This window comes from Sus scrofa, chromosome 18 (assembly GCF_000003025.6).
Source record: "Sus scrofa isolate TJ Tabasco breed Duroc chromosome 18, Sscrofa11.1, whole genome shotgun sequence".
NCBI lineage: Eukaryota > Metazoa > Chordata > Mammalia > Artiodactyla > Suidae > Sus > Sus scrofa.
The window spans coordinates 52085290-52229468 of NC_010460.4; the positions used below are offsets into that span (position 1 = coordinate 52085290).

General features: G+C 44.5%; 1 long non-coding RNA gene across 1 annotated transcript; it reads right to left on the reverse strand.

Moving 5' to 3' along the window:
• Positions 49172–118091, reverse strand: LOC106506869. The gene is made up of 4 exons (XR_001302487.2): positions 117981–118091; positions 116540–116704; positions 51530–53921; positions 49172–50332 (listed from the first exon to the last, which is right to left on the reverse strand). It is a non-coding gene; the product is annotated as an uncharacterized LOC106506869 (long non-coding RNA).

Here is a 144179-nt window from a genome sequence, read left to right on the forward strand (position 1 = left end):
GACTCCCGCAGAGGTCCAGGCACAAGGAGAAAAGGAACTTTTGGAAGTCTCTCTCTCCTACCGGGTGCAACTTCTGTGACCAGCTGCAAACTCACTCATCTTTCCAGCACTCCAACCCTGAGAGCAACTCGCATCTCAAGTAGGGTTCCCGTGAGGCAACTCTGTGGGCTTTCTGATCTTTTGGTCCTTCGAGGCTGGCAGTTAAAAATCAGGACATGGCGAAGAAGGGTGCATCACAAGACACCTCATCTTGCCTGCACACTCTTAGGTCTTCTCACAGCTAATGTTTAATCAGAAAACATGTTGAGAGTGATTGAAAAAGAAGAGTAGTAGCTCTTGACTATTTCGATGCATATCTTAGTCGGGGAAAGAAAGATTCTGGGGTGGCCCATCAGAGGATATAAAAATATGAACATGTGACTATTAGGGTGGAAGAGGTTTACGGGAAGGTGTCCTTTATCTACTTGAGGACAAATGTTCCAACCCTATAACAAAATGGAATTTCTCCTATATATATTCATTTTCCCTTGGGATCGGAGTCATAGTTTTCTGGAAAGTTCTGTAGACTCTGTGTGTCATAAAATAATACTAAATATGACAGTGGGCTTTAGGTCATAAATATAGAGGACATTTTTCTGGTTAATGATTACAATGACTAGGTTAGCAATGTTACTGTATTATTTCCACAGGTGGCAAAATAAACATACGTCAGGGAAGAAGGAATCATCCGCGCTCAGGGCTTTTTTGCTCCGGCTTTTACATCTTCCTCCCAGGGAGCAAGCTCAGGGCTTGGCAAATTCCGACTTTCATGATCTGGCAAGTGCTGCCACTGAGGCAAGAGGACCAAACACGTGGTTTTAACTCCAGTCCAACACATTTCTGCTTGCTGGAGCCACACGAAATAAGCCTCACCCCACTTCCTCTTGGCAGTAATTAAGATATTTGGAAACATCCACGTTATCTTTCCCACACGCTTTCCTCTCCGGACAAACGAATCAGATTCATTTGTGCGGTGCCATGACAAAGGGAACTGCCAAGTTTCTTCTCTTTTTTCTCTTTTCTTTATTCCCACCAGGGACCCTTCTGGTTGTAGAATCGGGGGAACTAGTCTAGGAAACACGTAACAGATCTTCTGGTTTTCTGTCTCCTCTCTGTTCAGTCTTCCGAATTACTGGGGCATGTGCCTTCCTGGGTCTGCTTCCTACCGGAAAGAGACACCAGGGAGTCTGGTTGACGTGGCGGAGCGCCACCCACTGGTATAAATCAGGGACCATTCTTTACAGGCTCTTCTGGAGACGCACCTGCATACCTCCCTCAACCAGCAGGGGCCTCCTCTTCTCCCATCCCACCCCTTTCCTCGTGCCCCCCACCGCCTTCATTCTTCTCCCGAGGAAAGCTCCTTCCAGTCTTAACATCTCCATGGGGTTGCACCTGCCAGGGATGTTCCTTCTCACTCCTCTTCACCCAGGGAAGTCTACTCACCGCTAAGCCTTCACTTACATGCCACCTCTTCAGGGAAGGCTTTCCCAGCCCTCTGTCTTGATGACCATCCTGGGTTGGAGACTCCATGGAATGCTCTTGATTCCGTGCTCATGCCCATCTTGAACGTAATGATATGGGTGTGTGTATGTGCATATGTGTGCAATCAGTTAAAGTCTGGTTACCTCTCTAGACTGGTCCACGGTGGAAGGGTGATGTCTATTTTGTTCAACATGGTACCCCAATATGTAACGAAATGTCTACTGTAAAAAAAGCGTTCCATCAATATGAATTATGTGGACTTTTAAAATTTCCATCAAACTGCTAGGACAGTGCTGTGTACTGGAAATGTGATGTAAGCTGCAAAGGTGACTCACATCTATAATTTAATATTTTTAATAGTCTTATTAAATATGGGAAAAAGAAACAGGTGAGAGGTACTGGTTCCAGGAAAGTTGGACTAAACACACTCCAGCCTTCTTCTTCCATTGACTGCAATGATAAACCCTGGGGAATGCTTGGGGAAGCTATCTAAGGGTCCTGAAAAGAGAGCAGCAGACAGACTGGAGGAGAGTCCATGTTTTCTAGTGTCCCCCTGGAAACCCCTTAGTGAGCACATTCCAAACCCCGGAAGGGGACCTAAAGGCACAGAAAGAATTCCAGGGGGAGCCTCTTCCCTCCGACCTAAGGCGCTGGAACATGAACTCCTCATGCACAGAGGAGAGGGAGATTCCTTGTTTGATGTTTTCTTTCTTTTCTGTCTTCTCTCCTGATCCAGCCCCCACAGTCCTGTGGCAGCAGAGCCGCAGCAGGTAACAGGCACCTCAAAGAGGCAAAACTCTCAGGGACGTGTGATTTGCAGTTATCATGGGATTTCTTCCTTCTGGGGTTAGGAGTGTGTGTGTGTGTGTGTGTCTGGTTTTTTCCCTCTCTTTTCATCGAGTGTTAAGAAGCATTGACTTTTATTGTATTTAAGTACTGTTAACTCTACATCGTGGGATTTGATTATAAGATATCAGAAGCATGAACATCGTCTAAGAACGTCTTGAACTTGAAGAAAGGCTCCGTGTGCTTTCAGTTTTACAGAGGGTGGTTTTATCATGTTAAGTGGGAGTATGACTTGGTTATTTTTTTATTTTTTTGCTTTTTAGGGCCATACCCGAAGATATGGAGGTTCCCAGGCTAGGGGTCCAATCGGAGCTACAGCTGCTGGCCTACACCACAGCTCATGGCAACTGCGGATCCTCAACCCACTGAACGAGGCCAGGGATAGAACCAGCAACCTCATGGTTCCTAGTCAGATTCGTTTCTGCTGCACCCCAACGGGAACTTTTGACTTGGTTATCTTACTTGGCAATTATTAATTTGATTTCAGGATATATGTATGGGTGCCATGCTGACAAGGGGTGGCCTCGTGGTGGTGAATTTCGTATGTCACCTTGGGCAGGGCACACTGCCCAGATATTTGGTCAAACCTGAGTCTGGATGTTGCTGCGAAGGTATTTGTTAGATGAGATGCCCACTTAGATTAGCAGACTTCGAATAAAGCAGATTCCTCTCCACACTGTGAGTGGGCTTCAGCCAACCGGCTGAAGAGCCCAAGAGAAAAGACTGACGTCCCGCGGAAGAAGGGATTCTCCTCCCAGAGGGACACTGACTCTGACTTTGAACTTACCTCAACTCCTGCCTGGGTCTCTGGCCTGCCCTGCAGTTTTCAGACTTGCCAACGCTTGCAATCACGTAAGCCAGTGCCTAAAAATAAGTAAAATAATCTCTCTCTTTCTTCCTTTCTTTTTTCTTTTCTTTCCTTTCTTCCCCCTCTGTATTATTAGTCAGGCTTTCTCTGGAGAGCCTATTAATATAGAGGGAAACCTACTTCTCCATTCAGTGGAGCTGAAATCCCAAGCGGGAAAGGCTGATCCCCAGCGCTCCCCCCACACCCTCCTCTGTCCTCCGTTGCTTGGGTAGAACCGTGGGCGTGTGCAGAACAGAGGGAGCTCCGCCCCACAGGTCTGCTTGGAGGAGTGTAAGCCGGGGGGACCTTTCTTCCGCTAACGTTACGTTTCTTCTCTTCTTGCTTGTTTTAGTTTCTTAAGCTATAAATTTAGATGGTTTCTTTTTAATCCAAATGGGCATATATCGCTATAACCCGTCTTCTTAGCACTGCGTTGTATGTGATTTGGAGTGCGGTGTTTCCATTTTAATTTTGCCTCAAGACACTTTTGGATTCCACCCGCCCCTTTCTGCTTTTTGGTGTCACACCTGCAGCCTACGGAAGTTCTCAGGCTACGGGTCGAATAGGAGCTGCAGCCTTCAGTTTACGCCGCAGCCACAGCAACGCAGGATCCAAGCCGCATCTGGGGCCTACACCACAGCTCACAGCAACGCCGGATCCCCAACCCACTGAGTGAGGCCAGGGGTCAAACTCACATCCTCATGGATACTAGCCAGGTTCATTACCACTGAGCCACAACGGGAACTCCTCGGACTTCCCTTTTGGTGGCTGTTAAGGAATACGTTCCTTTATATAAGCTTTACCAGACTTTCACTTAGATCCCATTTATACTCTTACGTACAGTTTTGTTCTTTCTTGAAGAATGACTGCGTGTGTGCGTACATGCGTATGTGTGTCAGACTAATGGGTCTTTTTTCACATAAAAACTTTTATTCAGAACTCCTTTACACATTACATAGAGGCCAAAAAAGGGGAATGTTCCAAGATTCTGTATTGGATTTGGGTCTGTGTGTAGACATGGCTGCGCACTGTGGGGGCAGGGTAGGGGGTTCTTGGGGTCCAGGGGCCTTCCCAGCACTCCTGAAATCGTGCTGCCTGGGGAGTATATCCACTTTTCTGAAAATGCCAGACATTTTCCTAGGGCAGAAGGAAAGAGCAAAAAGGAACTCTCAATTTTATTATGAGAAGGTAAGAAATTTACTCCCTTGAAAAGGAAGAGGGGAGAAATTAACCAACTAAAGAAAATATCAGCACAATTAAAACAACTACAGTGACAGGCCTCTCACAAGTCTGTGTGGAACAAAAATCCTCTTGCTGGTTGAGTTTTCTTCCCTACCTGGGAACCACAGATACCCCGGCCTCCTTTTGGAGATGCAGAGCCGCGAGTGTGGGGAGAGATGACTCAGAGGGGCACAGGCCCTCGGCAGCCCAAGGGGCTGGAATCACACATCCGAAAGACCCTATTGCCCCAGGGGACGCACTAGAAAGCCATTCTGTGGCTGAGAGGGAGCCACCTCGGAGGCAGGGCGGGTCCCCACGCCACCCCCATCCTCCGAGCAGAGGAAATGCGTTTTCTGTCTCCCACCCAGGGCTGCTGCGATGATTAATGAGCCCGCCAGTTCCAGGAGTCCTTCCTGAGCTGGCCCCGAGCATTTCCACAGGGACCTTGGCGAGCGGGTCTCAGGCTCCCCTGTCTCTTCTCACTTCCCACGTGATCATTTTCCCGCCTGCACTGAGCTGCCTTCTCTGCGGATTTGTTGCGTTTTCTTTTTCTTTCGAGTGTATAAATCTCTTCAGTAGATAACCACCAGTCTGTAGAAGAAGCACGCATCCCTAAACATGCATTAGAGGCCTGGATGCCGCTGATTATTCTATTGGTGGTGACGATAAAATAACTTGAGATTTAAGCAGCTTTTTTGCTGGAAACACTGTGCATGGAATCAGTCATTTACTCCCAAAAGGATCCGGTAAGAAAGAGAGTGTATCATTTCCTTCCTTTCTTCTCTCCCTTCCTCCCTTCCTTCTTTCCTTCCTTCCTTTTTTCCTCCCCCATCTCTTTTCTTCAAGAAAAGTTCATTTTGCTGCACATGATACATAATGAAGTATAAAGCATAAGACACTTGCTGAAGGCCCTTGCTGACTCAAGACACACAGTTGAAAAGCTCATGCTTCTGGTTCTGTGATACTCGTAACTCAGATATTAGACCCAGTGGACGATGTGGTTCAGGCAGGGATGTGAAGCAGTCAGAAGCTTCCGGTAAAGATAACAAAAAGCCATATTTTAAGTGGACTTCATTTTTTCTTTTACTGAGGATTGTAGAATCACATTTTAAATTGGACATGACTTCTCAGGATATAAGACATTTTTAGTCTCTAACTTACTGTTGAGGAATCTCTTTGTCAGAAGGAAATTGACATGTTTGTTTTTCTTCCTTTTCATCCTTCCTTACTTTCTTTCCAGCTCCCAGACCCTCTAGCCTGAGCAGATGGCCCAAGATCTTATAAGCCTGGGGTATCTCAGTCTCACTGGCTTACAAGTGCTTGGAACCATGTATGATTTTTTCTTCGGCATGAAAGTTCAACCTAAGACTACGAATAAGAAGCATCCATACTTATCTTTTTGCAAAAGTCACACTACATTAGTACAAAAACTCAGGAACTGACCAGAAATTTCCATAGCCCTCTGCTCAGCTCTCTCTCTCTAACCATGTTTCTCCCTTTCCTGTGTCTTCACCAGGATGCCCTTGGCCTGGTGGGCTAAGGTGCCCACGGCAGGCCTCCAGCCAGCTCACATCTGTTTTGCTTTGTTTGGTTTCCTTCTCTTTGCCAGAAAGTTTTGTTTTGAAGCTTTGCTATGATCTAAAACGGGGGGAAAGTGGGGGCCGTCATATAGAGTTGGTGATGGATACACAAGCGGGGTGTCAAAGCTGGGGCGGGGGAGGGCCCATGGTTTGGGGGTACATTCTGTATTTTTCAGGGATTCCTGTTGGCTTCATCTCTCAGCTACAGGAGCTAAAGGATGCCTCTGATGGATTTATTGGTATCTCAACTTTATTTACATTTCAAGAGGAATTGTGTGACATCCTTGGAATGTTTCAGCCGGAAATCTCAGCTCTTAACATTGCTCAAGTCTGCTCCAAATGGGGGAAAAAGAAAAGGAACTTTAAAAGTTATCCCCTATTATTGGTTTCTTTTTGATTCCTGCCATATCCTGTGTACACTTTAGTTTCTGGAGTAGTAATTGTTGAAAGGATCATTATTTCTCAAGACAGTCAACAGGAGTTCATTACTTTGCGGAATAAAATCAGCTGAAATTGTACACAGCAGCACAGATCCCCACACAGAGCCAGGGTCACTCGTTCAGAAGGAAGGGGGCCAGCAAAGCTGAACTACCACCTGAGAGGCAATGCTCAGAGGCTGGGGGCCCCAACTCTTTTTTGTTGTTGTTGGGTGGGGACACCCACAGCATGTGGAAGTTCCCAGGCCAGAGATCCAACCTGTGCCACAGGAGCAACCCAAGCCACTGCGGTGACAACGCCAGGTCCTTAATCCACTGCGCCACAAGGGAACACCCTCCTTTTTTGGCCACACCCATGGTTGGAATACCCCACGTTCTTAACTGGCTTCACACCTCTGAGGTCCAGCCCCATACAGCCCATAGCTCATTCCTTAGTTCATCCTTCTTTAAGCACCAAGGTTTTCTTTTTATTCCACAGCTTAAAGACCTATTCCAAGCAACTGTGTCTTGCCCTTTCTTTCTTAAGGAGGATGGACAGCCTTCAGCCTGGGCTGGAACATAAGCCACAATTTCCCATGTTAGAATCTGAAGGTCAACCATCCCACTTGTCCATTACGAATTGGAAGCACATGGGGCTCCCTATTTCGAAAGTCACATCCACTTCAGACACAACTCGGAAACTTGACCTCAAAGTGCTCCCGCCAAAACTATGGCAGAAACTGATATTGAGTAGAAATCATTTAAGGCTTATGGCCTCCATCCATTTTTGCAAGTCCTCTTCCCACTCATAAGTTAGGTTACCAGGGAGTTCCTATTGTGGCTCAGTGGCTAAGAACCTGACAAAGTGTCCCTGAGGATGTGGGTTCAGTGGGTTCAATCCCTGGCCTCGCCCAGTGGGTTAAGCATCCAGCACTGCCACAAACAGCAGCATAGGTCACACCATATGCGTGGCTTGGCTCTGGTGTTGCCATTGCTGTGGCGTAGGCCTGCAGCTGCAGCTCTTTGTAGGGTGTGGCCTTAAAAAGAATAAAAAAATAAATAGGAGTTCCCATTGTGGCTCAGCAGTAATGAACCTGACTAGTATCCATGAGGATGCAGGCTCAGACCCTGACCTTGCTCCGTGGGTTAAGGATCTGGCATTGCTGTGAGCTCTAGCGTATGTTGCAGAGGCAGCTCAGATCTGGCATTGCTGTGGCTGTGGCTGTGGCCGGCAGCTACAGCTCTGATTTGACCCCTAGCCTGGGAACTTCTGTGTGCCACAGGTGCAGCCCTGAAAAGTAAGTAAGTAAATAAATAAATACACAAAGAAATAAGTTAGGGTACCAAACCCCAGTGCACCTGCGTGGCTCTCTCGAGAAGGCTGTCCCCGAGTTACGTTCATACTCGCCTCCATCTGAGGAATTCTGCAGGATGCTTGGGCATCCTGTGAGAGTTGCAGCTGAAGGTGCTGTTCCTGATTCCTCCACATCTGTTATGTGGCAAGTGCACTGGACAACTCCCTGGCCCGCGCTGTTTTTTTAGTTATGTATTAGGAATGTTGCTGATTCCAGTTTGGCTCCTCAACCCTTTTTAAATTTTTTTTTTTTTTGACAAGTTCCCAGGCCAGGGATTGAACTTGCACTGCAGCTACGGCAACACTGGATACTTAACCTGCTGCACAACCAGGGAACTTCTGGTTTTGTCCCCTTGTTCATACTCATTTATTTCTCACCTAAGTCGCCTGATATTTCAAATTGCATTGGAAGCCATCCTCAATTCTTTCTGAAAAAAAGGTAAGTTACCAATAAGTTCTCCAGGCTTGACCCTGGGCCAGGCACTCACTCCAGGAGACAGAAAGGTAAGGTCTCAAATGTTAAAAAACATTGCATGTAGCGCCAATCAGAGCTGACGCCTTTCCGAGCACATCAGCGCCCTGGTTGCTCTAAGCTTCTTTGCAGGAGACTTTGAGCCTGTCCTGTTTCCTCCAAGGCTCCCTCACAGCCCCACCTCTTTGCTTTGAGCCCTGGGGTTAGCATCATCTTCCACTCCGATGCTTTCCCAGTCCCTCCCCCCTCCGCTCCCGACTCTAAGGTGCAGTCATTTGGTCTCTCAATTAGCCTCCGTGGGCTGGAACTTCTCTTATTGCAGTATTTTTCAAATTTCGGTCAACTGCATCCTACTTCAAACCGGTATCTTTTTTTGGTTCAGCATCTTCCTTAACTTCCCTCCCTTGTATTTCCTACAGGACCTGAAACACTCAGAATTGAGTTCATCATTATTTTTGGTTCTTGACAGACCCAGTCACTGGCCTGATCAAGGCTTACTATTCCTTATTTTGTGAGTTACTTAATTACTTCAAATATGGAATACATGTCTATAAACCACCACTCCAAACCAATGCCAGGGCACAGACAATAAACCCAGCCCTGTGATCCCCTGCTATAACTTCTTCCCCCACCCACTGGCCCCTGAAAAGCATCTTGCATCTGTGTTCTTCATTTGGTTGCTTACTTCTCTATATAGTCTCATTTCATCAGTATGTACATCTAAAATATGCATTCTTTACTTTGTCTTTAACCTTAAAAGAATGTAAATCATCTTTTTTTTATTATAGTTGATTTACAATGTTGTGCCAATTTCTGCTGTACAGCAAAGTGACCCAGTCATTTATATATATATATATAATAATATATATATATTTATTTATAATATATATATATATTATATTATCTTTCTTATATTATCTCGCATCATGGTCTCTCCCAAGGGACTGGATATAGTTCCCTGCGTTATACAGAAGGACCTCATTGCTTTTTCATTCTCGATGTAATAGTTTGCATCTAAACCTCCCGTCCATCCCACTCCTGAGTCTTGCTTTTATTATGTTATATGACTTCGATTTATCCCTATTGTTCTGACTGGCTAGTGTTCATTCATTTTGATCATCATATAATATTCTGTTATGTGAATTCGCCACTGTTTATTTTATTCATCTACTTGTCTGCCATTGGGTATTTGGATGATTTCCATGGTTTTGCTATTGTGCAGAGGGCTGCTGTGAACCTTTTTCTGCAAATCTCCTGCATTCGAGTGCTAAGGTGTGTCTTGGATACGGTCATACAGGTGGAGTGGTAGGTAGCTCATTAGGGCAAGCAAATATCTGATGTAAGGAGGCAATGCCAAACTGTTTTCCAACGTAGTCACACCAATTTTTTCTGCCACCACTCACTAGCGGCATCTCTGAATGCCTCAGTGCTGCTGTCAGACTTGTGAGAGTTTACTCCAAGAGGAGAGGTGAAACGTCTCACTTTAAAAATGATTTTAAAGGGAAATTTAATGCTTTTAACCAGAAATCGAAAACTCGCATCATTTGTTACAAATAGGAGACGATGAAAATAAATACATAAAATGAAACCATTTTAAAACCATGCTCCGCATCATCGCCGGATACTCCTACCTACGGAAAGCAATTAGCCTGAGGTTGCTGTTTCCTTTATTAAAAGGGAAAAAAGCTGGCAGATAGTGGAGAGAATCAGAGTCGGTGCCTCTGCAACAAGCTAAGATGGTTTGACAGAAAGAATGTGGAAAAGGAAGTGCCTTTTCTCCTTCTGTGATTTGCTGCATTTAATTCTGAACACTCTTACGTGTTCACATCATCTGCAGTGCCACCCCCACCTCTGCCTGACCTGGTTCTCCTCGGTGCCTCCTCCAGTGCTCTCTTGCTAATCACAGACAATCCTGTGAGCCTCGCTGGCGCGGTGGACAGTGTCGACGTGTAATGCGGATCGCTGTGGGTAAACTCCGACTATGTCCGATGTCAGGAGAGAATTAGTCCTTGGCTGGTCCTAAAGCGGGTTGGATTTACACTTCGGCTTTAATATTAAGAGACTCATGTCCAGCAGAAATTGGCCCAACATTGCGAATCGACCATACTCTAAAAAAAAATAAAGAGAGATTCATGTTGTGTTTAAGGGTTCTTAGCTGAATATTCTCTTGTCCGTCTGAACGGTGTCTGATCTTTCAGTCTTCCTCTGAATGTTTTGTATCATGTATGTTGTAACAGTGTATACTCTCTCAAATGTTCTGGATGTGCCTGTTCAATACATGATGCTGTAGAAAAATGCGTTTTCCAAGGTGAATGAAAGAGTGAATAAGTGAATGGAGGCAGTGGTCAATAATACTTTCTGGAGTTCCCGTCGTGGCGCAGTGGTTAACGAATCCGACTAGGAACCATGAGGTTGCAGGTTCAGTCCCTGCCCTTGCTCAGTGGGTTAACGATCCGGCGTTGCCGTGAGCTGGGGTGTAGGTCGCAGACACTGCTCGGATCCCGCGTTGCTGTGGCTCTGGCGTAGGCCAGTGTCTCCAGCTCTGATTCGACCCCTAGCCTGGGAACCTCCATATGCCGCGGGAGCGGCCCAAGAAATAGCAAAAAGACAAAAAAAAACCAAAAAACAAAAAAACAACTTTTCTTTGTTTCCCAACTATCCTATGTGGTTACCTCATGCCTTTAACCTGGATTTTAAACATCCAGAAGACAGGAATCACCTTCCATTGAATGTATGTGCAGGCATCATTGCGTGAACGCTTGTAAGGGCGTGCGTTTAAGTGGAAACACCCTCTAACGTGATGGCAGCAAAGCTGGAAGTGACCATATCTCAGAAAGAGATTTTGCCAAATTTTGCTTGAAGACCCCAAACTGAAATTCCTGGTTTTATTAAATTTAAGGAGAGAGTTATGTAGTGGGAGACACATGCTTTGTTAGGCAAACAAACATGGGTTCCGTTTCCACGCTGCCAATGATCCTCGGTGCCATCTTGGGTATGATACCTAATTTTCCTGGCATGAGTGGTTAACCTATAAAATAGGATTCGTGAGCCCTTCCACACTTGACCGGGTTAAATAAAAGCAAGGCATGGGCTACCGAAATGCTTACATCGTGGTTTGGGAAATGCTTCCCCAACTTCTCAGAAGGTATTGTTTCCTCTGTGGATTTGAACTTCAGTGAGCGTTCCTGCCCACACATAATAATTAGCATTTCTTTTCACTCTGGTTAGATGCTTTGCAAAGGACTTGAGTCCTGAGTTCATTGCCTTGATGCATCACATCAGACAAGCATTGTCTTCTGTCAGCTCTCCTTCGTTGACGTCTGGGTTGTCTGTCGTTCTCCTGAGATTGGTTTTACAAAACAGAATGAGGAACTTTTTCTAGAATCATGCTGCCCTCCCATGCCAGAGAACTACTACAATACTGCTTTTCTTCCTAAAACCAGTCTGTCTGTTTGCGGAGTGATTCTCTGCTTCTGCTCGGAACACTACCTGCTTTTTCACCTCGGACAGATTCCAGGAGAAAGATATTCGGGATTGTGTGAACACTGCAGCTCTCCCACAGGATTTTATTGACCCTGAGACTGCATGCTGGAAATGAGGGGTAACACTGGTGTTTCGTGTGGGGTAGGGCCTTGCATGGCCCAAGACGCCCTGATGAGAAGACTGGAGAAGGTTATTCACATGAGGCCAGCATCAGATCCCGGGCAAATCAGTGGGGTGCTTATAAGAGATGAATCACAGCCATTCTTTGGCCCACACTTAAGATTCTAAGTCTGTCAATGAAGTTGGTCAAACTGGCAGAAATGTCTGCTCTGGTCTCTGGGAACACTGGAGAGCTATAAAATTGCTCCGAGTGGAAAATTCAACTCTAGCAGGAATTATGGGTCTGCAGCCAACACCACCAAGCAAACTGAAAACCAACCAGAATATTAAAAAAACAAATGACCGCAAACCATACAAAATGTTCAGGTCCGTGGTATAAAGAAAAATACTCCAAGGGCTCCAAAGGTCTGATTTATTAAAGACCTGGGTTCTCGCAAATGCATAAAATTGTACAATGACTCATAGAAAATCAGTCCTCAATGCATTTCGCACCAGGTAGAAGATATATGAAGAAAAACTCCGTTTATAGAAGGAGCCCACAATCACCGTGATTTATTAGGCAATTTCCCCACATGCAATGCTGTGTGAGCTCCGGGCCCAGCATGGAACCCTAACCAGAAGAAGAAATCAAGATAAAGCCGGAGGGCCCAGAAAACGTCTGGATTCAAAGGCAGGCTTGTGTGCAACTTGGCAGTAATGAGACCAAGTAGGGAGGCTGGGAATCTTAAAGGAAGGAAAACATTCCCCTTGGGCTCTGGGAAGGTTTTTCCCAGAGGAGACCGCTCGCTCCCAGCTAGCTCTCCTCTCCCACAAAATATTAGGGCCTCACCGACACATCGCCTTTCTTCCCCAGAAGGCAGAGGCGGCCTGATGTGCTGTGGACTGGCCCCCCGTGGCCATCCCTGGGGCCGTCTGTCCTGCTGTGGGCGCCCCTCCCCTGAGCGTGCGGTTTCGGTCCAGAGGATGACAAGCTGCACGAGCTGCACGGAAATACATGATGCCTCAGGGGTGCACAGGCAGGAAAGAGGGGGCTAGATATGATCCTGAAGTCGTGTTTGCAGGGAGCACCGTATGCATTTTAGTTTTAAAATGCCCGAAACCCCTCCCTCTGTGTACCTGGCTGCTACATCTAAGACGGAGACTCTTTGGGAGGCTGGACATCTGCTAAGGACCGTTCATCTAACCAGACGACCAGGAAGAAGTTTAAATCTCTTTCACGCTTCCATGTCGACTTTCTCCAGCTAGTTTCACGGACTATTGCCAAGCCGTGTATTTCTGTCCCCAGACACTCACAGAATATTTAAATCTCATGGCCGGAATGCAACATGAGATTAAATTTTTAAAGTTTAATTAGGAAGTTCATATACACACACGTATATATAGCAAATGATGTATGGAAATATATAGGTATGTATGTTTTTCCACAGACACAGAAAGTTTGGGGGCAGCTTTGGTCTGGAAAACCCATTCTTTCTCCTTTGAGAAAGCTCAAGGCGCGTGCAGCCGTGGTTCAGGCTTTGCAGTTTGAGTGCCATGCTGGGATTCTGTCTCGTGGTGACCGGGGCTGCGGCAGCCAGTGGGCTTCCAAGCCTCTCCCTGTACCTCCGGCCCCCTCCGGGTGTTGGCCCTGGAGATGCTTGGAGAATGAAAAGGCCTTCGCCTCAGGCTTCCCTCTGCGTTTGACTTTTTAACTTGTGGCTGCGCATCACTGAGACCAGGATCCGTCTGGGGGCAGGAATGCGGGGAAAGGCAAAGAAAATGCAGCTGTTTCACTCGGGGTCTCGCTCCCGTTCTCTCTTTTCTCTCGCTCCCGTTCTCTCTTTTTTTAAGATTTTTCTGTCTGCAGAGGGTCATTTTCCGATTTCTTGGGTTCTCTTTTTCTCTTATTTGCCTACTTAGCTCTCCCACCGCATTAAAAAGGCATAGTTAAGGAAAACAACCAGTCAACTCATCAAGAAAACTCCTTTTTTTTTACCACGCACATTTTACATTGAAGGAAGTTCATTTACAACGTTACGTTAGCTTCAAATGTTTGACCGAGGAATTCAGTTATACATGTATTCTTTTCCAGCCAGTTTCCTACTTTCAGTTATTATAAGATAGTGAGTATAATTTCTTAGTTTCTTTGCTATACCTACTTTATACACGGTGTGTTTATGTCAGTCTCAACCTCCTAATTTCTCTCTCCTCCCCTTTCTATCTCCTTTGCGACCATAAGTTTGTTTCCTATGTCTGCAAAGCACTTATTTTCAGAGTCATCATTTGATTTCAGACAGATGCAGTTCTAACTCCAGTTTTATCATTTGCCAGCATTTAATTAAACTATCTGGCCTCTGTTTCCACATTTACCAAATAAAGATAGTAATAACCAACTCAAAGCATAAGTGCACAGCCTAGGACCTGACACAGGCAAAATGTTTAATAAAAGGTTAAAAATCATCAAGCTTAATATTAACAGCTGCTTGATGATGTTGCTTGATACATACTTAGCAGTGCAAATTTCGGACGGATTTTTTTTTTTTTTTTTTTTTAATGCATGTGTGCAGCTACTGCTTCCAGAAGCAGATCTGGAACACTGACATGGAAAATTCACAGCTTAGCACTTCCCTGCTGTTTCTCATTTATTGTCCTATGTGTCCTACTCAGCCCCTGGCTTATACTTGAAATCAATGCATTGCTTTTAGTTCCCATTTTTGCCTAATGTCTTTGCAGCTCTCTGTCTGCCGTAACTATTTACAGCATCATTTTTTAATATTGCTTCATGAACAGACGAAACCAAGGTCACGGTCATGACCGCATGTACTTGGTACAGCACAGACGCGTCTATACATGTTGGTAATTCTGTGTGCAGAAGGGCTCATCACATTTAAAGAGACTTTCTGTGAATTTTGCTGTTCAGGACTCACATTGCTCCTTCACATAAGCCTGTCTCTCGTTCCCAAATCACCGATTGCCTTCTGTAGCAAACCCTTATCCCACGGTACGGTTTTAAGGGGGCATCAAAGGGAAATTAAGTTATTTGGTTTCCAGTAGATGACCTCAAGTTTGAAGGCAACGATCTCCCTTTTTAGTCTGTAAATTAGATCCGAACATACATTCTGGTGTCAGAAATGTGGTTAAAATAGGGCGGTGATAAATAGTCATCTCTGACTTACGGGCCGGTCTGGCTACCAGTCTACCATCGTCACTAGTTCAAGAAAGTTCTTCTCATCAGCCCAAGGTTTAGAGAGGTGTTACCACCCCTTCCGAAGCCAAGAAGGCTGCTCTGAATGTATAGCTGATGGCCTACCCGCAGTGACTGGAAGGGACTATATTGGGTCTTTGTGTTTCACCATCAACATGCATGTTCCGGGCCTTGTGGGGGTTGGTTGTCAAAAAGGAATTTATAATGTTCCATGGTTAAATTTGGAAAATAGATCCCAGTTTGAAAGGAAAATTCTATATGGTGGTTTCAAGTATTCTGTTCTGAAGAGGTCACCTGAGTAATTACAGATGTGAATTAAGCAGCCCTGAATATTAAATGCTTTGCTTCCTCATTTTGTGAGACGGCACAGCACAGACGGTTCTTGGTGTTTGTGGACTTTTGTGGGGGGGGGGGAGTGGAGAGGAAAATGAACTTCATGTTAAAAAATTTCTGAGGAGTATCCCCCCCAAATAAATTATTTATATCTCATTTTGTTTTCCCCATGAGACTTCCAGGGACTAATTGGTGAATTGGAGGATATATTTGAAAATATTCCACTCGTTTTTTTTCTGGTGATGATGGAAAAGGAGTATAAAGTGTAAGAAACTGATGAATTTATGATCTAATGTGAGTGAAATCATCTGAAGTTTCGTGTGTGTGTATGTTTTTCTTATTTTGAGGCCCATCCTGATTCACTACTAATATGTTTTTAAAAAATCAAGGAGGAACTTGTCCAAATCTCAGTTCATAGGAATGGAATTAATATTGCTGTAAAAACAAGAGTGGGGGTAAAACCTCTGGCGCTCTGGTTAACAGGAACCATTGAACTCAGCAGCCGTGTGGACCCTGTGACTCATTCTGGGAAAGAACTTTCTCTGCCATTCTCTGACGGGGGCCAGCCGCTTCCATCAGCTATTAGCTCAGCTTTTAAAATTAACCGTACTAAGACCCACCAAAATCGCCTGGAAAAAATAGGGGATGATGTAGTCTCCATATATTTGAAGGTACCAAAATTGTGAGAAATGCATGATCTGAAGATTTTTTATTTTTGAGGCATTTCTTGTAAAATTAAAAAAAACTGAGTTGGAAAAATAAAGTTTTATGGAAAAATTTTCGAGTCCTATTCAAATGAAAAACATGACAGGGATTTTTTTTTTTTTTTAAACCTCATTTGGTCTTGTTTTCAAAAAAAATATGACACATGCCATTTAAAAACTTCAAGATGAGAGAAGAAACTTCGTGTGCTTTCAATTAAAATAGGTTCTTTTTGTCTCCCAGGGAGTATGAAAGTATTCCATGGAAGCCTGAGGAGAAGTGCAGGTTTATACTTTTTTAGAAGGGGGAGGCTACAGGAGCCCATGAACTCTTGCCTTTGGCCTTGGTCTTGGGCAAATTTCCCCATTTGCTTAGAAGAGGAAGGCTACTTCCTGGTTGAAATGAATTTCTCTTCCCCGTATTTTAGCAGATTAGACTACAGTGAGGAACCCTCACGTCTCAGCGGCTGAAACCACAGTCGTCTGTCCCTCCCTCTGGCTGCACAACTACACACCTGTCATGACCATCATGGGCACTCAGGTGCTGAGAGGCAAGCCGGGTGGAAAGAGGACTTTGGAAGGTCTTGCCTTGGCAATGAAACGCTTAGCTCTGAATCAGCATCACAGGACGCCACCCCACCTCAAGGAAGCCAGGAAGCACAGTCTTCCTGTGTGCTGGATTTACTGGCTGAACCATATAAGCATATAACCCCACATATAACTGCACAGCTACATTCATTATGTGGGGCTTGGCTTCCAATTATTCCTCCTTGGCATGGAGGTGACCATGGATTCTAAGATCACATGCAATGCATGCGTTATGTTGACCCATCTCTCCCCACCTGGCTTTTTTTATCAACAGACATCAGTTTAGGTTAAACATATGGGCATTTTGAGTATGGTTCTCTACAAACTAAAGGTTGGACACAGATTCCTTTACTTTCATAAGTCAGATAATTCACCAGTTACCACCCAATCGAGAATTTATTTGTGCTCTCTTTTTCACTAATTGATATTTTATATTTTTCTATTAAAACGCACTAGAGGAATCACGAATCGGAAATGGCTTTCCCTCCAGGAACTCACAAAACCTGACTCAGCTTTCTGGCTAGAAAAAACAGTTTTCAAAAATTAATTTCAATAGCTGTCCATTCAATGAATATTTTGAAGATAGCATGAGGATTTTGCAACTATTTTGGAAAGCATCTCAAAATATACTAACAGTAATCTCAAGACTATGTCAATCTATTTTCGGTCTATCCTCTAGTATATAAAGGTATTTGGCAAATGCCTTGAGACTGTAGTTGCTTTCATTCCTCATTTTAAAGATATTAATCATGAAAAGTTGAGAAGCCGCTCTAGTTAGATACTACTGCTAGGGAACATTGCCTAAAAATAATGAATGAAATAGTTAAAGACATGATGAGTTTAGAAATCAAGTGGTCTTAAAGCTTTCCTTTTTCCCAAATAAGAACTTTAAAATATTAAAAGGTAAGAACAGGTCTGCTTTCCACAGAGCCTTTGCAGGTAGTGGGCGTGCAGGTGGGGGGTTGGGGCAGGGAGACGGTGTTGGGTTTTCTGCCTTTACCGTCTGGCTTTTGCCTCACCTCCCTCTTCCTCATGATGGCTTTGGGGCACTTTCAGAAACCTCTAGGGCTCCATAGAATACAGGTTCAAGCTTGTGGATCTACACCCACGACTTATTGAGCAGACGAGGCAGCCAGGCACAGAGAGGTTGACCAGTGAGCCAAAGGGGCTCAGTGACCTGATTGAAAATCAAATATCTAGGGAGTTCCCACTGGGCCCAGCAGGTTAAGGATCTGGTGTTGCCGAAGCCGCAGCACAAATGTGATCCCTGACCTAGGGAACTTCCTTGGGCTGCAGATGCAGGCATTAAGGAAAAAAAAAAAATTGGATGTGTAGGAAGTGAAAGATGGGGGCTTGGGGGCTTTACAAAATTATTTTGTTGAGAGACTCCAAGCCCTATTCTGGCAACCTATGCTAAATATAACACCTCAAATAACATACATTTATTATGTGTCTATTTGTTTACAGAGTCAGGCAATATAACCCAGGTGCCATGGGGTTAAAAAATAAAAGTCGTATTTCCCACCCACAAGCGGTTTCGTGGGAGGAGAAAATTCTTTTGATCTATTTTTTCTGAATCGAGCATTCCATCCGGCTCTGTATTCCATGAACACTTACTCCATAAATATTTAATGAACATCTGATTTATCAGATAGACTCTGCATCAGTCCATATGTGTCTTCTACCTCTTGTAACAGTTTCTCCCGCTTTGCAGCTGCCCCCTTTCCCCTCCTTCTTTTTCTGGTTTCTTCCTTCTTTCTCCTCCTTCACCCCTACCATCTAAAATATTCCTGGTAAGCTCGTTAAAGCCTGGAATTCCTTTCAGGGTAGAAAATAGCCTTTCATTCCACATTGGAAGATAAAAGGATTAAAATGCAAATGAACAGTTGAAAGCACAGGTTCTACTTGTGTGACTAGATTTCAGTTAAAGCCCAATTAATCAATCCATCATCAAGGGTAAGTGACTGATAACAGCCTTTCCTGTTTTCCTAGGTGTAGTGGGTGGGGAGGGAGGGGGAGGGAGCCAGTGAGAGACCTTCAGGCAAAGGGAGGGCGTGGGGGGGAGGTACCATCAAGAAGCAGAGGGTCTGGGACTGCCCACGTTTGGTAGTTTGGCCTGGGACAAATAGAAGCATTACGCTGAAGTATCTGTGCAGTGCAGCTGCACCACAAAGGCAGCTCTACGTGATTTATGAAAGAGCTCACATGATTTATGAAGACTTAAAAAAACATCAGCACACAGCTGACTTTTTATAAAGGAGCTTCTTTCCCCACCCCCGGGATTCAAGGAGCTTGGAATTTAATGAGGGAAACGGAATCTACAATGAGAGACGATAAGGAGACGAGACTGTTTCTCACACAGACAGACCAGAATTTATGTATCTGATACCCTGGGCTTCGCCGAGCTCAGCCCAACCCAGCAACTCCGTGTTCTCCAAACACTCTTTGGAACGCTTCCACTCTGCGCAGGGCCCTGACACCCTGTCCAATACGCCTCACCTCTGAGGATTGTCTTGGAACCTGTAGTTGGCCTGGAAGGCTCCAGTCCACCCTCCCCCATTGCTGCCAGCTGAAATCCTCTACATCCTGCAAGTTGTCATCTGAATATCACAAAGGCTCTCTCTTCCCTCCAGACTTTTCCAGCTCTCAGTTCATGTCTCAGTCATGCCTTGCAATATAGTGGTAAATTTTTCTTTCAGGAGTGTTTAAACAACAACAACAAAAAGACAAAACTAAACAGTTGCAACAAAAACCAAGGAAGTTTTCGGTTGAAGTGGGTGGGCCCTGGTAGGATGCGTGTGGATAACAGACAGCAAAGGAAGCGCCCTCTCTAGTTTACTCTCATTGTCTCTGTGGAGAGAATGGGAATTGCCTCTGTTTGTTTGGAGCAGGTTGGAGCAGCGAGGGCAGGGGGATGGCTGTATAGCACAGGCCTGAGCTTGGCCTCTTCCTTCAGCCCCATTTCTGGAGATAACGTGATGGGTCAAGCAGCTGGTAAATGTCTCAAGTCCAGCCCATCAGAGGCCAAGATCTCTCAAGGCAAAATCAGATAAAAAGGGTTTGGGGCTATGATGGGGGGCTGCTGGAATAAAGTCAGAAGCAGGTGGACGGAGGGAGTGACTTTGATATATCACATCCTGGTTACCCCCCCCCCCAAGAGTTATGGTTCTAGAGATTTCCTAGTACCTTCTTTTTTGTTTGCTTGTGCTAATGTAAGCTAACACTTAAATATCTTTTCTAAATTGACCTCAGTGAAAGAGAATGTGCTTCATACCTGAAGGAAGACAACAAACGTTTTTAAGGCAGAAGAGGAGCACTCAATGGATGGGTGGAGCAGTCCTAATAGAACTTTTAGAAAATGTCTTGATGTCCCGACCTCCTTACAAAGGCCTGTTGGCGATGCTCAGGGACACACATTGAGAGAAAAAAGAGGCACGGATGTTTGCAAAGAGAGCTTACAATTTCCAAAAGGAAACAGGAAACATCATGACAGATGTGGCCAGCGGCCCTTCCCTTGCTTGGAGTGCTGCTCGGAGAGGCCGGGACAACACGCCCATCTGGTAGAGCCTGGCGCTCCCGTCGTGGCTCAGCGGGTTAAGAACCGACCAGTAACCATGAGGATGCGGGTTCCCTCCCTGGCCTCACGCAGTGGGTTAAGAATCTGGTGTGGCCATGAGCTATGGTGTAAGTTGCAAACATGGCTCGGATCTGCCATTGCTGTGGCTGTGGTGTAGGCTGAGAGCTACAGCTCTGATTCAACCCCTAGCCTGGAAATTTCCATATGCCCTAGGTGGGGCCCTAAAAAGCCAAAAAAGAAAAAGAAAAACCATTTGGTAGAGCCACGTGACACATGGGTAAGGGGGTTGCGAATCAAGGGGCAAGTTTACTTTTTCCAGCTTCTCTTTCCCTTCGAATCCCTAGTGGATAACAGAGCCAGGAGTGATTAGGGCCCTAAAAATCATGACACGGAAACTATAAGAATCATGAACTGCTCTGAGGTTGAAATAAACTTTCACTGTATCCATCCACTGAGTCTGTGGAGCTCCTCAATGTGGGGGCCAGCAGTACAAGCTCAGGTCAAAGAGCATATGCCACCAGGTCCTGGAAAAAATTCTGTGCCAAATCCTGTATGTTCGAAGAGGCTTCTAGAGGCAGCTAAGGATACGTTGCGGATGTCGGATTAACCTCAGTCCTTGTTGAGGCAACTCCTTGTGGAAACAAGAGTGAGACGTGTTAGTGCACTTGGTCTCTCTGGGTGTGAACAAGAAAGCTGGTGGGGATGCTCTCTCTCTCCTGATATCTTTGAACACCGGGCACATCTATAGACAACTGAACTGGAGGAGGTCCCGGGGAGGTACCGGTTCATCACTTCGTAGACTGATAGCGCCTGGGGGACAGCACTAGCGGGACAGGACAGGACCCTAGGCTTCTCTGACCCTGTCCTGCTCTACGTGCAGTTTTAGATTTCATCGACCATAGCAAACACGATCTTTATTTGTGTGGAGCCCATGTGTAAAAGGGGTGGCGTAGCCTCTGCTCTGTAACAGAAGTAAACATCTAGACGAGCAACTGGCAAACTTCTCCTGTACTCGGACACACAGGAAGTGTTTCGGGCTTTCTGATCCAAGAGGTAAAAGTGAGGGTGTCATGTAGGTCCTCGCACGTGATTTCCATGTGTCGTGATCATTTTTTTTCTTTTGATTGTTCTCAATGATTAACGATTATAAATGATTCTTGAATGGTAGACAGTGTCACAGACTAAAAATAGGACACTGACCTTCAACCTAAAAAGCAAAAACAGCTTTGCAAACGCGGCGTGAGGGAAATAAGAGTTAGGAGATGAATTTCTTCCTTGGACCACATCACGGAGACCCAGCTGAAAAACTCTGGAGACAGCGCAAGAGGACAGAGGACACTGGGTTTAGGATAATGGATGAGCCGCTCTCTGGAAGAGGAACCAAGGCCTTTTGCTGGAGGCACACTGCGTCACCAGGAGCGTGCTTCCTGGGCTCTGAACCTGCCTGAGAGTCCGGCCAGGGGACCCGAGCTCCCAGAAAAGACTGGCCCAGAAGACGCTAGAGCCCTTTCCAGCCTTGAGAATCGGTTTTTCTTTTCTCACCACCAGGCTTCTTAAAGACATAGGAGGTGTATCCACGTCATTATTCTCTGGCCATAGATGTTCCATGAATATGTACTAGTGAGGGAACCTACGAGAATTTGCCAATTGCTTTGATATGTGAGACAAGGAAAAATAAATTCTCCCAGCAGAGGGAGGTGGGCTGCCTTGAGAGAGGCCCTTGGTGGGGTGAAATGTGCAGGGGTTACCGGATTCAGCGCAAAGCTTGGCTCCTGTTCTTTTTAACCTTGGCCTTGAGGAACAGACAGGAACCCTGGGGCTTTTCTTGCCATCCTCGGGCCGCATCGCGTTAGTGCTGTAATCCCACATGCGCTCCAACGCTCACCCACACATGGCAGGGCGGGAATCTTCCCCAGGAAGGGCTGAGTTTTCCAGCTTGGCTCGTAAACAGGCAGTGCCGCTCAAGTCCTCGGAAACCCATTTAACGAGTGTCATCCAGGACTTATACGCTGGCTGCAAAAATAGAGCGAGCTCAGTAAAACACCCGGCGGCTTCAGAGCTTCTGGAAACCGAATGCAGGGACAGGCACCAGGGATCTTTCAGCAAAAGTAATTTCCAGAGCTCACGTTCAACGCCTGGCACTTTGATAAGCGTTTAGAAGGGGTCTTATTACCACTGAGAATTAACAGGCAGCTGCCTTGCCTGGATTTGGCCCCCAGGGGGAGGGGGTCAGCCGAAGGTCAACCCAGAGAAAGGCTAAGACGGGGGCGGGGGGGGGGGGCTGGCAGGGGTCCCCCGAGGCCCTCAGTTCTCCCCTTCGCAGCAGACCCTGTTCTTAGAACACGTTCCATCAGGAGGGATGCCAGGTAAGCAGGTTATTTCCAGGCTGTCGCTAATGCATCCCCACGAGGCTAGTCCCGGAGGCCTGAAGCAGCAGGCCTGGGATCCCGCCGCCTAGCAGCTCACAGGCCAGAGTGCAGAAGTCTCTTCCCTTTCTGCACATCATGTCTAGCTGGGCTTTAAACAGACACCAGAAAGCTTGTTGTTTTAACGAGAAGTTTGCTTAAGAGACAAGCCCCACCTGTTGCTCCTGCTCCCACGAGACTGTCCGTTTACTCAACGATGCAGTGTCCTTTCCTGGAAATATGATCAGCAGGGCACAGACTCAGCCACCACCAGCCTCAAGCAGCCCCCAGCCGGCCCCTCAGCGCAGGGCCAAGACCCCCGGAAGCCAAGGTGGCTGTGCAGGCTGGGCCCCCAGAGGCCCTGCATGGCCTCTTTGCCTTAAGGCCTACAACCCAGAGGTTCCACTAAAACTTACAGTGGATTTCAGAAACCCCGGTGAGAGCTGGATGCTGCCGAGGCATGGGTAAGATTCGGCCAAAGACAATTGGTTCACTAATGGTGGCCATGCCCCGTGGCCTTGACCCAGGTACCTAGACCTCCCTCCTGCTCCTCCACAAAGGACCAGTGGGACAAGGACAGGTGGCAGAAGGGACCAACATCCTTCACCCTCTGAGGGGGTGAGGGGCCCACGCTCAGACGAGAGACAAGAAGGCGCTGTTCAAGAAACATCTTGTGTCCTCAGGTCTCAGCTCCCGAGTTGCCGGCTGGTCCCTCGGGCAGAACTGAACTTTGCTGGTTGGTTGTGCTGCTGGTCCTCCAGCTACAGGGGGTCCCCAGCCGGCTCGGTAGGGAGGCCCCTGCTTTAAGCTGACAAACACTCCAGACATCCACTGGCACCGCTCCAGGACCCACATCCACTTTGATCACGCCCTGATCATGCCCTTCGGAGGACAGATTGAGGTCTTCAAATCGGTCCAAGTCCCCCTTCGGGGTCCTTCCCACTGCTCTGCGAGCATCCCCTGAAGTTTCGGGCTCTGCTGCTCCTCACCGCCCATTTTCCTCCACGTCTCCGCTCTCCCTCCCGCCCTCTCCACACTCACCACCCCTCTACCCCGACACACACGCACGTACACACAAACACACACACCACACACCACACGGCTGGACCTGTGTGTCCGCACTGATGCCACGGCCCTTAGATGGCTTTCCCGATCCCTGATACCCCGAAGAATGTCCGACGTGCCTTGAACTCCCGCGCCATCGTTTCTGAGTCACCTTCCAGGAAGGTGGGGCCGTAGCTGTTTCTCCCACTATTGTCTTCCAGGCACTAACACAGTCTGGAACTTGGGAGGAGCACAGTGAAAATGGGTTCATTCAATGAGTGAATGAATGAATGTGCTTTCCAATTGCTTTGTTATGGGAGGTCCCAGTGGCCTAGCGGTTAAAGAGCTGGCGTTGTCACTGCTGCAGCGTGGGTTCAACCCCTGGCCGGGGAACTTCTGCATGCCGTGGGGTATGTCCCAAACCAACATCCCAACAAACTGCTTTTTCCCTCTGGTTGGCTGAGAGTGCATCACAGTCTCTGCGTCTCCCACAGATGTCCTACTCAGGGTGCCCACGTGGTGGCAGCCACTCCGGGCTGTCTCCTGCATTGTCAACTGATCCCACCACCACACCTCCCTCAGTCTCATGGGGGACTCTGATTCCAGGTCCTGGCCACTCCTAATCTGCTCCTTGGGTGAGAACAGACTGGACCTTGCCATGTGGTGTCATAGACCCAACAAGTGGAGCTCGATAGAGATGCGACTTTGCATCAGCGTATCAAGAAACATCCTCAGAATTTGAGTTGCCAGCACCTTCCGTGTGAGTCTGCCATGGAGCTGCTGAGGAAGCAGTGCCAGGGGCTACGTTTCCTGCACTTCTGTCCCAATGAAGAGGAGGCAATAGCCCATCCTATTGGGCATGGGCCATAACAAACCCAGAGAGCCAAACTCAATTCAGCTCATCCCCAAAGAGGGAAATGAACAGATTCCAAGGGGGCAAGAAACATGGCAACTGAGGAAAGACTCACATAAGTCAGATCAGAGGCAAAGAGCAGAGAGAAAGCGACACTTAAGGGCTCCCTTCAAACACTGACGCTTGTCACCTGAAGGCATAGGAGGCCCAGTGAGGGCTCTGAATGGGCTTTTTTGGGACGGGGCTGGTCCATGAACTCCTGGAATGATAAGCAGAACTTCCATTGTATTGTACTTTTCTTTTTTTTTCCTGGAGAGAATGTCCAGAGTTTCATTTAGTTACTCAAAGAGGTTGCCCCCATATTAAAAGACAAAATACGATTGAAAAGCGAAAATGTGTTAAAACCACAGATGTCTACTGTCCAGCAGGACTGGAGATGGAGTCAAGGCGGGGTCAAGCAGGGAATGAACATGTCCAGTAGGAGACTGGGCAGAGCAAAGGCAGAAGGAAAAGGGATGCTTCACATGGGTCATGGCAAGTGTTTAAAAAGATGCTCTGGAGGTGAGGTGTCCGGATGGGGTTTGCTCCTGTGGAGTTGGCTGAAGCCTGATCACCCTGCAGTCTGTTCACGCGGTTTCCTCCAGCTGGTCTTCAAGGCCAACTTTTCTAGCATCTGACTGCACTTCGTAAAGTATAAACCCTTCGTTTGATTACAATATATTTTCTAGGAGTTCCTGTTGTGGTGCAGTGGAAACGAGTCAGATTAGTAACCATGAGGTTGCGGGTTCGATCCCTGGCCTCACTCAGCGGGTTAAGAATCTGGTGTTGCCATGAGCTGTGGTGTAGGTCGCAGACGCAGCTTGGATCCTGTGTGGCTGTGGCTTAGGCCAGCAGCTGTAGCTCCGATTCCACACCTAACCGGGGGAACTCCATATGCTGTGGGTGCAGCCCTAAAAAGCAAGTAATAATTATAGTAATAATTTGGTTTCCAGAGTGTCTTCAGCTGTGTGCAGTTGCTGGGCAGTGTCGAAGAGAAATAAGCCTCAGAGATAGCCCTGGACAGCCTCTGAATCAGCTTTTTGGTTTTTTTTTTTTTTTTTTTTTTTTTTTTTTTGCCACACCTGCAGCATGGGGAAGTTCCTGGGTCAGGGATCAAACCTGTGCCACAGCAGCAACCCAAACTGCTGCAGTGACAACCCCAGATCCTTGACCCAGGATCAAGAGAACACCAGAACGTCTGGGTTCAGGGTGCTTTTTTCTGTGTAATTGAGGAGCAGGTGGCACAGGTGTGTGATTACACAGCCGTAGCCATGCGAGGCTTCAGCCTTCCCTGGTGGGAGAGAAGGGGTCAGTATAGACCAGGGCAAGGGTGTCACTCTCCTCCTTCAAAGCCCCAGGAGTGGCCTGCCTTTCAGGAGCATGACGGAGTTGAGTATTAATTACTTGCCGAATTTCATGCCGAATAAAACCACATGTGTCTTTCAGCTGTGGTTTGGAAACATTTCTACCCTGGATATTATCTGTGAAAATTGGATGGGATTACATCACCTTGCTGCTGGTTTATGCGTGTTCAAATTTCACGTCAGCAGGGAAGAGAAGGTGCTTCTGTGTGCTTCTTCTGGAGTCTTCCATGGAGAGGTAGCCGCCTGACTGAGACCTAACTTGGCCTGCACGCCGTGGAGAGCTACCTCTGCCCTCTTGGGAGCCTGGAACTGACCCTGCAGGCGGTAGGGAACCCCCAAAAGGTTTGTTTGAGAAGTTGAGGGACATGTCAGCGTGGGGGTGGTGGAGACATGGAGAGAAGACAGTGTGAGAAAAGCAAGAGAAGAGTTAGGAGCCGAGGGCTCAAGAACAGAAGCTACAAAGGATGAGAAGCATTCTGAAAAATATTTAGGACAAGCTGGTAGCTGATGAGTTTGTGGATATTGCATGCTGAAGGGAGGGCGACTCAGAGGAATCCTGGGTTTCTGGCCTGAGTGGCTGGTGCATAGTGGAGCCATAACTGAAAAAAAAAAAACAAATGAGGTGGGAATTACAGGGAATAGGTCTCAGGGGAAATAAAGAAGTACGCTGGATCCTCTGAGTTGTGAGGTATCTGTGTAACAACTTAGTGTACATATTTCAGGGAGCAAGATGGTAGCGATAAGTGATGGAGCCAGGTTTGGGGTGGGGGGGGAGGAAAGCAGAGAGGGTCAGAGAATAGGTAGATATTTTGGCTGTTCACACGGGGAAAAACTAGGCGGGAGAAGGTAGTATCTAAAGATTGAGAAATTCATGATCAACCCCCTCCATTTTTCCAAAGGTTGTAGGATACAGGGAATCTTTGAAAAGTAAGTACAGGATAGAGGGCTTGTTTTAAACTGTGGCTTAGGTGAAGACTGAGTAACCAAAGACAAGCAAAGGAGTTGTCAAGGCATATTTCTAGGAGCCCAGAAAATTGTAACTGCACTAATGCCCAGAGTTGTAGAATTCTCCTATCTGCTTTCAATCCCTCAGGTGTATCTGTTGGCACGGAGCTGTGGATTTCCCATGATGGTGCAACGGACCCTGAGGACATGAACTTCGCCTGGATATAAAGAAACACGGAAGGAGAGAGAGGCTGACCTTCGCCACTGTCTTTTGTGAAGCCGAGGGAGTGTTTGGTGGTATACGTCCTAAGTGCCTTAGTTTTCAGGTCAAATACATCTGGGTTTGCATCCCAGTTCAACCACTCACCAAGTGTAAGAAATGACTGGTGGCCTTTGGGCTTCTTGTGCCTTTGCCGTCTGCAGTGCTGGCCCACATGCCACAAGTTAGTATACCAGATGGCCAGAACACGTCCCTCCCCATATCACTGGAAACTGGAAGGACTGCGTTGTCGCTGACCACTGCTGTCCGACCAGACTCGTCTGTCAGCCACCACCCCGCATGCTGCCTCGTAAAAGATATGTTTCATGTGGGAACTTCCATAGGCTGCAGGTGTTAGCATTAAAAAAAAAAAAAAAAATCGGAAGTCTAGAAGCAAAAAATGGAGGCTTGGGGTTTTACAAAATTGTTTTATTGAGATACTCCAAGCCTGGGTCCCTATTCTGACAACATATGTTAATATACATACAACGCCTCAAATGGCATATATTTATTACGTGTCTACTTATTGACCAAGTACGGCAGTATAACCAAGGTGTCATGGGATTTTTCAAACATGTCACATTTCCCACCCACAAGGAGTTTGGTGTCTGGTTGGAGGAGAAAATTCTTTTAATCTGTTTTTCTGAATTGAGCATTCATCCAGCTCTGCATTCCATGAGCACTTCTTCAATAACTATTTAACGAACATCTGATGATGGTTCGTGTGGTTCAGTTTAAGGTCCCAGAGAAGTTTCTCTCTGGTTGCCTTTCTGCTCTAATCAGCCCATAAAACGAGAATTCTGCTCCCTGATGATGCATATCCTCCACCTCCAGATGCGACCCTGAAAGGATCTGGAGCTAACTGGTCGACGTGCACCCAACCTTGCCTCCAACTTAGTGGAAAGATAGGTTAATGTAACTACTACTGCTTATGCCTTGTCAGAAGATGAAAAATGCAGGACAAATGCAAAACCAAAAGGAAGTCCACGACAAACAGGCACAAAAGGACATCCAGGACTCTTTGAGACAAATCAGAAAGTAAGGACCCCCTTGTGGGAGTAAGAACACCACCCCCAGAAAAGAATAGATAGAAAGCAACATCCTCGGGGAAAGAGATTCGGGTACAGCTGAGCCCAGATCTAACCTCAGGCAGCTGTCCCCAAGCTTGTTTCTTACTGGACCCGTAGCTCTCTAACCTCAAACACAAATAAAGATGCTCCCATTTCCAGGCATTGCTCAGCCTGTTCTGAGGAGTAGGCAGTGCTTAGATGTTTCCCCATGATGACCCCTGCTGCAGTTGACTTCTTGCCCTTTTCAATGGCTAAGAAAGGTATTTTTGCTGTGAAGGTTATCTTTCTCCTATTTGATGTGGAAGAGTCCTTCCTTTTTCACATGCCACTGGGAATTATTTTTATCAGACTCTTTTTCATCATACATGGAGAAATACGGATTAAGCATGGTGCAGGGGCGGGATGTACAGATTTAAAAGGCAAAGACAGGGAAAAAGGACAAAGAGGTATATGAGTGTGTGTGAGGAGGCTGAGGGATGGTGAGAGCCAAGTACTTGAGACAATTTACTGGCTCTATAACTTTGCCAGAAGCAGATCTGCAGGGAAATCTGGCTGAGTGAGCACTTTGCTTTTGCTGTTTGAATTTCGGTCCTAGAAACACTTTAGGTGAAACTTACTTGACAGAGTCCCTATTTGTTATCCCTGTGTCTGGTCTGGACTTGGCAGCAAAAGTAGAACAACTGAGGTGTTTGAGAAATGACTTTAGTTCTAGCCTTTCTGGAAATATTTAATGTCTAAAATATTTGGATAGTTAGGATTTACAACATTAGGGACATGCAAAGAGTCACAGCAACTACCTAACTACTGAATCTGATCTTTCAAAGTTTTATTTTCACTTGTTTTACTGTAAAAGAAAGCATAGGCATATGTCTTTATATAAAATACATGCGTATGATTTAAAAATAACGCAGGCATACCTCCTGGACATTGAGGGTTCAGTTCCAGACCACCAAATAAAGCAAATGGGTCATGTGAAATTTTTGGTTTCTCAGTGTATAGAAAAGTTAAGTTTACTCTATACTGTAGTCTATTAAGGGTGCAATAGCATTATGTCTAAAAAAAAAAAAAAAAACCAATGTACATACCTTAATTAAAAATACAAAATCCTTTGGGAGTTGCTGTTGTGGCTCAGTGGTAACAAGCCTGACTAGTATCCATGAGGATGAGGGTTCGATCCCTGGCCTTGCTCAGTGGGTTAAGGATCTGGCGTTGCCGTGAGCTGTGGTGTAGGTCACAGACGCGGCTCAGTTCTGATGTGGCTGTGGCTGTGGCGTAGGCTGGTGGCTATACCTCCGATTCAAACCCTAGTCCAGGGAACTTCCATCTGCTGTGGGTACAGCCCTAAAACAAACAAACAAACAAGACAAAAACCCTAATTACAATAGTAACATCTAAGATCACTGACCACAGATCACTATAACAAATACAATACTAATGGAAAAGTTTGAAGTGTTGTGAGAATCACCAAAATGAGACACAGAGACATGAAATGAGCAAATGATATTGGAAAAATTGTTCCAACAGACTTGCCAGATGCAGGGTTACCACAAAACTTCAATTTTTAAAAATTCGACATCTGTGTGGCTCAGTAATGCTAAGTGCAATAAAACAGGATATGCCTGTAAATTAGGGAATGAAGAAAACTATTTATGCATGGAATAACATAGATCAATTTCAGAAACAAAATATTGAGGGAAAGCATCCAGGAAAAAAAAAATAGAGTATATACTATGTAGGTCCATTTATATAAAGTTTAAAAGCAAGCAAAACTGATCAGTGGTATTGGACGTGAGAACACGTACCCTTGAGAGGGAGTTAGAAACGTGCCATTCCCTATTTTGTGTATTTTCATTGACTCTCTCTCTTCTTCAGTGCTTCATCTAGTGCTTCAGATGTAGGGAGGTCTTGGTGCTGGCGCACTGGAAATTTTAGCTCCATTCCCTGAGCTGTACGATTCTGTTTGTGCACATTTGTGTATATATGTTATATTTAAACAGCTTGCTAAAAGTATCACAGCAGATATCTGAGAACTCAATACCCATGTAAAGAAACAGACTGTGCCATTTCTTAGATGCCCCCTCTGTGATTTTCTTCTATCTCTCCACCAAATTTTACCACTATGCCTTCATTCCATTGCATAAACGTATTAAGACAAGTTATTTGGCCATGGGTGAATTTCTTTTCAATTATATTATAAAATTAAATATATATGGAGTTTCCGTCGTGGCTCAGTGGTTAACGAATCCAACTAGGAACCATGAGGTTGTGGGCTCGATCCCTGGCCCTGCTCAGTGGGTTAAGGATCTGGCATTGCCGTGAGCTGTGGTGTAGGTCGCAGATCCTCGGATCCCACGTTGCTGTGGCTCTGGTGTAGGCCGCCGGCTACAGCTCCGATTAGACCCCTTGCCTGGGAGCCTCCATATGCTGCTGGGAGCAGCCCAAGAAATGGCAAAAAAAAAAGACAAAAAAAATTTATATATATATATATATATATATATATATATTGCAATATATATATATATATTGCAATATATATATATATATTGCACTCAGGGTAAGGGGGTGGCTCCTTTTGGTCTAGGAGAGAATATTTACTGAAAAGTCTAAGGTCTGCTATCACTCTATAATAACCTATATATAGAATAGCTTCTTGCCTTGAGATCTATTTTGTATGTTACTAACATATGGTGGATTTTGTTCTTATCATTAGTATTCCATGATTCATTTTCTATCATTTTACTTGTAGTGTTTTTTGTCCTTATTGATGGGAGTCTGCCTTTTGGTAAACACATGTCTTATAGAATTGGATTTTTTAAAACATCCGTCTTGACAACATTAGCTTTTTATTTGGATTATTTAGTCTGTTTACATGTATTGCAATGTCTAATTGTTATATTTGGATTTCTATTTACCGTCTTACTTTTGGTTTCTCTTTGTCTCATCTGTTACATGCTTTGTTTTCTATTTGGGACTTTGGGGAGACTTTTTGTTTAATGGATCTTTTTTCTCCTCTGGTTTGGATGTTGTACATGCTTTTACTGCTTACCTTAGGAATTATAAAATACATTCTTACTAACGTTAAATTTTGTTACCACCTTTGACCTCTTCCCAGACATGTAAGGATCCTAGAATCTCTGCTCCATTCCTCTCCTTCCCCAATTGCATGCTATTGTGATGCATATCATTTCCCTCTTTATCTCAGGGCAATAATGGATTTATTCAGTCAAGAGCCATTAAATGTCACCCAAAAGTGTATTAATTTTTTGCTCTTTGTTTTTCCTGGCATTCTAAACCTTTGCCTCAAAATTGCTGTCCTTTCATCTGAAGAACATAGTTTAGTGAATTATATTTAGTAAGTTCTGTGAACAGAAAAATATATTAATTCTTCTTTCTCTAAAAATATTTGACTTTATTTTTGAAAAACATTTTTTCCTTGGGCAAAGAATCCTAGGTTGCCAAGGAGAGGGAGGGAGTGGGATGGACTAGGAGTTCAGAGTTAGTAGATGCAGACTATTATATTGAGAATGGATAAGCAGCGAGATCCTACTGTATGGCACAGGCAACTCTATCCATTCTCTTGGGATAGAACATGATGGAAGACAACATGAAAAAAAGAATATATATATCTATAGGACTGTGTTACTTTGCTGTACAGCAGAAATTGACACGATATTGTAAATCAACCATACTTTACTGAAAGCATTTTTTAAAAAGAATCTTGGGTTGAATGATTTCTGAGTTTGTTTGTTTGCTTGTTTTTTTTTTTGTTTTTTTTTTTTTTTTTTTTTATTCTCAATACAATGAAAATTCCACTCCACTATCTTTTAATTTCCATGATGGCTTTTGAAAAGTCTGCTGTGGGTGTGACATACTTTTGAAGGTTAATTGTCTCTTATCTATGGCTTCCCTTAGTATGTCTGCTTTGGCATTGATGTGTCCCAATATTAATATGATGTATCTTATTTTATATATGATTTTGTTTACCCCTTTTTAGTTACTCAAATCTTGAATCTCTTTCTCTGAAAATTTCTCAAGGTTTTCTCTTCAAACGTTGACCTTGCCACATTTTTTAGTTTTTTTAGCTTTCCTAGAACTCCCAATAAATATAAATTAGATCTTTTTATTCTATCTACTATACTGTTTAACTACATAGTAATCTACTTATTTGTCTTTTTGTGCTACATTCTGGGTAAATCTTTCAGTGCGACTTTCAAATTTACTGTTTAAAATTCAGCTTTGCTTGATCTGTTTTCAAACTCATCTGAGTTTTTAAATTTTCAAAATTTTATGGTTCATTTTTAGCAGTTTTGAGTCTTCTTTCAAATATGCTTGATTTTTCTTTACAATTTTTCCATTTTTTAATTCTATGTCCATATTTAAAAATTTGTAAGTTATAACCTATTTATTTAAACTTTGCAAACCTCAATGTTTTGTTTCTGTGTCTAAAGTCTTAAAGTGTTCAACTCTGCTTTTTCTCATTCAAAGGGGTCTTCTTTCTTCATTTGTTTAGTCATTTTTAAAAGTTAGCTGCTGATTTTCCTGTGTAACTTTTCTTGTGTGAAAATACTGTAAGAGCTGAGATGAAGGCATGTACTTTTGAAGGGGATTATTGTTTTCCTCTGCCAGGTGACAATATAGCATTATTTGACAATTTCATCTAAAATTTTTGAGCCATCCAGGTGCTGTGCAATTAAAGCAGGCAGCAAAGCCACATGAGTGCTAACGTGTATGTATAGTTTCCCAATCATTCCCCTTCTTTCACTCAATGCCAAAATTTAAGACAGGCAATTTTCTATATCCATGTGTTCCTTTTTCTCTTTACCATTTGCTCATATGATGAGGAGGACAATTTATTTCTAGTTCACACATGCTTAAGATATAACATTGAGGTGTTCCCATTTTATGAAGGGAGGGGCTCCATTAGACACTCTTCCTGGGGAGGGATCAGTGCTTTAGTTTTTGGCCTCCACGCACTACAGGATCATAAAACCTTAAATGGTCAAGTTCTGCAAATCTTCTTCAGGTAAACACACTGGATGAAATGCTAAGCTTGCTTCTCTAGGTTCTCACCTTCACTTAGATTTCGGCCTAAGTATCCATTGCGTTCTTTCTAGCTCACCAGATCAATTACTCAACACGTATTTGTGGACATCCTGCAATGAGGCAGCAACTAGTCCATGTTCTGGAGACACGGCGGGGTGAGAAACAGACAACGGTTCTTGCCTTCAAGACGTTTATGTCACAGCAATTGAGTGGTTGTTTTAACAAGATTTTTTAGAAAAACATCTCATGCCGTGCGTTTGCTTGTTTTCAGTGGGTTTACGTAGGTGCCCAGCCTGACATACGCCAAAGACAGAGCGTCTTCCTTTCCGTCAGGCCTTGTAAAGCAAGGTAGGGACAGTTCCCAGGGTCTGCTTTGCTTTGTTTCGTTTCGTTTTTAGGTGCCTTGGATTTGGTGTTTTGAAATGAGCACAGGACTGAGGAAAAGGACATCTAGACATTTGTCCCATTCTGCATCTTCCAAGAAACAAATACCCGACCTTAATTTTTTTCATCTTGGGTTAAAGGGGCTGCTCTCATCTCCAAGGATTATCTGGGGGGCACTAATTTCACAACATAAGTGAAGGCACGCGGTGGAGATTCTTCTTCAAAAGTCAAGGTTCTATTACGTTTGAACTAGAGAATTAGTCTTAAAGGAGTGAAGTATCCGATCCAAAGTCACACCGAAATAATTTAGTGTTCTAATCAAACCTGTTTTCTTTGACTGGGAGGGTAAGTGTGAGAGGAAAACAAAAACCAAAAACCAAAAAACCTCACCTCCAATAGAGGCATTTTCTTGAATTCACAGAACCCGTCAAGGAGGTGTAAGTGGCATCAGTGAGGTCACTCTGAAGAGCTACAATAAAGCCACATTCTGTGCCTTCCTGAGAGCTGGGGAGGAGGGGAAGACGGAGTATGTGGCGGGGGGGGGTAGGAGGCCAGCCCTTCGTAAAGGCCCCGTTCTCTAATGCCCACAAGCCCTTGAAGAACCGTCTCATCTGGGTCTACTTTCCCCCCAATATCAGTGAACACCCACAGCGAGGAGACTGAACGGCAAAGCAACTATCGCTGGGCCTCTCCTGTGTTCTGATAACCAGCAAGGTGCCGACTCGGCTGTGCTGCTCTCCCAGGAGCTCCAAGCACCTTTGAACCATTTGGTTGGGATGTAATTGAAGAAAACGGAGACGAGGCTCCAAGATCCTTCGGGGAGCTCAACCAGCTGCTACACAGGACGAAGCAAAAGCCTGCAACAGGCTAACTATTTATCTCTTCTGTGTCCTCAGATGGATGCTAGAGAGATTTAGTTCATACCTTGTGCTTCTGGCCCCATTGCTCAAGTCACTCAGGAAACTCCAGTCCGTGGACTAATGGAACTCACAATCTTACCCGGACAAAGTGTTTATTTATAATAAAAAAGAATTTTTCTAATAAAGAGAGGCAGATGTTAACCATCTTGATTCATGTCCAATGTGCTTGGACTCATTCAACGAGCTTCAAATGGAGGATCAGAGGGCAAGCCCTGTTTTGCTTCTGCCCTTCAGGGTCACATTAAATCCATGTTGTGTTTTCTGAAAGATTAGAAACAGACTCTGCTAAATGAACGCAGCAGCTCTGAGATGCAACTTGTCTGCCCTGAAGAGAAAGCCCTACAGTTTTGTTTTCGTGCTTTTGATGAAGAGTTCTTACGTGTGTGCTAAAAGGCCTGTGCTGCAAAACCTCGGATGCGCAGGGCAGCTGGTCTAGATGCTGATCATGTGACACTCTCCCTCTCTCCACTACTTCTTCCTTATTAAACGCCTCGAGATAGCAACGTAAGTAAAACTCGCGGGATATTAGAGAGACAGTCACAATTTCTTAACCGTAAAAATACACGTTTCTCAAACAGAAAACACAGTGCTACGTGACTAAGACTCCCTGGGGTCTAAAGGAGAACGCTTCGCCCTGTCTGAGAAGTTCACTCTTGTCTCAAGTAAAATCACACGAGTAAATATTCAGCCTCGATGCAGATCATCTGATTAACAAATTGTTCCGGCGCAAACGGAAAGGCTCAAATATTTTGAATTGACCATTTTTCACTGAAGGCTTTCACGAACTCTGACCACAGCTGTCCTTGAGGCCAGATGTTAGCTGTAAAATTCAGTGGATTTAATATCCCATACAACCTCCCTGCCTTTTCAGACAGGCTGAGGCCCCCCGCGCCTGTGTGTATTAGCTTTCCGTAGCTCCGGTCGCTGCGGCCGATGCATGGCTAGTATCCTCGTGTGGCTTGGCCGTGGCTCAGATTGCCTCTCAGCTTGTGTACAATCACGCCATTGAGAACCTTCCTCCTCTTGAGGTGAAGGAACCTCACCAATGCACTTGATACTGGCCGTTCCTAAAAGTCATTGGATGAAGTCAAATACCTTCCCTGTTTATCACGGCTCAGCTGCCCACGCCCAGTTAGCTGGGGCCTCCTCAAGTGCTTCTTCCCGGGGGGCTGCAGGATGGGGGCCCGGCACGCCTTGCGGGAGAGTGAGCCCTCTGCAGAGGGCACAGCCCTTGGAGCCCTCCGCTCCCTGCCTCCGCCCCCCGTGCATTTTCTGGTCTGTTAATTAGAGACTCAGGCCTGCAAATGCCTGTCTGTAATTCCTCGGGGCGAATTCACAAAGCCTGGGGAGCAGTGATGCAATGGAAAGAGCGCAGGGTTTCAGAATTGGAAAGACCCAGGCTTAAATCAAGCAACACCACTGAATTCCCTGAATGCCCGTTGATTCCAGTCTAAGCCCTACTCCTCCCCATGTAAGGCAGTAATTTTCAAGCCAGGTTCAGGACTGCTTCGGGGTCTGCAAATGTTTGTATGACTTTTTAAAGAACACATTAAAAACTTTTAATAAAACCATGCTTGAAAAGCACACATGCTCACATGTGTTAGGTACAAAAATGTGTCCCCTAAACTGCCCCGTTATTCTTACGGATTTGCTCTCACAAATGTGAAATTATAAGTTAAACTTTTACTCATAAAGTTCTACTTAAAGCTGTATTATATATGCTGACATCTCAAGTAATGGTGCACGTGACAAAAAGGCCTCCATTGTCTAAGATGTTTGAAAACCAGAGCCTCACAGTGCGATTCCAGATTGTCCAGAATGTTCTTTCTCTCCCTGGGGACGTCCATGTGGCCCATCAGCCCATGAAATGCTGCAGCTTTAAGATGCTTCACTTCCAGGCCTCTCTTTTATCGTTCCTCATGAGGTTTGAAAAGTGACGGGGGTGCAGGAGGGACGTGCTCTGTGTCCGCTGATGGACGGCCTGCAACCTGGGCCCAGGTGGCGCCCTCCAGCGAGAGCGCCCCGGAGGAGAAATCTTTATCCGGGAGAAAGTGTGGCTGCTTGGCAGGAGGGGGTGAGCTTTCCCACAGGGCGCGCAGTGCCTGCAGTGAGAGGGGACCGTAAGGCATTTGGAAGTCGCAAGTCGTTCTGTGTGACCAGAAGATGGTCCTTATGAGTGGAAGTTATTTTGCATGAAGGAGGAGCATGGAGAAGCGATGGATAAATACACGCAGACAAGTAGGTTGTGGGCAAATGGTGCAGGCTTTGTATGCATGCAAATGTGCTTGGATTTTGTCCAATATCTACTCGCTAAGCCACTGGAAGGCCTTTGGGGCCACACCTGCGGCATATGGAAGTTCCAGGGCGAGGGCTTGCATCGGAGCCGCAGCTGCCGGGCTCTGCAAGATCTGAGCTGCGTCTGCGACCTGCACCAAAGCGCTCAGCAATGCTGGGTTCGTAACCCACTGAGCGAGGCCGGGATTGAACCCAACTCCTCATGGATACCAGCAGGGTTCATTTTTGCTGAGCCACAACAGGAGTGCTGGTTTTTGCTTTTTTAAAGACAGAAACGTCTGTATGTATCTTCTGTGTTTTCCCCTGTGGTAGTAGGACTTTTCTTTTTTAAGCTCAGATGGTTCAAATATGTAGACTTTTTTTTTTCCTTTTGATCAAATAGGTCAGACAGAGCTGTTTAGGTTTTGTACGGTCCTTGTCACCTCTGGGTGTGCCTTTGGCCGAGCCTTAAACATCCGAATTGAGTTTCTGCGACCTGGGACCATTCCTCTAAAGCACGTGTGAGCTCACTGTAGAGGAAGCCCTCATTTGCACATGTTCTCTCTTCCCAAATGCTCCTCGGACGCCTCTTCACAACGTAAATTTTTCCTGCTCTTACCCAGATGCGCGTCCTCCAGAGACGCCCTCCTCAGATCTTCAGGCTGCATCTGGGTCCTCACCGTACGTTCCAGCAGCACCCAAACTAGCCTATCGCTGTGGTCACATTGCTACCGAGTTGAAATTATTTACTTCTTCTTTTAAAGAAGCCTTCATTGACGTTATGTCTTCTGAGGTCTTACATACTCAAGAAAGTCTGTCAGCAGTCTTCATAAAATCACTAAGTAAAGAGACTAAAGTGATATTGCTGTGGAGAAAACTGAGGTTAGCTTGACCTTTTTCACCATTTTTGGTATTGGGTTTTTTTTTTTTTTTTTTTTTGTCTTTTTGCCATTTCTTGGGCCGTTCCCACGGCATATGGAGGTTCCCAGGCTAGGGGTCGAATTGGAGCTGTAGCTGCCGGCCTGCACCAGAGCCACAGCAACGCGGGATCCGAGCCGTGTCTGTGACCTATGCTACAGCTCATGGCAAAACCGGGTCCTTAAGCCACTGAGCAAGGCCAGGAATCGAACCCGCAACCTCATGGTTCCTAGTCGGATTCGTTAACCACTGCGCCACGACGGGAACTCCTAGTATTGGGTTTCTATGCTTAGACGACTGAAGAACTAATTTTTAGGGCTTTTTTATTTTATTATTATTATTTGTCTTTTTGCCTTTTCTAGGGCTGCTCCTGCGGCATATGGAGGTTCCCAGGCTAGGGGTCGAATCGGAGCTGTAGCCACCGGCCTACGCCAGAGCCACAGCAACGCGGGATCCGAGCCGCGTCTGCAACCTACACCACAGCTCACGGCAACGCCGGATCATTAACCCACTGAGCAAGGGCAGGGACCAAACCCACAACCTCATGGTTCCTAGTCGGATTCACTAACCACTGCGCCACGACGGGAACTCCCTTTTAGGGCTTTTTTAGAAGTATAATTTCCATACAATGAACTGTGTGTCTTTTAGCATACAATTTGAGGCTTTAAAATATGCATATTCCTATAAAATTATTACCCTCATCAAGATAATACACGTATTCACCACCCTCAAATGTGTGCCCATGTCCTTCTGTGACTGCTCCTTCATGCCCCATCTCCTCGCCCCAGGCAATCGCTACTTTACATGCTGTCTTGCATTTTCGAGCGTGACATACACATGTTTTTTGGCCTGGCTTCTTTCACTGAGCATAATTATTTTGAGATTCCTCCATGTTGTTGCATTTAAAAATAATTGCTGAATAGTATTCTATTCTAATCATATACCAAAAGGTATTTGTCCCTGCACCGGTTGATGGCATTCGTGTTGTTTCCACAGTTCGGTTACTGCCAGTAAAGCTGCTATGAATATTTGCGTGTGTGTGTTGGTGCACTGGAACTCATGAACACGCCTTTCCGCCCTCTCCGAAAGACCTTGTTCAGAGAATAAAAATGCAGACCACACAGTGGGAGAAAGTATTTACACACCGCGCATCTGAAAAAGTTCTTGTGTCAAATATATATTTACTATACCAGCAAGTTGCTAAGAGAGTCGATCTTGAGACTTCTCATAGCAAGGGAAAAAAGCTTGTGACTACGTGAGGTGATGGGCACTGAGTAAACGTAAGGCGGTGACCTTGGCATCACGCAGAGTATTAAGTCATTATGGTGTGTATACCTTTAATACAATGTTATATGTCAATGATGTCTCAAGAAAACTGAATTAAAAGAATATAAGCAGATCTTTTAAAACGCTAATGGAAAACAAAACGTTCAACTGAAACAGAGGCAAAGGATTTTGTCAGACGTAACCAAAGGAGTTATTTGAAAACACTGAACAACGTGGAACCACTCTGGGTCCTGCTTTTAAGCTTGGTTAGGCTGGCCCAGAGCAGCTCTTGGTCTAGAGGGGCTTCTTTCCTGCGGTTGAGACGGCAGGCAGAGCATCCTAGCCGCAGCCCATGAATTCTGAGGTTTCTCATCTGGCTCTTGGGAAAGGATACAATTTCCAGCCTCAGAAACTGTTTCCCCTGATCCTTTCAGGGGTTCTCAGGTCGCTTCCTCCGGCGCCTGGGCTGCCCCACGCCGCTGCACACAGGAGGGGGCGCCCTGCAGAGCTGCAGCACTTGCTCTGGGCAGCTCGCTCTTTTCCACCGTGCTGCTGGGATGCTCTGGGCACCTGGCCCCCCCAGACGTCTAGCTCCACCTCCTCCGCCCAGGGAAACCTCCCAGCGTGGCCTGGGGTTCCCTCGCCTACATCGCGGCCCCTGAAACTCTCCCCGGGAGAAAAACGGGGCAGTGGTGGGGCTCATCTTCCTACCTGTCTCCCAGGGATCACTGCGGTTTGTTGCCTGGCGTCTAATGTCTTGAAACGCCTTTGTTGCATCCAGTTGGTCCATTTTTTAGTGTCGGGAGGGAGAGTCCATCCGTCCGGTCCCTGTCACTCCGCGTCAGCTTGAGTGGGATGCTGAATGGTCGTGCGTCACGGCTTTGGTACCTGACAGCTGCTTCATCCTCACGACTCGCCTGAGGGATGTGGACCCTGAGACTGCGGGAGGGGCCGCACAGATCGCCTGGGAAGGCAGAGGATAACTGCAAGAACCGTAGCCTGAACTCTGGCGGTCTGAATCGCAGCCTCCCCTGCTTTAACAATAATAGACCATACAGCCTGCTTTGCAAACGTGATGGCTTAATCAGCACTTCCTCCGTATCCAAATTCTCTCTCTCTCTACTTTACTGAAACAGAGTATATGTTATTTTATGGATGGTTTTCCCTTACAGTTTAAATACATCTTCATGGAGTGTCCCTCGTGGCTCAGTGGTTAACGAATCCGACTAGGAACCATGAGCTTGCGGGTTCAATCCCTGGCCTTGCTCAGTGGGTTAAGGATCCAGGGTTGCTGTGAGCTGTGGTGTAGGCTGGTGGCTACAGCCCCGATTGGACCCCTAGCCTGGGAACCTCCATATGCCACAGGTGCAGCCCTAGAAAAAGCAAAACGGCAAAAACAAACAAAAAAACAAAAATATGTATTTATACACACATCTTCAAATTTGAGTTTTTTATTCTGGTACATCTGGCGTTTGTATATTGGATTATTTTAAAACAAATATACATCCATGGCTAAACAATTCATGGCGTATTTTCTTATCAAGCAGTAGCACTCACAATTAGATGATTCTGTGTTATGTTGTGTTACTGAGGATTAAGCAGAAAACAAAAAATGAAAAACCAGATACCAACAGCTCTGAGGTGAAAAGGGACTTAGAGCAGTTGGACATTATGTGAAGAACTAGGAATGGCTTAACTAATTTATCTTTTTATGTATCTTGATAATGTATCTTTTTTATATGCACCAGACTGACATGTGATATAACGTAATCAATGTCTAAGATTAAGCGAGCTCCTTTGGTAGACACAAAAATTCCAGAAAAAAGACAGCACCATAACATCCCTGGCAGTGCTTTGTTCCTTTTTGAGTGGTACATGAAAGAGTGGTAGGTCTTACGATTGATGATGCTTTTGATTTAATGAAACATCACATCGCTTATCAATGTTTTAATTTTTTATACATGCCCTTTGCACTAACTCTTGTGTCTCAAACATTCATGATGCAATTTCAGGCCTAGAGTTCTGATTATTATAGTTTCTAATGTATGTGTTTCTAATAGTGTTGTTTTGTCCCTTGTTTTATTTCTTTAGCCACAATCTCCTTTTTTAAAAAATTCATTCTATCGTCTTTACTATTCCTTTTTTCTGAGCTCTTTCTTCGAAAATGAGTTTTTATTCACTTGTGTGGTAGTAGGGGAATTCGTTTCATTTCCTTGCACTGAGTCCTTGCCTATGGAATTAATTTCCCAAAAGAACTTTCCACTTCACTCTTTCTACTTAAGCTCCAGTCGATTTTCCCCACTTCATCCCATCTTGCAGTGTCCTGCCCTACAAATTCTGCTTGTCAGAGTTCCCACCAATCCTTCAATGTCTATTTCAAATACATCTTTAATAAAGATTTTATGGACGTGATGAGACCTTTCTCTCCTTCAAACCCTCATGGCACTTTTCCATCTCTTGTAGATCCTGCAAAGATTCTCCCTTGGAGTCTAACTAGTAGAGTAAATGTAGGTATTCCCGATTTGGCTCAGTGGGTTAGGATTCTGACTAGTAACCCTGAGGATGTGGGTTCGATCCCTGGCCTCCCTCAGTGGGCTAAAGATGCAGCACTGCAGTGTAGGTTGCAGGTGTGGCTGGGATCTGGCGTTGCTGTGGCTGTGGTGTAGGCCGGCAGCTGCAGCTCTGATTGGACCCTTAGCCTGGGAACCTCCATATGCTGCAGGAACCTCCACATGCTGCAGGCGTGGCCCTAAAAAAAGAGGGAGTGATAATACTTGCCCCAACTCCAAACCCATTAGGAACTCAGGGCACCCTGTATAAGTGTGAGAATACAAACAGCCTCATTGCAGAGTGGGAGGTGTGGGCCGGCCCGTGTGGGAAGAAAACCCCAAAGGGCTGGGGACGGATATCAGGTCTGTTAGGATGGAGTCGGGAAAGAGCAGGAGACTGGGATGGAGAGAGAAAGGGAAGGCCCTCAGAGGGGCCAGGGCTTGCAGGAGGCAGGAAGGAGGGGCACTGAGAGAAGCTGAAAAAACAAAAACAAACAAAATAAATTTATTGTAAATGTGCAACAGGGGATTTTTTTGGGGGGAGAGGGCCTTGTTAGTCTATAGTATGTCTTTGTATTTCCCAGTCAGAGGAAGGTGGTCTGTACATAACAGGTTCTTTTCTATTTTTTAAGATTTTTTCTATTATAGTTGATTTACAATGTTCTGTCGATTTCTGCTGTACAGCAAAGTGACCCAATCTCATAAAAAATACACACACACACGCACACACACATTCTCATAATAGGTTCTTGATTTGGTTGAGTTGAGCCAAATTGATAAGTTTAAGCTGTATGGGAAAACTCTAAGCAGTTAATTTTCTGAAATGATGTTAGAAATCATTGAGAAGTTATTACCAGATCTCCAGATCGTGCTTCTCTCTCTTTAGGACATGTCGGAGTCACCCGTGTAAGTTTTTGTTTGTTTATTCTGAATGGAGCCAAATTGATAAGTTTAAGCTGTATGGGAAAATTCTAAGCAGTTAATTTTCTGAAATGATGTTAGAAATCATTGAGAAGTTATTACCAGATCTCCAGATCGTGCTTCTCTATCTTTAGGACATGTCGGAGTCACCCGTGTAAGTTTTTGTTTGTTTATTCTGAACAGCAATCCTTGGATCCAGCAAATCTACTAAGACTGTAATCACAGAGAATGAGCCCCAGGAACTTGTTTTGAAAAGTGCTATGCAGGATTCTGATGCTCATAAAAGTTGAAAATACCGGTTTGAGGAAGTCAAGAGATGGTTGTCTTCTGAGCTCTACATGGATTTGGGGACATTTCTTGGACCACCTAATAATTGAGTCCTAATTCAACAAAGTAGTGAATGTACTAGAATAGCCAAAAACCTATTTTCCCAGAAAAGAAGAGACTGAATAAATAAAATATGTGGCTACTGTAAGCCATTCCTTCACATATTTAATATATGTGATGATGGAAAAATAATCTAGCCCTGACGACACGCTCTGTCTATAAATATGGTCACACAAAAGCGAGAATCACACATTACAATTATGTCGTACCCCTCCAGTAACCTAGACGCCTCTACAAAAATATACATCAAGAATATACTTTCTTTCAACCAAGAAGAAAATACTTTTGGGGGGCAGCTTCAGCTTTATTTTGTGTGCATAGTCTGGAAACATGATTAGCAAAGCGTGTACGGACAAATTTTTAATACACCACCCCAGGTAAGTCGTTAATCAGATAATGCGCCCAGTCCTCGACGATGTTCTGAGTAATGCAGTGTTATTCACCCTGAAGCATTAGACTCTTTATTAAGAATTAATGTGTTTAAGTTAGTGTCTATACAAACTTCAGAGTAGCCTCTAGGGCCCCTTTCCTCCAGAATTTAGAATCTAATCTGAATTTATGTAAATGACACAGAGCTGAGAGAATAAGTAGTTTCCCTCCCATTGGCTGTAAATAGGCAAGACTTTGCAGATCCGAGACTACTAATGAATTTGCACAAACCAGGCAGCAGAGACGCTATAAATCTTCTATAAAGATGCAGACACTTGAAATGCCAAGCTTTGGAAAATCTTCTGAGTTTTAGAGAATGAGTCTGGACTTAAACCACCCATAACTTCTATTAAGGTATCGCTAGGATACAAATCTGTGGCTTAAATTATCAGTGACACCATTAACTAGAGATAGGCATCATACAACTTTCGGTATATTTTTTTTCCAGCTCTTGTGCGAGTGTTTTTATAAACATGGTTTGGTACTTGGGTGTGTGCACACAGGCGTGTTTGTATGCATAGGAAATAATTGGGGGAGTTCCCACTGCGGCTCAGCGGTAATGAACCTGACCAGTATCCATGAGGATGTATGTTTGATCCCTGGCTCTGCTCAGGGGGCTGGAGCTCTGGCATTGCCATGAGCTGCGGTACAGGTCACAGACACAGCTCAGCTCTGACATTGCTGAGGACAGTGGCAGAGGCCTCACCAGCAGAGGCCTCACCAGCAGCACCAATTTGACCCCTAGCCTGGGAACTTCCATATGCCACAGGTGTGGCCCTAAAAAGAAAGAAAAGAAAATATTTGGAATCATAGGGGGAAAGTTTTTGACTTGACATAGTATAAGCTTTTTTTATATGATTAATTTTTTGGAACTATGACTTTTTAATACTTTTCAACCATGTGGGTTTTTACCATAATTTGTCCAACATATTCCTTATTGGGGATCTTTTTATTTATTTATTTATTTATTTTTTGGTCTTTCTGCCATTTTCTGGGTCACTCCCGCGGCACATGGAGGTTCCCAGGCTAGGGGTCCAATTGGAGCTGCAGCCACCGGCCTACGCCAGAGCCACAGCATCGCGGGATCTGAGCCGCGTCTGCAACCTACACCACAGCTCACGGCAACGCCGGATCCTTAACCCACTGAGCAAGGGCAGGGATCGAACCTGCAAGCTCATGGTTCCTAGTCGGATTCATTAACCACTGAGCCACGATGTGAACTCCATCAAATTTTAAAATACCTTGGGAAGAGTTCATCTTTTTGTAATATTGAACTCTCCAACATGTTATATACTCAGCACAAAATTCTGTTTACACAAATGTGCAGAGCTCCTTTTTTTTTCAAATTTTCTTTTACACCCCTTATCAAAGTTATAGCATTTTCTTCACATAGGACAAGTGTATTTTGTGTTACATTAAATAACGTACACTTTAAACATTTTTCCTTTGAATTTTTTTAAACAATTGTTGGACATATGGGTTATTTTCACTTTTTGGCTGCTATGTATAATGCTTCTATGAACATTTTTATGCCAGTTTTTTTAAGGACATATGTCTTCATCTCTCTTGGGTGGACACCTAGAAGTGGAAGGATTGGACCACGCGGCAACTCTATATTTAGCCATTTGAACAACTGCTGGACCATCTTCCATGACAGCGGCACCACGTTGCATTCCCACCAGCAATAGATGAGGGTTCCAACTCCTCCAGCTCTGTCAACACTTGTTATTAGCTGACTTTTTGATTTTAGCCATCCTAGTGTGTAGGAAATGGGATCATATTATGGTTTCAAATTGAGATTTTCATAATACCTTTTAACTAGTTATCGCTGCTATAAAGTACAGCTACAGTGACTCTTGTAATAGATATTCTCAAGACCTCTTCCTCCCGTTCCCCTCTCTGACATACTGGCTAATGTCTCTTGTACAATGAATACTCACGAACAGTCACCTGCTCTCTAGCATCCTACACAGGAGATTTGGGGCAGTGCCCTCATTAAAGAATACAGACTGTGTCTCCAGACTGTCTGGGGTCAAGTCTCAGATCTGTCCTTTTCCTGCTTATGTGACCTTGGACAAGTCATATCCATTGGGTCTCAGATCCTTGAACTCTTGGCATTAATGGATGTGATTTATCTAAGCAAAGCAAAAGGGAATTTTAATGAGTGCACACATAGTAAAGGAAATGACCTTAACTTTATGCCCCTCCAAATGGAAAATTGTTCTAAATATTTAAGTTGAAATCATCTCTCTCAGATATATATGTGTGTGTATATATACACATGTATTTAATTTTAATTTTCTTTACTTAATAAATATTCAATTAACAAATGAGATACTGCTATAAATGTCATCAAATATTTCCATAAGTATTTTCATACTTATTTACATAGTCTTTTCTTTTTCTTTCTTTCTTTTTTTGTCTTTTTAGGGCCACATCCACAGCACATGGAGGTTCCAAGGTTAGGGGTCGAATCAGAGCCGCAGCTGCCAGCCTCCACTGTAGCCACAGCAATGCCAGATCCAAGCCATGTCTGCAGCCTACACCACAGTTCACAGCAACACACCGAGTCCCTAACCCACTGAGTGTAGCTAGGGATCGGACCCACACCCTCTTGGATGCTTGTCAGTTCTGTTAACCGCTGAGTCATGATGGGAACTCCTATTTACATAGTTTTTCAATTAATTCTAATTGACTTTGAAGGGATAATGATTACCCACAAAAAAAGAATGTGCTGGGAATGTTTAATAACCAGCTCTAGAAAAATGTGTGTATACACACACAGAGGTTTATAAATTTTACTGATATAAAGGATTGTCGCTCACAATTTTAAACAATTTACAATACTTTTTAAGGAAATCCTAAATAGCCAATTGATTCTCACAGAATGCTGTCATTGATTTTTGCCAAACTCTTGCATTTGTAGCCCATCGATGGCTATAGTTCTGCCATGAAGGAACTAGAGACTCACGATCCAATTTGCTTTTCTCAAAAAATTCATTGTCATCAAATTGGGTGTGTGATTGATCGTTAAAACTTTTTCTCGCCCTGATCAAGGGAAGGGCAAGGACATTAATCCATAATATTCAGACCTTCACCCCTGCCAGGGTTCTGCTGCGAGAGAAGTTGTCCAGTATTGTCTGCAGTTGGAGTACATCTGTCCCTTTCATTCCTCTGATTGCAGGAGTTATTAAATCATTCGATGAGACAGAGGCTGCTCAGTTAACAGTTAAGACCCTGTTCAGATGTATCAGCCAATGGTAGTAGAGGCAGTTAACTTCGTTAGTTTCCTCTTTTCCTCTTTTCCATGTAACTTTTGGCTGTCTCTTATATGTCTACTATTTTTCCAATGTGATTTTTCCGAAAACTAATCTATCACATTCTGCTTGTTTTGTTTATAATTCCTCAACCAGCCCATATATATTTTCATTCTTTTTGCAGACTCCCTTGAGCTCTATGCATGATGGCTCAAATTTGTTCTGAAGATAAAATGTCCTCTTCGTCATTTAAAATTGAACATGAGAAATTTTCTCTAGCTTTTCCTTTTGTTCCTGGTAGCAAGTTACTCTGTTTTCCTAGAGAACTTTTATGTTTTTCACTGACAGGCAATATCTTGGAAGAGAGTTGATGAGTATTCTCTTCTGGTTCATCTTCACGCACTGGTTTATGGTTAAACATGAGCTACAATTATCCCAGCAACAGGATAAGCACCTTTATGAAATTTTTGAATCCAGAATTAAAAAAAAGATGACTGGAGTCCCGTCGTGGAGCAGCAGAAACAAATCCGACTAGGAACCATGAGGCGGTGGGTTCGATCCTTGGCCTCACTCAGTGAGTTAAGGATCTGGCGTTGCTGTGAGCTGTGGTGTAGGTTGCAGATGCAACTCGGACCTGGCGTGGCTATGGCATAGGCTGGCAGCTGTAGCTTCGATTATTCAATCCCTAGCCTGGGAACCTCCATATGCCACAGTTGTGGCCCCAAAAAGAAAAAGAAAGAAAGAAAAAAGAGAACTAAAGCTTTACATGAGTTTTCAGACATCCCCTACCCCTAGCAAAACGGGGTGGCCATCACTACAGTCCCGGAGCAGTTTGGTCAGGGTCTTCCTTCATTGTATTTGAAAAAACACAAGGTGGACTCAAGTTCTGCTGGAAATCGGCTTTCCCTTTAGCATAACCCAGACACCAAGAATAAGCAATGGCAGGAGACAGTGCCCTCCCTGCTCTCTCTTGATGCCCCAGTTACCCCAAGCACTGTGGCCGGCAGTGCATCGGTGGCTTCCAGGTGGCAGAAGGTTCCAAATGCCCTGGGGTCTTTTCTCAACTCCAGTTCTCCTATTGCTGAGTTAGGTGACCTTAGCAGAGTTTTATTAGCGTCTGATTGCTTCAGGCAGCTGCTGTTTCTCAGGAACAGAGCTGACTTTCGTTACCTCCTGCTAACTGTATCCCCTGACGTTTCGAGTATGTGGATGGCATTCCCAGTGCTGGTGGAAGGTGATCTCGATTTTTTACTTCCATTCATTATTTAAATAAAAATCTGAGAGCTGGAGATGTTATGTGCCTATGTTGGTTTTGCTGCTCTTCTCTGGAAATCTTTCTTTATGACATTAGTACAGATGGAAAAGCAAAAATATTCAACTTATATTTTAAAAAATAATTAGAAGTCACTTAGAGGCAAGCTGAAGACAGTTTATAGGCAGTCTTTATCTTTGATTCTTGCAGAAAATATGAAATATTCACAGTGAGTTTTATAATGCTATTTGAATCAAAACATTCCATCTCTGACTTGTTTGTTTTTTGTTTTTTGCTGCACCTACAGCATGCAGAAGTTCCTGGGCCAGGGATTGAACCCGCACCACAACAGTGACTTGGGCCACTGCAGTGACAATGCTGGATCCTTAACCCACTGTGCCACAAGGGAACTCCCACATCTGACTTTTGAAGGAGAAGCCAAACACCATAGAGGGAAATGTGGAAAAGAAAATTACATTCCAATTAGATAAACTGATAAAATCAAAAGTGAGTCTGAAGTTCCAGGTGACCTTAGGACTTTCAAAAAATGATCTTCCTTCCCTTTCTTCATTTCCTAACCCTGCCTCTCCCTTCCTCCTCCTCTCTAACCCCTTCCTTCTCTGTATTTCTATCTCTATCATCTCTTTCTTTTTTCTTCCATAGACATTTCTAATGAAGCTCTGAACCTGGCAAATTAATTGTGGGACATACGGTCAACTTCATAAGCCACCATGATTCCCTCATGTGGCTCCGACTCCAGAACCTTAGTATATTACTTTTGAATTGATACTATAACAAATTATGGCAAACCTAGTGGCTTAAAACAATACAAATTAATTATCATATAGTTCCAGAAATCAGAAGTCATAAATGGGTTTAATGGGGCTAAAATCAGGGCTCATATTCCTTTTGGCAGCTTTAGGAGAGAATCCATTCCGTGCTTTTTCTGTTTTCTGTAGGCTGCCCACTTCCTTAGCTCTTGGCTACATCACTTCAACCCCTACTTCCTTCATCAATCTTGTCAGACTCTCCTACCTTCCTCTTTCTCTTATAAGGAAGCTCATGATTGGGCCCATCTGCATATTCCAGGGTAATCTCCTCATCTCAAGATCCTTAACTCATATACCTAACAAAAACCTTCGAAATACATGGGGACAGGAGTTCCCATTGTGGCTCAGTGCTAACCAATGAGGATTTGGGTTTGATCCATGAGGATTTGGGTTTGATCCCTGGCTTTGCTGAGGGGGTTAAGGAACCGGCACTGCTGTGAGCTGTGGTATAGGTCTCAGACTCAGCTCGGATTTGGCACTGCTGTGGTTGTGATGTAGGCCAGTAGATACAGCTCTGATTTGACCCTTAGGCTGGGAACTTCCCTATGCTATGGGTGAGACCCTAAAAAGACCAAAAAAAAAAGGGGGGGAATAGTGATAGAAATGAATGGAGAAGTTATAGTTTGAGACATAAAAATTTCTCTCTCAATAATCAAAAACAGTTCAAAATAAAATCAGTGAGGACACAGAACAAAATAACACCTCAATAACACTGCAACCAAATGGATCTAATTGCTATTAACAAAATGTTTTCTTCAGCAATAGTAGAATATCACAGTCAAGTGCACATGGACATTTACCAAAATAGAGCATATTCTGGGTCATAAAACAAACTTAATAATTAAAAAAATATAAAACCATATGAGTAAATTTTCTGACTCTAGTGGAATTAAACTAGGAAAAAAATAGCAAAAAGATAATAGTAACATCTCTAAACTCTTGAAAGTTAAACAACACTTATCTAAATAATCAATAGGTCAAAGAAGACTCAAGGGGCTTTAGGAAAATAGTTTGAATGGAACAATATATATAACATATACAAATTTATGGGATGCAGTTAAAGCAGTACTTAGAGGGAAACTTATAGCATTGAATGGTCATACCAGGGCGGAGATGTCTAGAAGCCAGTTAGTGGCTGTGAGATTGCTCTGCCAGATGGATAAGGTCTGGAGCAGAGGCATAGAGGATCCCAAGCTGTGTGTTTAGACCCTGTCAGGTTTCAAGGAATGGGGACAAACTTAGGGAACCTTGTTTATTGAGAGGCTGCATAGGGAGTACAAAGGAAAGCGAAACAGTATAAAAAATTTTTGGCAAATATATAGCCGTGTCTCACTGGAGACTGTCTGTATTCACCATCTCTCAGGGTGTGAAAGCGTGGCTTTGCATTTAGGCATACTTTGGTTCAGATCCAGGATCTGCCACTTACAAGTTAGATGATCAGAGGTGCTGGCCTGCTTCTTCAGTCCTTGGCACACAGCAAGTCCTCAATAAATGGTAGGGAATGGCAGGTGCTGTAGGTGGTGGTGATGGCCATTGTGAGTAGCAGCCTTAGAGAGCCAGGGCCTCTGGTAGCCTGGGCTCCGTTGACTCAGCTTCTGCATTCATGCTTCTTGCTGTTTCTTTATTCTCCTCTCATTTTGTTGTTCTTTCTTCATACCTTGCTCAGGGTCCTTCAGGATCCTGCATTAAGAGAGAGTTTCCCTCATGGCTCATGGCTCAGCAGCTAACGAACCCAACTAGCATCCATGAGGATGTGGGTTTGATCCCTGGCCTTGCTCAGTGGGTTAAGGATCCCGTGTTGCTGTGAGCTGTGGTGTAGGTCACAGACGTGGCTTGTATCCCAAATTACCATGTCTGTGGTGTAGGCTGGCAGCTGTAGCTCCGATTGCACTCCCATCTGAGAACTTCCATACGCTGCCATGGGTGTGGCCCTAAGAAGACAAAATACAAAAAAAAAAAAAAAAAAAAAAAGGATCCTGGATGAAGCCTTGCTCCTGAGGCAGTGCACTGTGCTAAGGATCCAGCAGCCCATTTGGTTATTACCAGGACCCCATGATGTAAACAGTTTTATCTCCATTTTACTGGTTATAAACAGAGTATCAATGTGTGGGAGAGTGATGTCTGCCTAGCTGTCAATCTTGCACTGTCTTTCCTGCACTAGACAGCTACTGGAAGAGTCCAAATAGATGGCAATCATCTTACTGCAATTTACAAAGGAGGTTCTAGTCCCTCTGAGTTTTAGGAGGCCAAAGCTAACATGCAGCAGAAATGACTTGAGTTTTTCCCTTCAATTTCCATCCATGATTAACACTTGGAGGAAGTCCTAAGAGCAGGTAGAAATAATCCACCAACAAGAATATCTGGTTTTATCAAGAGTAGACTGATGTCATGCTCTAATTTGGATGGTCAGAAGTTCCCAGAGGACCTTTGAGAGAATTATTTCAACCTAACATGCTCTGTCTGTCTTATTCCTTCAAGTCTGTGATGCCTGGCAATCCATGCATTAGAAACATTTATGCATCTGCTTCCTTGGATGGAGGGTGTGGAGACATCCGGGATATCCGAGACTATCTCAGGGAAGAGGGAAGAGCTCTGAGTGCAATGGGCCAGCAGGCAGTGGACCTTCCAAGCCTCCTGCTATAATCCACGCTGTATCTGCTTCTCAGAGCTCTTCCATCAGAAAGAATTTCCTTACATGGTCCTGCAATCCCTGGGTCACTACTTAAGGCCCTTTCCTCCGGAGAGGGAGGACAGCTGGTCCTCCCTCTCCGTGTCATTATCCCTCAGGAAAGCAAGCACTTGCTGCTGGAATGTTTAATACATGTGGAGATCACTGAGCCTGCCAAGGATGCTTGTGAAAGGGCATGTGTGTCTTACCTTCCATAGTCCAAGATGACACCACTGAAGCATTGTTATCCACGTGTCAGGAGGGCTGAGACAACTGGCTTATGGTCTTGGAAAATGTGTATTTTATCCTTCGTCTTCCTGTAGAAGCTGTTGCTGCTTAAAGCTCTGCCTCTTGACCTTGCAAGTTCAGGTGCCTTTGCTCAAACCCTCTCCTCCTGTTCTCTGCCCCATCCCTTTCCCAAAAGCTCTCAGCTTGCTGAATTGTAAGCCTTCATCCTTTTTGGTTTCCAAGTATTGCTCAGTCTTGCCCGTTACCTGAAAGGGCTTCCGAAGTCCACATCACATGTCCTTAGCCAGCCTGGCTCGAGTTCTTTCTGCAGCATCTGCTTTCGAATGCTGGGGCCATGCAGCTTCCAGGCTGCTCACATTCATGGCCGTTCTTGAGTTATGGTAGCTGTCCGCCCACATACTTTTAGCCACCTGTCTTGTGTTAAACCTTGAAATCTAGTTCCCTGATCTTACCTTAAACATCTTACTCTTTTCAAACAGTGGTCTTCAAATGTGAGTGTGCATTTGGATTAACTGTGGAACTCTGGGGAAAATATAGATGAATAAGCACCATCCCAGACCAGCTGAATCCAAATGATCAGAAAAGAGCTCCTCATGGTGACCTGCTGAGGAAAAACATCCTTGGAGTTCGTGCTGCGGCTCAGCGGAAAGGAACCTGGGCAGTATCCATGAGGACGCATGTTCAGTCCCTGGCCTTGCTCAGCAGGGGGTAAGGATCCGGCATTGCCATGAACTGTGGTGTAGGTCGTGGACGTGGCTCAGATCCAGTGTTGCTGTGGCTGTGGCGTAGGCCAGCAGCTGCAGCTCTGATTTAACCCCTAGCCCGGGAAATTCCATATGCCTCAAGCGCGGACCTAAAAAGTGAAAAAAAAACAAAAACAAAAACAAAAAACCAAGAGAGAGAGACAGAGAATCTTGTCACTGTTTGGCTTACAGAGTTAGCCATTTGTGCAAGGAAAAGAGAGAAGGGTGCTGTCTGAGAAATGTTTCCTTCCAAGTGAAGATAGCTGATCTATTTCATGACTCATTGAGGCACCAGATATGGCAACAGTGGCATAGGCTTAAAACAAGTGGGAAGCCTGCAGAAGGAGGCACCCCGCCAGATTTGAGGTGTGCATGAAAAAAGCAGTAGACATCTGTTGATTTTTTTTGCCTGCCTGGCATCTCTTCTTCTGCCTTGTGTCTCTCTTAGACCCTATTCTGTGTAGTTGAGTGGAAATAACTCCTCTTTCACCTCCGTCATGGGGTGAACATGGGACCTTGACCTGAGCCCCCCGTTATCCTGCATTCCCCTGTCCACAGTGTTTGGATTACAAATGGATCCATCACCCAAACTGGCCAATGAGCACCCTCTCTAGGTTGTGCTGGGATTCCCAGAAAAGAGGCCCTTTCCCTTCTGAAATCACAGGTTTGCCACCTCATAGAAAGAGCCTTGTCGAGAGGAGGTGGTAACGGAAAAGCAGAACTGAAAGGCAGAAAGAGAGAGAGAAAATGACCAAGAAAGAGCAAAGACAAATACCTACTCAGCCCTGAATGAAGATGCTTTATAATGGGTCTCAGCTGCACAGCTGGTGCATTTTAGTTTAACCGAAGCTAGTTTTGCCCTGAATTTTCATCACCGTCCTCCCTTGGAGTTCTGTCCAATCCAGTGCACACTCCCAGATGTCACCCGTCTTAGGCAAATGCACATCCTTTAATAAATCGGGATTGTATAACATACAAAGACTGAATGTGTTTGAGTAACATTATGCAACACAAAAGGGTCCCATTGATCAAAAACATTTGGGTAAAATACTCCAAATTATGTTCTCCTCTTATAATTACATTTCACACATTAGCATATTTAAGAACTTGAGACGTTTTGAAGTCAATAAACAATTTAAGTATTATAATCCAGCATTTCCCTAATACAATTGATCATAGGTGTGTGTGTGTGTGTGTGTGTGTGTGTGTGTGTGGTGGAACGGGCTACCCAACATCCATAGCTTTCCTTTTGCTTCTGTGATGAATTTGAGGCCATTTTATATAGTCCATAGATGAAGTATTACTCTTAGATATAAGCCATTCCCTCGAAAAACACATTATACCTGTTATAAAAGAAATACTATGTGAAATGCAAAGGCATGTGGCCCATTTCCTGGAAGAATTTCTCTCTATATAAATAGCAGGACATTGAGCTTAGACTGTGAATGATTAAGCGGTATGATCAAAGTTAGGAGGAAAAGAAGCCTTTCTTTGACTTGGGAAAAGACCTGTATTTTTCTTACGGCGATCTCTCTTTCCGACAGCAGTTTCAGGGTGTCGAAGTCCCCCGCGTAGAGTGGAGCAGCTCCTCCACTGGCTCTCTGTAAACCTACAGGAAAAATGAGGGCTATCACTTCTTTTTTCTTGTTACTATTATTTTTTAATAGTTATTTCCCCCATACAATTTTTTTTCAGCTGTGCAGCATGGTGACCCAGTTACACATACATGTATACATTCTTTTTTCTCACATTTTCATGCTCCATCATAAGTGACTAGACATAGTTCCCATGCCACACAGCAGGATCTCATTGCTAATCCGTTCCAAAAGCAATAGTTTGTATCTATTAACCCCAAACTTCCAATCCATTCCCCTCCCTCCCCCTCCCCCTTGGCAACCACAAGTCTGTTTTGCAAGTCCATGATTTTCTTTTCTGTGGAAAGTTTCATTTGTGCCTTATATTAGACTCCAGATATAAGTGATATCACATGGTATTTGTCTTTCTCTTTCTGACTTACTTCACTCAGTATGAGAGTCTCTAGTTCCATCCATGTTGCTGCAAATGGCATGATTTCATTCTTTTTTATGGCTGAGTAGTATTCCATTGTGTATCTATACCACATCTTCCTGATCTAATCATCTGTCGATGGACATTTGGGTTGTTTCTATGTCTTGGGTATTGCGAATAGACGCATGTGTCTTTTTTAAGGAAAGTTTTGTCCCGATACATGGAGAGCTATCACTTTTGATTGGGGAAGAAATATATGGAGTAAGGTTAGGAGACAGAACCAGCCAGGGGCACACATCCTCTCTTCCTCACATCCCTGCTGACCCAAGACCAATTCTCCGATTCCCTTGGCCACTCTTAAAACCAATGGGAAGGTAGTTCTGCTAGGAAAAAAAAAAATTCCTTTTCGCCACTCCAGGGTGATCAGGGTCTGATGGTTTTAGAAAATCTTATCAGCGTGTAGTTGAATTACAATGTCGTGTTGGTTTCAGGTGTGCAGCAAAGTGAGTCCATTATATACACACATATATCCGCTCCTTTTCGGATTCTTTCCCCATCTAGGTTATTGCACAGCACTGCGTGGATTACCCCGTGCTGTTCTGTAGGTCCTTGTTACTTATCTCTTTTATATCTATGGTAGCGTGTATATGTCAGTCCCAACCCCCCAATGTATCCCTTCCAGCCGCGTTTCCCCTTTGGTAACCATACGTTTGGTTTTGAAAACTTTGAGTCAGTTTCTGTTTTGGAAGTTCTCCTGCGCCATTTTTAAAACTAAATTCCACATATTGGTGATCTCACATGATATTTGGCTTTCTCTGTCTGACTGACGTCACTTAGTACGATAATTTCTAGGTCTATCCATGTTTCCACAAATGGCATTATTTTGATCTTTTTTATGGCTGAGGAATCTTCCATTGTGCATATACACCACATCTTCTTACTCCACTCCTCTGCTGATGGAGGTTTAGGTGGCTTCCATGTCTTGGCTGTTGTAAATTATGCTTCAGGGAACATTGGGATGCACATAACTTTTCGAATTACGGTTTTCTCTGGATCTGTGCCCAAGCATGGGATTGCTGGATCGTATGGCAGTTCTCTATTTCAACCAGGGTGTGTCTTCAGTAACTCATAGCAAATCTGCCGCGGCTGGATACCTGAGTAATGTATCCAGCTCTGCCAGGTCCCCCAGGCCCCAGGGGGCTAGAAGCATGCACTGGGGTTTCCTCTGTATTTCTCCTACTGTGGCCTCTATCAAGCCCCAAGGGCTGATACTTCCAGCCAACTTTTCTGTTCAATCAAGCTTCACTAAATAGCCATTTCTATGGCTACTGCCTTCCACCGTCTTAGCTGCTACATCCCTGGGCACCAAAAACCAAACAGAGTCCACACACAGCCCAAATCTCATGATAGGAGGTGGCACTGTGGGGAGAGATGCCCTCTCCCTTTCATTTGTGTGACTTTATCCCCCTTCAAAGAGATCCTAGAGCAACACAGCTTTTCACTGATCTCTTAAAGAGATGGTAGCAAAATAACTCAGAAGAAAAATTTTTTCTTAGGATGGAAGATGAGTCCTGTGGGGTTGGGATTGGGACATGGACTTACATAACTGCAACTGAGCTATGCTCAGAATAACACACTCTGGGAGTTCCCGTCATGGTTCAATGGTTAACAAACCTGACTAGTATCCATGAGGTTGCAAGTTTGATCCCTGGCCTCGATCAGTGGGTTAAGGATCCACCGTTGCTGTGAGCTGTGGTGTAGGTTGCAGATGGGGTTCGGATCCTGCGTTGCTGTGGTGTAGGCCAGAGGCTACAGCTCTGATTTGACCCTTAGCCTGGAGCCCTCCATATGCTGTGGATACACCCCTATAAAGTCATTAAAAAAAAAAAAAAGAAAGAAAGAAAAACCCTCTGTGGCAGCCAACGCCTTCGTACTGAGACACAGTGTCCCAGTTGCCATCTTGCATCACTGAGTTCTCCAAAGATGTTCCTCAGTCCCCAGAAGATGAGGTTCTGGAGCCCCCAGCTCCCTGCCTGCGTACGTCTGAAACTGGTTCTAGAACTGAAACACCAGCTACGAGGTTGTTACAACAAACAACCAAGACGGCAAAGGGCATAAAAGAGCATCAGCGATGTTTCCTACATCTTCAGGGACCGGTTCATAGACACACAGACTTTCCGCTTACCTCCTTCCATGTCAGAGGTCGGAAAACATTTTCGGTAAAGGGGCAGAAAGTAAATATTTTAGGCCTTACAAGCCATAGAGTGTGTGTGGGACAACTCAGTTCTGCTAGTGTAGCCCCAACACAGGCCATGTGTCACTAAACAAGCGAGTTTGTATTTCAATAAAACTTTCTTCAGGAAAACAAGGGGCAGACTGGACTTGATTGGGCAGGCTGCAGTTTCCTTTTCCATTTCGGGTCTTTAAAGTGATCGGTTTTGAATAACAAACCTCCAGATTAAAGCAGCATCACATGAACATCAGACAAGTTTGCCTGTAGCCCTTGACCACGTATCTAGTGGGCAATTAGCAGTGGATACAGGAGAGTCTTTGTCCAACAGTATCAACGAACCGTACAGCTGCTAAATCTGTCTTTGTTCCTGTTTGGTCCCTTTTCCTTTCACAGGTCTTGTGCCCATTTCATCTGCAAGGGCTTTCACATGGTCACTACCAACCCTGATTTCTCACCCTGGATGCAGGGTCTGGAACAGCTCCTCCGGCTCGTGTACCACAAACCAACGGGCGTGTGCCAAGCCGTCCCATTTTCCCACTAGGCTGGTCTGTGGGCGCGTACGTTAGAGAACACCCGTGCACAGAGTCACCTTTGGGTATAGGTATGGTCAGAAGGCAAACTCTGCAGACCGAGTAAAACAAAGCAGAAAGATGAGTTTATTCCAAGTGTTTCAACAGCCATCTGGGAAGTGCAAGCCTATGGGAGCAATGACCCCGAGTGGCTCACAGACTAAAGGGTTTTTATGGGGAACATGGGTAAGTTATTCGGGTTTTTCAGCTGATGTGTGCCTCGTGGTCTTATTTATTTATTTATTTACTTTGCCGTTCTTTTTGAGGGCCCCACTCATGGCATATGGACGTTCCCAGGGTGGGGGTCAAATAGGAGCTGCACCTGCCGGCCTACACCACAGCCACGGCAATGCCAGATCTGAGCCATGTCTGTACCCTCCATCCCAGCTCATGGTAAAGCTGGATCCTTTAACCCACTGAGCGCGGCCAGGGATTGAATCTGCGTTCTCATGTGTAGAGTTGGGTTCGTTATTGTTGGGAGCCAGAATGGGAACTCCTTCTTCCTTATTTATATCAGGGGAGTTGGGTCAGGGCAACACAGAATTCCACAAGCGGCCTGAACAGAATTGGGGTTCGGGGATCAGCTGGGGTCCTTTGTTGGTTTCTGAGAAGAGGTGGAAATTCCTGCAATTTATGTTAAGTTACATTTCATTTTTGTAAACGTGCCCGCACTGGCCAGCTCTATTTTGTCCCCAACGTAAATGACTCCACCTTCCCTTGGATTCTTCAGCATGCACTGCTTGCTGCTCAGGCCTCACCCAGATGCACCATTTCCAGGGGAATAACACCTGACTGCTGCTTTCTTTTGCATTGTAATTTACAGCAGTGGGGCTCTGGGAAAGTCCTTTGCAGTTCCTGCTGAGCCTTCCATTCCTAATTCTTTGCTCTAGAGTCTCCTGGCTTTTGCCTCATCCCGTTGCTCCTTGGTTAGATAAAAGCCCACCAACCACTGAAAAAAGGTATCAGCAGAAAAGCCTAGAAAAATTTATCAAAGATACATCGGTAAATAAATTCATTCGGTATCAGGCTAAAATCCTCTTTCATAGCCTCAATATACTCCCTTTTTGCTCAATCACTTCTCTCTTCTCTAAAGTACCTGCTATATCCCCCTCTCCTCGGAGCCCTGACAAAAAGGAACTGACATCTAATTTCTGAGAAATCAGCTCCCTAGAGGGTCAACACTCAGCGTTGTTTAAGGTATTGTCCTCTACCAGACAATACTTGCATTTCGAGAGGCACCTTCAGTCCCTTAATGAGAATACTGAGCACTAAGCTCATTTTAGGCACCATGTCAAATCTTGGGGAACCCTGTATCTGCCCACTGAATCTCAGAGGAGCCCACCCACACCTAGTACTATCCCAATTTATGGTTCCAAATGCCAGGAAATTGTTTTAACCAGTGCAAAAAAAAAAAAAAAGAAAGAAAAAAAAAAAGTCCCAGATGCGAACTTCTAGATACAATTGATTGAGGGCGCCTAGTGAGGGCTTGTGTTAGATCCAGTGACCACAGTTCAGCTTCTGGATTTGCGGCTTCATGGCTGCGTGACCTTGGATATATTATTGGCCCTCTCTTTGCCTTTGTTTCTTGCTCTGAAATGGCTCTTGCCATAACAAGAAACATCATTAGAATTTGCCATAAATTATTTGTCACAGGTTGAAAGTGTCCCACTGAGACACACAGTAAATCTGAAATATTTATTTACTAAGAAATGCCTGCATTTTTCAGCTACTTGTTACAAGGGGCTTTAGAAAAACCATCCTTTTGTTGATGACAAGACAAGTGACATACACATGGCTAATGACAAATACCAGCGAGGGCTGAGCTATTTGAGAGTTGGCCTAGCTTTGTTACTTGGCAAGCTCTCCTTTTCCCCTAACTGGTTAATTCATCTTTTGTTTACAGAATCCTGAGCCTCTGTTTATACTTTAAAGGGAACAGAATTTTACTTCGTTCCTAAGGCAGTTTCGCCTAGAGGAAGATCAGAAGAAGATACCCTGAACGTGGCATTTGACCTTTAAAGGCTGGATAAGCCATTCTCAGTGCCTCCAAGGTTAAATTCCACAGCTATTATTTTAAAGCCCGCAGTACAGTCTGCTTTACCGCAACCTAGAAAATAGCAAGTTATTTTCTCTCCAGGGGTGACCATTTTTTCCTAAACAAATAGAGATAATTGCCTATTTAATTTATGACTTGAGGCAAGTCACTTATTGCCTGAAAATACTCATTGGAAGAGCCTGGCATTTTTAAATTAAAATACACTGTAATTTAGGTTACAATCTGTCATTTCTTTTTAATCCAATCATGATCCATTTTGATATAAACAATTTTGATTGAAGATGTATATTTTTATAAAACAGCTCCTTTCTCAACTTCCTACTAAATTACCTATTACAGACCCAGAAAAACATAAATACTTCGAACAACAGAGAAAAATGCAAGTTACCACCAGTCCATTGCCAGACTACGGGGTAAATTTCTGCTATTGACAAAGATGAGATAAACAGTTTGAAGTAAGGGGCACTTGCTTATGCCAGCAGCCAAGTGGTGAGTGTCCAAGATTGAATTCCGTGAGGCTAGAGATAAGAAAAGAAGAAGATTCTACCTAAGAAACTTCACAAAAAGTCAAGAAATGGAGAAACATTCTAAGTCAGAGAGTTTTCAGGAAAATGAAGCTTTCTACTCTGGTCACGACTGGTTTTGAATATCAAGTATATTTACCAGAGTTCTTACTCAAGACACAAAAAGCATTAACAAGAAAAATAATAATAATTTCAACTTTATAAAAAAGAAAACTTTTGCTCATCAAAAGACTCACCGTCAAAAATATTAAAAACAGGAATTCCTGTCGTGGCTCAGTGGTTAATGAACCCGACTAATATCCAAGAGGATGCGGCTTTGATCCCTGGCCTCGCTCAGTGGGTTAAGGATCTGATGTTGCTGTGAGCTACAGTGTAGGTCGCAGACACAGCTCTCGAATCCCTTGTTGCTGTGGCTGTGGTGTAGGCCGGCAGCCACAGTTCCGTTGGACCCCTAGCCTGGGAACCTCCATAGGCTGCAGGTGCAGCTCTAAAAAAACAAAAGACAAAAGATTAAAAAATAAATATATATATATATATATATATATATATATATATATGCACACACACACATATATATATATACAAAACAGCTACAGACTGGAGAAAGTATTTATATTAAGTATTTTGCCCACTTAAATACCTATAAGTAGGCAAAATTTTAAGCAGTCTCTTGGCAACATAAGATATACAAATTGCAAACACACACATGAAAAGGTGCTCGGTAGTCACTGGGGAAATACAAATTAAAATACGGTGAAATACAACTCCATGTCCTCTGGAATGGCTCATATTAAAAAGAATGACAACACTAAATGATGGCGAAGATATGGAACAGCTGAAAATTTCATATATGACTTGGGAAAACATATATTGCTTTCTAAAACAGTTGTAAGTGTGGATCTACTCCATGCTCCAGAAGCTTCACCTCTAGGTATTTATTCAGGAGAATGAGAACATACATTTTCAAAAAGCCTCATACAGTTGATAAAGAATTTGTGGTATATTTATTTGCTCAGTGGAATACTGATTGTGATGCAGGGAAAAACAATACATTGTCCACCTAAAAGCCTGCGTGAATCACATACATCATGTTAAGAGAAAGAAGCAAGACACAAGAATACACATGATGTAGAGAATGTACAGACCTAACTTCCATCATCGTCACTGAATTTTGGTAAAAGCCATAAGGGAACTTTTGGAGATGATAGATGATGTACATCTTAATTGGGCTATAAATTACACAAGTGCATTCATTTGCCAAAACTCCCCAAACTGGATTCTTAAGATACTTGCCTTGTAGTATCTATACTAACTTAGTTTTTAAAAAATGTTTAAGTGAAATTATTATGTTCAAGGAATTAAAAGACAAGAAAGTAAATTTTGGAGGAGTACCTCCTACTTCTTTTAACTCGGGTTCCCATAAAGACACATTTTGAGACAATATTTCAAATGTTTACACGGCAATTTCCGGGAACACAGGAAGAAGGCAGGCAAGTAAAACAGGGCGAGGAAGTCGACCAGTGGTGGGTGTGTTTTAAAACAGATTCCACATTGGAAAACTCGAGCTTATTTCCTGGAGAAACCTAGGAAACAGCACAAAACACAGGGCTTGGTGTTCTTCTCCTGGGGGAAGAGGACAGTGAAGTGTTTATAGACCTACTCTTAAGAGTCTTTGGTTGAGGCTGTTCACACAGGTTGCTCATTTCTGGACACTTCCAGCCTGTCATGTGATTCCAGACAAAGTCTGCAAGTAGAGTAATACAGACAAAAGCAGTTCGAATTCATTTGTACCACTCTGAATGACAGAGTCCGCGGGTATGAAAGGACATTGATAGCACCTGTTAAAACCCTTTAAAATTAGTCCAGTGGGGAAATTTGGCTTCAGGTTGACATACAGATAATGTTAGACTGCTTGCTTCAAAGAAAAACTGTAAAAGATGAACAAAAGAAGGAGGAAGAGGAAGAGAAAGGAAGAAAAAGAGAGGAAGGAAGGAAGGAAGGAAGGAAGGAAGGAAGGAAGGAAGGAAGGAAGGAAGGAAGGAAGGGAGGGAGAGAGGGAGGACCTGCCTAATGGCTGGAGAGCAACCAAGGTGGTCAGAACTTGAGGGGCTACAGTTCCTGGGAAAAAGAGAAGCGCGTTGAAGTAAGCTCTACATCTGAAGTCACTTTGTCCCTTTGGGACAATTGCCAATTCGTAGAAGGAGGCACAATAAATAAATGGTCTGAGTGCCAATCCAGAGCCAACTCTTCCCCTTGGGCACTGACTCCCATGCCCTCGTCTATTCAGATACCTCACTGATTTTTTCCTGTATCATCAAATCTGCTTCTCAGATTATTTCCATCAGCTTACAAATAAATATTGCATATTTTCCCTCTATTAACTTCCCATTTCTCTGCTCCCCTTTAGAGCAAGTGTCTTTTTAAAAAATTGCCTTTCTTTCTTGCCTCTGTTTGTTCTTTCTCCTTCCCCCTTGTCAAACTCTTCCACACGTCGCTCCATCCAAACAGTGCTTCTGAGCACCTTCCGTGACCTCCACATTGTCAGATCCAGATTCTAACCTTGACCTATCGGTGGCATCTAACATCATTGAACACGCTCTCCTTATTGAAATAGTTTTCCGCACAGCTTTGAGGACTGTCTTTCTTTCCAGCTCCCCTCTCGCTTCACAACAGCACGTTCTCTGTCTTCTCTACTGGGTCCTCCTCCCTCTGACCGCTAAACCTTGGTGCGTCCAGGACGCAGTCACTTCCTTGGCAGTAAATACCATTTTATACTCTACTGCTCCCAAATTTATACCTGAGACCTTTTCCCAGAACGTCCCATTTGTGTAGCTAACTGTATAACCATACATCTACCTTTGGTTCTTTAAAAATTTAATTTCTCAAATTTAACATGGCCCCACTCACATAGCTGAAAGACCCTGTGTCACCAGACCTGCTTGTCTCAATTCTCCATCTCAGTGAATGAAAACACCCTTTTTCCAGTTGCTATACAAGAAATTTGGAGTCCATCTTAATTTTTCTCTGTGCTACACACCCCTGAGAAAATCTTGTCAGATCTTTCTCCAAATTATATTTAAAATATGGCAAATTTTCATCAGTTCCCCAATCAGCACCATAATTCTAGCCACTTAGACTCTTGAAATAGCCTCTGAAATGGTTATCCCCAATCTGATCTTTGTTCCCTTCATCCTATGCTTCACACTGAGGTTAGAATGATCCTCTCAGAGTTCCCAGTGTGGCTCAGTGGAAATGAACCTGACCAGCAGCCAGGAGGATGAGGGTTTGACCCCTGGCCTTGCTCAATGGGATAAGGGTGTAGCATTGCTGTGAGCTGTGGTGTAGGGCATGGACACAGCTGGGATCCCGCATGGCTGTGGCTGCGGCTGTGGTCAGCAGCTACAGCTCTGATTCCACCCCTAGCCTGGGAACTCCCATATGCCACAGGCGTGGCACTAAAAGAGCAAAAAAAGAAAAATAGAATGATCTTCTCAAAATGTAATGCATCTTCAGTTCAAAACCTTCCAAAGATTCCCCATTTGGAATAAATGCTAAGTCCTTGCAATGGTCTAGAAAAATCCTGTATGTGTTGGCCTTCCTAGCCCTTTCTGGATTACATTTCCCTAAGCCAGCCAGATACTCAATCACTTCCCTACTATATTAGAGTCCTCCAGAGAAACAAAATTTACCTATCTACCTACCTATCTATCAATCTACTATCTATCTATCTTTTACATTTTTAAAAATTATTATAAGGAATTGGCTCATGTAGGTATGGAGACTGGCAATGTTAAAATCTGCAGAGCCTGTGTCCTAGTTTGACTCTGAAGGCCAGCAGGCTACCATATAACCGAGAAGAGCTGATATCCCAATTCAAAGACCCTTAGGTGGGAAGACTCATTTCAGTTACAAGGCCGTTAAGTGGTAGAACTCTCTCTGACTCTGTAGATGGTCAATCTTTTGTTCATTCAGGCCTTCAACTGTTTGAGTGAGGCCCACCAACACTGGGGAGAGCACTCTGCTTTACTCATTCTACCAATTTAAAATTTAATCTCACCCAAAAACACTCTGATAGAAACATCGAGAATAATGTTTGGCCAAATATCTAGGCACCTTGTGGCTTAGAACAGTGAACGCATACAAGGAATCATCACATCTACAAAGGACCTTGGCGTTTGCTCTTCCCTCTTCTTAGAACACTCTTTCCCTAGGTATTCACATGGCTCCCTCCCTCACTTCCTTCAGGTCTCTTCTCAAATTCTATAATATCAGAGGGGTACGCCCTACCCATAACTCATACCAGCATTCCCAGGTCGCTCTTTCCAACTATTATTTTCCCTCATGACCTGTACCATCATCTGCTGTAGTGTTTGTTCATTGGTTTGTTTGTTTGTTTTACGGCTATATCTTCCTCCCTCGGCTCCATTGCATGTAACCTTCATGAAGGCAGGGATTTTGTCTATTTTACTCACTGCTGAATCCCCAGAGCCTGACATATAGTAATCTTTCAGTGAATATGTGTTTAATGAATTAAAATTTAATTACAACCATGAAAAAATAATCTCGCCAATGCAGAGAAAATAGGGAGAAAAGTGAATGAAATTTACACCTGTCAAGATGATATGAGTCCTGATGTTAAGATGACTCAATATTTCTTGAGTCTTAGTATTTTGAGAGATTTCCCTCTTTTCTCAAGTTCTTTTAAATAAAAATATTTTACTAAAAGTTCTATCCACTTAGAAGAACAAAGTTGGAAGACTGATGCTACTTGACTTCAAGAGGTATAAATCTATAGCAATTAGGACAGTGAGGTATCGGTGAAAGAACAGACAAATATACCAGTGGATCAGAATTGAGAGTCCAGAAATAGACCATAATAAACATAGTCAATTGACCTTTGACAAAGTAGCTGGAAATACAATGGAGTGATATTGGATCCAACAAATATTGCTGGACAACTGGACATTCACATGTAAAAGAATGAAGCTAGACCTTATACCCTTCACAAAAATTAAGTTAAATTGGATCATAGGCCTAAATGTAAACGCAAAATTATAAAATTCCTAGAAGATAAGATCAGCAAAAACCTAGGCGACCTTGGGTATGGTGATGCCTTTTTACACACAACACCAAAGAGATGATCCATGAAAGAAATAATTGACAACCTGGACTTCATTACAATTAAAAACTTCTCCTCCGCTGAAGACAAAATCATGAGAATTAGGAGATAAGCCACAGGCTAAGAGAAAATATTTGCAAAAGACACATCTGATTAAGGGCTTATCCAAAATATACAAAGAACTCTTTAAAACTCAACAGTACAAAAACAAACAAGCTAATTTAAAAATAAACCAAAGAACTTCACAGACACCTCACCAAAGAAGATATACAGATAGAAAATAAGCATATAAAAAGATGCTCCACATTACACGTCATCAGGGAAATGCAAATTAAAACAACAAGGAAGTGTCATTATGCATCTATTAAAACAGTTCACATCCAAACACTGAATATGCTAATTAATGGTGAGGATGTGGCACAGCAGGAATACTCACACATTGCTGTTGGGAATACAAAACGGTGTGGCAACTTTGGATGATGATTTGGCAGTTTCTTACAAAACTAAACACACTCACCAAATGGACCAGCCATTGCACTATGCAGAATTTTCCCAAAGTAGCTGAAAACTTATGTCCACACAAAAACTTGCACAGGGATGCTTATAGTAGCTTTATGCACCATTGCCCAAACTTGGAAGCAACCAAGGTGTTCATTAGTAGATGAATGGATAAATACATTGTAGTAGATTCAGACAATGTAATCTTATTCAGTGCTAAAAAGTAAATGAGCCACAACTGTGAAAAGACATGGAGGAAACTTAAATGCATATTACCAAGCGAAAGACATCAATCTGAAAGGTTACATTTGGAAAAAGCAGCACATTGGAGATAGAAAGAAGATCAGTGGTTGCCAAGTGTCGGAAGGCAGGCAGGTGGGAAACGAAAGGCAGTGAAAAATACTCTGTGTGATACTGAAAGATGAATATATGCCATTGTACATTTGTCCAAACCCACAGCATGTACAAAACCAAGCATGAACTAAGTTAAATTACGCAGTGTGCGCGCATATGATGTATCCATGTTAAAAACGTACCATATTCTGGTAAATGAGGTTGACAATGAGGAAAACTATGCATGGGGGGGGAATATATTGGAATCTTATGAACCTATTTTGTAGTAAAATTACAACTTCTCTAAAAAAATTGTCTTAAGATCTTACCCATCAAGAGGTTGCTGGCTTTGCTGGTGTTTGAACTACAAAGAAAGGCATTGAAAATCAGAATTCAGATCAATTTTGTTTCTGTTCCTCGTTTTTTAATTTTGATGAAAATGTTTTGATGTCTTTTGTGCAAGAAAATACCATTAGAGAGTTCTCGTCGTGGCTCTGTGGTTAACGAACCCGACCGTGATCCATGAGGATGCAGGTTCCATCCCTGGCCTCACTCAGTGGGTTAAGGAGCCAGCGGTGCCGAGAGCTGTGGAGTAGGTTGCAGACACGGCTGGGATCCCGCATGGCTGCAGCTCCGATTTAACCCCTCGCCTGGGAACTTCCACATGCCATGGGTTCGACCCTAAAAAGAAGAAAATAGCATGTTAGTTGTACATTTAAAGTGAAGGAGAGTGATGTTCCCTGGTGGCTCGGTGGGCTAAGGATCTGGTGTTGTCAGTGCTATGTCTCTGACGACGGCTGTGGCATGGGTTTGATCCCTGGTCCGTGGGCATGACCAAAAAATAATTAAAAAAAATTTTTTTTTTTTGGTTTTTGTTGTTGTTGTTTTGTTTTGTTTTTTTGTTTGTTTGTTTTTGTCTTTTTGCTATTTCTTGGGCCGTTCCCGCGGCATATGGAGGTTCCCAGGCTAGGGGTCGAATTGGAGCTGTAGCCACTGGCCTACACCAGAGCCACAACAACGCGGGATCTGAGCCGCGTCTGCAACCTACACCACAGCTCACGGCAACGCCGGATCCTTAACCCACTGAGCAAGGGCAGGGATCGAACCCGCAACCTCATGGTTCCTAGTCGGATTCGTTAACCACTGCGCCACGACGGGAACTCCTAAAAAATTTTTTTTAAATAAAGTGGATAAGAGACCATGTGAACTACCTCAAGTATGGGTAAGAAAATCTGTTGTTGTTGTTTTTTTCCACCAAATATCTCAGTTGAGATAAGAATATTAATTTTTTGTACATTTCTCAAAACCTTTTCATAAATGTTGAGACGTTCCAGTTGCAGCTCAGCAGTAACGAACCCAACTAGTATCCACAGGGACGTGGATTTGATTCCTGGCCCTGCTCAGTGGGTTAAGGATCTGGCATCGCTGTGGCTGTGGTGTAGGCTGTCAGCTGCAGCTCCAATTCGACCCCTAGGCTGGGAATTTCCATATGCCACGGGTGCAGCCCTAAAAATAAATAAATAAAAGCATGTTTGTGGAGCACGTATATACCAGGTACTCTAAAAGAAAGTGGTCACTTGCTTTGTTGTTACTAAGCCTGGGGTAGACATATATATACGACCTCCAGGCCAACGCTGGTCCATTGCCCATTTTTATCAGTATGTTTTACTGGAGCATATGGCCACTTTTCCCCACATATGGATTGTCTGTGGCTGCTTTCACCCTACAGCGATAGAGACCGAAGACCCACACGCAAGGTATTTCTCTTCTTATACTTTAAGGAAAAGTTTCCTGACCCCATTCTAGGGAATATGCCATTATATAAAGGCATTGGCTATAGGAGAGAAAAATATGAATGTGGTTAGGAAGGATGGAAGAAAGGAGCCCTTGGGTAGCCAAGGAGGTGATGCAGGAGGTGAGGAGATAAGACTGATCCAGGGGAAAGCTGGTCAGGTATGTGGAAAAGAACGGTGGCCAATGAAGGGCTGGTCCCAAGAACAGATGGTCACTAAAGACAAGCAACGCTAGTGTTGCAAATATGCCGCACCTGCTGGAGTGCAGTCGGCTGAGACAGTTTGCTTATAAATCTTGTGGAAAGCTTGACAGAAAGAGACCTGCAAAGGCACAAGAATGATACTATGGCTGGAGAAAAAATGTTTAGCAGAAGAGGAAAACAGAAATGCCTCATTTTTCTTAAGCTTGAGAAGAAAAAAAGGTTTTTGGTAGCACAGTGATGGAAGGAGAGAGACGGGGAATCCCGGCCTCTTGTTTCTCTGCCAGAGCCTGCTGCTGCTTATTCCATCGAAATCTCAGAGCAAACATACGTGTTCATACTGATCGTTAGTGCAGCCAATTCTTTTGAGGATTATCTACTGGGGGAGTACTTATATTTGAGCAAAGGGAGGTGACATTTCGGCACGGCTGCCTTGGTTGTAGGTGGACAGTATTGGACAGGTTTTGAAATGAGAAGGAATAGATATCATTCAAAGAGGAGTTCTCATGGTCCAGGGACAGGGCAGGGGGTGGAGATGCCACAGGAGCAGAAGGCACCCTACCTGTGTCCCTTTATACAGACTACCTAATCGCCTAAGTTCCAATGGCCAGTGGGCTCTCTCTGGCAACTGGAGCTCACTCAGTTCAGGGCATAGAAAGCCAGGAGTTCAAGAAAATACTACCTCCCACCCTTGAAAGCAGCCCTCCACAAACAACTAAAGGGAGTGGCAAATAAATCTTTAAATTCTGTAGGCTTCAGGTGGAATCACTCTGAAGCAAGGGGCCCACGATGTTCTCCCGGAGTTCCCTTATGGAGTTGGGTTCCCATCAACTACAGCGACCCTTCCTTGAGAACGTACCCTTTCCTGTCTCACTGCCCCACTCCCCTGCCAGTTCAGGAATCACCTTGAATCACTGTCTCCAGGTCTCCTTCTAGGAGAACCCAAATCAAGTCTGTTGTGTACAATGAGGTGAGATGTGGCATGAAATAAGGTGCTTCCATGAGGGTATCTCTGAATTGTATTCAAGGAAGAATATCAAGGTTGTACTGAGACCAATAGGTTCAACTTTCTGGTTTGAGAAGCAAGACAATACCTTAAATATACCACAAACAATAAGAAAAGTTGAGGGCTTTTGTGATGGTATTGCTGAGCCAATTGGGCTAGTGGTTTGAAATTAAAGCCATAAATGACAGCCATTTGTTGAAGACCTACCACTCTTTGACCCAGACTTAAAACAAGACCCAAGAAATGGTTTTACTTGTTCTTATTATTTAGATGCTCTAAATATGCTCTAAGTTAATTCTAGCTTTAATTTAATTTAATATGCACAACCTAAATGTCTGTCAACAAATGAGTGGATTAAGAAGATGTGGTAACATGTATACAATGGAATACTACTCAGCCATAAAAAAGAAAATAATGTCATTTGCTGCAACATGGATGCAACCAGCAATTCTCATGCTATATGAGGTTAAGTCATAAAGAGAAAGACAAATTCCACATATAAGTGGTAGTATTTATATGTGGAAACTAAAATATGGCACAAATGAACCTGTCCATAAAGCAGAAACAGACTCACAGACATAGAGAATAGACTTGTAGATGCCAAGGGGAAGGGAAGAGCGAGTGAGATGGACTGGGAGTCTGGGGGTAGTAGATGCAAACTATTATGTTCAGAATGGATAAGGAATGAGACCCTACTGAATAGCACATGGAAGTCTATCCAATCTCTTAGGATAGAACATGATGGAAAATAGTATGAGACAAAGAATATATATTATATATATATTATATATACATATATATGCATGCCTGGGTCACTTTGCTGTACTGCAGAGATTGGCACAATATTATAAATCAACTATATAGTATAAATATTATAAATCAACTATAATTTAAAAAAAGAATGAGTAAAGCCTATACATCCATTACATGTAAATTTAATTGAAACAATTTTTTTTTTTTTTTGTCTTTTTGCCTTTTTCTAGGGCTGCGCCTGCGGCATATGGAGGTTCCCAGGCTAGGGGTCTATCGGAGATGTAGGCGCCGGCCTACGCCAGAGCCACAGCAACACCCTATCTGAGCTGTGTCTGCGACCTACACCACAGCTCACGGTAAGGCCGGATCCTTAATCCACTGAGCAAGGCCAGGGATCGAACCCACAACCTCGTGGTTCCTAGTCGGGTTTGTTAACCACTGAGCCATGACGGGAACTCCCTGAAACAATTTTTACAGAAGCCAAATTGTATACCACATATTTGTCAGGAACTTGGGTGTGCAAAGTTGAGGAAACAAAATTCCTGCCCTCAAGGCTTTAGGGCATTCAAAGTCCTTTCATTGTCATCACCAGGTTTTATCATTGAAGCCTCCCTGCCTGGGAGCCGGGGTGTGTACACCGGCATTTTGAAGAGGGAAAAGCTGGGAAGTTGAGAGTGGTTGATACTCACAAAGACTATTATTGGGAGAGGGAGAACAAGAATCCAGGACCCCAAGAATGGGTGGAGTTTTTGACTTTTATTTATTTTTAGTTTTTATCTTCCTACCACTTTGCTCCTTTGTAATTGTAACGTTTAGTCGGAGGCTCAGAATTGCACAGCACTCAGATGGAAAGAATGTCTCTGTTTAATCAGTTATCTATAGCGAAGTAATATTATTCAGGTCAGCATGTATTTGCAGAGCATCTACCAGGCAAAAAGGAATCGTAATTTCTAGTCCAGGCGAGATAAAGGGCACACGTTTTTGTATAAGGAACAAAAGTAGCAGTATACGTCGCAATGTATAATACAATGTCGTGACAATTTTTTTTTTTTTTTTGGTCTTTTTAGGCTGCACCTGCAGCATGTGGAAGTTCCCAGGCTAGGGGTCCAATCAGAGCTATAGCTGCCGGCCTACGCCACAGCCGCAGCCATGCAGGATCCGAGCCACATCTTCGACCTGCACCACAGCTCACAGCAACGTCAGCTCCTTAACCCACTGAGGGAGGCCAGGGATCGAACCTGCGTCCTCATGGAAGCTAGTTGGGTTCATTAACCACTGAGTCGCAAAGGGAACTCCCATGACAAATATTGAGGTGACAAATTATGTCTTTTAGTCAGGGTCAGGATTAGTGAAATGGTGCTGAGTCTACCCGTCCCAAGTAGCACTAAGTAGTCATTTAGCCTCCAGGGAAAACTCACTAAAAAATCAACTTCTGGGAGTTCCCTGGTGGCACAGAGGAGAAGAATCTGGCATTGTCACTGCAGTGGCTGGGTTTGATCCCTGACCCAGGAATTTTTATATGCCTCTGGCATTGCCAAACAAAAAATCAGCTTCTGATCAGACCTGGCTGGCTGGCTGGTGGAGAGGAGGCAGGTGGGATGGAGGAATGGTGTCAGTCGAAGATGAGCAGGAAACGGGCAGAAGGCAGTGGCTCCTGGTGGAAGGGTACTTCACAGCTGTTCTGACGGGGGTTTCAAGGTTATTTTAAAAGAACTATGGATAAACGTAAATGATGATGATGGTAATTTGGTACCCGCTATTTTGCACGACTTTCCTTGATGCTTTTCCTCTGTGTGAATCTCAGCCCTGTCCAAATCTCATTTCTTTTCATTCATCACCGTATCTCTGCACTTTATCTCATCCCCCATCCTTCTCTCATCCCTACCTCTCCTCTAACCTATCCCATTCCTCACTCGGAATTCCAGCCTCTACCCAAGGCACACCCCACTCCTTATCCTTCACAAGTTAGTTGTTAAACAAATTTCTAACTCATTGGTAATTAGTACTAATTAGTTAAATGTATTAACTAGTTAATACTACTAAGAAATAAAAACTAATTTTCTAGGTAATAATTGACTAATAATTAATTCGCTTAACTAGTTAACTGGTTATTAAACTGATTCATTGGGTATTTTTTTAAACTGAAATTTTGGTGATTTAGTTTGGGTTAGATTAAAATTTTCCTGCATCAATACCTACATGAAAATGCCTTGTATATCTTACCTAATCTTGGTGACACAGCCAGGTAAATTACAGGTAATATTTACATATCATTGCTGAAATCAGAGTAAGGGGAAATAAAGTTTGCTATGATCAGTCAATATGCCTTCACATGGGTGTGTTTCCTTGCCTCTATCCAACTACACTCAATCTAATGGACATATAATATTTTGATATGGCTTTTAATTTTCTATTTCTCAGAGGTCTTTAGATACCACTAGAAAGGGAGTTAATAATAAAACCCATTACTCGTGTGGGGAGGGGAGGTGGAGAGGGAAGGGGAGATGGGTGAGCGTAGGAGCCCTGGAAAGAAGCAAAAGGCTGCCCAGCAGTAAGCAATGGACTAAGTGTCCAACCCAGGGTTAGGAGAGGATGTGATTTTGAAAATGGAACCAGCCTTCCAGTAGGGAACTCCCTTTCTACACATTATCCTTTTGTGGTGAATACACTGATTATCCCCGAGTTGTTCCCTAAGGCTGATGGGACATAATAGCTATGGTGGATTTAAAGAGACCACAGGTCTTGGCCTCTCCTCCCACTAAGAGACGGCATCCCTGCCCTCTCCCACGCTAGCTCTGGGCTGGCCCTGTCATTTGCCGTGACCTATAGAATGTGCTAGAAACGACATTGTGCCGGTTCCACAGCCTAGACCTTCAGGAGCTTGGCAGCTTTTATGTCTGCCATCTTGGAAGCCAGTTGCCATGGAAGAAATACAATTTATCCTCTTGGAAAGAGGGGCCATGTGCAGAGAGACTCTGGAGAATAAGAGGCTAGGAAGAGAGAGGACCAATGAGATGAGATGCTACTCTCCCAGCCACCCAGCCAGGCATCAGAGATCAAAGGGAAGCATCTTGAGTCTTCCAGGCTCATGCTGACCCCAGCGAACACCACAGGGAGCACAGATAATCCACTCTGCCCTAGCTTCGCACTGACTGCATATAACGGGCTTATAAATTGTTGTTCAAGTCATTAGGTTTGGGGGTAATTTCTTTTTTATTTTTAATTTTTTAATTTTCTAAATATTTTATTTTATTAAAATAAATTTTATTAGAGCATAGTTGACTTAGAAAATTACCTTAGTTTCAGCTGTACAGCAAAGTAAATCAGCTATACACAGACATATATCCATTCTTTTTCAGATTCTTTTCCCAGAGAGGTTATTGCACAGTATTGAGCAGATATGGGGTAGATTCTTACACCGTAATAGATAACTAAAGCAGAAATTTGTACTGCTTTTAAATAAGTAAGTAAGGGGAGTTCCTGTCTTGGCCCAGCAGAAACGAATCCAACTAAGAACCACAAGGTTGCAGGTTTGATACCTGGCCTCACTCTGGATTAAGGATCCCGAGTTGCTGTGGCTGTGGCGTAGGCCGGCAGCAACAGATCTGATTCGACCCCTAGCCTGGAAACCTCCACATGCCGCAGGTGCAGCTCTAAAAAGACAGAAAGACAAAAAAAAAAAAAAAAAAAAAAAAAATTAAGTAAGTTAAATAAAGCCCTAAGACCTGTAGTGTTGGCCTTGGGAATGAGCTGACGGCAAAGATTGGCAGAGTGACGAGAAAACTCTGCAAGGAGGCTGGAAAAGCGACGAGGACATCACTGCTGGAAGCTGCATGCAGGACGATCCTGTTCTGGAGAAGCAGAATTTTGGCAACACCATCGCCTGTTGTAAGGTGAAAGGTAGGAAACGCCACTAATAAATGTGTGGATCTGGCTAAGAAGATTTCTGGACGGAATGTATGAAGTGCCATTTGGCTTGTTTTAGCAGTTATGTGATAAGGTATCATGAGAGAAATGAACTAAAACATTGGCGTAAGTATGCAAGCAAAACATAGAAGAAATATAGAAGGCTCCAGACAGTCTCTTCCAAAAGCAAAAGATTTTCAAAATGAGATGTTGCCTCACGGCAAAGACCAAATCCAGGATACATTGCGTAAAATATGGCCTCAAGCTAAAAACAAAGCAAGGATGTCGATATAAGATGCTTGTTAAGATTTCTGAAAGATTTACAGCAGCGTCTCCTTCCTATACCCTCTCAGCTAGACAAAATGACTTCTGACTTCTTAAGGACAGTGTCACAGATTAGTGTGACACACCCAAAGTAGAGAGAGGTTTGTTTGGCGGGAATTATTGATGAGGCTTTTAGTGCAGAGAGAACTCCTCGCCCTGCCAAATATTCATAGAAAACCTCAAAAGGTTTTAAGTGAAGACTTTTGGGCAAAGCATTACCAGCTCGGACTAAAATGGACAAAGAACAGTTTGAAAATAAAAAGAAGCCTATGTATGGGCTCTCTCTCAATTTTCTGTGTGAAAGAAGCGGGCAGAAGCCTGTGTAATTTGTAGCTGCAGGTGTATTTGTTACAGGAAGTGAAGGACTTTCCCAAGACAGAGCTAAGAAAAGTAGAAAGCAGAATCAGCATCTATGGAGAGCTACGGATGAAGGAAGTAAAACTGAGTCTCATCAAGGAACGTTCTCTGTCCTGTGTACCTGGCTGGGTCATGAACAAATAAATACATTGTTGTTCTTTTAAGCCACAGAGTTTTAGGATGTCTCGTTACATAGATGTAATCGGTAACTGAAACCGCCGGTTTTTGGTGCATTACACCAAACTAAAAAGATTAATTTGGTCCCCTAGTCCCATTAAAACATCTATGAGGAGGATAATTTTAAAAACAAGAAGAGAACTATAAACGTGTTTTCTAAAGAGAGATCACAACAGACTAATCAGTTAAATGCCTATCCACCCAAGTGATCCATGGCCCTTGAAAAATGAGGATGTGCTCACTAAAAGGATACAACGTGCCTCCAAGATGTTTGGACGCAGCATCAAAGAAAATGTGGTACAAATACACGAGGAATATTACTCAGACATGAAAAAGAATAAAGAATGCAATTCGCAGCCACATAGATGGACCTAGAAACTATCATACTAAAATCTCTCTCTCTCTCTCATACACACACACACACACACACACATATACATGCTGTGGATTTTCATTATACCTATGTCATCTCCACCCAGATGAAGATATAAAATATACCCTTTTAAATAGCAGGGTAGATAATAGCTTATATTTTATACTCCCATAATTGTAAATATGTATGTATGTACATGACACACATTTATAGCGAGAAATGCCTGGGAGTTTGGTCATTCAAGCATCATTAGAATTCAGTTCCAGTGTGAAGTAGGTGATTTCACATCTACTCTTCCACCTTCATGGAGTGTTTGGCTCATTCCAAAGCGCCAGACTGTGGTATGTAAATATTTATCAGGTTGTGCCCTAAAGACCTGAGTGCTTGTCCCCACCCCTAATCTTCCACGAACAGGGGGCAGGTTCAAGGTCTACACATCTCCCAAGGGAAACAACTTCCCCATCCCTACCTCATCTGTGCCTAAGGAAAACCCCAGAAAGCAGACAACTTCAGAAAGCTGAGGGGGAAGGAAGGTACCACTGGGGACAATGGATGAGGTCGTTCCTCCCCGAGCAGACCCAGCTGGTCAGAAAATCCCCAGACCCCACAGTGAGCCTTCGCCGGGAAGATTTGGGAATTCTAGGGGGCTATTGTGTTTCTCTTTGAATGCTGAAGTAATAAACAATTCTAAGGATTCGTATCGATAATATGAGAAAAAAAATGTATATATGATACATGACAGAGTCACTGGGCTGTCCAGCAGAAATGACTCCACACCGTAAACCAGCTATACCGCTGATAAAAAATAAAATATATAAATAAGTAAACCAACAGCAAAAGGGTGTGTTTTGTTTTGTTTTGTTTTGTTTTGTTTTGTTCTCTCTCTCTTTTGTATATCTCAGCAGGGAAACTCTGCCCACCGAAGTCCTCAAAGATCTGGATTCAAGAACCCTCTACCCCTCCTACCACACTACCTCCCAACACACTACTGTAACGTTTGTTACAAAAGGGAAAAAACCCCACTGAGATCCCACACGGCCTCTTATGTGGGATGTCATGTCTGTTCACATGGTCCTCTCTAAATCCAAGGAGCAGACCCCCCAGAGGAAAGAAGAAGCAAAAATCCCTGTGAGCACTAGAAAGACAGAGCAAAATTGTCTGTATTTGGAATTTTAGATTGCCAACTCAACTTCTGTGGACATTTCTTTTTCTGCACTCTCTCTCTCATCTCCTGTCCAAAGAACCCCTTCCTCGATGAAACCTTTATTTTTCTTTTCCTGGCCCTGCTCTTCTGCAACACCAAGATAAGACTCGGCATTATATGTGCAGCTCAGGGAACTGACCCCGTGGGGCTACTGCAAGATAACAGCACTAAGTCAGCAGCTGTCTTGACCTGTGCTTGGGGTTTGCCATCACCTCTGCGTAGTAAAGTCTGACTCAGCTTTCATTTTTTTCTTTTTCAGCTCCACCCTTGACACAGGCATATGGAAGTTCCCTGGCCAGGGATCAAATCCGAGCCACAGCTGCAACCTACACCATAATTGCAGGAAGTCCCCACTTCGATTTCTAAATGTTTGACTCATGATGGCCTTTACCTCTCATCCATCTCTCTCTCCTTCTGTTCCACATTTGGGCAAGTTTGATAAAATAGCCCCAGTGCTCCCTGCATTGGCATTGGTGGGGAGCTTTAAGCCTCTGTCCTCTTTCTGGAAACCTCACCCTAGCCCCACACTCTAAGCACCTTACCAACCCCAAACCAGTCTCCTTTCTCAACTCCATTAAGGCACTTTTCCGGCCATCTTGGGCAGCCTCTCCTGCAATTCTTGGACAAACTAATTATATGAGAAATAATCCTCTTGCTACCTTCTGGATGAGGGTGTGGCATCATAAGTCTCAACATCAAAGCGGATTTTAAGGGAGGATCCATCCTGTCTCTGCAGGGTGTACAACACCCTCTGCTTCCTCCATACACCTTAGACGTGCAGTTCACTATCAGCTGTGATGCTGGAATGAAGCCCCCCCCCCCAATTTTTTTTTTCCGGCTCTGAGCACGTATAGACTCTCAGCTTACCTTACCTATGTCTTGGCCCAAGAGGTCTACAGCTTCTGCTTCTACTCACTGCTATGTGCTCCTGATTCATTCAGATCTATGGAGCTATTCATCTTGTTTTTGAGTTCAGCAATGTGTTTGAATCTTTAAAAAAATGTATTATCTAGGAGTTCCCGTGGTGGCTCAGTGGTTAACAAATCCAACTAGGAACCATGAGGTTGCAGGTTCGATCCCTGGCCTTGCTCAGTGGGTTAAGGATCTGGCATTGCCGTGAGCTGTGGTGTAGGTTGCAGACGAGGCTCAGATCATGCATTGCTGTGGCTGTGGCACAGACCAGCGGCTATAGCTCTGATTAGACCCCTAGCCTGGGAACCTCCATATGCTGCGGGAACAGCTCTAGAAAAGGCAAAAAGACAAAAAAAAAAAAAAAAAGAAAGAAAAATGCATTATCTATGGCTGCTACTTATTGGTGAGGAGAGCTCTGTAGTGTGAACCCATAGTGCCACTCATTGCAAGTAAATAAGCAATTACAATGCAAAGTGACAAGTGCTGTGACATTGTAGTGGCATCAAAAAGTCTGAGAGAACCTAGCCGGTTCCCCAAAACCCAATTAGGACGAGAGACTTTACGGAAGCTAAATACTATGCTTGAGAATCAAGCGTTGCTAAGGTCAGGGAAGGAAGGGGAGAATTACTCAACACAATGGAAGCAGCTAAAATAGATGGCCCTGGAGCAAGATTGATTTGGACACCTTTGAGGACCTGAAGGAAGTTCGCCAGGGCTTCAGAGCAGAATGGGTGGAGCCAGACAGAAACCACGTGAGTATTAAAGGCGAGGTGAAGAAATAGGAGGTGTCCAAATCATGAAGGTCCTGGAAGACTTCCAGATGTTCAGACTTATCCCGAAGGACATGGAAAGTCGTTGCAGGATTTTGAGCAAGGAAGTGGCTTGACCAGAACAGCAGATTAGGGAAAACTCCTCTGGCCATTGAAAGGCCATAGAATTGAAGTGGAAAGAACTAGAGGCTGAGAGAGCAGTTTGGAGGCTGTGGCTGTGACCTAGGTGAGAGCTGAGGGTTGACACCCCTGGGAGTCAGGAATGGGAAGAGGGAAACGTGGAATGATTCAGAAGTTCAGGAGGCAGAAGGCAACAGGACGTGAAAACTGACTATACTGGTGAAAAAGGAGAGATTATGGGGTGAGGAGACAGTTGCAGATGCTGAACGATCATTTATTGAGAAACAGAACAAAGGAGAACTTGGCCTCATTGTATAAATTGTACAGGAGCCGTGAAAGACAAAAAGAATGTTTTATTTTGATTCTATCACAAATTGTGTTTAATCCCACAAACTGGTTACAAACAGAAAGAAGGGGGGAAAGTCAAAAAGTCAAAGAGCAAAGGACCAAAGCTGCATCGCACTACGTTTGTCCTGGACAGTTCTTTTCAGAAGCCCCACCGAGGGAATTTCACTTACATCTCATTGATCAGAATTGATCACATCATCCCTCTGCCTCCAAGGGAATCTGGAAAGTGGATGTTTCAAAGATAGTGTCATCTTGAACAAAACTGGGGGTTTTATTTGGGATAGAAATTAGCAGTCTCTGTCATAAATTGCCTGTAAAATGTCCACAAAATAGAGACCAATAAGCATTTGAGTAACGAAGCAGAGCTCAAAAAATGAGAGTTAGACTGAAAATAAAGATTCGACAAGTCTTGCCAGGAGCATGGTAACGTAACCCACAGAAGTGGCCGAGATTATTAAGAGACGCCAAGGAACTGAAATAGGAATGGTAAGAACAGAGAAGAAATTAACGTGGCTAGTCAATTTTTCACACTTAAAAAAGTTGATGTACAGTCGATGCACAATATTATATGTTACAGGTGCACAGTACAGTGATTCACAGTTTTTAAAGATGATTCTCCATTTATAGTTATTGTAAAGTATCGCGTATATTCCCTGTTATATAGTATATCCTTGTAACTTATTTTCTACCTAAGAGTGTGCATCTCTTAACCCCCTGCCTCTACCTTGTCCCTCCCTCTCCCACTGGTGACTAGTTTGTTCTCCATACTTGTGAGTCTGCTTCTTTTTTTGTTATATTCACTAGTTTGCTGTATTTTTAAAGGTTCATTTCATTAGCTACACTTAGTAATTATCTGGAAAGCAGAAGAAGCAGGAACCTAGAGTAATTTCGAATCTCTGTTTGGTCAGCTGGGTGCCTGGCAGTGCCATCACGATGGCAATGCACCAGGAGGCACAGGCTCACCAAACAAAGAGATCAGGAAGATTCTGAATATATTTCTGGAATACCAGGGGTAATTTCCAGAAGGAGGTTTCAAATAGAAATGTATAGGTCTGGACAAAATAGAGGGTTGCAGATGATTTAGGAGACACCTGTTGGCGCATATAAGTGCCTCCAAAGAGAGAGGGTATCATAGAGAGAAATAAACATATGGTTCCTGAAGGGAGGGGGATACATCAGGGGTTGGGATTGACAGATATACACTACTATACATAAAAGAGAGAAACAAAAAGGACCTACTGTTTATCACAGGGAACTGCGCTCAGTAATAACCTATCAGGGAAAAGAATCTGAAAAAATAGATACGTGTGTGTAACTGAGTCACTTTGCTGGACACCTGAAACTACCACAGGACTATAAATCAACTACACTTCAATAAAAGAGAGAGAGAGTAAATGAGAGCAGAAACGTCAAGGATGGAACTCTGAATGACATTTAAATGTAAAAATGACCCCTACCTGCCCATACCTTTCCTTACCAGTTTCCGTGTTAGACTCATTTCCCTACTAAATGATAATCCCTTTGAGGGAAAAATAAAACTAAGCGAAAAGTGTGTCTCCGAGCACAGAACAGATTATTTGACACGTGGCAGGTGAGAAAGAGTCAGCACGGAAGACGGAATACAGCCATGGAAATTATTGGATGCATCCATTTCAGTTCAGAAGCGAGGAACACATATAATGAACCGAAATGGACTGGCTCATTTGCATCCCAAACCATAGAAATCAGGATCCCTCCCAACCCATAAGTTACTACATAAATAATATTCACAACGTGATCCACTTCTGATTTGAAAGCTCAGGAGTTTGGTTTGCACGAGAAACACACTTGAATTTTAATGAAGTTGTTGAAACTCTTGCTTTCACCGGAGTAAGGAGAATTTTACTTTTTATGATAGTATTGTACGGTTCTGGTTCTAAAGTATCTTGCAAAATGGTTTTAAGGTAACCTTAGCACATGAGAGTCATCCGGGAAGTGTATGGTTTTAATTGGCTTGAGACTTCAGCCTCAGTTTTCTCATCCTAGCTTTCAATTTTCCGAGTCATGCCCTTGGAGCAGTTATTCTGCAACCAGGAAACCCCTCCCAGCTCAGATCCCTCCCGTGGGGCCTCTGGGGAGCAAGCGGGAACATCCTAAAATTCCCCGGATTCCTCTGCAGATTCAGCCACCACCTGGGCTCTGCTTCTTTTCAAAGCAGACCTAGAAAGGATTGGTCAGCACTCTTCCTGGGGTCAGGGGCACTTTTTTCCTTCGATAAGAGGTCAAGCGAAGCAGGGAGAACATATTTGTTCCTCTTGAAACTAAGGACAAAAGGGTCAAAGAAAGTGCTTTTGCTGCTCCGCTTAGCCCGTCTATTTTGTTATGAGAAAGTTGTTTTAAGCCTGCCTCAGCTCCATCCAAATCCCTGTTTAGATATCAGAGCCCTATCTCCCTGATCCGGCGACTCCCAGCCTGCATTAGCTTTCCCCTCCGCTGGTGTCTTGGGTGGGGAAATGAATCACTCAGACTCAGGCCCTTTTGACAGAGAGCTTAGAGGCAGCTCAGAACGGCAGAGGTGGACCAAGTGGGTGAGAGCGCCCAGGGCCCGCCACGCTGCACTCGGGGCTGTGCAGCTGAGCTCCTTAATTGGGTTCTTGCTCTTCGCAAGCCTCCAAATAGCTGTTCGAGTCCCAGAGTTGGTGGTGGAAATTTTTTTTTTTTTTTTTTCATCTGGCTAATAAGATTTTCCAAGTCACCAAAGCCAGAGGGGCTTGGGAAAGAAAGCCTCCTTTGTTAAACAAAGCAAGTTCTATGGGGACTTTCTGCCTTTGAATTTAGGGAACCTGCCCCAATTACAGTGCGAAATGATTGTGACTATTGAGGGATCTCAGTGGAAAAGGCAGCCTCCAACCCCGATGAGCATGGACTAGGAATATTAGTTTTACTGCAAATCCCTTCTTTGCAAGATCCAGAGGCGGGGACTTTGTTCCAAAGAATTTATAGAGAAATCTCACCGAGTCAAAGACAGCAAGCAACTCTCCAAAGAGTCTAAGAATTTTAAATGTGTTTTTCCAGCTCTCATGCTACAGCATTTTTTTTTTTTTTTTAAATAGAAACTCAGGAAGTAGCCAGCACTGGCAGATGGATAGGAATTAGTGACATTTCCTGTGTCACCCCCAAGTGAAGTGTTGTATCAGGTCATAGTTCAGGCTTTTAAGCCAAGGCAGGAGTCCTGGGGAGTTATTTTCATCTAGAATAATATATTTCATGTAAATTTATAGGAAGTTCTATTTCCTGCACATGCATCTGTATTAACACTATGACATATCGAGCACAGTAGGAAATGGCCTTTCTTCTTCAGCAGCCTTTTGAGCAATGGTAGTAAGGGAGGAATGACACTAAAGGATTCGTTGCATAACTCCGAAGATAATTCCAGTGGGCTCTGAGGTTCAAACAGGAGTGTGTCTGTTTTCTTGAGAATATGGGGAGCCTGAGGGAGAAGTTTCGGGAAGGGATGCGTTTGTCTAAGGGGCCATCAGAGGACCGTCTTGTGGCAATGCAGGCTCAACGGTTCGGATCTTCTGAAAGGAGCTGGAAATCCAGATTACTATGTGACATTTCCCAACAGAACATGGTGGCATCTCATTTTAAAAATGGGAGCGCCGGGAGTTCCCGTCATGGCGCAGTAGAAATGAATCCGACTAGGAAACATGAGATTGCGGGTTCGATCCCTGGCCTCACTCAGTGGGTTGAGGATCTGGCGTTGCCATGAGCTGTGGTGTAGGTCAAAGACAGGGCTCGGATCTGGTGTTGCTGTGGCTGTGGGGTAGGCCGGTGGCTACAGCTCCAATTAGATCCCTAGCCTGGGAACCTCCATATGCCACAGGAGTGGCCCTAAAAAGACAAAAAGGCAAAAAAAAAAAAAAAAAAAAAGACAGAACAGGAGTTCCCATGAGGATGCAGATATGATCCCTGGCCTTGCTCAGTAAGGTAAGGATCCAGTGTTGTCCCGAGCTGTGGTGTCAGTTGCAGATGTGGCTTGGACCATGAGTTGCTATGGCTGTGGCGTAGGCTGGCAGCTACAGCTCCAATTCAACCCCTGGCCTGAGAACTTCCACATGCCGAGGTTGTGGCCCTAAAAAGCAAAAATAAATAAATAAATAAATTAATTAATTAATTAACCAAGAAATCAGCACCAACTCTCTACACAGCAAAGTGCTGGAAATTCTAATATACAAGAAGAACAAAGAAGCCTGAAGAACTTACATGCCCCTACCCTGACGTCTAGGGCTGCTAGAATCAAGGAGATGGAATTGCTGAAGTCATCTTTTCATTATTATTATTTTTAAGTTAAAGTATACCATACAACATAGTGACTCGATATTTTCATAGGTTGCACACCAAGTAAAGTCACAATGTCATCAACTATATTCCCTGTGCTGTACATTATATCCCTGGGACTGACTCATTTTAAAACTGGTAATTTGTATCTTTTAATCTCCTTCACTTATTCCCCCTGGCCCCAGCCCCCACCCCTGGCAACCACTAGTTATTCTATGAGTCTTTCTGTCTTGTTACATTTGTTCATGTAACATGTTTTTCAGATTTTACATATAAGTAAAAAAAAAAAAATTCATTATTTGGCTGCTCTCTCTTATTTCACTTAGCGTCACATCTCCAGGTCCATCCACATTGTCACGAAATGCAAGATTTCATTCTCTTTTCATGGGTGAGTAGTATTCCATTGTAGATATGCACTCTGCAGCCTCTTTATGAATTCATTTATCAGTGGACCCTGGGGTTGCCTCCACAGAGTGGCTACGGTAAACAATGCTGCTACGAACCACGGAGGGCAGATATACTTTGTAATTAGTGTTTCATTTTCTTTGGATAAATACTCCGAGGTAGAATCTCTGGGTTGTATGGTATTTTTATTTTTTTGATTAAAAATTGTAACTATTTTTAATTTTTGGAGAAAATCTGATACTGTTTTCCATGATGAATGTACCAGTTTACTTTCGCACCAATAGTGAACGATGGTTCCCTTTTCTCCACACCCTCACTAACATTTACTTCTTGTCTTTTGGATGAGAGCCATCCTGACAGGTATGAGGTGACAATTCATTGTGGTTTTGATTGGCATTTCTCCAATGATTAGTGATGTTGAATCTTTTCATGTGCCTATTGGGTATCTGTCTATCTTCTTTGGAAAAATGCCTGTTCAGATCCTCTGCCCATTTTTAATTGGATTATTGGGGTTTTTTTCTCCTTGAGTTGTATGAGTTTTTTATATATTTTGGATATTAACCTCAATTCAGACGTATCATTTGCAAATATCTTCTCTTATTCAGTAGGCTGCATATTCATTTTTTTGATGGTTTCCTTAGATGTGCAAAGCTTTTTAGTTTAATGTGGTTTCATTTATCTATTTTTACTTTTGTTGCCGTTGCCTGAGCAGTCAGGTCCAAAAAAAAAAAAAAAATCCTATGGATTGATCTTAAAGAGTGTACTTACTACATATGCTTTCTTCTAGTGGGGGTTTATGGTTTTAGGTCTTATATTTAAGTCTTTTATCCATTTTAGTTTATTTTTGTGTACGGTGTCAAAAGTAATCCAGTTTGATTCTTTTGGATGCAGTTGTCTGGTTTTCCCAGCACCATTTATTGAAGAGGTGAAACAGTGTATATTCTTGCCTCCTCTGTCATAGATTAATTGACCTTTATGTGCTTGAGTTTATCTCTGGCTCTCTATTCTGTTCCATTAATTGTGATCATACTGTTTAGATTAGCATAGCTTTATAGTATAGTTTGAAGTCAAGGAGCATGACTTTGTTCTTCTTTCTCAAGATTGCTTTGGGTATTTGGGATTTTTTTTGTTTCCATGCAAATTTTAGGATTATTTGTTCTATTTCTGTGAAAAATGTCATGGGTATTTTGATAAAGATTACATTGAATCTCAATATTGCTTTGGGTAGTATGGTCATTTTAACAATATTATTTTTTCCAATCCATGAACCTGGAATATCTGTCCATTTATTTGTGTAGTCTTCAATTTCTTTCATCAATATCTTATAGTTTTCAAAGTACAGGTCCTTCACTTGCTTGATCAAATTTATTCCTAGGTATTTTATTCTTTTAAATTCAGTTGTAAATGGGATTGTTTCCTTGATTTCTCTTTCTTAGTGTACAGAATGCAACAGATTTCTATATTTTATATATTTCAGCTTTCTCTTTGTTTCCATTTGCATGAAATATCTTTTTTTAGTCCTTTCATTTTTAGTCTGTTCATGTCTTTAGTTCTAGAGTGAATCTTTTGTAGACAACATAAATTTTTTTTAATTGGCCACCCTATGTCTTTTGATTGGAGCATTTAGTCCATTGATATTTAAATTGACTATTGGTACCTATGTACTTATTACCATTTTGTTATTTTTTTTCTGGTTGTTTTGTGGGTCTTCTCTGTTCTTTTCCTCTTATTTTTGTCTCTTCCCTTGTGGTTTGACGATTTTCTTTAGTATTATGCTTGTGTGTGTGTGTCTCTCTCTCTCTTTCTGGTGTGTGTGTATCTATTGCAGGTTTTAGGTTTATATCTATCTATCTACCCATCTGTCTACAAATGTATCTATCTATTCATTTTAAACTGATAGTCATTTGAGTTCAAACTCTTGCTACATTTCTTAACTCCCATCATGATTTATGTTTTTGATGTAATACTTTACATCTTTTTTGTGTATCCCTTAACTTCTTATTGTGCATATGGATAATTATTAAGCTTTTGTCTTTTAAAATTTCTGCTAGATTTATAGGTAGTTGATCTACTACCTCTACCATATATTTGCCTTTAAAAATGAGATTTTTTCCTTTCATACATTTCACATTTCTAGTGTTGTCTTTTCTTTTCCACTTAAGTGGCTTTAGCGGGAGTGCTGGAGCTGAAGTGAGTGCAGGCTGGGGCATTTTCTGGAGTGCACCAGGCCTACCACCCTGATTAGATTCCCTAGGACTGGAGCCAGGGCTTCTCCTGAGGCACACTAAGGGCCACTGCCTTACTGGGGTTGTTGAAGCTGGAACTGAATGCAGGCTGGAGGCTTTCCTGGGGTTGCCTTGGCAGGCCAGCAAGAACACCAGGTAATTTTTAATCTGCTGCTTCTTCACTGGTCTCAGAACAAGTATGTTTGTACACAGGTCCTCTAAGTGTGGAGTCTGGGTTTCCTATATCCTTCTGGCCCTCTCGATCATAATATCTATTGGTTTTCAAAATCAGTTAAAGAGACTTGTCTTCCCAGTGCCTGTCATCAGGGCTGGGGTACCCAATGTAGAGCTCAAACCCCTTGCTTCTTATGAAGGACCTCAAAGTTTGTGATATCCATATCCTTTTTTTTTTTTTGTCACCTGCCAGGGATATGGGTTCTATCTAGATTGCTTCTCTTCCCCTCCTACCCATCTTGGTGGGTTTTTTTTTTTTTTTCTTTATATCCTTAATTGTAGAAGAGCTATTCTTCCAGTTTTCAGGCCACTCACAGAAAAAGTTATTCTACATGAAATTGCAGTTCTGGTGTGTTTGTAAGTGGAGGTGGGCTCAGGGTCTTCTCACTCCACCATCTTCATCCCGCCTCTCTCAGGAAAGTCTTCTTGAAACACAACTTCAGGTGATTTGACTTTGTCACACTGCCTGCTCTTGCTTTTCATGTGTCCCTTGTTTCTGGAGGCCTTAATGATTGGATTTTGGTTGAAAGGTTTTTTGGCTTGTTGGGAAAGCACAAATACAAGAGCACTGGAGCTAATTAATTGCTTCAATATGTGGTTTTATCATCTGCTCTGCTTACATCTGAAATGAATGCCATCTTTAGACTATATGAGCTATTAACAAATGTTTCTAGAATAAACGAATCAATGATCAACTCTCATTGTAATAATTATCCCATGAGCTTGTTAATTCTGTGTTTCTCTTAAAGATAATAACTAGACGGAGGAAAGTTTGGCGAGAATTCCTTCCAGTCTTGCTGTAGCTCACTTGTGGATGAAGTCTTACTCTAATTCAGAATTGGCAACTTTGTGAAGGGAAATGCATCTCTACTTTGTAAAGTGAAAATATAGGGAAAAGGGAGGAGGGTAAGAGTTGGAAGTTATTCTCCAGCTGAGATAATGTATCTTTCATCTCAAGTGCCAACTCCAATCTGTCTGCTTGGAGCCATGTGTGGAAAATCAGTTTTAGGCAGAGTACATCAGAATCACTGAAGATGCTGATGGAGTAAATCTCAGATGAAGCTTGATTTATTTTTTAATCTCCACAAATGATTCTGATGCTCAGCCAAAGGTAAGAATTATGGCCATAAGCACATGTCCACATTCTGGAGGAAGGAGTGCTCCAATCAATTAGTGATGTCTGCCTGGAGTGTCGGGAGGCAAGACAGAGGTGTGTACAGTCCTCACTTTCTCTCTCTCATTTTCCTACACCATTTGAGCCTTTGTGTTACTAACCTATCAGAAGGAATTACAGGGGAGAGAGTTAAATCACACTAAAGAAAAGGGAAGAAAGCCCCCCAAAACCAAGGTTCCATGATCTTTGTATTTCTTAAGAATTTATGCTCTTCTCCAAAATAGTCATTGACCCACAAATATTATCTCATATATCTAGGGTATCCTCTTTCTAAATTAAAGCATCTATCAATGCTGATTAGACCGAGGAGTTCTCTTGTGGCTCAGCAGGTTAAGTATCCAGTATTGTCAGTGCAGAGGCTCTGGTTGCTGCTATGGCATGAGTTCGATCTCTGGCCTGGGAAATTCCACATGCCACTAGTGTGGCCAAAAAGGAAAAAAAAAAGTAGAAAAAAGCACATTGGTTAGACATAATCATTGGGGGAAAAAAATACTTTAACTTACAGCATCAAGCTTAAAGCATCAAAATTAGGATGGCCTCAAATCAAACATAATTCTATCTCAGAAAATGTTTATATTAATATACTTTCTAGAAATAAAGGTGTATAGACCTATAGACCTAGTTTCCTAGAGTCATATTTCCATCTCCTAAGACTCAGACAAGTTCCTATTAATCTAAAGCAATCAAGCTGAAAAGATAGTGAGGGCATCTAGGTTAACCCCTTGAACTTACTGATAAAGACCCAGTGTGACTGAGGACTATTCTACTGACGTGCACCTTCGAATCTTCTCTTCCGTCATCCTCACTTTACCTGCTCCTTATACTCACAGAGCCCTTGGATCCGAACTCTCTGCTTTATCTGTACCCATCAGTTCTCTCCCGTATTCACTTCTTTCTCTGTCTAGTTTACGTTTCATGGTTCTCCACTTCAATCACTCTCCTGCCGAGAACATCAGCTTCCATTTGCCAATGAGCCATCCTTGGAACCCTCTTTCAAAACCCTGAGCAAACACCTCTTTGACTGTCCATATTCTCTTGCCTGGGCTCTCATGTCTGACCAGGTAAGTAATACAACACAATATACATTCATTTACCTTTTACTCTGCTACTCTCTGGTTTTTGCCCCCTACTCTGCAAAAATTATTTTCCCTGAAGTCATCAATGACATCCTTGCTGTAACACAGAGGGCTGCTTGTTAGGCTTCACCTGGATTCATCTCTTAGCCACACTTGCCCTTAGGAATCATGTCATTCTTATTGAAACGTTTGCCCCTTGGTCTCTGTATTTTCCCTTATTTCTCTGACCTATCCTTCTCACTCTCTCTTAAGGGAGTTTCTCTCCCATCTTGGTGCCTACATTAGTATATTTTAGGGCTCTCTCTGGAGACCTCTTCTCACTTTCTGTATTTAGCCTTACTCCTAGATTAGGTACCATCTCTGTCAGTGGTTCTCAGCTGCGGCAATTTTGTCCCCTGGGGGACATTAGCCAATGTTTGGGAACCTATGAAACTGTAACAACTTGGGTGATACGCTCCTGGCATCTAGAGGGCAGAGGTAAGGGATGTTGCTGGACATCCTGCAATGCACAGGATGGCCCTGCATCAAATAATTCGCTGGTCCTGAAGGTCAATAGTGCCAAGGTTGATAAAACCTAGTCTACGTGATTATGAATCAAAAGTCTGTTTCTCCAGCAGAGGCTTCTGAGAGCCAGGGCCACAGCTATAACTGCCCACCAAGTCTTTCCACTAGTTATCCCACTGGCACTTCCAACTCAAAACTCCAACCCACTTATGTCATCTGCCCCTGAAAACCTTGCCTCCTCCTAGGGTCATCTTTTTAGGTAAATGGTGCCACCATCTACCCACTTACTCGCAGCAGAACTATGAATGTTGTTATTGATTCATCCTTTCCCTCACCACTGAAATCCCATCTTTAATAAAATTCTGAAATATAACCTAAACATCTCTTGGGTCCATCTACTGCCCTCCCTGGTTGGACTTCTGCTTCTTCCAATCTTCTAACCATTCATGGTCCCACCTAATGCTGAAACAACAAGCATATCAGAAACATTCTGTATTTTAATTGTACTAAGTACACTGCAGTAGGACAGGACCATGCTTCCGCTGGTCACCGAGCCCCACACAGTGTGTCCTCTGTGTCTGCAACAGTTTGAACTTGCCTTGCCCCAAAGACACACCATCACACACACTTCACCTGATGAATTCATTCAGGTCTCAGTGTAGGTGTGACTTCTTCCAGGAAGCCTTCTGAATATTTAGAGCCTGGGCACCCCTATAATATTCTCCCCTGGCACCCTGTCTTTCCCTGACACTATTTAAGTAGCTTGTCTACTAGATTGGAATGTCTATTTTATCCTTGTACTACTGATGCCCATCACATTCCCTGCACCCAGCAAGCCCTGGATAAATGTCTAGCAGGTGAATGAGTGAGTGAATGATCTGTTGTTCATCTAGTTAGAACCGAATGTAGGTTCTTCATGAATACTCTTTCTCAAACAAGCTTTCAGAAGAAACTGGTCGCCTTGAGAATGTTTTGGTTAAAAGCAAGTTAATGTAAGACAAAGGGAATCAGAAATTACATCACACTTCCTTTATGCATTCGGTTATTTACAGATACATAAATGCAAAGATTTGGTGAAGAATGGAGTTTGTGTGCGAATTGGATGAATACCATTGGTACATGTCCTTTCAATCCTTTAGTGACAACTTACTCCTAAATTAGGGTAGAACATGTGCATGCTGTCTGCATGCTCTAAACTGTTACCTACTGAAAGGAAACGTTCACTATACATTTTTATCTAACTTTTTAGCTCAACGAAGCTCACAAGCTGTTTACCAGAACCTGAATTTGATCCTCATTTCTTAAACGTTCAACCCTGCTTACACTTAGCCTTCCAAATGGGATCATTCTAAAGCCACCCCCCTGAGCTCTCCTTGCAACTGCGCTTAAGGGTGATGTTCACACACAAGCGCCAAGTCTAAGTAACTCCGACAGATAAAGACAAAAATCCAAATAAAGTGAAAAATGAAAAGTGAATGTGAATCCCTCTCCTGCAACCATACTCTCTGGATCCTAGATAGTGCAACCTCTGTGCCACATAAAAGAAGAGACTACTGACAAGTTTCCGCCTCCTCCAGGAGCAGGTTACACCATGTAAAAGAAATCTCCAAGGATGTGGGCAGAGGGAGTGCAGGAAAAGCTACTTCACATGATTTGGACGCTTCTCTGGATTTTACCTTAGTTTCCTTATCTTAGAGGTATGTGAACTTAGACATTGGTCATTATTTGAATCTCTGTGAAACAGAAATCCACTCATCATGGTATAACAAACAGGTAAGGGCACTTTCTTTATGGAACATAAAAGAAAGTAAAACATTTTGGCTTATGTCTTTTCATAATCCTTACCCAGTGACTCTGCAGAAAATCAAATGACCTCCTCTTAGGCTTCATATATTTTCAAATCCTGGGCCATTTGGTGGAGCTTCTCCTATACGGCTTGCTTCCAAATTATAACATGTTCTGATATGATCAGAAAAGAATATATATGTATATGAATGTGGGATCATACGCATAGAATAAGCTGTGGTATATATATAATATATAAGCTGTGGTCTCACCACACGCTTTCCTTCTTTGGAAAATGGCACAAAATATTTTATCACCTTAGTCCTCCAGTGCAATGAAAAAAATTCCACGAAGAAAAACTGTCCTCATTAATGGATCCCTCATACAGCATCCTTCTAGGTTGTCTGTGAGCCACCGCGAAAGTGGAAAAAAAAAATCATTATTCACTCAAAAAGTTTAACCAATCCCTTCTGTAGGTCAGGCTCTATACAAAGCTTTGGATACATACATGAATGAGAGAATTCAAAGTCTAGGATGGAAAGCAGACATGTAAAAATAATTATAATATAATAAATACCATATTAGGAGTCAACATGAACTGGGGCCTGTAACTTAACAAAACACAATTCTAAATGCACATGTGGATAAACCCATTTAATCTCTATAAATTGCCTTAGGAGGTAGGTTTTATGGTTACTCCCCTCTTCTCATCACCCCCTCCTCCAGCTTTATTAGTGTGATGGCCTTTTGAAGTATCAACTTTCCCCAGTTATCCAATCAAACAGTGCCCTCTGTGTTGCCATGGCGATATAATGTAGATATGATTAAAGCCTATTAACAGTTGACTTTAAGTAAGAGAGATTATCCCAGATAATCTGGGTGGACCTGATTTAATCAGTTGAAAGGCCTTAAGAGCAAAGCAAGGCTTTATGATGAAGAAGAAGTTATAAATTTGGACCCACAGCTTTATCTGGCACTCCAGAGTTCCAGCCTGCCCTTCCTGATGGCCTTGCCTGAGGATTTCAAACTCAGCCCTCATAATCGCATAAACCAATTCCTTGTGATAAATCTCTTAATATATATATCTCTGACTGACTCTGTTTCTTTGGTTGAACCCCGGTGGATACAATGAGTCCGTAAACAAAGCCAGGGAGGCTAAGTAACTTGTCCAAGGTCATGGGGCTAATGCCCGGGGAGGAAGATTTAAACTCAAGGCGTTTGAGTACAAAGCCCCTGCACTGAACAACTACATGCATGTGTCTGATAGAAACTCTGGTTCAAAAGAGGTTCAAAGGAAGTAATCCTTAATTCTGATTGAAAGGATTGATGGCGAGTTGGAAGGCTTGTCCCAGGAAGATTTAAGGTGGAGGAAATACTAGGACTGGATTTTGAGGGATAAGGTAAACTCTGTGAGGGACTAAGACATGAAGGTCACAGCAGACAAAAAAGGACAAAAGCCCTGGGTACATTCAAGAGGGTGTGAAAACACACACACCTACTTCCATAAATAGGGGCATTTCATGTCCCTGCTGGGAATGTTTCTGTCCTGTTTCTCATTTGAGCAAAGTTGAATGAGATGATCTCTCAAGGTCCCTGTAAAGAATAAATAGGCCAGATGTGCAAAGTGTCTTGCAGGCTACGTGGAACAAGAGGGTGATTCTGGTAGGAAGAGTCCCTTCCCTCTTTCACGCCAACTCCACCCTCCACCGCGAAGTCCTCTCCATGTGCTGCGTGCCCGATGATAAATTAATATCCTGATGATAAATTAATATCCTGATGATAAATTAATATTCTTAAGAGACATGCCATGACATCCAGTCTCTTTCTCCATGGAATCGAATAGAACATACCTAACGAGGCACCAAGAGCCATGAAGGCTCTTGCCTTGCTTGCAGTCTGGCCTGAGTGGCATTGTCTTAAGCAGGCTACGACAGCTGGTAGGAAGAGGCGAACACATCGGGCTAAGAGAGGAAACAGGAAGGGGTTTGAGCAAACAACTCAAACTGCGATTGTCAGGGAAGGCTTCCTGGAGGAAGAGACATCTCAACTGGAACCTGAACACTGAACAGTAATCAGCCAGACTGGTGCTCCAGTTCGTGGGTAAAATGCACATGAGGTCTGGTCAGGAAAGCAGGTCTAAGAGGCCACCGTCTTTGTTTATTGTTGAAAGAGTGAGTAGCATTAGGAGTTCTTAAAATAGCCCCTATTCACACTCCCCCTCCTCAAAGATTGTTGGTGAGGTCTGCCCTTTAGCTGGCAGCGCTCAGACAGTGAGAAGGACCCATATATGGGATCTCCATCCTGCACAGACCATACGTCAAAAGAAACTGGCCTGGACTCAAGTTCACTGCCGTTCATATTTGCCTGAAGCCTGGAATATTTACCCACTTGGTGTCTCAACCAGACTCCACCTTCTGTCTAGCTGGCTAGCTTCCAATGATAATTTCATGTCACGTGGTATGACAGTGATAATTTAGCCTCTGTAGTAAAATGGAAGGTAATAATTAGAGTGTGAGGGAAAGGGGCACTGATTTTCCTGTGGCATGACACAAACTTTTCTAGCACATTGGATTCATTTTAATCTTGATATATTCCCCCCCCCCCGACATGCCCTCTGTGTTTTTGTTGTCATGCAAAGCGTGTTTTATAAAGAAACTCACGTCATCGCTAAGTCCTAGGAAGGAGAGCTGTACCAAGGATTTTTGTGAGTCCATCTCTGTGTGGCATCTTGGGACAAGATCGTGAGTAAACAGTCCTGATAGGACTAAACATATCAGCAGCCCTTCTGAGGAAAGAGCAGAGGAAGGCCACAGTAAGGTACCCGGGATTCATCTAAATAGGGCCCCAAGCCTCAGGAAGAGCTGGAGCAAATGTTTCTGAAAAAGGGTCCCTATAGGGTTTCAGCTATTTGGCCAACTGATGTTGCGTGAGCAGGCCTGCACCCCCTGCATGCATACGGAGGAATAGCATCCCCAGGGGTGCTGCTCGGGGGGGCTGAGAGTCAGGTGTCACTTAGAGAGGTGAAGGTGCATACAGGACACTTCTGGGAAGTCCCGCTAGCATGTAGCATTGCATGGAGTTGGGTGACCACGTACAAGTAATGAGCTTGGTTATTTGTCTGAAGGAGCCATTACCTTCCAGGGACACCCGTTCACCTCTGGGGCATGACTGCACTCTATGGGCTCAAGAACAGTAGAGGGTGTCAGCTTCAGAAGATGCAGCAGCAAGGACCCGCAAGAACCAGCGGGTCAGAGTTGAAGATAATGGGATAAGAACTTCCTGTGTCTTCAGTGAAGGGCCCAGAGCCTGTACTTGGGTACCTGAGGACACAGGTGTGTGTTTGGGGATTGGGAACATAGAGAACGTTTATGCTGCACCAGTTAGACTGAGACAGTGAGGTCCCCGAGCTGGACCAGAAAGGAGAGCCTGAGCATCCGACTCTGAAACAAACACAAAGGGAAGAGTGTGTGCTCTGCTTTGTCAGAGTCCATGCTCTCTCCCTCAAGCCTGAATAATTGAATAATAAAATCCCAGAAAGTGATGGGAGAGCTGTGTCCCAGTTAAGGGAACACCCCTCCTCTGATCATATCTGGCCAAATAAAAAAATGCCTAAAAGGGGAACGCATCTGCCTCTAAGAGAAGAGGGGAGAGGAAGGGCAGAGAGAAAGAAACTCCATTCAGCTAAACCAGGATCACCAGGCATGGACAGACTTCTCTGGATTTCTCAGTCTCAGGATCTGTCCTATTCTTGTCTTGATCAGGTCTTATCTTTTTGCAAAGGACAGGGGGAGAGATTCTCAGGACGCCTCAGGTGGCGGGACGTAGAGGAGTTAAACTAGGAGATGAATAAATGCCACAGATCTAGAGCTGGGTCTAGAGAGTAACTGGGGCCCCGCAGGTGGAACTCGGGGTTCCTGAGGAGCAGAACGTCATTAAGGGATCCCCCAGCTCTAGCAACTTGGCCTCTCACTGTCAGAGTCGTCCGTATGGCTGCTCCATGCCCTTCCATTTCTAGCAGGTTGCTGCCTGCTGGTCCGCCCATTAACCTATGCCTAGTCCCCTCAGGGCTTCTGCTTCTCATGGCTTCTGCTACACCACGGCTTTCTCTCAGGCAATCGCTTGTTCCCCCTCTGTCTTCTGGAATGTATTGTTCAGTCTCCCGAAGGTGCTGATCTGAACACTCCATGGAAAAGTTTAGAGCTACTGGTAAGGAATCCTGCCCTTCCAGCTGTAGCCGCCAGGGCAGCAAATTCTCCTTCCCATGTGATGAACGGTCTGCAGTTCTTCCCTGGTCAGTAGGGGATGTAGGTAGAGGGTCATGGCCAATTACATATCAACTGCAGAGATAGTGTGATATATGGGAATATAGATACTGTAGCAAGCAAGCAGATGGCTTAAGCATGCTCAGAAAGTATGTCACCATTCTTGCCTTAGAAGGAAAACAGGATTTTGCTAACCCAGGCACACACACACACTTGCTACTAGAAGGTGATCTTCTGAGGGATTTCGTGTTTCCAGGAAATCACGGATGGGGGGCATTTTCTGATTCCTTTAAAGATGAAGGAGAGAGAAAGGAGGAGGAACAGAGGACGTGAATAATATTAATGACGTCTCTAAATACATCGTGTAAGGAGAATTTTGGGAAATTGGTGATGGAGTTGGGTTCCCACCTGGACTGATGAGAAGAAGAAAACCATTACCTGCAGATGCAGAAATAGAGGGCACAGAGAAAATATCTGGAAAAGTATTTTCCAAGTTTGGAAAAGTATTTAACAATTTGAGAAAGTAGAAGGCTTTATTAAACAGAATATTTGATAAACTGCCTGCTGTTCACTCATTTCAACCCTCTGAACAGTACCTTCTATTTCTTGTCTTAGGTATTTCTTTTAACCCCATGAGATATACATCTTTGATTAACATACGTGAAACTGAGGCTCAGAGAAGTGATGTAACTTGCCTGAGGTCACACAGCTGGTAAGTATCCCTGCTATGTGTTCACTCGCAGCATCAAAGTTCTTTGATATAAAAACACCTAGGAATTGGATGCAGGGATGCCCGTCAGGAAGATCAGCCAAGGAGCCAGAACCGGGCTCTGGAATCCGGGAAGTTATTGGAAGTCCACAAATAAAAACCCAGATATCCTTATCCTCTAGAATAGAAATGACCCTCCCACCCTAGGTAATAGCTGTAAAATGTGTCCCTTGCTTGAGCTCAGAATACAAACCATGAATTTGAGCTCTATGTATGGGCAGTATAATCCTCCAGAAGCTACACTTCTGCAAAAATTGCCTTGGAGGCAGTGAAATTCACGGGGTCAGGCATAAGCAAACAGCCTGCTTGGAGGTCCTCACATCCCAAGGCACAAGATACACGGACCCACAGTCAAAATTACACAGCTTGCTGGTGGTTCCCTTGCGGCTCAATCACCAGGTTAAGGATCTGGCATTGCCACTGCTGTGGCTCAGGTCGCTGCCGTGGCACAGGTTTGATCCCAGGTTCAGGATTATCCACATGCTACAGGTGCAGCAACAACGACAGAAACCCCAAAATAAAACAATCACAAGGCTTGGGAGGAAGTTTAATACCACGATAGTTGCCAAATGCAGCCACTGGGGGCATTTACATATTAGGAGTTACGGATAATGAAACAATATACATGAGACACAAATTCTGAATTTTTAAAATGTTTTAAGGGAAAAATGACATCCGCAAAACAAGAACCAGGGGTTATGAAATGAGATCCGGTGGGATTTTTTTTAAGATAGAAATGCTAGACATGAAAAAATATGGTCATACTGATAATAGTACCAACATTTCAACTCTCCTTGTATCCATCCATGGTGTCTTATGACTTCACAGTTCTTCTTAGAGTTTATTTCTCAATGTCTGAAAAATGGGCTGGCCTTGAGCCTGTCTTTGGCTAAGAGAGTTTCTTGCACTTGACCATGGGCCACTTCTGATCCTAGTCCCTCAAGAGGCTGTAGGAGTCTCTGCTGCACTCTGCCTTCACTCCGATAACATGCTCAGGCTAGCCTGCTGGAGGCTGAGGTCTGGGGAGCAGACATCAGTAACCCCGGTAACCCCACCCAAGAGTGTGAGTAACTCCAGCGGAGCCGATCACCCCAGATGCCTGATGAATACATAATCATAACTGTAGGCAACACACTGGTGATGATGCCCCAAATTCTCATGTGACAGAGGATGCAGAAAAGTATCAGAAAAATAGCTCCACATCTTAAACTCTTTCTCCTCTACCATATGAAACCTGTTTTCCTTGGTTTCACAAAGTTCCAACTGGTACCGTCTGGCAAATGCATTGGTGGCGAGAGCTGTTGGAGGTGGTGGCAGCTGAAATCTCTTGCCCTTAAATAGCTGTCAGCTCAAAACTATAAACAGTAAATACTGGGAAGCCTGTCTTAAAACCGCAGCCCCAGGGAGCAGCAGAAATTGGATGCCTCATAGAAAATGATCTTTAAGTAAAGGTTGAACACAATAGCCTTGGGGATACGTTTCCAACGGTGGCGGTGGCTAGAGACAGAGCTGTCTGATAGGAAGCACTGCCAGTCTAGGCAGTACAGAGCTCATTGGCTCGGAGACACATAATGAAAGAGAGCGATTCCGAGTTCCTTTTGGTGTTCATAGTGAGGCGAGAAAAACCCCGTGTATTTGCAAACATCCAGGGAAAACCATCTGTCGGTGAACGCATGCATCAGACCTTCAAAGATAAAGGGGAGCAGGGAGGGGTAAATTAGGAGTTTAGTGTTAACACAGACACACTACTAAACAGAAATAGATGAGCAGCAAGGATCGCCAGCAGAGTACAGGGCACTAATCTCAGTATTTTGTAATAACCTATAATGGAAAAGAATCTGAAAAGAGATCATATATATCTCTCTCTCTCAATCACTTTGCTGTACCCCTGAAACTGATACATTGTAAATCAATTATACTTAACTCAAAAAAATTTTTTTTAAAGATTATAGGCCAGGTGAAAAGCTGAACTTTGTCTCAAAGCCTCCATTCATTTCAGCAGCAGGTGCACCGCCCCTCACCATAAATCCTTCCCTTTCCGAGGAGAGGAACCTGCTAGGAGCCCTGGGGATGTGGGGTGTTGAAAGCAAGCCAGAGCAGAGAGGGGAGCCCTCTTGATGTCCCCTGACAGCAGGTGACCGCAGTCGGGAAGTACTCACTTTGCAGAGAGGGGCCTTTTGAGACCAGAGCAGCTTCAGCCTTTGAGGGGAGACTTAGGGACCTTGGGGCCACGGGGTAAGACCCCGTGAAAGGATGGCCCTGGAGTACTGTCGCCGGAGCCACCATTTCTTTGTCTGAGAGGGCTGGGGTGAGCTGGATCCGAGAGTGGAGCCGGGGTTCAGGGGGGTCGAGGGGAGACAGGTTTGCCATAAATGCCGCCAAGCACTTTGCGGCTGGATGCCCAGAGGGCGGGCATTCCTAGAAACGGTGCAGAGGCCAACCTTGCCACCACCCAGCAGTGGCAGAGCAACAGACCTTTGTTTTCTTGGCCTCTGAGTCTGTAAGACCCTACCCGGGGTAACTGACCAGGGCCCCACTTGGCCCTGGCCTTGGACGGGGCCCCCAGAGCTCAGAGCCGGCTGCGGGGCCCCAGTCAGTCACCTGTCACCTGTCCTGGAGCTGGTGCTCCCTCTCTTTGGCTTTCCTGGGCCTCAAGTTGCCACCCAGCTGAGTGTTTCCCAATCCTCCTCTCCAGGAACCTCCACCGATATTTTGGGGCCCCTGCGTTTTCCGTGTCTGAGCACAGCATGGGGGCGGGGAGCGCGTTATCCCGTGGAATCCATGCCAAGGGCATGAGCGGATATACAGCTGTGCCCTGAGCCCCCACCCTGCCGGTACGCTTATAGGTCATTCACAGGTTAGAATAACATGGCATCCTGCTAACAGTTCCTGGTCTGAAGTGTGTCCGTTGCTTATTAAAATGCCTGAGGTTTTGCACGAATATTCCATTTTGTTATCACACGGGCAGGCTAGAGATGCCCCCCGCACCAGCCTCACATGAAGAAGCATCTCCCGAGGAGGCCACTTGGCAACCGCCCAGGGGCGAAGCTGACTCCACACTCCGAGCTGTTCAGCATTTCCTACCTCAGCGTTCTCCTGGATAAAATGTGACTATTAATGAAAGCTATTTTGATAGTATCTGTTTTTTTGTTTTTAAAAAAGATAATCCATGTTAAGTGCTTAGCCCCAGGGCTTGGCACATAGCAAAGTAGTAATGTTAGCTACTAGTATTATAATTATTATTTCTAAAAATACTATGGCAACAATTAAAATCTTCCTTTTGAGTTAGCTCTTAATCAATGGGCTAAATGGAACCTTTTCAGAAGTAGTTTAAAGAGACAAAGCTACTCAGTTTTCATATTTTTCTGACTAAATACTTAGAAGAAGAGCTGACGAAGACAAAACAGCAAAGATATTGAGTAAAAAAAACAAACGGCAGAGTGGTCTTTTAATATCAAATATCAAAGCAAACTTTATATCAAATGAATATCACATTTTATATCAAATAGAGCAAAGACCTTAAGAGGAACATAGAGGGTCATATTTGTTTTCATTAAAGACAACATCTAAACTGAAGACGCAACCGTAGAAAACATACAAAGCTGCTAAAAATTTTATGTTTGTGATTTTTCAGTATGACGAGTAAAACAGTCATCTCACAAAGCTGAATCTGCCCCGAAAACAGATGAAGCAAAAACTATTAGATGTACAAGGAAGTTAATTAAATTAAGCTTTCATTTACTTGACTAGAAAACAGGTGTAGGTGAATATTAACCACACAGGACAATGATCCTGATACATTACATAGGAAAAAAAGAGAAAAAAAGGAACGTAGAACATTGGTTTCAAGGAATATGTCCTGAAGTCAAATCACTTTATCAAGGACTCAGAGCAGCTCACCTTTTGGAATTCACCTTTAAAAATAATTAGCATATTAATTGTTCTGAGAAATCCTAGAACTGAGTTTAGCACTAAGGTTTTCAACCAGATTTATTTGATCATGGACTACTCTTTTTTCACAACACCCATATTAAGTTGCTTTTGAACAATCTTTAATAGATGCGTTTTTGGGATATGCTAACCTAGAAACAGTCTCACTAAAATCAGGTAAATAAAAAGGAAGGATACGAGTTCTCGTTGTGGCTCAGCAGAAACAAATCTGACTAGTATCCACGGGGACGCAGGTTCAATCCGTTGTCTCACTCAGTGGGTTAAGGATCCGGAGTTGCCATGAGCTGTGGTGTAGGTCACAGACATGGCTCAGATTTGGTGTTGGTGCTATGGCTGTGTCATAGGCCAGTGGCTACAGCTCTGATTTGACTCCTAGCCTAGGAACCTCCATAAGCCAAGAATGTGGCCCTAAAAGACAATAAAAAAAAAAAAAAGGAAGGAAGGATAACTCTACATGTTACTATATAAATTCAACCACTATGGAAAACAGTGTGGCGGTACCTCAGAAAACTAAATATAGAACTACCATAAGATCCAGCAGTTCCACTGTTGGGCATTTATCCAGACAAAACATTCATTCAGAAAGATACGAGCACCCCCATGTTCATCAAAGTGCTAGCCAAGACCTGAAAACAACCTAAATGTCCATCAACACATGAATGGATTAATAAGATGTGGTACATATACACAATGGAATACTACTCAGCCATGAAAAAGAAAATGCCATTTGCAGCAACATGGATGGAACTAGAGATTCTCATACTAAGTGAAGTAGGTCAGAAAGAGACAAATACTATATGATATCACTTATATATGGAATCTAAAATATGGCACAGATGATCCTATGTACAAAACAAACAGATCAGGGACAAAGAGAGCAGACTCGTGGTTGCTGGGGGAGGGAAGGGGATGGACGGGGAGTTTGGGGCTAGTGGATATTTGGGGATATTTGGAATAGATGGGTAATAGGCTCTTACTGTACAGTACAGGGAATTGTGCGTGATTGGGTCGCTCTTCTGTACAACAGAAACTGAAGAAAATTCCAAATCAATGATACATTAATAAAAAAATAAACAAATAAGTACTATATAAAAGGCTTCTGGAAACCACACCAATTATCATTTTTACAGATGACAGTTTTCCACTTAGACTACTCATGATAGTCATCCAAAAAAAAAAACAAAAAACTAGAGCCATTATAATTTTCTAGCATATATGAAAGATAAGTATATTAAAAATCAGCATTTCATATATGATGTTCATAACAACTTGGAAAAGATCACGAGTAGAAAGCTTTTAATCACAGTAATAAAAACCCACCGCCTAGTGAATGAACTTTGGACTTGGTTCAGGCAACATCCTCTGGAAGACTTTGCCCAACTTGTCCTCCTGTCCCCCACTCACCGTCCACCCCCCACTCACATGCCCCCCCTCTGATACGAGCTCAGATCCTTGGACCTCACTCATCTCTTTACCTGTTGCTTTCCCCGACTGTGTACAGCTAAGTCAGCTCCTCCTAAGCAGAGAGTATGTTTCCTTATCTTAGCATCCCTAATATAGAGCCCAGTGGCCGAGGTGCTCGACAAATGTTTATCCATTTAATTAATTAAATATTTGAGACCAGCAAGAATGCAAATATCTGAGTTCCCACTGTGGTGCAATGGGTTAAGGGTCCAACTGCTGTAGCTTGGGTCACAGCCATGGCTCAGATTCAGTCCCTGACTCAGGAACTTCCATATGCCATAGGTGCAGCCATATAATAAAATAAAATAAAATAAAATAAAATAAAATAAAATAAAATAAAATAAAATAAAATAAAATAAAATAAATAAACCAATTTAAGTATTCATCTCTCTTATGTTAACTTCTTTGATTTCATCCTTTTATCTGTTACTTATACACACGGTTTGAAATTTTACCTTCACATAATACAATTTTACAATTTAAAAAGTCTCTGCTTTTAAAGTCACGAAGGGTTAGATGTTGAGACCGAATGGAAATTACGACTCCATTTTTTGAGAATTAGAAACTTTAAAAAAATAGGCTAAGGAATCCACACCGTCAATGACTGACAAGTAAAATCTCTCCCAAAATTGTAGGTGTCCCTCCAGAACAGGCTCAGTCCCGTTTGCCTGGCAATGACCTGGCGCTCAGGACCCGACTTCCTAGGTCTCTGGATCTGCCAGGGGAAGAGCTGCGCCCAGTTCAGGTTCCCTCAGGCCTGGGTCTTCCACATCTCCTGGCTCAGGGCTGTGGCCTTTCACAGCATCCCACCAAACGGGTGGCATCTGGGCTCAGGGGTCTTGATTACCCAGCCCCAGTGTTAATCCCCGCCCACCAGGCCACTCGCACTTGCATTCTGCTGGAAAGAGAGACAGTGAGAGAAACTCTTCTGAGCAGAGCCCAGAGCATTCAGGCCCAGACACATGGCCACAGGGACCTGTGACCTGCTGGTCCTCGGTCCACGTGACCCTGTCTGGTGCTTTGGCCCGACAGGTGCACATGGCATGCACCTGTGCCTTCTGAGGCTTGCAGAGTGGGACTGTGCAAGTGAGTCAAGGCGAACTAAATGAGACAGTTTGTGTATTTTAGCAGATCACTTCAAAAATTAAACTTTGGAGTTCCTGCCATGGCTCAGTGGTTAACGAATCCGACTAGGAACCATGAGGTTGCAGGTTCCATCCCTGGCCTTGCTCAGTGGGTTAAGGATCTGGCATTGCCGTGAGCTGTGGTGTAGGTTGCAAATGTGGCTCGGATCCGGCGTTGCTGTGGCTCTGGCGTAGGCCGGCGGCTACAGCTGCGATTTGACCCCTAGCCTGGGAACCTCCATATGCCGCAGGTGCGGCCCCAGAAAAGACAAAGACACACACACACACACACACACACACACACACACACAAAATTAAACTTTGCTTCTGGTGGTAGTACATGAACTCAAGGGGTTTGCCTTGTTTCACTTTATTTCCTTATTTTTTTCTTCAGATAGGCATTTTGTATTTCTCAACCGAGAAGTTAAAAGGGATCTAAACCATTGGAAAGCATGATTCCCCCAAGCAGTAGAAGGGGAAATCGAGTCGCTTCAGAGCGCTGAGTTTAGACATTAAGTACTAGGACTGAGCTGGATACCTCCAATATCCATCCTAAATTCTCTTTTGCAATCTGTGTCATACACGAACAAACATGGGGCATCGGGGTAGCCTTTCTGGATAACTCAGTGGGTGCAAAATATGAATAAATGTTCTTTCCCCCAAAGGTAATGCCTTATCTTCCTCCCATGGGCATTTTTAGCCCATAATAAATACATAATTAGGGACAAAAACCTTCAATGTGGATAACTCCCCCACGGGCAGCCTTTTATTCAGTATGTTGAAGGGGTTAATAAATCTACTTGGACAGTAATTTGAGAACCAATCTACTTATTTGCATGTATACAGTGATTCCCTGTGAGTCTTCGAAATCAGTATTTTAACCACATTCCAGCAGTCACTTCATCTGTGAATGGCCTCATACGGGCCAAATAGCTCATGATTTTTAATCTCTATCAATATTTTATTCCCATCTGCCCATTTACTCAAATCAAATCAGGAATTCCTTGAGGATATTGTAGGAGCCTAATAATAGCTTGTTGAATGAATGTACAAAAGCTATTGGACGTTCAGTGAGATTAGAATGCATGGTATTAGGGTCAAACATAACAGGATCCATTCAAAGAGGACGACGGAAAAGCACAAAGAAATGAGGGCCAGAGGCAGGTGCCCACACCCCGCAGATCAGGCGCATCTCTATCCTACGGGAACTGAGAGGAGTCTGGCGGTGAAATAGTCAAGGTGTAGGGATGTGTTTTTTGTGACCCTTGAGGGGACGGTCAACACAGATCCCGGGACATTTGCCAACCCTCTTCTCTCACTTTTACAGGACATAGTAACTGGCCCAGTGGCTACTAGCAAAAGCCCCTTGGGAACATTTCAATGGGCCAAAAAATTCAAGCTAAAGGTGGATTTTTCTCTTTTTTTACCTTGTGTTTTATAGTATGGAGAATACTAGGAGATACAATTTCCGGTGAGCCAGGATTTCGCTCTCTCTCGCTCTAGTTTTAAGGCCAGTAATTATCTAGAGAGCATAACCCTTTCATTGTTCTAGATCCAACGAAGCAGCTGCCCCTAGTCTGACCTCTGGGGGCCCCGCCAGCTGAGGCTCAGTGTGGCAGGTCCCCGTGAATCCTCCCACTGTCATCACTCCTGCAGGTCCCTCAGCCTGTCCTGCTTCCTGCCCCTTCGTCCCTCAGCCCTGTCCTGCTTCCTGCCCCTTCACCCTCCTGCAAACACGCACCCTCTCAAAACAGCTTCTCAGCACAGCCCCAGTCACTGAACGGGAAGCCTGTCCAAACTAAGACACCAAGGTCTTGTCTTGCATTCCTTCCTAGTGAAGAGGTTCCAAACCTTTTTTAGGAGGACAGAACTTGTATCACATCCAGATGTACATACTAGTCTCAAGAGACGGCCACCAGGCATCAGCCGTCCAATGCCTTGCCAGGATTTTCAATAGTGTTTTTCTTTATTTTTTCCACAATATTATCCAACTAATCACCTGCTCAAAAATTTGAACGGCTTTGTGTTACTCCTAGGACAAAATCCAAACTCTGTTGCAACAAACTCAAGAACCTTCAGAATTCAGGTCCTACAACTGGCCTCACTTTATCTTCACGTGCCCCTCCCACCCCTTCCCAACATGTACCCATATGTCAGCAGTATGACTCTCCGCAGATTCCCATCTCCCATTCTTTCCGGTCTGGGTCTTTTACTCTTACTCCCCTTGGCTGGAATACCTTTCCCCACGACATCACCCAGCAAGCTGCTCAGCCAGGACCAGCTACATAATTTACAGAGCCCAGTGTAAAATAAAAATATGGGCTTCTTGTTAAAAAATTATTAAGAATTTCAGAATGGCAAGAGCAGAGCATTCCATCAAGCCCAGGGCCTTTCTAAGCATGAGATTTGGGCAACTTTCACACGCCCAGTTCTCACTTCCGTCTTCTCTTTCTCTGAAGCTTTCCCCATTTCCCCTAAAGGAGGTAGATTGTCACTACACCCCCAGATGTCTCTTCTCTTACACTCACCCTGTGGTATTTTCATTTTGGTTTCCTCACTGGGCTGAAGTTCCTAAACTGGGCTTGGTCGATGCTGCCTACTCAGCATCGGCACAGCATATGGTACTTAACAGGTCCTTAGATTGGATTTGTTGACTGAATGAATGAGCCACCCCAACTCCTGCAACGTGTTTTCTACAGAATGTTGTTGTTATGTCTTTGTTTTGCTTCATTTTATATTCACAGATTTTGGTGTTTAGTTGCTTGGTTGGTCTGTTGTTTTTTTGGTTGTTCTAGAACAATTGTTCTGGAAGAATGCAAATATGACAGTGGCTTTGTATTTCTGGAATTTCCAGAGGTATGTAAAGGTTCCATTTCTATAACACAGAATATTTTTTTAACATTATTTAAAATGGGCATTGAAGGGAAAATTAAATGGCAGGTAATAAATCCTCATTCACCTCTATTTCCCTTTATGGATTTTTTTTTTGGGGGGGCGGTTGCTGTGCCCAAAACCTGTGGAAGTTCCTAGGCCAGGGATTGAACCCGCACCACAGCAGTGACCTAAGCCACAGCAAGGACAATACCAGATCCTTAAGCCGCTGAGCTACCAGGAAACTTCCCTTTATGGATTTTGATACATGCATTAAAGCTGTATTTTTCAGATAGTTTGGAACACGTGCTGTGCTTCAAACAAAGTTATCTTACTACAATAAATTCAGAAGGAGGCTAAACTTTTCTAGCTTCTCTTTTGCAGGCCTATACTGGCCTCAAGATTGGTGCTCTTAAATCTTCCACCCTCCAAGTATCACTTCTTCGAAAGATAGTTCACCCAGCAGGCAAATATAGAGAAGACGCATGCTGAGTCCTTTGGTTGAAGCACAGGTTGGGTTGGGGTGGACAGAGTGTTTGCCTCTCAGTTCTTGTTCCCCTCAGTCCCCCCCGCCCCAGGCAGGCGGTTTTGAAGATGGAGGGGGTATTTCACACATATGCATATGTAAATGGGAATATATATACTGTTGATACCTTTTTTCCCACTTTTGATAACAATCTGTTCAGGACCCAACACAGCAGTAGAATCCACCAAACTCCTACTTGACATCAGCCAATATTAATCATCTAGTCAAATTTCTGGGAAGAAAAACCAAGTTATTACTCTTTAATGTTTTGAAATCTCCCAGTTAGGTAGGCATAGAAGCAGGCTTAGTCATCAGAGGATCTGACATCCAGGTTTCATGATAACTAGCCCACTATCGCATTTTCATGAGAGTCGTTAGATTCCAAGAAGACAAGCTGCTTAATCTCAAAAGTCTCCCAAGTCTGACACAAGCCTTGAAAGGGCCTTACCAACACTAAAGCAAACTCTTTCCCAGTGACTGAGTGTTCAAACATCCATCTAAAAACAATCATCTAAAACATGGACTAATTAGCCATTACATAATTGTTTATATTAGCTGAATATTGTAAACAAATGTTCAACACTGTGGAATTAGTAGGTATATAGAAAGTGACGAAATTCCATTGGTTGGACTATTGTGCAGCCATTAAATCTGATGTTTACAAAGAGTTTTTAAAAGCTTGGAAAGATGTTTACATTATAATGCTAAGTGAATTATGAGGCTTCAGCAATGTATGTGCCATATGACCCCAACTATTTCTTGACTGTACAAAAAATAAGGATAAAATACAGAGAGATTTTAATTGTGATTTTTTTCTGAGATTATGATTCTTTTTCTTTTTGACTCTTCTGCTATCTCCATTTTTCCCAGTAAGCACATATAACTTTTATAGCAAGAAGAATATATAAATATATAAGACATTTCTTTTAAAAGTGACAGTCCCCAAACAGCACTTAACTTCACTGTGGTCCTTTTATGCATGAATCAACATGACATTGAGAACAGAGGGGCTATGAGCCACTGTAACATGATATTCAGGCCAGCCAGCACAAGAGCTGAGAAAATTCACGGAAAACTTGAAACCATGAAGCCCAATTTAAGGAAGAATGGTGAAATGGAAATTACCATTTGTGAAAAGTGAAAAAACTTGTAGGGGATTTTCAGTTACAATTATGTTATGCTGCTTTCTAGAAGCCAGGAGAAGCAGCCATTCTTCTTCTTCCTTTTTAAGTTTTATTGAAGTATAGTTAATTTACAAGGCTGTGATAATTTCTGCTGTACAAGAAAGTGACCCAGTCATACATATATGCATATCCATTCTCTCTCAGATTCTTTTCCCACATAGATGATCACAGAATATTGGGGAGAGTTCTCTGTGCTGTACCGCAGGCCCCCACTGGCCAGTCATTCCATATACCTCAGTGTGCATATGCCAGTCTCAAAACCCCAGTCCATCCCTCCCACCCCCTGTCCTGTCCACTTTGGTAACCATAAGTTTTTCAAAGTCTGCGAGCCTGTTTCTGTTCTGCAAAGAAGTTAATGTTTTTTGTTTTTGTTTTTGTTTTGATTCCATACAATTTCTGCTAAGATCAGGAACCAGACAAGGATGTCTGCTCTTGCCACATCTACTCAACAGAGTTTTGGAAGTCCTAGCCATGGCAATCAAAGAAAAGAGTAAAAGGAATCCAAGTCGGAAAAGAAGAAGTAAAACTATCACTGTTTGCAGGTGACATGTGACTGTACCTAGAAAATCCTAAAGACGCTACCAGAAAACTGTTAGAGCTCATCCATGAAGTCGGTAAAGTTGAAGGATTCAAAATTAACACACAGAATTCAACTGCATTTCTACAGACTGACAATGAAATGTCAGAAAGCGAAATTAGGGAAACCATTGCATTTACCATCATATCAAAAAGAATAAAAGACCTGGGAATAAACTTATCTAATGAAATACCCCTTCTTTATTTCACAGAAAGGGGTGAGGAGAGCTCAGAGGCTCAATCTGTGATAAATCCAAATATTGCAGTGTGGCCAAATACACAGCCAAGAAATAAAATAGGGTTCCCCTTTCTGGTGGCAGGTTTCAGAGTCCCAGGTTAGTTCAACTCAAAGGACCATTTATTAAGGACATATGTGGAATGAGAAGCAGGACACATTCTCCCGGAAGACAACAAGGAGGGGAGTGGATAGCTAGGAGCTACCATCGGAGGGAGTTGCATGGACCCCTGACCAGAAGGGTCCCCGGGTCTAAGGGTGTTCTGAAGACTTTGGCAGCAAGAGTCCACACCCACACGCTGGTGCTTCCGTATTCATACAACACAGACGCTCTGGGCATCTCTTTTTTCCTGTCCTGGCATCAGCTGACTTTTATACCTTCTTCTTCCGGATATTTCCTGCAATGCGTCTCTTCTGCTCTGTCCCTGATGAGCATTTTTTTGCATTTGGCTCATTATGGCCAGCCTCAGTGCCCTCTCCTCCATGGCATTCTGTGAGCTCCAACTCAGACGGAAGTGTAGCCAACTGCCTCCTTCTTTCTGGTATTCGTCGTTCCAGAAGGAGTTGCAGTGTCTCATCTCTTACTTACAGTAAACCATCTGGTAAGCTTCCGATAAGCCCGTGTAATCACTGCTGTGGGGTCACACATTCTTTCCTTGTCCATGAAAAAAATTCTACTAGTGACCGTCCAATGGGAAGGATTCTTGGGTTAAGCAGGTTCACGTAGAAGAGACAGGACCAAAAGGGTTCTGGCAGAGGGATGGCACCTAAGGGTTTACGCCTAACATCCTATTAACAGCAGTTGGCTGAGGGGGAGTTCTGTTTGCCTGATGAACATGTAGGATAAAGAATCCTGACTCTGGGATGTGGATGCGTGTCTCAAGTCCAATCAACATCATCAGTAAGCCCATGGAATAGGGTGACTGTATAAATAGTTTGTGCCTATTTGTTAACAGATAGTTAATGAATATTTTTATGTCAAGAAAAAAAAAGAGAGGTGATTTACATACTTAGCTGAGAGCCAGACCAACTTTCTTATCCTTCGTTATGTTTCCCGCAGACATGCTGTTCCCTATGTTGATCAAGTTAACAAAAGGAGTGGTGACACCTTGACTGCTCTCGAGTTCTTTTTTTTTTTTTTCTTCTTCTTTTTCTTTTTATGGCTGCACCTGCTGCATATGGAGGTTCCCAGGCTAGGGGTCAAAGTAGAGCTGCCGCTGAGGCCTATGCCTTAGCCACAGCAACACCAGATCCAAGCCACCTCTGCGACCTGTGATGCAGCTTGCCGCAACGCTGGATCTTTAACCTACTGAGCAAGGCCAGGGATTGAATCTGCATCCTCATGGACAATAGTCGGGTTCTTAACCCACTTAGACACAATGAGAACTCCTGCTCTAGATTCCTGAATCACAATTTTGCCTAAAAACCAGTTACATCAGCTCCTTAAGACTTTGATGCTTATTTGTTTAAGACCAAAATAAAATAAGGGGCTTCCCCGCCTTGCCGCTCATTACTATTTAGATTGGTTTGGGCAAAGCTACAAGAAAACAAACCAAAACCCAAAAAAACAAAAACAAAAAACAAACAAAACAAAACAAAACAAAAATCCCCAGCAATCTTTCTTTTGGCATCTAGATGTGTTTATTAAACTGAGAGTCTGGGATGAAAACAGTTGAAAGGAAAAAAACGGCCTTAAAGGGGAGGCCAATGCCAAGTCTGCAAAGAAATGGTCCCTAATGGTCCTTTCCATGGATGGATCAGAGGGCCTCAGTGCCCTTGGATCCTCTGATTCCATTCTTCTCATGGTCTGTCAAAGAAATATTCAGATAGCTGTTTAATGCCAGAGGTCTGGAAAGAAGGAATGGAATATTTATAAAGTACATGCTACACCTGGCATAATAGTGGGGTCCTCTCTCACTTGCTATCTCATTGAAACCTCACAAAAATGCTGGGAGTTAAGCCTGACAATGGCCATGTCTCAGGAAACTGAGGTTTAGAGGGTTAGCCTTTAAAACCCAGAAGAAAAGTTGTAACTGTTATAATAGAGATTTTAAAAGTCATAAAAGAATATTATGAATAGTTATATGCCAACAAATTGGACAACTTGGAAAAAGTTTATAAATTTCTAGAAACATGAAATCTTCTAAGACTGAATCAGGAAGAAATAGACACTCGGGCAGGGACCTATCGCTAGTAGCAGTATTGCCTTAGCAATCAAAAAACTCCTAGCAAACACAAGTCCAGTACCACATAGCTTCGCAGTGGTGACCGAACAAAGAAGAGCTAATGCCTATCTTTCTCAAACTACTCCAAAACATTGAAGGGGTGGGAAGACTCCAAAATTCATTCTATGAAGTTACCACTACCCTGTACCAAAACCAGACAAAAACACTATAAAAAAGAAAAGAAATTTACAGGCCAATCTCTCTGATGCATATAGATTTAAAAATCCTCAAAAATACATTAGCAAACCAAATTCAACAATACGTCAAAAGGATCAAGTGGGGTTTATATCAGGGAGGCAAAGATGGTCTCCTAGTCACAAGTCAGTCCATGCGATGTGTCACGTTGGCAAAAGAAAGAATAAAAACCACATGATCGTTTTACTTTAAAAAGGAAAAATGATGGGTGACATAATTCCCAACATTGATTAAGCACATGTAGAACAGATAGCCAAGAAAGACCCATGTATTTTTCTTTTTTCTTTTTTGGGCTGTGCCCACAGCATGCAAAAGTTCCTGAGCCAGGGATCAAGCCTGGGCCAGAGCAGCGACTCAGGCTGCTGCAGTGACAAGGCCGATATTTAAACTGCTGTGCCACAAGGGAACTCCCAAGAGAGACCCATGTATTCTGGATTTTAAATAACCAGGAGGAAAGTGAAGGGCAATTGAGGAGGTTGGTATCACATGATCGGGCTTTTCAAGACTGAAAATGGAGATAGGAAGGACATATGTAAGGAGAAAAAGAGGCTAAATGGGAGCTAACTGTGAGGCTGAGTGAGCAAGGGTCCCAAAACCCAACGGAAGTATCCAAGTGGCATTGAGAGGTCAGCTCTAGAAGACCTCAGGACTCCAAGCTTACTGCCAAATCAGACCCTGGTTCCCGGAGCTTAGCAGAAACCACGTCTCTCTCGTGTTGGTGCTGGGTCGCTAGGAAAACCAGGCCAGCCTCCCCAGCTCTACTTGTAAAAGCAACAAGCTGATAGTTCAACAGTCAGGCAGACATGGGTTTGGAAAAAGGCCCCAGGAGGTATTATTCTCTGGGATCTTCCACAAGGTCACCCACCATAAAGCAAGCACCAAAGCATTTATAAAACGCCCAAGAAACACACTTTGCCAAACAAATCCAACCGTTTCACTCAGCCCACAGGGTTTGGTGAGGTGTCTCATGGCTCCAGTTCAACTTCCTGTCCTATCGTCAGAGTTTCCAGACTCCTGGGACATTTGGCTAAGGCTGGGCGTTCCAGCTCCTGTCGAGGGACTCTCTCCTGCCAGGAAGGGTGGAGTGGCTGAAGTGGAATCATCCAAGCGGGTCTTTTCCACTCCCACCTCTGGGGTCTCCTCTAGACTCCCTCGCATCATCACAGAATCCAAACGATCTGGAGACACGAGGTCAGACGAATGTCCCAACATGCCTTTTGTCCCTAGAGGCATCCTTCTTAGAGAAAAAAAAAAAAGGTAGAAAAAAAAACAAAGTCTCCCCAAACAAATACCATTTACTTTGGAATCATCAGGAAAGAGGGGCAATCGAGAAATTTCTACTCTTCTCCACACAGTCAGTCACGTGGCGCTTCATTTATGCTCAACGGCTAGATTCAGCATCAAAAGTAAAGGCAGGTGAAAGTTACGCTTTCTGGCTCCAGGCTGATGGTTTGCTTTTGCCTTACTGTCAAAAATCCACCCTCAACTTCTCTTAAGATCTTTCGCACACACATACCAGACTCAGAGGAAAGGAGAACATTCCTCTGGGCTACATAACAAGCCAATTATTTTTCAATTGCTTCATCCTCTTCCTCTCCACCCTCTTCGAGTAAATATTTGGGAGACACAATTCTGCGGCCTGGCAATTTGCAAAGACTCTCTTTGTCCGCACAAAGGCCAAACAAGATGGACGAGGTTAAGGGAGGATGTGCGTTTTCTCGGATAATCAGTTGCAATATCCACATCTCTAATTCACGGCTTCCTTTGATTTATCAATGTCATATTTCACATTACGGCCCCCAACGTCCTTTTTCTTCATTTCCTTTCTAATTATTGCTTCCCCACTCAATAATTGGCTGTTATATGGTTTCTGAAGTCTCGCATCTAGTTTGTTCAGCATCTTGGAATGTGATGAGAAGAGAGAGCTCTCTGTTAGAAGAACCATATGGACTTTTTTGTTCTTTTCATTTGCTGGTCCTGTCCATCCTTGTCAGTACGTACTTCCTAGCGAGTGGTTAACGACACAGGAGATGAAAAGGAAAAGCTTTTCTGAGGTCGTTGGAGGAAGGGCAGTGCAGAACGGAGGCTCAGGACTCAGTTTTACCCCTTATCAAGGGCAGACGTCATGGAAATTTTTTAACCTATAAGATGCATGGGTACTTTATCTATAAACTAAGCGATTTCAAACTCCCAGATAATGGAAACTCTGAGGATTAGAAAGAGGAATCGCCTTGCTGGGTGGCTGAAAGAATCAGAGAATGGATATCACTTCTTGCTCTGCCATTGCTCCTACCCCAGTACAAGCCACTGGCATCTCTCACCTGGACTATTGAAACGGCCTCCCTTCCACTCTTACCCCAACTAAAGTCCATTCTCAGCACAGTATCATGCCCATCATGCCCATGCTATAGGCATCCTCAGAGAGCAAAAGCCAGACCTTTCCCATAGGACAACCCCCCAACTGTCTCTCTGACTGCAGCGTCTATGGCTCTCTCCCTTGCTTCTTCCATTCAGCTACACTGGCCTTCTGGTGGTCCTTGAATGCCTCTCTGACCTCACCTCAGGGCCTTTGTACTGGCTGTTTGAGCTGCCTGGAATATTCTGCACCCTGGCCCATGCCTTCAGCCCACCTGATTGCACAGCTCTGGTGAGCTGTTCCATGTATGTCACCAACCTGTGCATCATGGGTATGTCTCTCCATCACTCTGCTTGGCTACCATGGAACTTTCTCTGAAACCACAGAAAGTGACAGAGCCTGAGTTCAGGTGCAACCTGGTCCCACAGGGAAGTTAATGTGCCAATGGCATCCGTAACCAATGGGATTTGGTGAATAAATGCCCAACCCCATCTTTCAGTTGGGATCCTCCTTGGGTCCTCAGAGAGCCCCTGAAGGATTGAGCCCAGGTGTGAACAGCAGTAAACAGCCAGCTGACATACCCTCCCTCGGTTGATTTTCTCACTTCTCCATCTCAGCCTTCTCCACTCTTTACGTCTGGTTCTGGGACCATCTTTCTAAGCTCCAATCCCAGAGCTGTATTCCTTGGTGACTTCCCAAGATGGAAAGGAAACATCCTTTTTTTTTGGTTTGATTGTTATGGGAGCCTAGAAAAGGGTGCTTCTGAATTTCTTAGCAGGTCAAGGACTCAGCTGCTCCTTTCCCAGCTGTAGTTAGTTCTAAGACTGGACCAAGGAGATCTCTTACCAAGAGCAAACTTGGAGATGAAACCCAAAGTATGTGTCCCAAGTGGTAAGAGATAGATCTTTCCAGAAGTATTCATGAAATTCCTTCCTGCTCTTGGTAATTTTTGAGTCAGACAACACTATTTTCAGATCAGAAAGTGCTTGTCTCTGCTCACCACCTGTGGGGTCCTGGCACACAGATGAGCTGGAAAAAATTGGAGGACGTCAGCTTCATCATTGTTTGGGATACTTTTTCTCTCTGAGAAAATCTCCCTCAGGCTGTAACAGAATACCATGGAGTGACGTATTAGTTCACTCAGGCTGCCGTAACAAAATGCCACAGGCTGGGTGGCTTAAACCACAGACAGGTATTTTCTCTCAGTTCTGGAGGCGGGAAGTCTGAGATGAAGGTGTCAGTGGGGCCATGATCCCTCTGAGGTCTCTAGGGAAGGGTCCTCCCTTGCCTCTTGCAGCACCGGCTCCTTGCAGGCAATTCTTGACTACCCTTGGCTTGAAGACATGTCATTCCAATCTTCACTGCCATCTTCATGTGGCTGCCCTCCACCTGAGTTGCTTCTCCCCATCTTATAAGGACATAAATCATTGTATTGGACCTGATCTAACCCAGTATGACTTCATCTTAACCTGATTACATCTGCAACAACTCTATTTTCCAGCAAGGTCACATTCAGAGACAGCAGGAGTTAGGATTTGAACATATCTCTTGGGGGGGGGGGGAGACACAACTCAACCCACAATGGGTATCACACCATGAGATTATTACTGATATTCTGTAGATGAAGACCCTTCTGAGGCTCAGAACAAGTCACAGTCAGTATTTCTCCAAGTTTGGTCCAACAAACGCCTAATCGGGTCCACTTGGGGATTTATTACAGCACAAATTCCTGGGTCTCACCATGAATACTGCAGAATTCCAATACTGCAGAATTGGAATCTAGAATCTGTGCATCTCACAAGGACCATAGGTGATCACAGGCACACTTGATTTGAGGAAACCCCAAGTTTCATAAGAGCCACCAGAGATTTTGTAAATAAGTGAATACAACCTTAAGCACTCAGACTTCAAAACTCAGTTTCCACAGTGGATCATTTTATCTTTTAACTGTCTAATCCAAGAATTTGCTTGTTTCTTAGTCCCATATCCTTGTGGATGCTGGTCTTCCTTCCTTGGCATACTTGGCAGGACCCCTGGGCCATGCTGTACAGGTTGGCCCACGTGGAAGCCCCGCTCTTTCACCAAACCCTTATTCCACTTCCCTTACCCTGCCTCCTTCCCTCCACATCGCCTGGTGCTACTCAGATTTCTCATCCGCCTTGGTGGGAGGGAGCTGGTCCCCACTCTGGTTGCTTACAGAATCTCCAGGTCATTATATGTTATACCATTCCTTCCTAAGGATTATACCACTACTCTCAGAAGCACTGGGCAGTTTCACTTCAGAACTTTCTTCCCAAGATGGGATCCTGATTTTGATGCTAAATCCTTTGTTCAGGGGGCAAATACTACCACTACTTTGTAAATAATAATAATAATAATAGTAACAGTAACAATAAACATTTATTGAGTCTTGCTACGTGCCAGGCATCATGCCATTTCATATGGTTTCTCATTAGATCCTCCTTTAGAGGGGTAACATTAACATACCACTTTCAAAGATGAGCAAACTAAGTCTTAACACCAAGGTCAGAATCAGGATTTAAGACTAGATACTTTGACTCTGCTGTATGTTCGGATGCCTCTCTAAACTGCCTAGACAGTCCAGCCCAGCCCCTACTCCTCATTCTGGATTCCAGTAAGTCCCCTCCTTTCCACTTGACACTGTCTGCAATCACCATTCACTCTTCTCTACCCAGCCTGCCGCCCCACTGTGTCCTTTCACTTCCAAACACTGCCCCTTCCCACCTCTTGATCTTCCAAAGACATCCCATTTGGGCCCTTAGCAGGTACCATTACATGTCGTCATCATGAGCAAGGACAAGGTTGAGTGTCCACCACTAATCCTACCAGGAGGATAGTTAGCATAGAGTAACCACACCTTGAATGAATGATGGCAGCCCATCCCGGCAGCCCTTCTGCACACAGTGGAAATCTTGCCTTGAGAGTCAAGAGCCTTCCTTTCTTTCCACCCTTGACTCTGTGACTCCTTAGAATTATGCTTGAACATGTCCATTCATCTCCCTGGCCTGTACGAAGAAGGACTGGGTTCCATAATTCCTAAAATTTCATCCAGCTCTAACATTCTCTATATCTAAGTCCTACTTTGCCCATGAAGACGCTCCTATAACTTTTGCCAATATGGATCACTTCTCTTCTTAATCAAGTCCCTATTTCAGTACCAAAGATCAGAACACAATCTGACAGAAATATTTTGGACTACTTCTGGATATATGGGAAGCAATGAAACTGTAGCTTGACTGCTACTGTGCTACAAAAATGCTGCTCCGCATAGGGTATTTTGGTAGCAATAGACAGAATATTTGAAATCAAGGTGGTCCTGAAAAGACAGAATGTGCTTAGTCCCCACAGCAGGACTAAATAATAAAGAGCAATTTTGAAGCATCTAATTTTTTGCTCTTTGTCAAGTACCTTCTTTTGTACTTTTCATGTATTTTTCTATACGCTATATTTGCAATGTGTATAATAAAACTTAGTTCCTTCCCAGATAAATTCCATGAAACAAGAAACTCTCTGTATGCTTTTCATATCTCCATATGTCTTCCCCAAAGTAGCCTCATCGTAGGAGCCCAGTGTGTGCAAGCAACAAAGCTAGAAATATAACACAAAGCACTATATGGGATTAAGCATTAAATGCTAACTGCAGGCTGTTGGTAAGCCAGACTCCCAACAAGGGATGACTGCAGTCTGGTTGGAAAGGAGTCAACAAAAACGGAGCACAGTCTATCCACACAGGCTTTGCTCTGTCATCCATTCATTCATCTTCAATGTGAGCTCGCTGTGACCTCATAGATCATGAGGTCTAACCAAAATTTGTACAATTAAATTCATCTTTTCCTTTCTTGAGAGCTATAATAGACTCGTACCCAAATTAAAGGAATTAGGGGGTGACCATAGATACACAAAGCCATAGAAAGCTCCCATGTTGAGGGACAGCAGAAACCACGTGAATCTAGAATTTGAGAATTAAAAGGACCCTTAAAAAGGACCAAATTCACCGTCTTCATTTTGTGGATGGAGGAAGTGAGGGCAAGGATTATAAGGCAAATTGCCCAAGGTCCTTAGAAGTTAGAAGTGGAGGCAGAGGGTTTCTTTTTTTTTTTAAAAAAAAAAAAAAGCCCTCTAACTTTCAGGCTGGGGTGTTTCTCAGAAGGTCCCTTGAGACCTCTTTTTCAATAGTACCACAAGGATGAATATTTGACTGGAGCCATTTTTCCCTTGATCACCCCCCATCCCACTGGAGTTTAGGGTCTAGGTGGGGGTCCCCTAAAGAAAGATGAGTTGTTTTTTCCAGGGTTAGTCAGGAGGTTCTGGTTCAAACTGTGTAGTTCCTCACGTGTGGTTTGTGGGAGAAGCTGCTGCAGGCTGGGCTCCATCAGCCCTACTTCCTCTGATCTGTTTAACATACAGGTCTCAGGACATCCATGGACACGTGTCCTATCTGACAGAGGCTCAAATTCTGACAATCATGCTTTTAGTTACAAAATCTCTTACTCTTATTTTCAGAAGAAAAAAAATTTTTTCCCTGTGTCTATGCCCCAAATCTCCCGTATAGCAGCTGCGCGGACCTACTAAAGTCCAAGCACCCCACAGAATCACAGAGCACCCCGGTCTCCACGTGCATGGTCTCTCGTCATCACAGCGGCTGCATGCACTCCCTCTCTGTCACTTCACAGCGTCTTTTTTCAATCATCAAGAGCACCCGGCGTCTCCCTCAAACCCTTGCTTCAGAAAGGGATCAGGAGTTGGCGCACGACAGTTTGTGGACCAAATCCAGCCCTGTTGCCAGCTTTTGCCAATAAAGATTCATTGGAACGTAGCTATACCCCTTTGTCCATATTCTCGCTATGATTTCTAGCTATGTGCTGCAATGGCAGAGCTGAATAGTTGGGATAGAGAATGTGTCACCTGCAAAGCCTAAAATACAGAAGAAATCTGCAGACCCATGAGCTACGTCACCAGAGCCATGGAGAAGATACCATTACTGCCAGAATTTCCTGTCACCATTATCAAATATGTTGATATGGCCTCTTAACTTACAAGTGTTGCTTGGTTCCTCATTCTTGCCAGCAACACTGAGATGCACAGATGATAAAGGATCCTAATTTATGGCAAGTGAGGAAGTCAAGTCAGGATTCTAATAGGAAAGGAGAAAGAGAAAGGTACCTGATGTTCCTGATTAGCTTGTTGGTAGGAAGCTCTCCTTCCTGGTCAGGGGCTGGGTCAGGAAGTGGCTGATCACAGGGAAGCATAACCACAGGTTATTTCCAGTTTTTCTAGAACCAGGAGAGTGGTCGTTGCCAACAAAACAGCACTGCTAACTCCCCAAGGCTAGAGTAAAATCAGGAAAATAATTAGTTGCAATCAGATTCTGTCAATACCCAAACAGACTACAAAGTGATTACCCACAGGCAACCTGACGGTCACAGGACCAGACAGCATACAGAATAGAAACAAAACCTTTTCTTTTAATTCATGGCTTAAGATAGACATTTATTTATTATACTCATGCACATAAGCCCAAAAGAAGGACTAATTTGGTGGTACTGCAGCCTTCGGGATCTGAGACCCTTGTATTCCCAACCTAACGTGGGGCTTCCAGCCTCAACGTTACCTCACAGCACAAGATCCCAGCGATGCTGTCACTCCAGCCATTGTGTCCCACTTGCAGGTTAAAAGAAGGAAGAAAGCTGATGTTGCAAAAAAAAAAAAAAAAAAAAAAAGGTATTCCCCAGCAGTCACTCCCTTAAAAAATCCATCTAGGAAGTACTGCCCTAGAAATTAGCTTATGTCTCATTGGCCAGAACTTAGGCACAAGGGAAACTGGGGGTTGTAGTCTTTCAGCTAGGTACTTGGATTTGTAGAGTCCAACTGGAATCCTAGCACCAGGAAAAAGGGAAAGGATCAGCAATCTCTGCCTCCCATTGGCGCTTGGAAACCCTGAGGAGAGAAATTGCTCCTCTAGATTTACTTTCAAGAAGAATGCACTCTATTGTACTTTGTCCATAGAGAACAAAATAGCTAAAAATAATAGTATTTACAGAGGCAGTGCCTGTCATTTCACCACAGCTGGTTCCCTGGGGGCCTGATACCTAAGGGGAAATGATGGATGCTTGTGTCCACAGCTGAGAGAGGGGACTGCTGCCTGCCTGGGTTTTTTGTTCCAGAAAAAGGAAAGTCTGAAAGACAGACAAATCTCTGGGTCTGGACTCGTCCCACCCACCATGCTTTCGAGCCCACTTCCCTCAAGTGACTCGAATGACAGAAGGAAGGGTCTCTGCTGGGCACCCCGGCCATGGGGCTACATCCTCTGCTGCCGCGTGGCCAGGGAAAAAGCACCTTCAGTTCCCGCCAGGCCCATCTGAGGACCCTGTGATGACATCGCAGTGGAATGGGGTCACGGCTAAAATAGATTTCTACGCCAGGACAAAGGAGCAGTGTTCCCGGGGGAGGCGGCTGGAGTGGAGGGCGCTCCGTTAAGAAAGGAAAAGCATAGCACATCCACAAATATCTGCGTGTCACTCCCAGTGTCACTTGGCTTTCTTGCCCCTAGGCAACCTTTATCAAAACAAAAACCAAACAAACAGAAGAAAAAAGTGCAACACACCTTTGTCTCCACCCCATAGCGGGGGTGGGGAGGAAGTCAGCCGGAAAGGAAGCCCAGCAAGGCCCCGACGGCTTCGGGAAGCCGCAAACGCAGCCACCAGCTCAGCAGCCGCCGGGGGCTTGTCCCGCCCTCCAGTGGGCGTGGCCAGATCGTGGGGCGGAGCCAAGATGAAGGCAGGCTCCCTGCAGACCTGCCGCCCCGCCCTTCCAGCAGCTCCTGCTTCTTCAGCTCCCATCCTCCTTCCTTGAGGAAGTCCCTGTAAGTTCTGGAAGAGAGGGAGAAGGCCATGCCGCAGCAGAGGGTCCGAAACCCCTGAGATGGGTGTCCCCGCCTGGCCAAAGCCACCTCTGTGCATTGCCCTGCCGCCCTCAGCCGCTGGGATGACACCCTGTCTCTCGCGGCGTTGGCGGTCTCGCTTTTCTGCCCACTTACTAAGAATGGAGAGGAAACGGGAGAAAGCCATCCGAAGCTATATCCCCAGCAGCAACCCCAAAGGTCACTTTTCAGGGACGCGGAGTTCTGCCCCACGGGCTCCTGGGCTCTGTGACAACCACCCCTTTTCCAGGTGGCCGTGCACTGTGTGTGGAGCACATTTTCCCGCAGGGAGAGACTGTGTCACAGATGGTGATGGACAACGCTAGATCAATGACCTATGGGTCCCCAGCCCCAAATCATCTTGCCGTTTTTGAAGGCATTTTTCGGATGTATGTCATTTTCTGCCAGAAGGCCTGTGCCCCCTGGCCTTCCTCCCGCCCTGTGGAATCCACAGCATGGGCCTCCCAGGACTCATCTGTGCCCCCTCCAGAGGACAGAGGCGCAGTCGTGAGCACAGAGGCACTGAGCCATGTTCTCTCAGCTCGGCAGGCCGCTCTCCAAGGCCCCATAGGTCTGGACTGAAGGAGCACAAAGGCCAGATCCCCACCTCGGGCCCTCTTCACTGCAGGTTCCAAGCCATTAGCAAGGAAGGCGCGTGGGCCCTCCCCGGCCCGCTGTGCCCTTTGCTCTGAACATGAGCCCTCACTTAGCAGCGAGGCCGAACCCTGAGCAAGTCTCAATTCCTCTCCGACGATGTTGGCCACGGGTGCTTGAAACAGAGGCAGCCTCCACTTGATGTTTGATTCCTCCTGGGTATGAACTGAGGGCACTCGTCCTACCAGTAAGTAAATGGCCTGCGTTTGGATTATAATTGAACTGTTTTGCTGCAAGCGTTGCGCTCAGAAAATTATAGCCCTATCGCAATAAGGAGACAGGAAGGGTCCATTCACCTCCAAAGGGAGCATAGTTCACTCTTTCCTCCCCGGAAGGATCAGATCAAGAGGTAATTATAAATGACTGATAATCTGGCTTACATTTTTATTGGGCTGTAATTAAACGGCGTAGTATTCATCCTCATTACTCTAGCCATTCCACATTGGCTGTATCCTCCGAGAGAATTTGGAAGCCATAAACCAGAACCTTCTCCCCGTGAAGTCTGGCGTCTTCTGAAAGATGAAGAGTTCTATTACTGAGAGGCAAGTTATTTGATCTGCAACAGCAGGACCCGTTGCCAGAACCCAGTGTGGGTCCCCACCCGTGCTCACTGACGCCCGAGGTGCTAGCTCTCCTCAGTGGCCTGGAACGAAACGCTTCTGCAAGGCTCAATAGCAGATCTGCTTTTTGACGTCTACTGGAGGGCAGCTTCTTGCAAAGAAGTTCTTAGTTCCAAGCCAAAGACATATGTATCCATATGTTCATAGCAGCACTATTCCTTTTTTTTTTTTTTCGGTCTTTTGTCCTTTTATGCCCTCACCTGTGGCACATGGAGGATCCCAGGCTAGGGGTCAAATCAGAGCTATTGCTGCCAGCCTACACCACAGCCACAGCAACGCGGGATCCAAGCCGCGTCTGCCACCTACACCACAGGTCACGGCAATGCTGGATCCTTAACCCACTGAGCAAGGCCAGGGATCAAACCCGCAACCTCTTGGTTCCTAGTCAGATTCGTTTCCGCTGCAGCACAATGGGAACTCCAGCAGCACTATTCACAGTAGCCAAGATATGGAAATAACCTAAATGTCCATCAACAGATGAATGGATTAAGATGTGGTATATATACACAGTGGAATACTACTCGGCCATAGAAAGAACAAAATAATGCCATTTGCAGCAACGTGGGTGGAACTAGAGACCCTCACACTAAGTGAAGTAAGTCAGAAGGAGAAAGACAAATATGGTATAATATCACTTATATATGGAGTCTAATACACGGCACAAATAAATCTTTCCTCAGAAAAGAAAATCATGGACTTGGAGAACAGACTTGTGGTTGCCAAGGGGAAGGGAGTGGGATGGACTGGGAATTTGGGGTTAGTAGCTGCAGACTCTTGCCTTTGGAATGGATAAGCAATGAGATCCTGCTGTGTAGCACTGGGAACTATGTCTGGTCACTTATGATGGAGCAGGATCATGTGAGAAAAAGAATGTATACATGTGTGTGTGACTAGGTCACTTTGCTGTACGGTAGAAAATTGACAGAACACTGTAAACCAGCTATAATGGAAAAAGTAAAAATCATTTAAAAATAGAATAAGATTAATGTGTAAAAAAAGAGAAAGACAAATATCATATGATATCACTTACATGTGGAATCTAAAATATGGCACAACTAAACCTATCTATAAAACAGAAAGAGACAGACTTTGAGAATAGACTTGTGGTTGCCAGAGGCGGGGGCGGGCAGGGGAGGGATGGACTGGGAGTTGGGGGTTAGTAGATGCAAACTACCACATTGCGACTGGTTAAGCAATGAGGCCCTGCTGTCTAACACAGGGAACTATATTCAGTTTCTTGGGATGGACCGTGGTGGAAGATAGTGATATATATATATGCATATTTTAGGTACCGGGTCTCTATGCTGTACGTAATTAGCACGACTCTGTAAATCAACTCTAATTTTTTTTAATTTAAAAAAACAGATCTGGACACTGAAGGGAAGAACATTTATGTTCACATTTGAGAGCGTCTAAACAAAACCATGTGGTTCTCTGGGAAGATGTTCTAGTGCAACGAACACATATACTCCCTTGCAGTGTTCACGGTTTAGGGGAAAGAGGGTTAAAAATGCATTGAAATATGTCCATTGTGTTTTTCGGCTGTGGGGATGGCAGGCGTGGAGGGACATGGTGAGAGGGAGAATAAAGGGGGCTAAGAACTGGCTCAGAGAAGGTTCTCAAGGAGCTGACCGTTTATCTAGACCCAAAGGCTGTCGGGGGGCAAGAGCGTGGGTGAAGTCCTAGGGCAGAGAAAGAGCCATGCCAGCTCCTGAAGCATCCGGAGCAGACAGCTTAGGGAGCGGAGGGTGGAGAGGTATGGTTCCAAGCTGATCAGGCACTTGCCAGAAACATCAGTGCGGGAACGTGCACCAGGGGGACAGAGCTGACCTGTATGGACCTTCCCAATGTAGGGATGTTGCCATGTAACAGGCACCTGCCACGTTCTGACCCAGGTGGCAAGAGAACCAAGAAGCCCACCCTGTGCATTTGCTCGGAGGAAAGAGCAGCGTGCCCAGAGAGGCCCGTGCTGCTCTTGGGCCCCAGCCAGGGTTCGGGAGCTCAGCATCTCAGACTCACCTAGTTCAGCAGCCCCCTACCTGCCTCCTGGCCATTCCTCCTCCTCTCTGAGCCATTCTCCACAATGCACTGGAAATGGTTTTCCAAAACCAGACCTGACCAGATCCCTTCAATAAGTAACTCCCTGTTATCTATGAAATAAAGCTCCTGAGCACATTCTTGTTACTTGTACCCTGCTCACCTCTTTCTTGGTTTCATCTCTCGCTGCTTTGCACTCCAATAGTCCAAACTACTCTGAGTTTCCAAACTCCATTCCACTCACCTGCTTCCTTCCGTGCTTTTGCAGATCCACCTGCCTCTGGGCTGAGCTTTGCTCCTTTTAAAAGACATAAACAGGAGTTCCCACTGTGGCACAGGGAATTAAGAATCCAACTGCAGTAGCTTGGGTGGCTGCTAGGGTGTGGGTTTGATCCCCAGCCCAGTGCAGTGGGTTAAAGGATCCCAGCTGCAGCTCAGATTCAATCCCTGGCCGGGGAACTTCCATATGCTGCTGGTGCAGCCATAAAAAAAATAATAATAAAATAAAATAAAAACTAAAAGACACTGACAGCCTGTACCCATCTGGCCCTTAGACTCTTCCTCAGCATTCCTCATTTCCTCACCTGACCTTGTTTTGACCGTTCTGCAGCCCGCCTCAAAGTCTACCGCCCTCAGGGGTCCATTCATAAACAACCAGTTAGATCTAATCATTGCTCCTCTCTGCTCAATATCTTTTTGTTTATCTCTTTGTTTTATTACTCAGTGAATTTTCTTACATTTATAGTTGTACAGTGATCATCAAAACCAAATTTTATAGCATGTCCATCCCAAACCCTAAGTGCATCCCCCCACTCCACCCCCAACCTGTCTCCTTTGGAAATCATAAGTTTTTCAAAGTCTGTGAGTCAGTAGCTGTTCTGCAAAGAAGTTCATTGTGTCCTTTTTTTAGATTCCACGTGTAAGTGATAGCATATGATGTTGGTGTCTCATTGTCTGACTGACTTCACTTAACATGATAATTTCTAGGTCCATCCATGTTGCTGCAAATGCCAGTATTTCTTCCCTTTTAATGACTGAGTGATATTCCATTGTGTATATGTACCACATCTTCTTGATCCACTCCTCTGTCGATGGGCATTTAGGTTATTTCCATGTCTGGGCTATTGTATATAGTACTGCAGTGAACATTGGAGTACATGTGTCTTTGTGAGTCAGGGTTTTCTCTGGATAGATGTCCAGGAGTGGGATTGCTGGGTCAAATGGTAGTTCTATTTTGAGTTTTCTGAGGCATCTCCATACTGTTTTCCACAGTGGTTGCACCAATTTACATTCCCACCACCAGTGTAGTAGGGTTCCCTTTTCTCCACACCCTCTCTAGCACTTATTATTTGTAGATTTTTTTGAGGATGGCCATTCTGGCTGGTGTAAGGTGGTACCTCAGAGTGGTTTTGATTTGCATCTATCTAATAATGAGTGATGTTGAACATCTTTTCATGTGTTTTTTGGCCATCTGTATATCTTCTTTGGAGAATTGTCTGTTTAGATCTTCTGCCCATTTTTTGATGGGGTTATTCGTTTTTTTGGTATTGTCTGCTCAATATCTTGTAGGCAACAAATAACTTGAGATTGTGTGTGTGTGCGCATTGTAATTCTCTTGCAAGTTCACACTGTCTCTCTTCAACCTACACATCTGTTTTATTGCTCTTTGCCAACAATTCAGTACATACTCACTAAGGGCTCATGAGACCTTTGAACTGTACAAGAAAAATAACAAAACAGAGAGCCAGTTGTAGAAGACAGTCCTTGACTCTCCAGTTCCAGCCAGTGGCACGTCCCGAAGACCTTCAATTTGTTGGCTTAGCCTATCTGATCCCTGATGTACATGGACGCCCAATGCTACTTAGACTGGGGGCCTGGGCTTAATCTTACAGGTCCAAACGCATTCTCATTCCCTTATCTGAACCTCTCTGAGGGCATTCGTTACATTCTACCTGAACATATTATTATCTTCATAACCTCATAGTTCCTTAAAACTGAAATATGAACTCAATGATAGTTGTTCCTAACACCCAGGGGTACTCAGTATATTACCGATAAAAAAAAGGAAATTATGTCTTTCTTGCTGCAGTCCCACAACCCAGGCAGTATTCCTCTATGAAAATCCTGACTGTGGCTCCCCAACACGTAATGAGTGTTAGTGCCATCCATTGCTGCCACCGAGGACACCAGGACAGATCCCAAATCGAATGGTCACGTCACCAACAAATGGGAGCATGGTGATTCCTCGGGGAATTCCTTTTTTTTAAATTGAAGTCTAGTTGATTTTCAGCGTTATGTCTGTTTCTGGTGTACAGCAAAGCGATTCCATTCTACACCATGTGTATTCTTTGGCCTGTGGTTTATTCCAAGACTCTGACTATGGTTCCCACGCTGTACAGTGGGACGTTGTTGTTTATTTTAGATGCAGTAGTTTTATCTGCTAATCTCAATTGCCTGATTTATCCCTCTCCCACCCCCTTTCCCTTTGGTAACCATACTTTTGTCTTCTATGTCTATGAGTCTGTTTCTGTTTTTCAAATAAGCTTATTTGTATTATGTCGTAGATTCCATATGTGATATCCTATGGTATTTATGAGTCTCTGCCTGACTTACCTCGCTTAGTAAGATAATCTCTAGCTCCATCCATGTAGTTCCATCCGTGTTGGCATGATTTCATTCATTTTTATGGCTTATCCATTGTATGCATATATCTTATCTTCTTTATACATTTATTGGCCATTTGGGTTGCCTTCATGTCTTTGCTACTGTAAATAGGGCTGCGATAAACATTGGGGTGCCTGTATCTTTTCAAACTAGGGTTTTCTCCTGATATATGTCCAGGAATGGGATTGCTGGATCACATGGAAATTCTTCTACTTTCAGTTTTTTGAGGAACCTCCACGAGTGTTCCCTTTTCTCCACACCCTCTCCAGCATTTATTATTTGTAGACTTTTGAATCATGGCCATTCTGACCGGTAGGAAATTTCTCAAGAGTTATCAGAACTAGATCATTTTAACATTGAGGCATGGCTACGTTTCTCGTATTTGTACATCGCATAAACTTTCAAACACTAATAGTTATTTTTAAAGTAAGACCGATTCAATTAAAGTGATTCCATTCAAGTAAGAAATGACAAATACGGACTGTCACACATACCTAAAACAAGAACCGATATTCAGATCACATAAGGATCTATTCAGCCGGAAAGGACAATGCTGAGGAAGACAGAGCCAGCGTAGAACATCATGTGTGAACCACTAACTGTGGCGTCCACCGCAGCTCGCGGTAGTATTAATGATGGCTGACGTTTTGACTCGGGTGGGACCTTTTGTCTAAGGTGATTACAGGGTAGGCACAAATGACCGTGTAATTGCTCTAATGTGAGCTTACATTTAATCACAACACCGGAGCTGATCTTGAACAGTTCACCACACCATTATCCAAGAGAGAGCTTATGAAATTGCAAATTGGGCTCTGGGAACCCGCTTTACCCTTGATCATGGGCAATAAAGTTTGGATTTCTAGTTGATGAGACACAAGGAAGCCTAGAAATCCTACCTGCACAGAATCTTTAACGCTTCATTTATGGGCTCAGAATATCTTGCACGTCAAAGAAAATGGAGTTCAATCCTGATTAAAAAAAAAAAAAAAGTACCGTCAATTGAGTAAGAGAAGAAAACTGTTGCTATGTTGGGATAACAGATCAAATACTGTTTTTTAAACTTTGTTTGTTGTTTGTTTTATGGCTGCGCCCACAGCATATGAAATTCCCAGGCTTGGGGTTGAATCGGAGCTGCAGCTGCTGGCCTACACTGAAGCCACAGCCACGCTGGATCCGAGCCAAGTCTGCTATCTATACCACAGCTCACGGCAACGCCGGATCCTTAACCCACTGAGCAAGGCCAGGGATCGAACCCACGTCTTCACAGATACTAGTTGGGTTCATTACCATCAAGCCACAACAGGAACTCCCTAAAGGTGAGTATTTTCTAAGCATCACTTTAAGAATTTTTATGGTTCACAATAGGTATCCACTTCTATTTTATTTTTATTTTAAAATTTAAGTGTATCTATTTCTTTTTTCATTATGCATCTTGCGTGTGTCTGTATTTAAACATAATCCATTTGCATTTATTGTGCTAATGAATAATGCAGTATTACTTCTATTACCTTGTTTTATGCTTTACATGTTGTATAAACATATAAACCTATAAACATAGAAAACCTTTTGTTTTTCAGTCTTTTACTATGTGGGAAATGTTTTCTAATCTTTTTGTAATCTGGTAACTTACAAGATTCTGGTTTTAGTTATACTGGTAGCTATTGAAGTGTACATTTTTAAATGCTCCCCCAGTGTACATTTTTCCCTCAGGAAGGATGCAGAAGTATTGACCCTTCGCACTTAATAAGTAAGATGGCAACGTGAGCATTGTTTCACTGTTCCTCCTTTTTTTTTCCTGGCCTCCCTGGACTAACGCATGATTCTGATGACACTTTCGATGCATGCTGTTATGCATGTTATTTATATTTTTCTGCTTTTTTACATTTCCATCCCATGTTCTAATCACAATTACTTTTTTTTTAATGGTTGCACCCGAGGCATATGGAATTTCCTGGGCCAGGGATTGAATCCGAGCTGCAGCTGTGACACACCACAGCTGCAGCAACACCGGATCCTTTAACCGAAGGTTCCGGGCTGGGGGTCAAATCCCTGCCCCCCACAGCGACCCAAGCTGCTGTAGTTGGATTCTTAACCCTTGGTGCCACAGTGAGAATTCCTACAACAATTATTTAGACTTGACTCAATATTTATCTGCTTTCCATATTACCACTGCTTGCTGACTTTTAGCTGTTTAATTTTGACTCATTTATTGATCAGTTGCCCCATGTCGTAAGTAGTTTTTTAGGAAGCGTATACAGGTGGCTTATTTGGTGGGCTTTTCCTATAACCATCTTTATTTAGAATCCTTTCTTCCTTCTGCACCTTGACATTAATGATGCATTTCTTTCATTGTATTCCAATGAGAGATTTCTTTGTTTTTCCTGTCTGCCCATTCTTGAAGGATCCGAGGTTCTCCATGCGTGAAGTTTGCCAATACTGACAAATGCAGGGAGCCACTGGGTCCCATCAATAGCCATATGATCTCCATCAGCATCTTCTTCCTAGACCCCAGACTAGAAGGCTACTTCACTTTACTTTCAGTCTTTAAAAGGCAGTTATGTAGTATGGCCCTCTGGGATTGGTGAGGGGTCTGCTTTCCCATCCTGGGCATCTTATATTGCAAAAAATACAGTTTGTTCATAGATAATTGAAATTGTTCCTGTCTGCTCACTCACTATGTTCACGGTCCTCCATTTACCATCATCCATGTCTCATACCTGCGTCTGACTATTTCTGACCTTACCCTCTTGCATTACTCCCCAGCTCCCCAAGAGGAGAGCAAAAGAGACGTGCCAAGGAAAGAGTTTGGTTGGCTGAAATAAACTTAGCCACGACGGAAAGCAGTTGCTTCATCCTTTAATTGGTGAAGGCTCCTGAATGCTGGGATACGTAACTCAGTAAGACGGGGTGGAAATTTCTCAGTGGCTTTCGGCTTGATCTGGCTTGTCTACCTCAGGCACCATCGGAGCTTTGGTTGGTAGAAATTCCTCCTGGCATCTAGCAAATCATTAGTCTGTATTCCCAATTTCCAGTACTGTGGAGGCTTTTATCTCTCACTCAATTTCCGTAATTATTTCAATTAGAATTGGGGAAGGTAGAAACGTGCCCCTAACTAGCTGCCGTCTTATCTGGGAAGTTCATCTTCATAAGGATTTTAATGGGAACTGGGAGAAGGAATGTGAGTTTGATACCATCTTAGGAGAAAGCTTGCCCCTTTGACTTTCTTTGCAGTAGAAACAACTGGCGTAAAAGTGAAGTAAAACTAATAGACAAAAATAAGACACTGCTTCTACAACCCTGCTTCTCTCCACTGACCATCGGCGTGGGCAAGTTCAGTGCCTGGAGAAAGCCGTCATCCCAACTCGTTTCTCAACAGAGGAGAAGTAACTGATGGCGTAGCTAGTCGAACAGACCAAGGCTGCTGAGAACAAAGCAGCAGGGCTGCTGGAGGAGGATCCTTGTCTAAGAAAAAGATGCCAAAAGATGATGTGAGGAGTAGGGCAGCGTTTAGGATACAGGCTCTGGCCTCTCACTGCTTGTCTTCAAATCCCGGCTCTACTGGCTGATGAACCGCAGGTCCTTAGGCAAGGTCGCATGTCTACACGTCCGGCTCCTTATTGCAAAGATAGCCCGTGTCTCCATGGGTGGCTGTAAGGAAAAATGGCCCTGTACGTGCAACACGCTTACTGTAGGCCCTGGCCCAAGTATTCACTGTTGTTACATTGGCCCTCGTTCTTCCGTGTGTGTTTGTTTGTTTCTTTTTGGCGACTCCCATAGAATATGGACGTCCCTGGGCCAGGGATCAAACCTGGGCCACAGCAGCGGCCCGAGGTACTGCAATGACACCACCAAATCCTTAGTGCATTGTGCCACAGCAGCACACCGGCCCTCACTTCCTAAACAGGGAGCCGTCAGATACAGACAAGGCAGAGCCAGTTCCTGGACCTACTGTTGACTCCGGTACAGATTAGAGACAGGGCTGGTTCCCTCGTGGCTCTGGAGGGGGAGGCAGCTCGAAGGGGGTGTGCACAGTGACCTGGACTCAGGGGGGAGATGACTGCTGAGGTGCTGGGAGAACGAGAAGTCCCTGAAGAGAGGAATGGAGTCTTGCTTCCCTTGAAATCACTGCTTTGCTGTATCTAGCCTAGAGAACCTGTACATCCTAGGCATTTAATAGATATGTGTTAAAGGAGTGAATTCATTCACTGGAGGCAGTAAGATGAAGACAAGCCTGGACTAGTCAGAGCAGACCAGAGGCAGCACGGACGCAGATGCAAAGCCTGGGGAGATTTAGTGTCCAAAATAATCACTTAGGTTATTTATTCACCAACCTACATGGTCCCAGTGAGAGACTTCATACATTTAAAGTCACTTTATTTTGAATTCTTACCAAGCTTCCCAGTTTTGAAATGAGGAAACTGAGGATTAGAGGAAGGAAGTAGCTTCTTCAGGCTCTCTCTGTTAGCTTGTGTCCAAGCCAGAGTGTGGCTCTTCCCTGACCACCCCACTGTCCAGAATCCTGGGCACAGGCAGAGCATCCTGCACCTGCAGAAGCGCATATGCACCAAGGCCACTGGCTTTGTAAGCCAGGGCTCACCTCAGAGTACGTGCTTGAGAAAGAGAGAGAGAGGAGGAAAACAGAAGGGTCCAAACCAGAAAATTCATCCTGGAGGCACAAGAACGAACAATGGTGGCTTGAGATACTGGTGAATCAATATGAGATCTCTGGCTGGGCCAAGCCTCACACTCTTTCGATTGTAATTCATCCCCTGCTAAGAAATGAAACCATAAAATACTCACATATTCTATTTCCCTTTTTATTAGCCTGCCACAGCATCCAAAGGGGCAATGGCCATGACTGCCACCAGGAAAGACATGAATTTGAATATTGCTGGGTCACTGCAAGGAAGGGATGAGAGACAACCTGAATGGGACCATTCTTAATATATGATTTTAATTTGTGGCAAACAAAAGGTCATATATTTAAAAAGAAAAACAGGAGTTCCTATTGTAGTGCAGCAGAAACAAATCTGACTAGGAACCATGAGGTTGCAGGTTTGATCCCTGGCCTTGCTCATTGGGTTAAGGATCCAGTGTTGCTGTGAGCTGTGGTGTAGGTCTCAGATGGGGCTCGGATCTGGCATTGCTGTGGCTGTGGTGTAGGCCGGCGGCAACAGCTCCAGTTCGACCCCTAGCCTAGGAAGCTCCACATGCTGCGGGTGCAACCCTAAAAGGACAAAAGGCAAAAAAAAAAAAAATGGAAAAAGAAGAACAGCATATGAATGTTGCAATGGAACACCCACGATGCATCCTAAATTAATAACCTCCCGTTTCCACCTCCCAAATGACCACGATTACGAGTCTGACCTTTACGGCCTATGACTCAAGAAAGTAAGGCCAACAACTCAGCTGCTGCTTGTCTCCATGAAGTGATATGTATTGGCATTTTTTTATTTTTGTCTTTTAATTTAATTTTATCGGGATGTAGTTGACTTCCTTTGTTGTATCAGTTTCAGATGAACAGCAAAGTGAATCAGTCATGCGTATACATATATCCATTCTTTTTCCCCATATAGGTTATTACAAACTATCGAGCAGGTTTTCCTGTGCTCTACAGTAGCTTCTCATTAATTTTCTGTTTTATACGGTAGTGGGTCTGTGTTGTTCCCCCCTACCAATGCTTCCCTCCACCAGTGTTTCACCTAGGGTAACCATTAGTCTGCTTTTGAAATCTGTGAGTTTGTTTCTGTTTCGTGTGCATTTTGAAGGAATTCCTGTAACATCGGGAACACCCTGCAGGTTCTCCAAAGGTGAAGAGAAACACGCCTTCTGAGGGCATCTCAGAACCCTTCCCATACCATCCTGCAGTGTCAACGCATTCCCGATGGACTTGGAGTGGGCATCTGTGGGGACCCCTTGGCCAGTGGGGTCAGCTGGGCTCCAGGGCCACCGCATTTCCCACGGGTCAAAGTCCCTGGAAGGGAGATGACGAAGTCCATGCCAGACCACTTTTGCTCCACACCCCTCATGCCACACCTGCCTGCTGAGGGAGAAATCCTGCTGCTTCCTGGGACGTGCCCCCACTTCCCAATGGGAGAGAATATAGGGGCAGCACCTGGCTCCCTGTCTGTCCATCAGCAGATGTCTTCCTCAGATCGGGGCTTAGGAGGCTAGGATCTCACCCACTGCCCCCGGGCGGGGGAGGGGGGGAGGACAAAGGTTGGGGAAGGATACACTCTAATGCCCTTGCCTAGACCCACTGCCTTTCACAGGATGGGGGCGCCGGGGGCCACCTAGAAATAGCATTTCATAAAACCAGGGTCTGAAGCCAAGAACTTTTGTTTGCACTGACAGAGTTTGCTAAAACACACAGCATGTCGAGTCTCAAACATTCCAAGGCCCCTGATGCGGGCGACCAGGCTCTAGGGGTCACAGCAGTGGAGCACCCCATCAAGGCAGCTCAGGACCAGGGCTCCAGGAGAGGAGGGCGGGAGGAGGGGGTCTGAGAGCGGGGGTGCCCGCCAGCCCACGTTGGAGTTCAAGCCTCCACATTATCAGAGCACAGTCCAAGAATCAACACTAGAAAACACACACAGGTTTCATGCTGCAAATGCAGGTGCCTGGATCCCACCTGGCACCCAGGAAGCAGAATCTTTGGGGTTCAGTGTGAACTGACCCATGAGAGCTGGAGGAAGGAATGAGTGACTTGGGGGTGCCCATCGGGGCTCAGCGGTAACGAACCTGCCTAGGATCCATGAGGATGCAGGTTTGATCCCTGGCCTCGATCAGTGGGTTAAGGATCCAGTGTTGCTTTGGGCTATGGTGTAGGTCGCAGACATGGCTTGGATCTGGCTTTGCTGTGGCTGTGGTGTAAGTCGGCAGCGATAGCTCCGATTCCACCCCTAGCCTGGGAACTTCCATATTTTGCAGGTGTGGGCCTAAAAAGCAGGGTTGGGAGGAGAATGAGTGACTGAACCAAACCCGCCTCAGCTGAAGTTGTCTTTATTGTCCCAGCCTTTGCCCAGACCACGGCCTCTCAGACTGTCTTCAGGGCCAAGAGTCCCTGGGACAAAATGACTTCAAAACTGAGAATCCACTTAGTTTTCTACAAGGCTCATTACCCCCGGGGCTAATCCCCAGCTCCCCGCCTGCTGTGCTAAGGAGCCCGCATCATTAGTCTACACCCCACGTGGGCCGAGAGCCCGGCTCCCCAAGGTCACAAGCTCGGGGCTTGTATCTCAAATGGGGACCTGTGCCAAGCCCCTCCCCCCTCCCCTGACTCAGGCTGGTCTTTCCCAGCTCCCTGGGGCTAAAGCCTCCCAAAGGCCCCACCACAGCTGCATTTGGTGCTGTTACGAAAACAATTAGAGGCCCAGGACAACCTCAGTTCTCAATAGTCTCAAAGACAGGGTCAGAGAATTATCTACAGCCAAAACCCACTTTCAGTATGAGCCAGAATTGAGATATCTTGCGATATACCTGGGATCTTCTGGCTGTGGGGCCTGCAGGGCCAGACACATTATAAACAGTCAAATGTTGAACACTCGAGATGCTCACGGACCACCTGGCCCCACCTGACAGCAGAGACTGAGGCACATGGTCTGCTTGCTCTGGGACAGACACCACAGGTTTTGTTTTTTTCTTTTAAAGTTGATTTACACTGTCATGTCAATTTCGCCGTACAGCATACTGACCCAGACATGCACACACACACAAACACACAAACACACACACACACACACATATATATATATATATACACACATTCTTTTTCTCATACTATCTTCCATCATGTTCAATCCCAAGAGATTGGATCTAGTTCCCTGTTGCAATACAGTGGGGACTGATTGCTTATCCATTCTAAGTGTCATAGACACCGCTTTTTAAGACCCTGAGAAACTGTCCCTGTTCTCCTTGGAGTTGGTTCTCTCTCCACGTGTTCCCAGCCCCCAGCTAGCAGCCTAACAGCACGCGAAGCAGGCATCAGCGACTTTTTTGTAAGTGGCGAGGGAGTCGGTGTTTTAGGCTTTTACCGTCTCCGTTGCAACTGTGTGACTCTGCCGTATCCAGGTGAATGCTGCGGCGGATGAAACACGTTCATTACAAAAACAGGCAGTGATGTGGACTTGGCCCCGGGCTGTAGTTTGCCAACCTGGCATAGAGGTTAAAAGGGAAGGCACACGGATGCGCGTAGGCAAATCTGAGCTCTGGCGGGTTCTCATCTGTGCAGACTTAGGCAACTTACCCGACTGCTCTAAGTGTCAACAGCATATGCTCTTCTAAGACCTCAGAGAGATTCATGCACATAAAATGCTTAAGAGGGGAGTTCCCATCGTAGCTCAGTGGAAACGAATCTCACTGGCATCCATGAGGACACAGGTTCGATCCCTGACCTTGCTCAGTGTATTAAGGATCCGGCGTTGCCGTGAGCTGTGGCGTAGGTCGCAGACGCAGCTCAGATCCCATGTCGCTGTGGCTGTGGCATAGGCCGGCAGCTACAGCTCCAATTCAACCCCCTAGGCTGGGCACCTCCATATGCCACAGGCGCAGCCCTAAAAAGACACAAATAAATAAATAAAGAGCTGAAGAGGGTTTCTAAGCACATGGTAAACAACCACCAGCTGATCGCCCGCTAGGGTCCCCTGTGCTCGCTTGTGCCCCAGCCATGCCTGCGTGTGCTCCGCTCTTAGAATGCGATTTTATTGATTGGTCAGCCACCCCTGCTGGAGCCAGCCTTTGCGACTGCCTTGCAAGTCATGAGCCTCTCCCCTGCGCTACTGAACAGAATTCCTCCTGGCTCTGATGTCCCCGACACTCCCCCGCCCCCCCAAGGCTGCCACGTGGTCCCAGGCTGCCTCAGGCAGCAGCCTCTGCCCTTCTGACAGCCTGGATGGCAAATAGGAGCATGGACCGCGCCCTCAAATGTCCTCATACCAGTGCTGGCCTGCAGAGTTCTGCGGAATCCCCTTTCCATGAGACAGTGACAAGTGTTTGCAAAAGGGAAAGGGGACCCAAGGGCAGTTAGGGCCGAGGAACACAGGGCTAAAGACACTTTAAAATGTTTCTTTGGGAGCTCCTGTCGTGGTTCAGCAGGTTAAGGGCCTGATGACATCTCTGTGAGCATGCGGGTTCAATCCCTGGCCTCATTCAGTGGGTTAAGGCTCCCGTGTTGCTGCAAGCTGGCATGTAGGTCACAGATGCAGCTCAGATCCGGTGTTGCCGTGGCTGTGGTGTAGACGTGCTGCTGCAGCTCTCATTCAACCCTTGGCCCGGGAACTTCCACGCGCCACAGATGTGGCCATGCTGGAAAATAATAATAATAAAAATAGTAATAAAATGTTTCTTTTGTACAGAACTTCGCAGGGCCTTTAAGAAGCTCATATGCAGGGTTCATCTTCCAGATTGAAGTCTTAGCACTCTGCAGCGTTTCCAAGCTTTATTTCAATACGGGGCAGTTCTCAAGGGCCATCGCACACTCAGGATTCTGAGGGACCCAGTTTGGGAGAGGCAGCTGTGCAGGCAGAGCGTGGGTCTCCGTGCCAGCGTTGACAGCCGGCGAAAGTGAACAGGGGGTGTGTGGTGGAGAAATCCGTCAAACCCCTCCTGTGTGTCATCCGCGTTTCACTTCCCATCACAAGTGGCTCAGCACATTTGGGCTGCGGGCGCTGCCTGCCCTCCCCCAGGGAGGTAGCTTTTCCCAGCACAAGGGCCTGTTCCCTCTGTCAGCCCAACCAGCCGGATCTATAAAGAATTCCCTGAGTTCGTGAAATCCAATGCCCCTTGCTTCCTGAAGACACCCCAGTCACCCCCGACCAGCTCCATCTTTCCAAATGTTCTCCCCTTTGACTCTTAAAAGAAGTTCAAAGTGACCCACAATTCATGTCGAATGGACGGGGCTGCCATTTCCTGGTTGTCCCCAAGGGCTGCTTTATACAACTGTGGCTTTATTGGTCTTAGTCATCTCATCTCCTCAGGGCCCTTTTTTGAACTCAGTGAACTTGTTTAAACATCTCAAGCCTCCTCCCGTTTCCCTCGGCCCCCTTTCTGTGTGCCCAACCCGACCTGGGGGGCAGGGGAGGAGGGGGCACTGTGGAAATGCGAATCTTCCTTGCAACTCCAGGGCTGGGCATGGCGTTCTGCACCCCCACCTGTGCCCAGGAGGTCGCAGCCTCAGCCCCTGCGGTCTGAGAGTCTCTCCCTTTGGGTGTGGGGCGGGGGCGGGGGAGGGGGGGAGGGACTCGGGGTGAAGACCCTCGTCCCAGAGGCACCCCCGCACCTACTCCGTGGCTGGTACTTGTTCACCAACAGGAGGCCCTTCCAAATTTTCTTTATTGCAAATCGGGGGCCAAGAGCTTCCAGTCCAACGATACCTGGGATGCACCTTGAAGTCTCCCGATGAAAGGGGCCGCGGACATGCCACGGACTATGATTTCTGCAAACAAAGGAAATAATAGCTTGTTGCTTCATCTAATTCCCCCGAGTGGGCTCAGGCTCTGTAATTACCCGGGTTACAGGGCGCTTGCTGGAAGGCCGCAGCCATAGGCAAGGCACCACGCACTCCCCAAGCTTTCATTGGGGGTGGGGGCTGCTGCGAGGCTGGCTTGGCGGGGGAGGTAAAGCCAGGCTTGTAATATGTGGAAATCGACTTTCACAGAAGCAGCTCCAAAACCCACAAGGCTCGTTTGTGCCAGTTCCTGCTCCCTAGGGCCCTGGCACCCTCAAGGAGGGAACAGACGTGTGTCTTTCCCAAGCTGGGGGCTGAGATGCTGGAAAGATGCTCGGCCCCGGGAGGCAGGGGGGTGTAAGGAGTTCTCTCCAACTCAAAGTCAACAGGCGGGGGTTGGCGGGGGTTGGCGGGGGTTGGCGGGGGTTGGCGGGGGTTGGCGGGGGTTGGCGGGGGTTGGCGGGGGGTGAAGTCCACGGTTCCCAGGCTCCTCCTCGCGGCACAGTCTCCCTTCCTCCTCAGGCTCCTTCCAGGATCCTGACCCCAGTGCGCTTGACCAGGATACAAAAGGGGCAGGACAGGGAGCTCTCACGCAGGCCCGCCACCTGCTCTGATGGAGGACTTTCCCTCTGCGGTGGTCCAAGGCCGCCTTGGCCCCGGATGTTGCACCTCCACCCCAGAATTCTCTGGCCATGAAATCCCGAAGCCTCCGATTTGATTCTCCAAGGCCCGAAGGGAGTCCTGGGGGCCCACATGGATCCCCTGCTGCTCCGCCTCCCTCTCTGCACCAGGCTGCACCCGACCCCTCAGACAGGGAGCCTCGCCAGCTCCCGAGGGCTCTCTGGTGAGTCAGGGAGGGACAGGAGGGGACCTCGGGGTGCTGCTCCCGGCAGAGAGACGGCTTCCCCAGGCCTCCTCCCCTTCTGGTCTTCATCCCCAACCTGAAACAGCACTGCCCCCACCCCCAGGTTCATCCCCCATCCACACCCCCTCTGAGCCACATTCGAGGAGGCCCTTGGAAAAGGAAGAACCTTCTTTTGCAACGTGCTTCTTAAACCTTCTGTGAGCCTGGGCCCCATGCACTTCCTGGGCGCCTCCCTGGCTGAGGCCCGCAGAACCAAAGCGACTATTAATTAAGAGGTTTCCATACCATGGTCTGACCCCGCATTTTCTCAGTATTTCCTCGCCTTCCCCCCCCCCCCCAATCCCAGCTCCAGGCCTCCTGCACGGAGACCTCTCGTCAGGGATGGGGTCTGAGAGCACAGCTTTCCTCTTTCTGATTCCTTTCCTACCAGACCCTCTGCCTTGGGCGGGTCTGGAGAAATCTGGAATCCAAACAGTCTTAAAGAGTTACGGCTCCAGGAACTGCGGATGGCAACGTTTTCTACTCTTACCAGTTCCAACTTTCCCATCTGGCTGTTTCAGGATGAGAGCTGAAGATTACTGTCAGCATTAATTACAATCAGGTGTACTTTTCTTCGACTCCATTTTGCCCCAATGGTTTCTCACACAGCAAGAAATCCTTCAAATGCGTGTCCTTTGAAAGGGGGCACATAAATCCTTGCTGCTGGTGAGAGCTGCTGTCAGCCCGCAGGGCTCTCCCTGGATCCCGTGAACTTGGTGAAGTTCACCCGAGCTTCCTCAGGTTTCAAGATCTGCCTCCCTCTCTCGAATCTTCAGGGCAGGAAGTGTCAAGGGAATCAGCTTCCTTGCAAGATTTTGGACACTTTCTGCTTCCCGTCAAGAAGGGTGGGCAGAGGGTCTGCCCTCAGGGCCCCAGCTGAACCGAGAGGGCCAAGCTGCAGAGGGAGGAAACCAACCACGTGGAGCCAGGGCCCAGCCAACCCTGGCATTCCCAGGTCTCATCTTCCGCACCTGCTCCCCCTGGCCCCCGACCTCTTCCTCGACAGTGTTTGTAAATCTTTCTCTCGTTCGGAAATATTTTCTTTCCCTCCATGTTTGTCCCTATATGCATATTTACATACTCCCTTAAATAGTTTCCAGAAGCTTCTTCTAATTACTCTCCTCAGGTTAATTTTTCTCTACAGACTCTCCATACCTAGTAATCTTCAAGATTAATTAGACACCAGGGCCAGTCTCCTTTTGTAAAGACACTTGAATATCATTCAGATCAGCCATTCTCATATTTCAGTGACTCTTTTTAACAGCTCTGCTGCGTAAGCCACGCTGCCACTCTTGCTAACATGGCGATGTTGGGGACGTCGCTTAAGCCCACTGAACGGCTGTGCTCTTGCCTGCGGAATGGGGGCGCTCTGTCTTCAGAGCCCCTAAGTGGGTTTTAGGGAAGAGAACAGCTCAGCACCGACGCGTGTAAGGTGTCAGCTGCTCTCGTGAAAGCATATGCTCCGTGATTCTGGGCCCTGGGAAGCCCCTACCCTTGAACATTCATAAAAACACAAATCCCTTTCTCTTGGAGAGTGGAGGAAGGGGCTGCTTCTAAAAGGCTACAGATGTGTAGGCAGTGTAAAAGCAACACTGTTTTAAGGCCACTCCATTTTCTTCCTCATGGAGCCCAACTTTCATGGATGCCCTTTGTCACCCGTGGCTCATTCTGTTCTCGAATAGAATGAACCACCTCACCCCGTTGGCCTGTGGTTTTATCCCTGAGCCACTGCAATGTACAAGTCCAGTGTTTGAAAAGGAGAACCCTTAACATCTAACCTTTGCCCCATCCCCAACGTCCCCCGACCTACCACCCACAAAATAATTATCTTGGGAGAAAACGGGGGTCGAGAGTTGACACCTTTGAAAAAACTGGGCGGAGGATGACATTTCCTCAATAAAAACTGAATAGAGGCGTTTACCACAACCACATCAGCTGTGCTGCTACTTCAACCCTGGCCACTGCTTGCCCCAGCTCGCTTTTCCCAGTGTCTTGCCTTTCCGAGCTCCATGGCTCTGCTGGGTCTGCCTCATTCCTCTCGTCCTGGGCTTCCTCACCCCAGCTACCTGGAGACCTTCCACGGTGGGTATTAACTGCAGCTCCACTCAGAGCTCCTGCAGCCACATCTTCCAGACGAATTCTCTGGGAGCATTTCATAATCTCAGTAGAATAAATGAAGCTTTTGACAGTTAATTTATTTCCTTGATGTATTTCAGATGTCTCTCCAGACAAAGCACCGGGTTAGTCCTGTTGGTTGTCTTGAATCGGATATTACGGGAGGACACTTCCTCAGCACATTATGGAGGTGTGCATTAATTGTTTTTACACACAGTCGCGGAGCTGAATGACCTTCTGAGCTCCTAATTTTTTCACTTCATCAAACTCAACGGGTGTGCTGAGATTCACAAATGAGACCGTTACGAATGTGGCCACAACCGCGTGGGTCTGCCTAAAATTGGGAGCTCATCCTTGGACTCATGAAGGTGCAGAAACCACCCATTATGAGCAAAATTAAGGGAAATAGGTTATGGGGACAAATGGTCTTGTCAAATACTCCCTTTTCCAGATTTTAAATGTTTTGGCACAAGTGTTTTTTGTTGTTAAAGTTTTATTTCTTTAACTATGTTCTAAATTTCTGCAAGGAGGGTCACTGCTTCAGCCCCCTTGCGGGACACAGAACTTAGGAGGTGTTGGAGGATGTCTCAGATACCCTGAGGCCGGAGGGCTAAGGAAGGATTGCAGGCGGAATGAACAGAAAATTCTGGGTGTTGCTGCTCTCAGTTCCGATTTCCCAGACCATGCCTCGGGTGGATCCTGAGGAGGGAAAGCCACGGTTGTCGCTGACTGTGACGGGCATGAGCCCCTGGGCCGCCGCAAGTGCCTCTTCCTTGGCCGCCTGCACTTCAGGGTCGTGCCCCTGTACCGGTGTTTAGGGTATAACTCTGGAAGATAGACGAGTGCATATTTCAATCCGGGCTCTGTTCCTTAATGACTCAGGGACACCAGCTTGTCCTCTTGGGACCTCCATTTCTTTATATGTGCAGTGGGATAATCGCTATTGCGAAGATTCTGTAAGATAGTGAGTATACAACTTTCAGGATCTTTCAATGCCAGCCATACAGAATATGTTCCCTTTGCTGTACAGTGGGAAAATTAAAAAAAAAATATGTTCCCTAAGTGGTAGCTTTATTTTTTTATTTTTTAAAAATTTTATGGGAATACAGTTGACTTATAATGTGTTAGTTTCAGGTGTACAGCAACGGGAATCAGTTATACATATACATATACCTACTTCAGATTCTTTCCCCATATCGGTTATTACAGAGTATTGGGTAGATTTCCCTGTGCTACACAGTAGGTCCATGTTACTTATCTATTTTATAAATAGTATTGTGTATATGTTAATTCCAATCTACTAGTTTATCCTTAAGTAGCTTTATTTTAGTTGCAATAACTGAACAACAGACACGATCCACACGCAGTGACCTGTGTCTATTCCAGTCTCTGGACTATACTATTAGTTTTCTATGCTGTGTAACAAATAACCAAAAACTGAATTGCTTAAAACAACATACATTTATTCTCGCACAGTTTATATGGATCGGGAGTCTGGGCACAGCTTAACTGGGTCTTCTGTTTATTCTGCAATCAAGATGGGGTTGTGTTCTCATCTGGAGACTCAACTGGAAGTGAATCCTCTTTTCAGTTCAGTCAAGTGTTAGCAGATGTCAATTTCTTGCAACTATAAGACTGAATTCCTTGACTTCTTACTGTATATCAGCAAATAGAGGCCACCCAGAGTCCACTGCCATGGGATCCTCTCCATAGGTCTTTATACAGTATGTCAACCTGCTTCTTCCAAGACCACAGCAGAGAAAAATAAAGAGTCTGTGAGCAAGACAGACTCTTACACCACAGAGAAGTAACATACCAACACTTTGCCATATTCTCTCTGTTAGAAGCGAGACCTGGGTTGCACCCACACTCAGTAAGAGGGGATCATACAGGAGAAGTCCAGGAGTGGATGATGCAGGTGGCCCTAAGGTCTGCCTGCCATAACCAGAAGAGTCTTCAGAGAGTAAAGATGTCCAAGGAAAGCCTACGTCTTGTTTCTTAAAAGATAGCCCCTGACCAGCAGCATCAGTATCGCTGGACCCTCTCCAGCCCTACTGTATTAGTATTCTATTGCTGCTGTAACAAAGTACCACAAACTCAGTGGAAAAACATACAAATATATTCCTATGTATAGTTCTTGAGGTCAGAAAAACCTGAAAAGGCTCCCACTGGCCTAAAATCAAGCTTTCACCGGGGCTGCATTGCTTTTGGAAGTTCAGGGTTGTGGGGGTATGTTTTTCCCTGCTCTTTCGAGTTCCTAGAGGCTGCCCGAACCCTTTGGCTCCCAGCCACATCATTCCATCTTCAAAGCCAGCAACAGGCAGTTGAGTTCTTCTCACATTACATCACCCTGGTTACTTCTGCCTTCCTCTTCTACATGTAAGGATCTTTGTGACTATCTCGGGGCTACCTAGATGGTCCGGGATAATCTCCTTATTTTAAGGTTGACGCAACCTAAATTCTATCTGCAAACTTAATTCTCCTTTGCCATGTAAGGTAACATACTTACGTGCTACAGGTGTTGGGATGTGAACAGCATTTGGGGGCCATTATTCTTCCAACTACATGGAAGATAAGACATGACATACTGAAGTATGTCTTCCTATCACATCATACTGCAGTATGATGAAGGTTCCAGGAAGCTCTTGTTTAACCAGCCTTCCAGATGATGCTGACACACACCTAAGCTAGAGAGCCAGGGGTCTACATCCACAGAGTTGGAAAGAGTTCATCTGTAAGACTCTGGTGCTGATACCTGGTCACTGGCAAGAGTTAGGGGGCAGGAAATTATTGTGATGGTTAAATTGTGTTAAACAAAATATTGAAGAATCCAACAGGTATAAACAACAGGAATGTTTTTTCTAGATATAGTTTCTGAAGTCTGTATTCTATCCATCAAAAAGGAGAAAGAAGCCCCCTCCCTCAGTGTCCACGCAGTGTGAAGAGTTCACCAGAGGAGCTAGAGCTGGGATGAGCCTCAGCCACTGGTATTTCTCAGAGGTGGTGCAGAGGAGGAAGGCAAACCTTATTATGCCATAAAAGAGGACGTGAACCATGAGTCACTGCAGGTGGAACACCCCAGAGTCTTTTGTAATAAATATGAAAGTCCACAGGCAGACAATGGGCGAATGAGTGATTCCTAACTCACTGATGTGCATCCAAACAGTATAGGATACATAACAGGATCCCTAAGTCACAGGATGCTGCCTTGGACCAAAGTGTTCACCTTAGTAGTACCTGGCCAAGTTGTCACCAAGTGCATTCTAATGGCAGTGATATTGGATGCTACATATGGTTCGTTGCGTATTGTAAGAGCTCAATAGCTAGGACAATAATGAATGGGCTTTTCTTATTTTCTTTCTAAGATCATGACTTTCTTATTCACTGGCCCAGGGTAGCCTCTTGGTTGGGGGGATGAAAGAAGAATTTGGGTGGAGAGGGATTAGGATTTGTCATGGAATTAATTCAAAATCTGAGCTCCAGCTCAAATAATATGAGATTATTCAAGACAGTATTTCCTTCCCTTTTCAACTGTTAAGGGTTAACGATGGGAGACTCTAACCATAAATTTCTCTCTATTTGGAAAGGATTACCTGTTTTCCATTAAAGCCTAGTCATGATGGATTAAGAAAAAAGATGACCTATTTAGTCGTTCTCAAGCATTAGCTGCGTAAGAATTACCTGGAGAGCTTGTTAAACTACAGATCCCTAGGCCCTACCCCAGAGATTCTGACTCAGGAGAGGAGAGCCTTCTCCTCCCTGGAGTGTTTAGGAAACAAGAGGTAGAGAGGTGGAAAATACTAGAGCAGAGGTATGTATTCCAATCTCCCTCTTCCCAGGTTCTGCACAGAGAAGCTAAAATACGTTAAATAAATTAGAGTAATTTGGAGGACAGAAGGAGGAATTTTGTCTCCAAATTCTCCATTCATGATTCTTAGAGATCAGTGCTCAGAGCCTTCTACCAACATGCTGCATTTAGCCCAGGTAAGAGAGCAGAACAGATGGGTCAAACAGACAGAGCCCTAGTTGGTAACCTCGAGCATCCCATACCCTGCAGTAGAGAACCACTGGGCACAGGACTGGGTGGGGGCGGGGTGATGGAGACCTGGTGTTCCACAGCCATCAGAAGCAGAGAGGACACTGTGTCATCCGGGGGACATGATTGATGACCCCCATACACAGTGTCAGCTGAGCCAAAATGACAGACCACACAGTTCATCAGTCATAGACTTCAGCCTTGGGTGCCAACAGGACAAGGACCACCTGGATACAAAGAATATTGAACATCAAATGGAGGAGGCCTCCAAAGTCCATCCACCATGCAGTCACATGAGCCGGCCCACTCCTCCAACACCCAGACACCCCTCAGAGAGCAGCTGGAAGAGGAAGGATAGAAGACAGCCAAGAACCAAGGCTGAGTATTTTACCAAAACCAAACAACCAAACAAAACCCTCAAGACACCGACTTGCAGTAGGTTTAAAAAAGGTAGGTCCTGGGAGTTCCCGTCGTGGCGCAGTGGTTAACGAATCCGACTAGGAACCATGAGGTTGCGGGTTCGGTCCCTGCCCTTGCTCAGTGGGTTAACGATCCGGCGTTGCCGTGAGCTGTGGTGTAGGTTGCAGACGCGGTTCAGATCCCGCGTTGCTGTGGCTCTGGCGTAGGCCGGTGGCTACAGCTCCGATTCGACCCCTAGCCTGGGAACCTCCATATGCCGTGGGAGCGGCCCAAGAAATAGCAACAATAACAACAACGACAACCAAAAAAAAAAAAAAAAAAAAGGTAGGTCTAAAAGTGAGTGAATTAATTGATAGTAAACAAGACTTTATTGTGTATGCAAGTCACGGTAAGATGGATGGTCACCTTGTGCCAGTGCCCAGGGTGCAGCGGCTGCCTGGGGTGCCATGTGGAGGGTTTGGAAGCTTCCAGAGGGCTTGGTCACTTAGCAGTGACTCTCCTGAGTGAAAGGTCAGGTGACAGTTCCTCTGGCACTGCGTGGCCATCACTAGCAGAGGCTATGTTCTAGTTTGGGTGAATCGATGTTGCACAACTTCCCAAAGACGGGCAAAGAATCATCCTTTCTGTGACCCTAGAAATACGTCTTTTAACAACAGAAATCATGTGAAATATGTGATTTTTTTTGACCAAGGATCTGTCAATATCGTTTGGAGACTGAGGCTAAAGTCTGCAATGGGTGTGGATGGAAGAGAAAGAAAGAAAATTAGTGCATTTTCAACAAATATGCTCTGAGTCCCTTCACATATAAGACTCCATGCCAGATTCTGTAGATAACATCAAAATAGACCTCCTCCAGGGAAAGTACTATGTCCTTCTGACCAAGAAGCTTTTGAAATGTGGGTGGCTGATGTGCTTGCTAGAGTCACAATGGTAAGAGCAGTGGCAAAATGCCTCCTAGTGCCCGTTGTGACATGAATCCAAAATCCTTGCAAATACTGTCCCCCTGTCCACGCCCTTGGAGAGGAGTTATACTTTGGGGAGCTTCAAGTACACTGAATCTCCTAACCAAATACACTATGAAGTTCCAGCAAAGCTGTGGGGAACAAATGTTTGGCAATAATAGTAATTTTATGGCCGTCTATTTAAATGATGGGATCATTTCAATCATGCCTTGAACCCTGAGCATTAATGAGGTGCAGGGCAAATGGATGAGACAGTCCTGCTGGCGTGGACACCGCATGATATATCTCCTATAAGGAGTAGCCATCAGGCTACAGGAAGTGAATGAAAATGCACTTCTTCTTCCAGTGTCTTTCTTCCAGTTGTGGGGTTTTGTTTTCAATATTTCCTGGGTTTCAGATCTACAAAACAATTCCAAAAATATGCTTTTTTTGTGAAAGTAATGTTTTCTGAAATGTGCACGACATAATATGTCTACCTAAACTCTTGATATTTAGAGTCATGAATTTTTTTTTTTTTTTTTTTTTTTTTTTGTCTTTTTAGGCTGCACCTGTGGCATATAGCGGTTCCCAGGCTTGGGGTTGAATCAGCTACAGCTGCTGGCCTACACCGCAGCCACAGCAATGCCAGAGCCAAGCCACATCTTTGACCTGCACCACAGCTCATGGCAATGCCAGATCCTTACCCACCGAGCAAGGCCAGGGATGGAACCTGTGTCCTCATGGATACTAGTCAGATTCACGACGGGAGCTACGACAAGAGCCACGTCGGGCATTCCTTTTTTTTCTTTTAACGGCCAGCTCCACTGGAAATTCCCAGGCTAGGGGTAGAATCGGACCCGCAGCTGGATGCCACAGCCACAGCAACACCAGACCCAAGTTGCATCTACAATCCGTGCTACGGTTTGTGTCGACACTGGATCCTTAACCCACTGAGCGAGGCCAGGGATTGAACCTGCATCCTCACAGACACTATGTCTAATTCTTAACCTGTAGAGCCACAACAGGAACTTCCAAGAGCCATGAATAAA